General features: G+C 36.2%; 16 protein-coding genes and 1 pseudogene across 16 annotated transcripts; 8 read left to right on the top strand and 9 right to left on the bottom strand.

Moving 5' to 3' along the window:
• The first annotated feature begins 8,971 nt into the window (after positions 1-8,971).
• On the top strand, positions 8,972-9,397 carry LOC141402765 (uncharacterized). Its single transcript, XM_073984686.1, has one exon. It carries the CDS (start codon positions 8,972-8,974, stop codon positions 9,395-9,397), a length of 426 nt encoding a protein of 141 aa, XP_073840787.1.
• Positions 9,398-15,516: 6,119 nt separating this feature from the next.
• Positions 15,517-15,973, bottom strand: LOC141402899 (uncharacterized). The gene is made up of 2 exons (XM_073985024.1): positions 15,962-15,973; positions 15,517-15,897 (listed from the first exon to the last, which is right to left on the bottom strand). Exons 1-2 carry the CDS (start codon positions 15,971-15,973, stop codon positions 15,517-15,519), a joined length of 393 nt encoding a protein of 130 aa, XP_073841125.1.
• A 5,541-nt stretch (positions 15,974-21,514) lies between these two features.
• LOC141402898 (uncharacterized) lies at positions 21,515-21,976 on the top strand. The gene is made up of 2 exons (XM_073985023.1): positions 21,515-21,526; positions 21,590-21,976. The coding sequence occupies exons 1-2, from the start codon at positions 21,515-21,517 to the stop codon at positions 21,974-21,976; spliced, it is 399 nt and encodes a 132-aa protein (XP_073841124.1).
• A 5,419-nt stretch (positions 21,977-27,395) lies between these two features.
• LOC141401636 (uncharacterized) lies at positions 27,396-27,947 on the bottom strand. The gene is made up of 2 exons (XM_073981968.1): positions 27,802-27,947; positions 27,396-27,735 (listed from the first exon to the last, which is right to left on the bottom strand). The coding sequence occupies exons 1-2, from the start codon at positions 27,811-27,813 to the stop codon at positions 27,406-27,408; spliced, it is 342 nt and encodes a 113-aa protein (XP_073838069.1). The 5' UTR covers positions 27,814-27,947; the 3' UTR covers positions 27,396-27,405.
• Positions 27,948-43,864: 15,917 nt separating this feature from the next.
• On the bottom strand, positions 43,865-44,405 carry LOC141402897 (uncharacterized). The gene is made up of 2 exons (XM_073985022.1): positions 44,331-44,405; positions 43,865-44,272 (listed from the first exon to the last, which is right to left on the bottom strand). Exons 1-2 carry the CDS (start codon positions 44,403-44,405, stop codon positions 43,865-43,867), a joined length of 483 nt encoding a protein of 160 aa, XP_073841123.1.
• Positions 44,406-44,943: 538 nt separating this feature from the next.
• LOC141401633 (uncharacterized) lies at positions 44,944-45,570 on the bottom strand. Its single transcript, XM_073981964.1, has 2 exons — positions 45,481-45,570; positions 44,944-45,405 (listed from the first exon to the last, which is right to left on the bottom strand). Exons 1-2 carry the CDS (start codon positions 45,490-45,492, stop codon positions 44,944-44,946), a joined length of 474 nt encoding a protein of 157 aa, XP_073838065.1. The 5' UTR covers positions 45,493-45,570.
• A 4,480-nt stretch (positions 45,571-50,050) lies between these two features.
• Positions 50,051-50,552, bottom strand: LOC141402896 (uncharacterized; annotated as a pseudogene).
• Positions 50,553-51,031: 479 nt separating this feature from the next.
• LOC141402895 (uncharacterized) lies at positions 51,032-51,572 on the top strand. Its single transcript, XM_073985021.1, has 2 exons — positions 51,032-51,043; positions 51,117-51,572. Exons 1-2 carry the CDS (start codon positions 51,032-51,034, stop codon positions 51,570-51,572), a joined length of 468 nt encoding a protein of 155 aa, XP_073841122.1.
• Positions 51,573-56,472: 4,900 nt separating this feature from the next.
• Positions 56,473-57,016, bottom strand: LOC141402894 (uncharacterized). Its single transcript, XM_073985020.1, has 2 exons — positions 56,974-57,016; positions 56,473-56,898 (listed from the first exon to the last, which is right to left on the bottom strand). Exons 1-2 carry the CDS (start codon positions 56,983-56,985, stop codon positions 56,473-56,475), a joined length of 438 nt encoding a protein of 145 aa, XP_073841121.1. The 5' UTR covers positions 56,986-57,016.
• Positions 57,017-57,475: 459 nt separating this feature from the next.
• LOC141402893 (uncharacterized) lies at positions 57,476-58,039 on the top strand. The gene is made up of 2 exons (XM_073985018.1): positions 57,476-57,487; positions 57,545-58,039. Exons 1-2 carry the CDS (start codon positions 57,476-57,478, stop codon positions 58,037-58,039), a joined length of 507 nt encoding a protein of 168 aa, XP_073841119.1.
• Positions 58,040-67,251: 9,212 nt separating this feature from the next.
• Positions 67,252-67,785, bottom strand: LOC141402892 (uncharacterized). Its single transcript, XM_073985017.1, has 2 exons — positions 67,774-67,785; positions 67,252-67,716 (listed from the first exon to the last, which is right to left on the bottom strand). Exons 1-2 carry the CDS (start codon positions 67,783-67,785, stop codon positions 67,252-67,254), a joined length of 477 nt encoding a protein of 158 aa, XP_073841118.1.
• Positions 67,786-68,269: 484 nt separating this feature from the next.
• LOC141402891 (uncharacterized) lies at positions 68,270-68,777 on the top strand. The gene is made up of 2 exons (XM_073985016.1): positions 68,270-68,281; positions 68,352-68,777. Exons 1-2 carry the CDS (start codon positions 68,270-68,272, stop codon positions 68,775-68,777), a joined length of 438 nt encoding a protein of 145 aa, XP_073841117.1.
• A 5,153-nt stretch (positions 68,778-73,930) lies between these two features.
• LOC141402889 (uncharacterized) lies at positions 73,931-74,489 on the bottom strand. The gene is made up of 2 exons (XM_073985015.1): positions 74,478-74,489; positions 73,931-74,404 (listed from the first exon to the last, which is right to left on the bottom strand). The coding sequence occupies exons 1-2, from the start codon at positions 74,487-74,489 to the stop codon at positions 73,931-73,933; spliced, it is 486 nt and encodes a 161-aa protein (XP_073841116.1).
• Positions 74,490-74,976: 487 nt separating this feature from the next.
• On the top strand, positions 74,977-75,483 carry LOC141401635 (uncharacterized). The gene is made up of 2 exons (XM_073981967.1): positions 74,977-74,988; positions 75,049-75,483. The coding sequence occupies exons 1-2, from the start codon at positions 74,977-74,979 to the stop codon at positions 75,481-75,483; spliced, it is 447 nt and encodes a 148-aa protein (XP_073838068.1).
• Positions 75,484-94,094: 18,611 nt separating this feature from the next.
• LOC141402888 (uncharacterized) lies at positions 94,095-102,751 on the top strand. The gene is made up of 4 exons (XM_073985014.1): positions 94,095-94,165; positions 94,236-94,685; positions 102,175-102,255; positions 102,326-102,751. Exons 1-4 carry the CDS (start codon positions 94,154-94,156, stop codon positions 102,749-102,751), a joined length of 969 nt encoding a protein of 322 aa, XP_073841115.1. The 5' UTR covers positions 94,095-94,153.
• A 9,525-nt stretch (positions 102,752-112,276) lies between these two features.
• On the bottom strand, positions 112,277-112,854 carry LOC141401634 (uncharacterized). Its single transcript, XM_073981966.1, has 2 exons — positions 112,803-112,854; positions 112,277-112,705 (listed from the first exon to the last, which is right to left on the bottom strand). Exons 1-2 carry the CDS (start codon positions 112,812-112,814, stop codon positions 112,277-112,279), a joined length of 441 nt encoding a protein of 146 aa, XP_073838067.1. The 5' UTR covers positions 112,815-112,854.
• An 8,809-nt stretch (positions 112,855-121,663) lies between these two features.
• Positions 121,664-122,262, top strand: LOC141402887 (uncharacterized). The gene is made up of 2 exons (XM_073985013.1): positions 121,664-121,675; positions 121,750-122,262. Exons 1-2 carry the CDS (start codon positions 121,664-121,666, stop codon positions 122,260-122,262), a joined length of 525 nt encoding a protein of 174 aa, XP_073841114.1.
• Positions 122,263-128,101: the final 5,839 nt, after the last annotated feature.

Raw genomic sequence — 128,101 nt, 5'->3', positions numbered from 1 at the left:
CTCAGCCTTCGATAAAACCAATTGATTTAGCCATGTCCGTCCGTCTGTCGGGCTGGCTGGTGCACACAATAACACTCGAACGTATTAACTGATTCGTTCCAAAATTTGACATTTGGACAAAATATTAATCCAAACTTAGTTTAACTTCGATCATACCCCTTGGTGTATCTCCATAACAAAAATTCAAAATATTTCTGTAAAATGGTGTAAATGAAAACTCCCGAAGGAAGCAATCAATTAGGTCCAAACTTTTCACATCGTATGATTTTTCCCAGATATAGATTGTATTCGAATATGGACTACATCGGTCCACTTCTTCGGGCACCTTGCACGAAGAATTCGGATCGTTTTGAATTTTTGTCTTTGCCTTTACGACATTATGGTCTTTTAGCTCCAAAAAACTAGCTGCACCAACTTAAATTGCAAATCCACAAGATAACTCTCGCAAGGAGCTTGGTCCAAACTTTCCGCATCGTATTATTTCATCCAGTCATGTATTAGGTTGGAACATGGACTATATCGGTCCCATCTCTCGGGTACCTCCACACAAAATTTGGGAAACTGCGGTCTAACAGCTAATATCGGATCGTTTTTAAAATTTTTAGCTGGTTCATCATTATCATTCTTATGATATGGCCTAGCCAACGCAATCGCTGAATCTCGATACATTTAACAATATTGATGTCGTTGTATAGCAGATACAGCTCGTGGTTCATGCGACGTCGATATTCACCGTCAACGCAGATTGGTCCGTAGATCTTTCGAAGAATTTTTTTCTCAAACACACCAAGCACTTCCAAGTCTGCTTGCGCAAGTACCGATACATCAGCACGGGTAGTATCAGTGTTTTGTAGAGCATTATTTTTGTTTGACGAGATGTGGCTTTGTTTTTAATCTGCTTACTTAAACCAAAGTAGCATCTGTTGGCCAATACAATTCTTCTTTTTATTTCACAACTGATGTCGTTTGTTGCGTTTACGGAGGTGCCGAGGTAGACGAAGTCTTTTACTTAAGGTCGTGGGTTCGATTCCCCGGCCAGGCAATATCAAAACAATTTTCAACGGTGGCAAAATACCCCTCAGTAATGTTGGCGACATTTCCTGAGTTTTCCATCCTTGTAAAACTTCTCCACAAGTGGTGTCGTAGACAAGCCGTTCGGACTCGGCGATAAACAGTAGGTCCCATATCATTGAGATAATATGAATCGGGGTGCACTCATTGATATGAGAGAAGTCTCCCTTGTCCCTTCTGGGATGTTTGTGGAACAATTATATATTATAACTTCCACAGTCGGTCCGAGCTCAATGGACGCATTGCGCGTCGACACCGTTTACCGTCAGACCCACTTTAGCAGATTCTCCTTCGACCATCATAATGCTATCAGTTACTTCTTTTACTGATCGGCCCATGATGTCTACATCATCAGCATAAGCAAGTAACATGTGACTATTGTTGTAGATTGTGCCACTTCTTTTGACGTTTGCCTCTCGTATAACCTTTTCCAGCAGGATGTTGAAAGGATCACACGAAAGGCTGTCTCCTTGTCTGAAACCTCTTTTGGTACCAAACTCTTTGGAGAAGTTCTTTCCTATTTTAACTGAGGACCTCGTGTCAGTTAAAGTAATTTTACAAAGCCGGATGAGCTTTGCGGGGATACCAAATTCAGACATGGCTTGGAATACTTTGAACGCAGCGGGCTGTCGAAGGCTGCTTTATAATCGACAAAAAAGTGATAGGGGTTGATCTGCATCTCTTGGGTCTTCTCCAGGATTTGCCGCAGGGTAAATATCTAGTCAAAAGTGGACTTGCCAGGTCTAAAGCCGCATTGGTGTTGCCCAATTAACTTGTTGACCATAGGCTTTCTCCCTGACACGATCTTGTAGGCAATAGGGAGGTTTCAATCGTCGGGTACTCGTTCTTCCTGCCAGATGGTGCTAACTAGCTGATGAATACACCTTATCAGCGTCTCGCCTCCGGGTTTTGAACAGCTCGGCTGGCAAGCCATCGGCTCCTGCTGCCTTAGTATTCTTCAGCCGATTTATTGCTGCCTTTACCTCATCTTGGCTGGGCGGTATACATTCAATACCATCTTCTGGGATTGGGACTGTGGTATCTTCGTCGTCTTCGCTGCTATTGGATACTAACAGTTTTGAAAAATGTTATTTCCATATCCTGAGTACACTATCTGTATCAGTTAACAAATTACCTTGTTGGTTTCTACAGCAGACCATCAGTTTGATGCTTGACTCTTTGGTAAAATTTTCGGACTTCATTCTGGCTCCTGCACATCTCGATTTTTTCACGCCCACGCTTTTCCATCTCTCTCTTTTTCCTGCGGAAAAGACGTTTCTCCTCTCTCCTTTTCTCCCTGTATCTCTCTCGTACGCTACGCGTTGCTACGGTAAAGTTGTAAAGTAGCCCTAAATGCCGCATTTTTCTCTTCGGTAGCAGCTCTACACTCCTGATCATACCATGGATTCCTTTGGGGAAGTCTCTGGTATCCAAGTATGGATTTTGCGACTGTTTGCATGGAGTGGGCAATGCTTTGTCATTGCGTTGATATGTTATCGGGATGAGGAGTGCTTTGATTAAGCAATTGGGCTAGTTGAGTGGAATATGCTGTGGCTATCTGTTGTGATTGCAACTTACCGATGTCTACCTTTTGTGTTGTGTCTGTTCGTACTTTGTTTGCTACGTTTAAGCGGTACATTTGCTGCAACAAGGTAGTGGCCCGAATCAATGTTTGCGCCTCGGAACGATCGTACATCCAACACGCTCGATGAATGTCTTCTATCTATCACAACATGATCAATATGATTTCTTGTTTTCTGATCTGGAGATAGCCAGGTGCCCTTATGAATATCGAGATGATTAAATCTGGTACTGCTAACTACCATGTTTTTGCAGCTGCTTCACTGTTTCAGATGTTTCACTGTGGAGACTGAATTCCCCTACTTTTGGGCCAAAGATATTCTCCTTTCCAATTTTGGCATTAAAATCGCCTTGAATAATTTTAATGTCATGGACAGGGCAACGGGCACAAGATTCTTCTAAGCGCTCGTAAGATATATCTTTGGTCTGTTCGTCCTTTTTTTCAGTGGGAGCATGAGCGCAAATAAAGCTGATGTTGATGAATTTAGCTTTTATTCGGATTGCAGCAAGTCTTTCATTCACTGGGGCGAAGCTGGATACCAGATGTTTAGTCTCCGAATAACTACGAATCCGCAACCAAACTCATGCTTTACTTCATGACAGCTCACGGTGTGCCTTAACCAAATTTAAATGAAAGGTACTTACACCTGAGAAGTTTTTGCAGATTCTGAAACTACAATGCTCATAGATAAAAAATATCACGAAACTAAAAAATCGCCGGAGGGATTTTCAAATAAATCGCGATTTAAGTTCGCATTTTTAGGGGTTCTTTAGGTTTTCACAATTTTGCTTGGAAACCGCGAGTCCTATGTAAATTAGCCTTAAGAAAATGTTATAGCTGTAAAAATTCTCCACAAGATTGACCTTTATGATATTTTCGTAGGATTTACCGTTTTTGAGATATAGAAGTTCAAATTGAGACAATGCACTGACTGTATCGCCTCCTTATAAAACAATATCATGCTCAGTGCGCCTTAACTAACTTTTGATGAAAACCGCTTACACATGGGAAGATTTCGCGGATTCTGAAACAGAAATGTTCATAGATAAGGAAAATTAAAGAAACAGAAAAAATCGCCAGAGGGATTTTTAAAAAAATCGCGATCAAAATTCACAATTTTAGGGTTTTTTTAGGTTTTCACGATGCTTGAAAACCGCAAGTCGTATCGAAATGAGTCAAGAGAAAATGTTGTAGCTGTGAAAATTCCCTACAAGATCGACCTTTAGGTTTTTTCGTAGGTCTTACCGTTTTTGAGATATAGAGGCTCAGTTATATCAAATATATCAAAATGGGACTAACGAAAATGTTGAAGCTGTGAAAATTCTCTACAAGATTGGATGACTAGTTTTTTTCTAGGTTGTACCATTCTGAAGATATATAAGGTTATTTTGGGAAATTGCAATAATTACATTGTTTTATAAGGAGGCGATACATTCAGTGCATTGTCTTAATTTGAACTTCTATATGTCAAAAACAGTAAAACCTACGAAAATATCATTAAGGTCAATTTTGTGGAGAATTTTCACAGCTATAACATTTCCTTTAGGCCCATTTACATAGGCCTCGCCGTTTGCAAGCAAATGTGTGAAACCCTAAAGAACCCCTAAAAATGCGAACTTGAATCGCGATTTATTTGAAAATCCCTGCGGAATTTTTTGTTTCGTGATATTTTTTATCTATGAGCATTGTAGTATCAGAATCTGTAAAAACATCCCAGGTGTAAGCACCTTCCATTTAAAATTAGTTAAGGCGCACCGTGTATGTATATCAAGTCATATAGAACAGATTATTCTTATACATTAATAAACATTTATATGCAATATCATTGCAAATTGAGTCACCAGCAATAGAACCTGGGCCCTATTCCACGAAACAACTTATCGCTTTTCATTTTGCACTTATCAAAAAGTAGTTATTTTGAAAAGTGATAACCCTTTTTTGTTCCACAAAATTACTTTTCAATTTCCCTTGCACTTAGCAAATTTGTCTATCACTGTTCTTTTAGCACAATTGTTGTGCTCTCTTGCTCAATTTTTCCGCCATCTTGGTAAGTCTCTCAGTTCTCTTGCAAAGTGTGAATGATATTTGTTCCACAGAACGTTTTATCATCTTTGCATTATTTTTTACTTGGCAATAATAAATAAGACATGTAAAATTGAGACGAGCGAAAAAATGAAAAGAAACTGATAATATTAAAAGTAAATAAAATTAAATTAAATAAATTAAATTAAACTGAAATAAAATGAAACAAAATAAAATAAATAAAATAAAATAAAATAAAATAAAATAAAATAAAATAAAATAAAATAAAATAAAATAAAATAAAATAAAATAAAATAAAATAAAATAAAATAAAATTAAATTAAATAAAATTAAATAAATAAAATAAAATAAAACTAATAAATAAAATAAAATAAATTAATATGAAATAAAAATAAAATAAAATAATTTTAATAATGATTAAATAATAATTAACTGAAATAAATTAAAATAAGATCAAAATAAATCAAATGAAGTAAAATAAAATAAAAAATAAAATGAAATAAATTAAAAAATAAATAAAAATAAAACAATATAAAATGAAGTGAAATAAAATAAAATTAAGTGAAATAAAGTAAAGTAAATTGAAATAAAATAAAGTTAAAAAATAAATAAAATAAAGTAAAATAAAACAAAAAAAAATTAAGTGAAATAAAATAATCTAAAATAAAATGAAGGCAAATACAAATAAAATAAAATACAATAAAATTAAGCGACATAAAACAGGTATAAAGCGTTATGTTCGGCATAGAATAATTAGTTTTCTTTCTCCACAAAGTGGAGAAGATACTTGCCAAATTATAACTAATTCGTTCTAGAAATGTATCTAAAAACCTTAAAATAGCTGAAATTGGACGGCACTGCTATATGGGGGCTATAAAAAAGTAGACCTATATCCATAATTTTTTGTAGAGAGAGGCTATATGGGGGCAATAACAAAGCTCAACTTCCAACTTGATTTAAGACACGTGTGAACAGCATTTCATCCCCCTATCTCAACTCGTTCGGAAGATAGCGTGATAACAACTTAGAATTTTACGCTGATCAAAAATATATGTATATACCATATAGGGTCCCAAATGATTATTTCGATGAGTTACAAATGAAATGACAAACCTAATATACCCTCCATATTATGGTCAGGGCTGCCAGATTATTTTTATGGAAAATCGTCAAAATGACGATTTTTATTTTAGAAATCGTCAAATCTATTTTATAAAATCGTCAAAAAAATCGTCAAAAATTAAAATACGCACTTTTAGATATATTTTAATATATTTCTAATTAAAAGAAACATAAAATGGATATTCAAGTTATTAAACATGTTTTTACTTCAATCAGTAAAATGAAGCAATTTATTTTATAAATAAGAATGTGAATAAACATTTCGTCATTAAGTTATTTATTTTTTAAATAAATATGTGAGTCTATCATTTTTATTATGTTTTGTTAAGTTTTAAATCATCTTTGGTATAAAGTATACCCTCCATTAAATCTTTATGAAGAGAATTTTGATATTTTATTTTATTAAGATTTACTTGGCTGAGAACACATTCAACATTTGCTGACGTATGAGGTAATAACTATCATTACTTTCCAGCAAAAATAGCCCTTACCAACCCTTTATTTTAACAAGGGCATGTGGCGCCAAATAAGTATTTATTATTTGACCATTGAAATAAGCAGCTAAAAAGTAGTCGCTTAAAGTTTTGACTACTTATTTTAGTGGTCAAAAATAACAACTAATTTCGTGCGACATGCCCTTCTTAAAATAAGGGGTTAGTAAGTGGTTTTCTAAGGTGTATTTTTGGTGGCCTTCTTTACAAATTTTGTTCTTAAAGGTAATGCATATGAGACATCAGCACATTTCAAACCGAATATTGCATTCCAAAAGCCAAATAAATCCGTTTCATTATTTTCAAACATTTCCGTAATATCCAAACATTTTAGTTCACGAAATTTTGAATCCATTTTTTGTTTTTCCTCCATGTTTACGAATTGTGAAAATCCTTTAAAGATTTCGAAAAACTAATAAAATTGCTTCACAATCAAATTTATTTTAATTTTAAAACTTTCAGTTCTGTTCCAGAACTTGCAAGAGTCTACTATTATCGAAATTTTGATAAATTTTCCTTCATAAATTTTCCAACAAATTCAAAAATAATAGATTTTGCAGGCTCTGAATCCTAGCAATTGTATATTTTGCTTGTTTCACTTGAATCCTGTTTTATTGTTTGTTTACAATTCCTTTGTGTATACACATAAATAAATTTAAATATTTAAATAAATATTTGGCTTTCGAAAAATGGTTAGGTTATAGTGATTTAAGTGTGACAAAAACGTATTAAAAACAGGAAAATGCTTTTCCTGGTGCTCTAGGCTGCGTAGAAGTTACCAAACTGCGTAATTATTTACCATTGTCAAGGATAGTTAGCTTTACAAAATGGGAAAAACCAATGAAATCCGTTGAAAAATGCGTGAGTTATACCATCTTTAGTGTTTTAACTTTTTGGTTTTTCCTTTATAAAAGTTGGCACCTTTGGGCGTATGATTGTAATTTGAATTTGTCTACTTAATAACTACGCACAAGGTACCAACTTTCATAGAGGAGAACCCAAAAAGTTAAAACACAAGAAATGCCATAACTCACGCATTTTTCAACCTATTTTATTGGTTTTTCCCCATTTTGTAAAGCTAACTAAATTTCCTTCTTGATAAAAGTAAATTATTACGCAGTTTTTTAATGCGTTTTTGTCACACTTAAATCACTATAACTTTACCATTTGTTACCCGTTTTTTAGAAATTATGGATTGTTCGAAAGACATGATTCTAACGCCCCGTTTTTCACAACATTTTTCGTTATAAAATCAAAAAACGAAGTGACCCAAAGAAACCAAAGGCATTTTCGTCTTCCATGAACTCACACAATACCGAATTTATGCATCAGAACCACTGCAAAAAAATTGTGTCCACTTTTGTAGCTCAGTGTTATTGTCTACGAATTAATTATTAAAATCAACTAAGAATATTTGAGCAGTTTTTAGAAAATCGTGTTTAACAAAATTAATTATGTAATTAGCAATTAAGTAATTAGCAAAATAACAAAAAATCGTCATTTTTTGGGCAAAAATCGTCAAATCGCCATTTATCAATTTTTGATTAAAAAATCGTCAAAATGACGATAAATCGTCAAATCTGGCAGCCATGATTATGGTGGAGGGTATAGTAATAAATAAAAATAGTCTCTCAAATAGAGTTTAGTCTAAATGTAAAATCGAGAAACATCGATTTGTGAGTTGTTCGCAGGGTGGAAGTTCGGAATGGGGTTGTTCGTAGTGTGGAATTTCGGATAGTGAGAGTTCGAAGTAGGATGGTTGATTCAGAGGGTAGAAGTTCGGAAAAATCTTTACAATTTCTTGTCATAACCGTGTTTTCACTATTTCCGAACAAAATCTCGCTTTAACAATGTACAATGGCAAAGAGAACGTTTACCTCGCAAATTTAAGGCAAACTTATCAAAATTTGATCTGCAAAATCAAAATGCAGAGTTTTCTGTGGAACGAAAGAGCATTTTTTTTTTGCAAAATCTTAGCAAAATACGCTTTGCCGTTACAACTTTTCACTTAGCAGAAATAACGTTTGTGGAACAGAAATCAAAAAAAGAGCTACATTAGTTTGAAAAGTAAGCAAACTCACTTTATAATTAGCAACTTATCACTTATCAAAAAATAATGGTTCTGTGGAACACTTAACTTTGAGCATTGTCAAAAATATTGATAAGTGCAAAATGAAAAGTTGATAAGTTGTTTCGTGGAATAGGGCCCTGGTTTCTTCTACTTATATTATTAATTCTATGTTTGTTGGTTCGACAAAAGTTCCGGCAAAGTGCTTATTGATTTTGTGTTGATTTTATGATCTGTCAAAAATAACACAATAAATAATATTTCGGTATAATAGTTGTATTGCTTTTCACAACATAGGTCAGTAAACGCAAGAAGTCGTTTTTTTCTTGTGATTGTATGTATAATATTTTGTCCATATAGTTCAATGTAAGAACATCAAAGTACATGAGATTTGTGTACTTAAAAAAGAGTATGAAAACCGGTTAACTGCCCTTCAATTAACTCCAAAATAGCAGCAGTCATAATATGAGCACAACTCAATGTTTCAAACATAGCATTTTGCTATAAAATGAAAATATTTGCCATACCAAATCATCAGTTTTAATTTCATTCTCATTGTGAAATCAAGCAATTCTTCCCAAAACTCCATTCAAAATGTTCAAATTTGTTGCCTTCTTTGCTTTGTTGGCTGTTGCCGCTGCTGCTCCTGGTTTAGTGACCGAAACTCATCATGTTGTCCAACCTGTTGTTACCAAGACAGCCTATGTTGACCACAGTGCCTCCTCAGCTATTACTCATCAAAGTTTCACCAATTTGGAAAGAAAAGTACCTGTAGTCCACACCGTTGCTGCCGCCCCTGTTGTTAAGACTGTTGCCACCCCAGTTGTTCACACCTACGCTGCTGCTCCTGTTGTCAAAACTGTTGCCACTCCTGTGGTCCATACCTATGCTGCTGCTCCCGTAGTCAAGACTGTTTCTACCCCTGTTGTCCATACCTATGCTGCTGCTCCAGTTGTACACACCGCCCCCTTGGTTAAGACTGTTGTTTCCGCCCCTGTTGCCTACACCGCTTTCCATTAAAAGGATTATTGCGATCCGGAGGATTTTTATTGTTATCTAATGGTTTAAATAAATCGAAATTTGCAATTTCAGAAATTGTCTCATTTATTTAATATTTGAAGTGTATATGACCACATAAGAATACTGGGATAGTCGACTATTTGGAGCTTTGTATATACTTAGCCTTTAGATTTAGCCTTTAGACTAACTAGATTATATAAAATTTCATACGGGCAAAATGTGCCTCCTCGAAATTATGGTGTAAGACCCCAAGTACGTGTAGTCCGGTCAAAATAGACATGCGTATAAGGGGGAAATAGCAAAAATTCCCACAAAGCTGAATTTTGATGGAGAGCTAGGGTTGGCCATTAGAAGCAACGTTCTAAAAGTCCCCATCGATCCCATGTGTGCAAACCAAGTTATTCGGGGTCAAAGGTCATTTTTGGAGGCATTATTCAGTTTTTTTAATTTTTCTCAAAAACGGTAAGATATAGCAAAAGCCAGCTAAAGTAAAAGTTGTAGATTCAATAATTGTCTACAAGAGTAGTTTTTATGATTCTTAAAAAAGACTTACCATTTTCGAGATATCGCGATCTAAAGGTCAAATAAAAAATTAGCCGCGTAAGTACATTGTGAGGCGAACCGGTTAAAGTAACGACACTATGTGTTAGATACTTCCGTAAGCTTTCAAACGATATGCACTTTGCAGTAATCGGTTCAGTAGAACCGGGTCTAACCCGGTTTTTAAATTTGGCCTTTCTGGTTGAATAACCGGCGAACCGGATCCGCAACCGTTGAAAATTATACATTTCCGTAATCAGCGCAACAATCCCTACCTTCGGACAAAACTTGAAAAAAATCGGAAAGTTTTCGTTGGGGTCGTTCCCGTTGGGCTTTCGATTATACATGTGGGTTAAATGGGCTATTTTTGCATAAAATGACTCTAACATTGAATAACTCTAGTAAACACGCTCCGATTTTGTTGGAATTTTTTTTAGATGATAGCTATAATTTCGCTCTTCAAGAAAATTTATATTTATTGGGGGACAGACCGGATTACTTCCCTTATTTTAGTCTTTTCGTCTGAATATGTGCATATTTCCCTTATAAGTGCATAAAAATCATGTGTTTTTTAGAACAGCTATATCTCAAGAATGGCTCCTTATAGGAAAAAAATTATAAAGGTCAAACTTGTAGATAATTTTTCTGTCTACAATATTTACTTTAGTCACTTTTTGATTAGATCAACCGTTTTTAAAAAATAAATCCGAAAACCTAAAAACCCTTAAATTTTGACCTTTGACCCCGAATAATTTTTTTTGCACACATGGTATCGATGGGGACTTTTAGGACATTGCTTCTAATGGCAAACCCTAGCTCTCCACCAAAATTCAGCTCTGTGGGAATTTTTGCTATTTCAATGTCTATTTTGACCGGACTAGTGTGGACGAAATCGTGATATTTTGTCCAAACTTAGTTTAATTTCGAAGATGGATCATATCGGGCCACTCTCTCGGGTAGCTCAGCCACAAAAGTTAAAATTTTTTTGCAAAAATTATGCGCACGATAACTCTAGAATTGACTAACCATACTTTCCACATTGTAATATTTCTACCAACCATAGACCAAGTTCAAATAAGGACTATATCGGTTCACTTCTTCGGCTACCTCCCACACACATTTTCGGAAAAGTGCAGTTTAGGACCTCCTCTTGAATCCTTTTGATTTTTGTTGTAACAACATGTCCTTACGGCCTGAGAAAATGGCCCCAAATCTCCAAAAACCCACTATGGCACCATATGTAGTGGATGGCGCGCAGAAAATTTGGCAATCGTAATATTTTACCCACATCAGTCCACTTCTTTGGGTACCTCCCCCCAAAACTTGTCGCTAAAATAGTATGCACGATAAGTCTCGAAGGCAGTAACAGATTTGGTCCATACTTTAGAATATTGACTGCATACAGTTGCGTTCAAAATAATAGGACCGCCCATACAAACAAAGAAAATTGTCAAAAAATATGATTAAACTTACCCATTTTGGTTTATTTGGAATTTGTTTAACATTGTTGACATCCCAACAGTAAATTCATCAGCAGAAATGCGGCAATCTGCTTTCAATTATTTACTGTTTACACCAACATTATAAATCGTGCTTAAAGTTTTTGTTCAAAAAAATAGGACTGTGGTAGAAAAAGGACGCTAAAAATTGTTTTAGTTGAGTTTAGGATCAAAATTGTCAATATTTTAGTTAACAGTAGTAAATCTAATAGATTTTATGAGATTTGATTGCTGTTTGAAAACAAAAGTCCTTTGGAGGTAGCCAAAAAACAGGCGATGGTCCTTGCAGAAATTTTTTCCATAAATTGATCACTTATTGGGCAACCCAATGGATTTTGTAGACTAAAGCTTTAACGATTAGATTTGTTTGATGATATGGATGTTATCTCTAACAATATATAATGATTGGTATCCCATAAATTTGTTTATTTTGACCCTTGAGCCAAGTTTAAGACAGTTTACATTAGCCCTTAAGGTAAGGATCGGCCAAATGAGCGTATCTATAAGGAATTTGTTCCCCAAACAAATAATATTTGGAAGTCCTTAGGATGCTAACCTTGTGTATGCAATCAATTTCGCTTCTATTCAAAAAATGTTTAAAACGTGAACGGTTGAAATGTACTTTGAACCATTTAGTGATAGCCGGGCAGGGATTGCACTATGTTTGGTATACGCCGTAATATATAAACTTACGTTTTTCACTCAAAAATACTTCATTTAGGTTAATTTCGTTAGAAAACTGTTCATTATACGATGCAAAACCTAATAAAAATAATCTTAGACCAACTTCAAAAGTTTGTCTTTAAAGTTTCCTTCTCAACAAAGCGTTTTGAAAAATGTCTCATATGTGCCAATCACCCAATTATTGAACAATGAACCAAATAATGAATTCTGCTTGCAGTTAAGAAGCTAAGGACCTCAAAACATTACTTGATCGAGAAATTGATGCCTTATAGATACGCCTTTTTTAACCGATCCTTACGTAAAGAGTTAATGGAAACCGGCTTTAACTTGGCTCAAGGATCAAAATACATGAATTTCCGGCATACTGATCATTATATATTGTTCGAGATAACAGCCAGAGCATCAAAAAACTCTAATCACTAAAGTTCTGTCTACAAAATCCATTGAGTTACCCAATACGTGCTCAATTTATGGGAAAAATCGCTGCAAGGACTGCAAGGTTTTAGGCTACCCTCCAAAGGACTTTTGTTTTCAAACTGCCATCAAATCTTATAAAACCTATTGAATTCACTACTGTCAACTAAAATATAGACAATTTTGATCTTAAACTCAACAAAAAATATTTTTATTGTCCTTTTTCTTCCGCACTCCTATTTTTTTGAACAACAAATTTGAAGGCGATTTAAATTGTTGGTGTAAACAGTAAATAATTTAAAACAGATTGCCACATTTCTGCTGATCATTTAACTGTTGGGATGTCAACAATGTTATACAAATTCAAAATAAACCAAAATGGGTCAGTTTTACCATGTTTATTCGACCATTCCCTTGGTGTGAATGAGCACTCCTATTATTTTGAACACAGCTGTATGTCAACTCATTCGGATACCTCCCACACCAAATTTTGAAAAATGATGGTTATGACCTCCTCACGAATCGTGTTGATATTTATTACGACAGGTTGCACTCAAGGCCTCAATTACGATGGTACAAGTTTTTTCAGTGGGAAGTCCATACTTCTTGAGAAAATGAGCACAAAAACCCTAAAAAAATCCCTACGGCCAGCATGTGTGCGCACGACAACTCCCGAACCGAAAAATGTGTTGGTCCAAGCTTTGCATACCGTAATATTTCTTCGAATATCAGATGAAATTCGAAGATTTTGCTCATAGCTTCACTTCTTTCCTTCCGAACCTTCGCCACAAATGTTCGAAAATATTCGCTAAAGGGGAAAGCGCAATATCACATAAACGGAGCAACCGATTTGGTCCATACTTTGGATCTCCAAATATTTTGTCCACAATTAGTTTATGTTCAAAAGTGGGCCCTATCGGTCAATTTCTTAGGGTATCACCTACACAAATGATCAACAATTTGTTTATGTGCGGTTAAGGGTCTGTGCGAAAAACCCTATTTACAGCGATGTGTTTTTTTTTGTGGGTCTATGTCGGTCCATTCCTTTAGGTACATCCCCCGCAAAACTTTTGAGATTTTATCCCAATTCATATATTTGTCAGCAAGTTGATAAGACCAAAATTCTGAAGATCCCCGAAATACATACGTTTTTTTGGGAAAATGTGTTTCAATTCACACAGGCGGAGGGTATACCTCTGTCAGCAAAGCCGACTGATACATTTTTACTTGTTATACCCTCAGCCTTCAGGCTAAAGAGGGTATTTACACTTTGATACGACCAAAAATGTGCCTCATCGAATTAATGGTTTTAGACGATATCCGTTTGTACGATATCCGTTTCAGAACATTTTGAGTAGATCTAGCAATGTCCGTCCGTCTGTCTGTCTGGCTGGTGCGCACGATAACTCTCGAACTGATCAATGCATTCGGCTCAAATTTTGAGTATCGAAATATTTTGTCCAGATCTGATTTAAGTTCGAAGATGGGCCATATAGGTCCACTCCTTCAGGTACCTCCCCCACAAATGTTCAAAAATTGTCGCGAAACTTGTGCGCACGATAACTCTCGAAGGGAGTAACAAAATTGAACCAAACTTTGCATATGGTAATACTACCTCTAGGCATACATCAGGTTCGAATATGGATTATATCGGTCCACTCCTTCAGGTACCTCCCACACAAAATTTGAAATAAGTTCAGTTTAGTGACACCTCACGAATCGTTATGACATTTTTTGTAACAGGATGTTCGTGCGGCCCCCGTTACGTCATTGTAATTTTTTTCGAGGGCAGTCCATAGTTCCCGATATAATGGCGCATAACCTTAAAAAAACGCTGCACTATGTCGCGAGTTCAAATAAACGGTGGCCAGATATTAAAGTAGTTGGCGTTTTCGGATGAATTTAGGTATAAATACTTATAGTTCACTGACAATGTCGAGACTCAATCGGTCCACTCCTTCGGGTACTTCCCACACAACATTTCGGTGGAGTTCAGTTTAGGGCCTGTCCACGAATCGCTTTGAGTTTTGTTGTAGCAACTTGCATCTACTGCCCCCCATATAACGGTAAAATCTTCATCGGGGGCAAGTCCATACTTCCTGAGAAAATAGCCTGAAAGGTACAAAAAAGACCTGTGACACCGTGTGTAGTGGTTGGAGCGCAAAATAACTCTCGAACGGATCTGCCAATTCGGTCCAGAATTTGGTCTTTGTAATTTGCAAAAATTAGTTTAAGTTCGAAGATAAGTCATATCGTTTCACTCCTTCAGGTACCTCCCCCACAAAAGTTCAAAAATGTTCGAAAAATTGTACACACGATAACTCTTGATAGGAGTGACCGATGTGGTCCATACTTTACACATCCTAAAATGTTTAACAGATATAGATCAGGTTCGAATATGGACTATATCCACACAAACTTTTGGATAAAGTCACTTTAAGACCTGCTCTCGAATCACTTTTTATTGAAGCAACTTGCATTCGCTGTCTCAATAACGGCAGTAAAAGTTTTTCAGGGGCAAGTCCATACTTCTTGAGAAAAGAGCCCGAAAGTTGTAAAAAACCCCTATGAACCCATATGTTGTGCCTGGAAGGCTCGAACCGAATATACTACCGAATATAGCTATATTATGTTCTTCGCAGGCTAGTGTGATAAAAAAGCCCTATCTATCGATATCCCCGCAAATTTTGAGCTTTAATCCTATCCATACTTTTGTCGGTGCATACGGCCAACATTTTGAAATCCCCCCTAAATACATAAGTTTTTTTTTTGGGAAAAAGAGGCTGAGGGTATATCTCTGTCGGCAAAACCGACTGATACTTTTTTACTTGTTTTATCATCGTTTCAATGAAGTTAGGAGTTTTTCGAAGGTCCGGAAAATGGAACGAAATACTGTTTCATAATACATACAGCACAAAGAAACACTTATTTTCGAATTATCAACAAAAATATTTTATTTAAATCACAGTCTAGACAAAAAATTTAATGATGGTAACCAGAAGCGTAGACAACAGGAACTGTCTTTACCAATGGGGCGGAGTGGACAACAGTCTTTACAACAGGAGCAGCAGCATAAGTGTGCACCACTGGTGTGGAAATATGTTTGACAACTGGAGCAGCAGCATAAGTGTGGACTACTGGGGTGGAGATGTGTTTCACAACTGGAGCAGCGACATAACTTTGATGAACAACTGGAGTGGCAACAGTCTTGACAACAGGTGCGGAAACATAAGAATGGACAACTGGAGTGGCAACGGTCTTTACAACAGGGGCAGTGTACACAGCAGGCTGGACATAACTATGACCTTGAGACAGAAAACCAGGAGCAGCTTGAGCAACAGCCAAGAGAGCAAGAACGGCAACCTATAAAGGTAAAACGTATTTAATTCAACAATTTCATCTTCATCCACAACCAAATGTAACTTACGTATTTGAACATTTTTATTTAAATTTTTTTCGTTGATTGTTGTTTGAACAATGTTAAGAAACTGATGATTATTGTGGATAATTTCGGTTTATTTATATGATTTTAAGAAAAATGAGCTTTAAACATGTGCGTTTCTACATGAATATTTTATTGTTGTGTTTACTTGTTATTATGATGACCGGTTATTCTTTGTTTTGGTTTCTTTTTTTTTTTTTGGTACTAAAGAATACCTTCATTGGTTTTAGTATCTGCATTAAAGTAATTATCCATCATAATAACAATAAATCGTTCTGAATGCTCTAATTGGAATGGGCAAGGTAAAACACTTACCAAAATGTTTAGTCTTTATATTTCCATAGAGTTCTAGTCTCTGTTACATCTTTAGCTGTTGAATGTAAAGCCTCGCCCACGTCGTGTGTGAGATCGGTTACAGATCATAATTTCAATTCTTTTGTTTTGTTTATTTTGTAATAAAGTAGACAAAAGATTCGATGAACTTCCGATAACAATTTATTACCATTTAAATAATGGCTTAATTTTACACAAACTGTGATTTGATATCTTTTTCCCATAACCTAATATGCATATTTGAAAAAATATTGATATCAGATGTTTAGCGAATCTTTTGTTTGATTCATTACAAAATAACAACTAAAACAAAAGAATTTAAATTATGAATGTAACCGTTCAGATTTCGTTCCGGTTTCTATACGATTTTTCGTTGGAGAATTCGTTCAGATTTCGTTCCGATTTCGAAGAGAATGTCGGAAGTAAATTTCCCTTCGAATATATGTACCAATATTTTTCTTCCGATTTCGGTACGAATTCCGCTCGATATGTCGGAAACATATTGCCCTTCGCACAACAACCACCTCTTGTATATATCATTTTAGTTTGTTGTCGAAAAACAAATGGTTATAAAATTCGCATATATAATTTTAAAATATTTTAAATATTTAATTCAAGCTAGTGACAAGAAAAATTGATCAATAAAAAATAGGAGGTGTCAGAGAAAAAATGTTTTCCTTCGATAGATTTCGCTCCGATATTTCGTTCTGAAATTATGTCAACCACTTCATACAACTTTCGTTAAGATATCGTTACTATTAGGATCTGACATCGGACGTAGCGACCGCATTTTGTTCCGATTTCCTTAAGATGTCGGTACGATTGGTTTGCTGGGCGATCACTCACTCACACACAAATGTAAAGTCTCACATTTCATAACAACAAATGATGCAACAACCAGGGTTTCGGAGTATAAAAGTCGGAGTCGAGCACAAATGTAAAGTCTCACATTTCACAACAACAAATTATGCAACAACCAGGGTTTCGGAGTATAAAAGTCGGAGTCGAGCAATTTTGCTGGCGTCGAAGTATAGAAATATACTAGGGGCACTAAAAACCCCTCTGGCCTAGACAACACGCAGTGTACCCAGGCGTCATTTTACATTTTTTGGAAAATTTGACAGCCTAAGCGTACTCAAGACAGTTTGGCATACGACCATGTGTTGGGTTGTTTACAATGACTTGAAAAAATCACAAAATCACACAGTCACAAAAAAACGAGTAAACAAGTAAAAAAATATCAGTCGGCTTTGCCGACAGAGATATACCCTCAGCCTGTGTATATTGAAAATATTTTCTTCCCAAAATACGTATGTATTTAGCGGGTTTTAAAAATTTTGGGCGTTTGAACCGACAAAAATGTTGATTAGCATTAAAGATCAAAACTTTTGCGGAGGGGATACTAAAAGGAATGGATCGACATTGACCGTTATGGAAGTGGATCTCCAGCCACAACATATGGTGCCATAGGGGGCACTTTTTGCCCGTATGAAAGTGTATATACCCTCGTTAGCATAAATGATGAGGGTATAAAAAGTATCAGTCGGCTTTGCCGACAGAGATATACCCTCAGCCTATGTGAATTGGAACTTTCATCTACTGACAGATCGAATGTATTTAGGGTCTTTTCAGAATTTTGTGGCATTTTTTGACATTTTAACTTGCCGACAAAAATGTGGATTCAGAAATTTTGCGAAGGACGAAATGGACCGACATAGTGCATTACGGAAGTGGATCTTATTTTGAGAATCATATCTTTTCGATAGATATCGCGCCCACTAGTCATTCCAGTGGCATTTTTTGACATTTTAACTTGCCGACAAAAATGTGGATTCAGAAATTTTGCGAAGGACGAAATGGACCGACATAGTGAATTACGGAAGTGGATCTTATTTTGAGAATCATATCTTTTCGATAGATATCGCACCCACTAGTCATTCCAGTGGGTTATCGTACAGGTGTTGGACCAGTATGCCAGGAAGCATGGACTTGTCCACGGAAAACATATATGACTGTAAACAGGACCACAAAAAACATCATCGGTATAAATTTGCAAAGGATCTCCGAACAGACCCTAAACTGCACTTGAACACAAAAGTTTAACTTTTGTGGGGGAGGTATCCTAAGCAGAGGTCCGACATGGGCCGTTTTAGAAGTTAAACTAAGTTTGGACAAAATATGACGAAGGCCAAATTTTGGATCCAATCGGTTTATCAATTCGAGAGTTATAGGGGTTTTTCCACTGAAAAAACTTTTACCGTTGTAATTGAGACAGCGATTGCAAGTGGCATCAACAGAAATCAAAGCTAGTCAAGAGCATGTCTTAAAGTGAACTTATCCGAAATTTTGTGTGGGAGGTACCCGAAGGAATGGGCAAATATAGTTCATATTCAAGCGTGATTTATAACTGGTATATATATTAGGATTCGTAAAGTATGTACCAAATAGGTCCTTCCCTTCAAGAGTTATCGTGCACACAATTTTTCCGAACATTTATTAACTTTTGTGGGGGAGGTACCTGAAGGAGTGAACCGATATGGCTTATCTTCGAACTTAAACTAAGTTTGGACAAAGTATTGTGAAGGACAAATTTTGGATCCAATCGTCAGATCCGTTCGAGAGTTACCTTGCGCTCCAACCACTACACACGGTGTCATAGGGTTTTTTCATCTTTCAGGCTATTTGCTCAGGAAGTGTTGACTTGCCCCTAATGAAACTTGTATTGTCGTGTAGAGGACAGCGAATACAACTTCCTAAAACAAAAATCAAAGCGATTCGAGACCAGGTCCTAAACTGAACTTTTCCGAAATTTTGTGTGGAAGGTACCCGAAGGAGTGGACCGATTGAGTCCATATTGGATCTTCATCTAAGTTTGGTAGAAATATCACGATGTGCAAAGTATGGATCAAATCCGTTATTCCCTTCCAGAGTTATCGTGCGCATAAATTATGTGAACCTTTTCGAACTTTTGTGGGGGAGGTACCGGAAGGAGTGTATCTATATAACCCATGTTCAAACTTAAACTAAGTCTGGACAAAATATTGCGAAAGCCGTCTGCCAGTCTGTCTGGCTGGGGCGCACGATAAGTCTCGAACGGATGAACCGATTTGGTCCAAAAGTTGGCTATCGCAATATTTTGTGCAAACTTAGTTTAAGTTCGAATATGGGTTATATCGGTCCACTCCTTCCGGTACCTTCCCCACAAAAGTTTGAAAATGTTCGGAAAATTTGTGCGCACGGTAACTGTTGAAGGGAATAACCCACTTGGCCATACTTTGCACATCGTGATATTTCTACCAAACTTAAATGAGTTTCCAATATGGACTCAATCGCTCCACGCCTTCGGGTACCTCCCACAAAAAATTTCGGAAAAGTTCAGTTTAGGACCTGCTCTCGAATCGCTTTGAATTTTTGTTGAAGCAAGTTGTATTCACTGCTCCCCATACGTCGGTACAACTTTCATCAGGGGCAAGTCCATACTTCCTGAGAAAATAGCCTAAAAGTTGCAAAGAGCCCCTATGACACCGTGTGTAGTTGTTGAAGCGCAAGATAACTCTTGAACGGATCTGCAGATTCGGTCCAAATTTTTTTTTGTGCAAAAATAGCTTAAATTCGAAGATAAGCCATATCGGTCCACTCCTTCAGGTACCTCCCCCACAAAAGTTGAAAAATGTTGCGCACTATAACTTTTGATGGGAGTGACCGATGTAATTCATACTTTGCACATCCTAATCTATCAGATATAAATTAGGTTCGAATATGGACTATATTTGTCTACCCCTTCTGGTACCTCTCCCACAAACTTTCGGATAAGTTCACTTTAAGACCTGCTCTCGAATCACCTTGAGTTGTGTTGAAGCGATTTGCATTCGCTATCTCCATTAGACGGTAAAGGTTTTTTTAGGGGCGAGTCCATATTTCTGGGAAAACAGCTCGAAAGGTGTAAAAACCCCATATGTCACGATATGCGGCGGTCGGAGAGAACGATAACTCTCGAACTGTTCAACCGATTTGGTGCAATATTTGGTCTTCGTCATATTATATCCAAACTTATTTTTATGGGCAATACGGGTCCACAACTTTCGGTACATCTTCCCAATATTTAAAAAATGTCACTATGTCACTAAATGCTAGGACGATATCACTTGAATGGGGCAAACAATTTGGTCCAAACTTTGGATCTCCTAATATTTTATCAACATTTAGTTTAACTTCTAAAATGGCCTATATCGGTCCTCCCTAAGGGTACCTGCCCTAAAAAGGTTCAACATTTTTGTCTTAGTGCAGTTAATGCCTTATCCACATTTATGTCGGCAAGTTCAAATGTCCAAAAAGGACCACAAAATTCTGAAGAGACCTTAAATACTTTCGATCTGTCCGGAGGTGAAAGTTTCGCTTAGCATTGGCTGATGGTATATATCTGTCGGCAAAGCCGACTGTCACTTTTTTACTTGTTTAAATTGTGTTTGCCCGTTTTTGACCAAAAACTTCAGTTTTTAAGCCAAAAATTGAAAATTTGGTTTTTTTCTATTCATTATGTCCGTAAAGTCTAATATTTCCTACACAATCGATCGATGAGGGACTAACCTTTGTTGTCCACAATAGGCCCACAAAAATATATATTATTTTCGAACGAATGTCCTTTCTAAGGAATATGTTAGGAAAAATCAACAGATTAGCATATATGGGCCAAAATATAGGAAAAGGTTGAAAATTTGTGCACATTTTATTCATTTTTAGTGATATAGGAATTTACCCTCTGAGTCAACCCGGAGTCGGAGCCGGAATCGTGAAAGAAAATTTGTCTGGAGTCGAGCCAAAAATACCTCGACTCCGAAACTCTGGAAACAACTATTAGAACTCTATGGTAATCTAAGAACAAAACACTTTGGTAAGTGTTTTACCTTGCCCATTATAATTAGAGCATTCAGAACGATTTTTTGTTATTATGATGGATAATTACTTTAATGCAGATACTAAAACCTATGAAGATATACTTTAGGACGAAAAAGAATGCAAAATAAAAAATAAGTGGTCATTAAATAGCCAGTAAACACGACGACAACAAAACTTGTACGTAGAAACGCTCATGACTGAAGCTAATCTTAAAACCATATAAATTAGACAAAGTGAACCACAATAATCATCAGTTTCTTAACATTGTTCAAACAACAATCAACGAAAAAACTTTAAAATAAAGCAAAAATGTACAAATACGTAAATCACATTTGGATTTGGGGAGAAGATAAAATTGTTGAATTAAATATTTTCCCTTTATAGGTAGCCGTTCTTGCTCTCTTGGCTGTTGGTCAAGCTGCTCCTGGTTTTGTCTCTCAAAGTCATAGTTATGTCCAGCCTGCTGTGTACACTGCCCCCATTGTAAAAACTGTTGCTACTCCTGTTGTACATTCTTATGTTTCTGCACCTGTTGTCAAGACTGTTGCCACTCCAGTTGTTCATCAAAGTTATGTCGCTGCTCCAGTTGTGAAACACATCTCCACCCCAGTAGTTCACACTTATGCTGCTGCTCCAGTTGTCAAGCACATTTCCACACCAGTAGTTCACACCTATGCTGCTGCTCCTGCTCCTGTTGTTAAGACTGTTGTCCACTCCGCTCCATTGGTAAAGACAGTTCCTGTTGTCTACGCTTCTGGTTACCATCATTAAATTTGTTGTTCAAACTGTGATTTAAATAAAATATTTTTGTTGATAATTCGAAAATAAGTGTTTTGTTTATGGAATCTACCGCCTTTTTTAATCATAGTGATGCATTGCATTTCCTGACCTTCGAAAAATTGCAAATTTCTTCATTAAATCGATGTATAGACTAATTAGTTTAATCATGGCAAAGTCCATGACTGACTTACCCTTTATTTGTCCGAGGAAAGTATCTCCAAAACCATAAGAATGAAAAACATTTCCATTATAGGATCCATTTTCAGACCTTAAAGTGATAAGGCCATTAGCAACAGCTTTGACAATTTGCAGCTTTGCCTGCTAAAATGACTTCAACTAAGTTAAGAACAATCAGTCGACTTTGTCGGCGCCCAAACACTTTTAGCTTATGACAGTACAAAAACCAATAACAGAAGTGGTGGGCCCAAATGTACTGTCAACAGATCCAGATGAAGTTTCCAGCTTAAATTTTTAGGCATTTGTGGAATAGGTATCAAAAACAGTGTACCTAATTATTCCACTGACAGTGTATCTAATTATTACACAATACATGAGAGAAGTCCCCGTGTGCTCTCAGGGATGTGTGTGGGAACATATATATGTACGTACAATCCCACGACGGCCGATTCTGGATATCGAATTGAATCGGAGGGATCTTTGATCAGGGGTCGTCACCTAAACAAATATGTGTTTGTGATCAAATACGTTTTCATTATGGGATCTGCAATATATCCCAGAATGCTTGCTCCGAGCTCTTTATGTCCGTGCCGGGGTAGGAATAACCCCTGGTCATAGATCTGCTACGTTTGACAAATCCACATCAACCGCAATTCAACATCGGTGTGATATAATCGATGTATGGAATGGGTGATTTTCCGAGGCTGGTCTTTTGGTCATAGTCGCTTCCAGGAGTTATGTTGCTGCTTGCTGCGACAGAGCATCTCCCAGCGTGTCTCCAACTTCATCGTCGCAGTCTGCCCAACAATTGCAACGGTATCCGCAACAAACTCATTGAAATCGTATACATTATAAATCGGAGGAACATCATGGACGCCGCGATCCAGGAAACACAGCTCACCGTAACCAGTAGCTTGCAACGTTTGGATGGTTACAACGTTTTTCGAAAAGATTCCTTGCCTAACGTGTACTTACCGCCGATGAATAGTATTTGAAGGGCAATAACCGTCTGGTGCTAGGGGACTTCAGTGCACATCATGATTTTTGGCATTCCGTCATCGGTAATAACCAGAAGGTACAGCGCTGGCCGAGAAAATTTATAGCTCCACGTTTTTCACGTTGATTCAAGTCGCTTCTACGAGAATAAGAGGAGATGTCACAGCTCGCCAGATATCACCACTGTGGCACGAAGTCTGATACATGACGTATCCTGGTAATCTGTCAATTTATTGACTCAGACAACCTGCCTGTCATCGCCTCCTTAAATAAGCACCCCGACTTCATTACCTCTTTTATGAACCATAGAAAGACGACTGACGAGGGTTCAGAAAATTTACCAATCACCGCTTCAGAGAGCTCCCATTCCCACAGATCCTCTGGACATCATCACAACTGCAGCCGCTCGGCGTGACAGATACGTAGAGGTGTGCGTGTTATTTTAACGGACAGTTTATAGAGCACCCCAAGAATGATAGGGTGAAGGAGAGTGCGATACGCCAAATTTAGCGACGTCATCCGAAACACGAACATGATGAACCCAGGGCAGATTATTTAACAAGTGTCCTCAATATATCATTAGCCATCCATATTATACCAGAGTCCTGTAAAGTTGGCAGGGTGGTCCTCCTACCGAAGCCAGACAAGGACACCAGCCGAGTGAAATCGTACAGAAGGAGTTTCGCAGTTCTCAAACATGAGCATCGATTCCGGATATATTTCAAGGACTGACTCAGAGCAGGCAGTGCAGTATGGTGGATTTTAACCTATCGAAAGCCTTCGATACCGTCAACCATGCCAAGCTGTTTGAGGAACGTTACGTAATCACCTGTATGTGTGGACGAAAGTCTTTTGTATTCAAAAAAAGAAGTCTAAGATCCGTAGATTGAAATAGAGGGTTTCCCAATGCGGGTTATATATCCGGAACTGTTTAACCTCTTTCTTTCTGAAATTCCACACCCTCCAAACGGCATAGAGATCGTAATGTTTGCGGATGCTTGCACGATCAATGTCTACACAGCTGACTTAGCGTCCTTCCATGTGAGGAATATGAAAATATACGCCGTTAAACCCACTGCCACTTTGTTCACCACCTGTACAGATAAATAGAGAGTGCCCCTGAACATGTTGGTCGACGGTGTCTTGATTCCGACCACTAACTACCCTAAGATATAGCATGTAATGTTCGTCAACATGTGTAAGTTATCCGCACAAGCTACAATTATTAGCGATAAGATCAGAAGTGGGAACAAGGTTTTCAAGTCGCACAGGGGGTGCTGACAAAGAAGCCTTGTTGACCTTGTTGACAATAGGCCAGTCTGTGATAAGCTGTGCGGCGCCAGTGCGGTATGCAGTTGTTAGCGCTAGGCAGTGGATAAATATGACAAAATGCCTACTCATGACACCAGTGACCGAAGATTTTACCGGTACATTAATATATTAAGATGTTGTCGATGCAGTGTTTGCTTCGGTGTTACCACCGTGCACATACCCAGACACGCCAGGAGAAATCTTCATGATCTGACAGAAAGAGGTCCAAATGTACAAGGGAGAACCTCTAGACTATTTTTGGCCAGCAACGAAAAAGAGACACGGGTGCATAGGCATTTGTATTACTTGCACTTACGCAGCTAATGTGGGTATGGTTTTGTGCTCTGCTGCTAATTGCGTAAGGAGCATTGACTTGGCCATTAGGGCTCTAGACCAACGAACCTATCAAGCTTGAATAGTATTGCAGTTGCACAGGCCGTAGAAAAGTACAGTTTGAAGAAGAAGAACTTCAGCGGCCAAAGAAAACAGTGGTTTAACCCAACTCACCTGCCTCCGGATTTGTACAAAGAGGAGCCAGGACCAGATAATTGAATAAAATATACCAACAAACATATTTGCGTTGCTACAAGAACATCAATTCCACTATATTGCGGGCTTTTGAAACATTCAGGCCTTGATCAAGTCAAATGTGGAAAACAAAATTACAAAAACCACGGAGACTACTAAATCTTAAGTATGTAAAGGAGCGGAACTAAATATTGGAACATTTCGGCGTCCATATCTCAGGAAGTATTTGATCTCCCGAGCAAAATAAAAATATGAACGTACGAAGATCTTTTAAGGTATTCTTGAGATCAAATTTTGAGATTCAATCTTTTCGATATTTATTTTGACAACTTTTGAGTCATTATGTATTTGCCCACAAAACACTATATCGCTGTAAATAAGACCACAAGGATTACCTTCGATTAGCATTTCTAAATAATTCTCGAACATCTCTTAATTTGAGATTTTGTGTGCTGGAGCCATTATTCCAGAAAGTAATGCTTTGTCCCGAAAAATTGTACAGTCGTACCGTTGATTGGCTCTGTCAGTGGAATAATTATACTAATCAAATTTTTTTGTCATACCTACCCCTCAAAAGCTGAGAACTTCCAAAACTTTTTTCATCTAGGAAGATGTTATTTGTTTTTATACCCTCAGCATTTATGCTAACGAGGGTATATACACTTTCATACGGGCAAAATGTGCCTCACCGAAATAATTGTTTTAGACCCCAAGTATGTTTGGACGAAATGCGTTTCAGACAATTTGGAGTCGATTGAGCACTGTCCGTCCGTCTGTCTGTCTGTCTGGATGGCTGGAGCGCACGATAACTCTCGAACGGATCAATCGATTCGATCCAAAATTTGGCTTTCGTAATATTTTGTCCAAACTTAGTTTCAGTTCGAAGGTGGGTTATATCGGTCCACCCCTTCCGGTACCTCCCCCACAAAAGTTCGAAAATGTTCGGAAAATTTGTACGTACGATAACTCTTGAAGGGAGTAACCGATTTGGTCCATACTTTGCAAATCGTGAAATGTCTACCAGCCTTCGATGAGGTTCCAATATGGACTCAAACGGTCAACTTCTTCGGGTACCTCCAATACAAAATTTCGGATAAGTTCAGTTTAGGACCTGCTCTCGAATCGCTCTAATCTTTGTTTTGGCAACTTGTATTCACCGCCCTCCATACGACGCTACAAGTTTCATCAGGCACAAGTCCATACTTCCTGAGATAATAGCCTGAAAGTTGAAAGTTAGAGCTCAAGATAACTCTCGAACGGATCTGCCGATTGGGTCCAAAATTTGGCCTTAGTAATATTTTGTCCAAACACAGTTTAAGTTCGAAGATAAACCATATCGGTCCACTTCTTCAGGTACCTCCCCCTACAAAAGTTCAAAAATGTTCGGAAAATTTTTCGTACGTTAACTCTTGAAGGGAGTAGCCGAATTGGTCCATACTTTACACATCCTAATATATCTACCAGGTATAGATCAGGTTCAAATATGGACTATATTTGTCCACTCCATCCGGTACCTCCCACGCAAAATTTCGGATAAGTTCACTTTAAGACCTGCTACCGAATCACTTTGATTTTTGTTGAAGCAACTTGTATTCACTGCCTCAATTACGGTGGTAAAAGTTTTTACAGGGGCAAGTCCATACTTCTTTAGAAAACAGGCCGAACGGTGTAAAAACCCCTATGACACCACCATGGTCTATGTCGGTCCATTCCTTTAAGTACCTTTTCCGCAAAATTTTTGAACTTTAATCCTAATCAAAATTTTTGTCGGTCCATACGACCAAAATTTTGAAACCCCCTAAATACATACGTTTTTTTGTGAAAAAAGTGTTTTAATTTGCACAGGCTGAGGGTATATCTCTTTCGGCAAAGCCGACTGATACTTTTTTACTTGTTGAGAATCATAAAGACCATTCTTGTAGACAATTATTGAATCTACAACTTTTACTTTAGCCGGCTTTTGCTAATTCTTACCGTTTTGAGAAAAATTAAAAAAACTGAGTAATGCCTCCAAAAATGACCTTTGACCCCGAATAACTTGTTTTGCACACATGGGATCGATGGGGACTTTTAGGACGTTGCTTCTAATGGCTAACCCTAGCTCTCCACCAAAATTCAGCTTTGTGGGAATTTTTGCTATTTCCCCCTTATACGCATGTCTATTTTGACCGGACTATAGTGTGCTGTTATTTTACAGTCATAGGCTGAAGGTATATGGATTTTGCCGAGACAATTAGGTATCTGTCATCCATCACACATGTACCATATGACTTACCACTAAGTGTTAAAACTCCTTGCATACTTTTTACCTGATGTTAATTTTATCAACGATTTAATTAAGTTTACAATTTTTAGTTTTTTTTATCAACAAACACATTTTATTTAAATCACAGTCCAGACAAAACAATTTAATGATGGAAGCCAGAAGCGTAGACAACGGGAACAGTCTTTACCAATGGGGCGGAATGGACAACAGTCTTGACAACTGGAGCAGCGGCATAAGTGTGGACTACTGGTGTGGTAATGTGCTTGACAACTGGAGCAGCGACATAAGTCTGATGAACCACTGGAGTGACAACAGTCTTGACAACAGGTGTGGAAACATAAGAATGGACAACTGGAGTGGCAACAGTTTTTACAACAGGAGCTGTGTACACAGCAGGCTGGACATAAGTATGACTTTGGGACACAAAACCAGGGGCAGCTTGAGCAACAGCCAAGAAAGCAAGAACGGCAACCTATAATAAGAAAACATATTTAATCCACCAATTGTATCATCCTCCAAAAAACCAACTGTAACTTACGTATTTGAACATTTTTGTTTTGTTTTAAAGTTTTATTTGTTGATGTTTGTTTGAACAATGTTAAGAAACTGATGATTATTGTGGTTCATTTTGTTTAATTTATATGATTTTAAGAAAAATTTGCTTCAGCCATGTGCGTTTTTAGATTAATCTTTTTGTTCTCGTTGGGTTACTTGACTACTACTACGACCGGTTATTCTTTGTTTTGTTCTTTGTCTTCTTTAAAGAATACCTTCTATCCACCATAATAAAAATAAATAGTTCTGAATGCTCTAATAATAGTGGACAAGATAAAACATCGTAAGTGTTTTATCTTGTCCACTATTATTAGAGCATTCAGAACTATTTATTTTTATTATTTAATATTTTCTGCAGTGGGAACAGATCTTAACCCAGCGAAAAATCGCATTAACATATAACGGGTTAATATGTATGTACATTAGGCCTGGGCGATTTGAAAACCTAAATGAGCCCATCGCGTTTCTGATTCCTGGGATTGAACTGAGCAAAAAAGTCCACTACCGCGAAAATCGAGCCTCCCGATTTTGACTTTAAGTTTTTTATCCACGTTTTTTTATGAACATTTTAGCATATAATGGCCAAACCATTTAGATTTTCGATCCAATAAAAAGACAAGAATTGTAGCCAAGACATTGATTAAGAACTCTCTAATACGTCGCAAAAGCATTGGAACGCTCCTTCAGGCAGTTTTGGCCTTGAGAAGATGCAAACTTTTCGGAAAATGTCGATAAATGACACTGTGCTACAAAAGTTGACCAGAAAAATATTCAAGCGTTCTGATGCAAAATTACATCGTGACGAAATGACATTGACAACGAAAATGCCTTTAGTGCGTTTGGGTCACTTCGTTTTATTTTTTTATAAATGTAAGAAACCCAGATATTCAGTACTTTTACCGTTATAAAAAAATAAAACTAAGTGACCCAAACGAACTAAAGGCATTTTCGTTGTCCATGGATGCCAACACGATAGAATTTTTCATCAGAAGGCTTGAATATTTATCTTGTCAACTTTTGAGCACAGTGCCACTTATCGACATTTTCCGAAAAGTTTGCACCTTCTCAAGGCCAAAACTGCCTGAAGGAGCGTTCCAATGCTTTTGCGATGTATTAGAGAGTTCTTAATCACTGTCTTGGCTACAATTTGTGTGGATCGAAAATCTCAATGGTTTGGCCGTTATATGCTAAAATGTCCAAAAAACGTGGATAAAAAAACTTAAAGTCAAAATCGGGAGGCTCGATTTTCGCGGTAGACCTATGGTCTAGTGGACTTTTTTGCACAGTTCAATCCCAGGCATCAGAAACGCGAAGGGCCCATTCAATTTTTTTTTCCTTCCATACAAATCGCACCGCCCTAATGTAAATATATGTATGGTTTATATGTACTCTTTGGGTGTATATAGTACCTTTAGCAAAATGGAGAAGAGTTTAATTTAATATAATTTAATGTCTATTCGTTTAAAATTGACCGAGAAATAGCAATATCGGGGAAGGATATATATATATGGGGGCTATATCGAAATCTGAACCGATGTGTACAAAAGTTGGCATTATTCATACCTATGCCCTCATAATTACTTGTACAAAATTTCATCATCCTAGGTTAGCTCCATCTATTTTTTCCCCGTTTACAATGAAGCAGCACTAATGTGCGACGCACCCACTAAGGTTTTCAAGCCCGGCCTAATTATAGTATCTACCATAAAAAACTCCTCTACATGCGGTGTCGTAAGATACGTCGTTCGGGCGCAGCGATAAAAAGTAATTTTCTTAAGTGAGGCGTGCACTTACTGATATGAGAGAAGTCTCCCTTGTCCCTACCATGTAGCTAACATTATCTGTTGCCCTGTGTATTCATTCAATGACATAGAATCTGAGAGTAATTTTGGCATTGGAAAATATTCTTTTGAACGACACATTTAAACCATTTAACGATCATTTGTCAGTTGTTTAAGGAAGCCGCTTCGTCTTCTTCGTCTATTTTAAAATCTAAATAGTCTAATTTAAATCTGAATATAACTAATGATTGTTATAAGCGAAAACTATTAGCTGCAACTAAACTAACTACAGGCTTTTTAACACAAGAGATGTGTGGACCGGTTAAGCTGTCAAAAAAAAACAACAACAACAAAAGAAGAAATAAAAACATTAGTGATGGTTAACAACCATGAACATTTGATTACTTCTACGAAACTACATACAAATGTGTGATGCCAAAAGCAATTGAAAATTCAAACCAAAAATAAATAAAAACGCCTAGTAAAAGCCCAAACAAAAGCAGTTACAATACGCATTCAAGCAGCAATAGGCATGCTTGTCTTGTCTAACGCTGAAGACAACTGAATTTATCTTCAATATTTTTCAAATTTGTGAGTGTAATAATTAAGATAAAATTATTAAGAGATATATTGCAAATAGGCGGCAAAAAATAATTTCTGAAACTTTCTTTTATTTAAAATGTTCGGCTATTAGTTTTACGTTCGTTCCCAAATGAGGCGACCGTAACAAAAAGTCTGCCTTTAATTTCAAATGTAAAATAAAACACCATGGCTTGGGCTTCTAGGACTGACATAAACTATTGACATGATCTACTTCACTGAGCTTTCCCAGTCGGCATGAATAGTCAATCGATCCTTTTTTAAAAGAGAAAAAAGTCCTTATTATTATAAGTATCCGATAGTTAAAGATTGAATGATTGTGAACCCATAATAAATTTATCATACTTACATGCGTCACAAACATTTCACATAGTGGTTAAGCGTAAAGGCTATACCAAACCAGACATGGAAGCTAGTCGATTTTAAATCGGCGTCGCGCCGCCTCTCCTCATTTTTTAAATGTACAGCCGCCGCCGACTACATCGGCTAAAATTCGCCGCCGTCAACTTAAGTGGGGACGCGACCGCCGATAATTTTTTCAATTAATTATGAAATTTTGTATGCTATTCCAAAGTATTGGAAAATCATACCACGTTTTTTTTCGTTTTTCTAACAATTTCTTCTTTCCATTCATTTGAGCTTGTTGTTTTCTTTTTTTCCGAATTTATAGTGGTGTTGGCTAGTCTTTTGACTATATCGCAATGGTAGGCAACATATTCTTCTATTGCATACTTTACGGGGTGTCATTGTATGAGTGCCATGTTGTTTCAATCAGTTCCCTGCCAACATTTTTTTCAATTTTTGGAAGATTGTTCGCTTAGATTAATCTTCTGTGATTCCCCACGGCGATCATTGGGTGATTGTTTACATTTTTTTCTTACATTTTTCAAATGATCGCCGTTGGGAATCACAGAAGACTCTTCTGGAAGAGCAACAGATGATTGTTAATAAAATTTTTGATTTTGTTGCATATAATTCTCATATACACTTTCTTCAGAACTTTGATATAAATGGCACGTATAATATTATGAGTATTGACAAACCACACATGTCCAGGTTTTGCAAAGTTTAACCAAAAGACAACATATTGTCTGAGGAAACAGTACTGAATACACAGTGCCTATAACAAATAACCACAACATAAAGGAATAATTAAAAACCATAACAAAGCAGAAAAGAAAAGAAAAGCAGAAAACTAAACAACAAATATAAGAAACAAAAAAACAATTGTTCTATTCTTTTTTTAATTTTTCTTTACATGTTGATCTTCTGAAGATCTTCCAGATGATTAATCTGCGATTCTTCCTCGCGATTCGCTTCCCGGACACAGTTACTTTATGTCGGCGATTCGCAGGTTATCATTAGGCGCGCTCTTCCGCGATTAAATTGATCTTCCCCGCGAATCGCAGATTATCTTTAAGCGATTAAAAATTTGAAAAAATGTTTGCAGGGTTAAATTGTGTGTGTGAGAAAGTTGTACAGACACAATTACCCCTGCTATATCGCCACAACAAATTGTTATTTTCTTCCTTTGTCTCGTCATAAAGGAAATATTTGACATAATACGCCGACAAAATTGATTCGCTTCGTTGTCTGTACCAAACCATGGATCTATGTCGACAACATTTATTGGAACAACTTTGTGACCGCTGAGGACTTCAAACATCGTTATATGGGGGCTATAACCAAACATGGACCTATGTTGAAAATTTTTGATAGAGATGTTTTGTGATATTAGAGCGGCTATAGACGTGGTAAGTAAACAATTGACCCGATATTTATCATACAAGAGATACACATCGACACTTACCAAAGCGGACAAAAAATAAAACAAGTAAAAAAGCATAAGTCGGCTTTGCCTCCAGAGAGAGTCATGTGAACTAAAACGTTCATTTGCGGACAGATCGACACAATTCTCACTGGTCCCAACCTGCGACAAAAATCGAAAAATCGATGGCTTCAATTCCAGTTTTGGTGTAGCTCCCCATATCGTTAGCGCCCCTATTTCAGGTATATTGACGTTTTTTATCGACGTTTTCGGGCCAATTTGGATGTAATTTGGCGTTTATAGTTCCCAGTTATAAAAAACTACTTCATCAAACATTTTTGACATGGGTCCACGTTTTGGAGTTACCCACTCTATACCGATACTGCCCGATTTTGATGTTTTTATCGATATCTCAGCCAAAATTGGATTTCATTTGGCATTTCGAGTTCCGAGTGGTCAAAAAAATCTCTCCACCAAATATGCCCTCGATTTAGAAGTTGATGTTTTCTAACTAAATTGGATGTAATTTGACATTCAAAAGCAACTTTAAATGGAAGTTTTCGCGGACTGTGAAGTTTTTGCGGATTCTGAAACTACAATGTTCAAAGATGAGAAAAATAAAAAACATCACCTGAACGCTTTTTAAATAAATCGCGATTCAAGTTGGCATTTTAAGGTTTATTTTAGGGTTTCGCGATTTTACTTGGAAACCGCAAGTCTTATCTGAACCGATTATCCTGGAAATTTCAGAGAATGTACCTGGTGAAAATAGATTATATATATTTTTGAATTTCGTCGCGGGCGCTGCACCTCCTCTATGCCCGATTTTTTAAAAACGCTTTTTTAGCACGCCCACTTTTTAAATATGTTGTATATCCAAACCTATGGGGTCTAAGGTGTAGTGAAGCGTACATATCTTATATGTATAAATTAAAGCCTCTCCTGCATTACTGTCAACCTCGCCGACTAGTGGTGGACCCTGTCTTTAGCAGAGTAGGCTCTGACGACCGACCATTGGCGGTATAACCATAACACCTGTTTCTAAGAGGAAATGTTTAGGAACCACAGCAAAAGTATGGCATGTTCGGAGGCCAGAACTTGCAAGCAAATGTAAAACCAAAGATAGCAGCCCTATCACCGAATTAGGTATGGTTGGTCTAATCTACCATCGATTACTGAAATTTCACTGATTCGAGTATTTACAAAGAGAAAAAATGATCGGAATTATTTGATGACGAATAAACGCTACGTTAAACGGATACGATTTGCACAATGGAATGTGAGGACGCTTTATCAAACTGGAAAATTCGCCGAATTATCAAGAGAATGTGACAGATTAAATATTAGTGTTTGCGGTCTGAGCGAAGTAAGATGGAACTCCAGCGGAGAAGTCCGGAACAATAGAGGTGATGTACTGTTATATTCTGGTATGTCGAACCAGGATGATCCACATATTAGAGGTGTAGGCATATTCTTAAAAAAAGCAGCGTACAAGGCACTTATAAATTGGAAAGGTATCTCCGAAAGAATTATTACAGCCACCTTAAGAACAAAATGCAATAATATAACAGTAATTCAGTGCTATGGCCCTACGGAGGAGAGTGATCTCACTGAGAAAGAGTGTTTTTACAGTCAGTTGAGCAGTGTACTGACAAATATACCTAAGAAAAACATAATATTACTACTTGGGGATTTTAACGCCCAAATAGGCTCAAACATTGATGGTTTTGAACATGTAATTGGGGCTCATGCGCTAGGAAATCGCAACATAAACGGGGAATTGCTGTTAGAGTTGTGTATGAACTTTGACCTAAAGATTGGTGGTTCGTTATTCCCCCATAAGCAGAAACATAAAACATATGTATCTCAAAGAGATGGTGCAACATATTATGCGATGTTCGTAACAAAAGAAGCGCAGAAATTGGTAGCGACCATTACTTACTTTTAGCGGAGATAAAACTAAAATTATTTTATAAACATAATAATCAATCACCTCAGGTGAGAAAATTTGATATTGAAAAACTAAAAATGAGCCAAACGAAAAGTATATTTTCAAACAAAGTGAGAGAAATAAATATAAATACCAATGAAACACTGGAAGAAAAATGGAAGCGGTTTAAAGACAAGATGACAGATATATGCAAGGAAGTCTTAGGATTCAAGAAACGGCAACAAGATGCGGAGTGGATGACCAATCTCTCCTGGGATCTTATCGACAAAAGGAAGAACCTAAAGCTTAAAATGCTCAATGAACAGGAAGAGACCAGCATAGAAGAATACAAAGCAACATATAAACAATTGAGTAAGGAAATAAAGAAACAGATAAAACGAGACAAACGACATTACTACAATACAATGGGTAGTGAGGCCCAAAATGCAGCAAACAGTGGACACACTAAAGAGCTCTACAATGTCATTAGAAAGCTAAGTGTAAAAGCTACTTCTCAGACTAATCGTACTCCGGTAGAAGACGAAACGGGATGTCTTGTTACAGCAAAAGACGACCAAATAAAAATTTGGAAAAGGCATTTCGAAAAAACCTTGAATATTAGTCAACATCATCAGGAACAATTTCACATATATAGATCCCATCCATCAAACCCGCAAATTAATATTGAAAATCCTACGCGAAATGAAATTAAAGAAGCTATTGATAGCCTAAAAAATGGAAAAGCCCCCGGAAATGACGGTATACCATCAGAATGTTATAAGGCATGCAGCACAATAATGGCGGATACATTATTTCCTCTATTCAAACAAATATGGGTGGAAGAAAGTATCCCTATGGACTGGAAAGAGTCAATAATAGTAAAACTCCATAAAAAGGGTCCTAAGACTAAATGTGGTAACTGGAGAGGCATATCGTTGTTACCATCAATATTACAGATATTCAACAAAATAATATTGAACAGAATAGCAGATCCCTTGGAAAAAATTCTACGAAAAACCCAAGCAGTATTCAGAGCTGGTAACTCATGCATAGATCATATATGCACACCCAGGATTATAATTGAGCAATCGATTGAATACAATGCAAGTTTGTATCTGGCCTTCGTCGATTACGAGAAAGCATTCGATGCCATTAATAGAAGCTACATCTGGGAAGCACTCTCATCAAAAGGAATACCCAAGAAAATTGTGAATATCTTAGAAAAAAGCTACGAGGGAACAACGTCTAGAGTCTTACACGATGGCAATGTGAGTGAAGCCTTCGTTACCACCAGTGGAGTACGTCAAGGCTGTACACTATCACCTTTACTCTTTATAACAGTTCTTGACACAATATTCGAAAACCTAGATTCCGCCCCAACTGGTATTAATTGGAGAATGTTTGACAAACTTGGTGATTTGGAATATGCAGACGACGCCGTATTACTGACAACAACATTTTCGGATATGCAGACCAAGTTAAATGCACTATCTGAGGAGTCTCTCAAAATCGGGCTTAGGATAAACTGCGGAAAAACAAAGACGATGAGAATCAACGCAAACAATAATACCCCGTTTAAAATCTATGACAAAGAAATTGAAAATGTAGACCGATTCGAATACCTCGGTAGCATTTTATCTATATCGGGAGGAACAATTGAAGACGTTGAAAGCCGCATACGAAAAGCGCAAGGTACTTTTGCGTCTCTTGCTAATATCTGGTCTTCGGAAACGATAGATCTAAAAACAAAAATAGACATTTTCAATGCGTGTGTAAAATCTACACTATTATATGGCTCCGAAACTTGGCTCGTCACCAGCAGCATCATTAACAAATTGCAGGTTTTCAAAAACAGATGCCTCCGTAGACTTTTGAAAATATGGTGGCCGCAAACCATATCTAATGAGCGACTGTGGATAGTTACAAGGCAGCATGGAATAGGATCCGATATGACCAGAAGAAAATACGGTTGGCTTGGTCATACTTTAAGGAAAAACGAGGACGAAATTTCCCACTCGGCACTTAGATGGAATCCACAAGGACGTCGCAATAGAGGCAGACCAAGAACTACATGGAGAAGAACAATCATGTCAGAAACTAATCAAACTCTTGATCAATTACAGTATTTAGCGAACGATAGAAACACATGGCGAAACTTTGTAAATAGTTTGTAATATGTAAATCATTTATAAACATGTCATAATAAATAATATCCAAACCTACTAAACCGATTTTCCTGAAAATTACAGAGAGTGTACAGGGAGGAACCGTGGTGAAAATAGTTCATATATATTTTGTTGAATTTCGGTGGTGCGGGTGACGTAGGGGATGGAATATACCAAGCAACGGTCCTGACCGGTTTTAACATGGCAAAGCCCAGGATTAATCTTGGTCCCTCTTTCATCTCAAGTGGACACTCACCTCCCCGTGGTGTCACCTGGGGACCTGCCTTTAACACCCGTTAAAGGCAGTTATCTAACATGTCGTCGGTGTCATGCTTAAGTGTTCCATACGCCATTTTTGACATTTTGAGATAAAGGTACCTTGCAAGGTTTTGACCCATGCTCTTTCAGATTTTTTGGTCGGTTTTTCTCTATCTCTTATAGTTTCTGAGATATTCAGATGGCAGTATGTTCCATATCCGCTTTGTGATCCAAAAAATCTTGTCGTTTTGTTCCATATCCATAAAGCCTGGCGTATGGAACAAAACAACTTTGAACTTTTTAGTTCCATATCCATGTCGTTTAGCGTATGGAACAAAAAGAGACAAAAACGAATTGTTCCGCACCAAAAATGATGGCGTTTGGAACAAAAAATTGCCCATTTTTGCCAAGTTACGGAAAAGTGTGGCGTTTGGAACAAATTGGTTTAAAGGACTTGGTTTAAAAACTGAAGGATAATAGTTTCTAAATCCAAATATTTTTGAATATTCTACTGTTATATGAAAACGAAAATTTATCAATCGTTTAAATAAAAAATCCATAGTTTAAAGACAAAATTTTGATGTAAGTCTACAAAAATATACGCAAAAACGTCCATTCGACTTGAAGCTAACCGACTTCAAAAATGGTATTATAAGAAAATCGCGTTTAATTGCAAAATATCAATCCGTTTTTTCCGATCGAAATTTTTACCACAAAAATAGCGATAAGTGGAGGAAATCCCTTAAATAAATGTTAAGGAAACCATAATAATGGTCCTTATTGTATTTATATGAGAAAAATGAATATTTCATTTAAAGTCCTGATTTTTAAACTCCACAGTAGCATTTCATATAAGGGAGGTGGAACACGTATGATAAAAAGTGTTTTGGTTGAAATGTGACAAAACGTGTTCCATGTGACACAAACTGCCAAAAACATGAAAAAAAGATTCCATGGAACAATTCAGCAACTTTTTGCATTTATATAAATTTGCCATAACTTCTAGACTCTCACAGGTATTTGACTAAAATAAACTACTGATATATTCTATGAGTTTAGTTAACTCGAACTGAGCTCTTAAAGTATTGAATTATTGCACCATTTTTATTCTGTATGACCTTAAACATTAACTTGAGGTTTTCTCGAATCAGGCAAATGGCGTATGGAACACTTAAGCATGTTGCGCGTTCACTCATAAGAACGTTAAAAACTTGGGTTTGGGCGTCGGGTTAGTAACCCTCCCCTAGAAAAAACAGCCTACTATGAAAAAACGAAAGAAAAGAAAAACAAACCCCTCTAAAGTTGACGAACCCCGCAAACGTTTTAAGGACCATGATCTGCGAATCTGCACCTGGAATGTTCGCACTCTTCATAGGTGCAGTCTTCGCATTGGCAGACGTACTTGAAAAGTACAAGGCCGATATTACTGCCATACAGGAAATACGATGGAGTGGGAAAGGCGTCACAACGACACCTAATGGTGACGTACTGTATTATAGCTGCCATGACGTAAAGCATGAGTTTGGTTGCGGATTCGTAGTAAGTCGGAGACTAAAACATCTGGTATCCAGCTTTACCCCAGTGAATGGACGAACAGACCAAAGATATATTTTACGAGCGCTTAGAAGAAACATATGAGCGTTGCCCTGCCGATGACATTAAAATCATTCTAGGCGATTTTAATGCCAAAATTGGAAAGGAGAATATCTTTGGCCCAACAGTCGGGAAACATCTGACAATGGTATGAGGCTGATAGACTTTGCAGCTGCAAAAACATGGTAGTTAGCAGTACCAGATTTAATCATCTCGATATTCATAAGGGCTCCTGGCTGTTTCCAGATCAGAAAACAAGAAACCAAATTGATCATGTTGTGATAGATGGAAGACATTCATCGAGAGTGTTGGAGGTACGATCGTTCCGAGGCGCAAACATTGATTCGGACCACTTCTTTGTTGCAGCAAAGGTACGTACCCGCTTAAACGTAGCAAACAAAGTACGAACAGACACAACACGAAAGTTAGGCATCGGTAAGCTGCAATCACAACAGATAGCAACAGCATATTCCACTCAACTAGCCCAATTGCTTAATCAAAGCACTCCTCATCCCGATAACATATCAGCGCAATGGCAAAGCATTGCCCACTCCATGCAAACGGCCGCAAAATCCATACTTGGATACCAGAGACCTCCACCGAAGAAAAAAATGCGGCATATAGGGCTACTTTACAATCCGTAGCAACGCGTAGCGCACGAGAGAGGTACAGGGAGGAAAGGAGAGAAGAGAAACGTCTTTTCCGCAGGAAAAAGAGAGATAGAAAAGCGGGAGTGTGAAAAAATCGAGATGTACAGGAGCCAGAATGAAGTCCGAAAATTCTACCAAAGAGTCAAGCATCAAACTGATTGCTTTGGTATAGGCACATCCTCCTGTAGAGACCAGCAAGGTAATTTGGTAACTGATACAGATAGTGTACTCAGGATATGGAAAGAGCATTTTTCCAAACTGTTGGTATCCAAGAGTCGCGAAGACGACGAAGATGCCACAGTCCCAATCCCAGAAGATGGTATTGAATGTATACCGCCTAGCCAAGATGAGGTAAAGACAGCAATAAATCGGCTGAAGAATAATAAGGCAGCAGGGGCCGATGGCTTACCAGCCGAGCTGTTCAAAACCGGAGGCGACACGCTGATAAGGTGTATTCATCATCTAGTTAGCACCATCTGGCAGGAAGAACGAGTACCCGACGATTGGAACCTGACTATCCTGTGCCCCGTCCACAAGAAGGGAGATAAGTCTGTATGCTCTAACTATAGGGGCATAAGTCTACTCCTAGTCTACTAAAGCCTATGATCAACGAGATAATTGGACCATACCAATACGGCTTTAGACCTGGCAAGTCCACCACTGACCAGATATTTACCCTGCGGCAAATCCTGGAGAAGACCCAAGAGATGCAGGTCGACAGCCCGCTGCGTTCAAAGGTATTCCAAGCAATGTCTGAATTTGGTATCCCCGCAAAGCTCATCTGGCTTTGTAAAATGACTTTAAATGACACGAGGTCCTCAGTTAAAATAGGAAAGAGGTTCTTTTCTTTCCGAAGAGTTTGGTACCAAAAGAGGTTTCAGACAAGGAGACAGCCTTTCTCTTCAACATCCTGCTAGAAAAGGTTATACGAGAGTCAAACGTCAAAAGAAGTGGCACAATCTACACCAATAGTCACATGTTACTTGCTTATGCTGATGATATAGACATCATGGGCCGATCAGTAAAAGAAGTAACTGATACCTTTATAAAGGTAGAAGGAGAATCTGCTAAAGTGGGTCTGGTGGTAAACGGTGAGAAGACCACGTTGATGGTGTCGACGCGCAATGCGTCCATTGAGCTCGGACCGACTGTAGAAGTTGGTTCCTATAATATTGAGGTAGTAAAATACTTCGTATACCTCGGCACCTCCGTAAACACAACAAACGACATCAGTTGTGAAATAAAAAGAAGAATTGTATTGGCCAACAGATGCTACTTTGGTATATGTAAGCAGTTTAAAAACAAAGCCACATCTCGTCAAACAAAAATAACGCTCTACAAAACACTGATACTACCCGTGCTGATGTATGGCTCCGAAGCCTGGGTATTTGCGCAAGCAGACATGACAGCGCTTGGTGTGTTTGAGAGAAAAATTCTTCGAAATATCTACGGACCAAAAAAAATTAAAATTAATTTACGCGGCAATGGTGGTTTATCTCCGACCCTAGGTACTCATTTGGGTCCTGAAGGCCCCACCACACCCACTTTTTTAAATATGTTTATAAATCCAAAACCTCTAAACCGTTTTTTTATACCCTCCACCATAATCATTGTAGACCCCGCAAAGTATATATATTCTTGATCAGCGTGTAATTCTACATTGATATAGCCAAGTCCGTCCGTCTGTCTGTCCGTCTGTGGAAATTACTCTAGAGTCCGAACGGATTGACGTAGGTTGATGAAATTTTGGTAAAATATGTTATATTTACGTAGGACTTTTGGTATTGAAAGCGGGCTATGTAGGTCCACGCTTTCGTATAGCCCCCATACAAAATTACGCGTGACGCGTCGTCGTTTAAAGGAATTTTTAAGATATTTGGCCCATTTTACCACCGAATTGGTTGTAATTTGGTACTTTGTGTCTCCAGAGGCCAAAAAATATTCCTACCAAAGTTGTGTTATATAGGTCCACGTTTTGGTATAGCCCCCATATAAGGCCCCATATAAAGTACGCGACATTTTAATATATTTTGAATGTATTAGATCCATTTGACCACAGAATTGGTTGTAATTTGGTATTTTGTGTCTTCAGAGGCTAGAAAACATTCCTACCAAAGTTGGGTTATATAGGTCCACGTTTTGGTATGGTCCCCACATAAGACCCCTTATAAAGTACGCGTCATTTTAATATATTTTGAATGTATTAGACCCATTTGACCAAAGAATCGGTTGTAACTTTGTATTTTGTGTTTCCAGAGGCTAAGAAACATTTCTACCATAAAATGTTTATATAGGTCCACATGTTGATATAGCCCCCATAATACAATATCTCCCGATTTTCTATATTTTCAACGTTTTAGCCTCATTATCAAACCGATATGGCTGAAATTTGGTATTTAGTCTCCTTTAGGCGTATAAAATTTTCCCCCAGAAATTTGTAGGTATAAATCCACGCCATCATATAGCCCCCATAGAACGGTGCCTTCCGAATTTCGGTATTTTGAAGGTTGTGGCCACATTAATCCACCGAAATGGCTGAAAGTTGTGGTGGAGGGTATAAAAAGTTCGGCCCGACCGAACTTAACGCTTTTCTTACTTGTTTTAATTTCAGAGACTGTACAGGGATGACCCCTGGTGAAAATATATATAAATATATTTTGTTGAATGTGCAATGGAAGTTGAGTCTCCCACCCGAGGTCCTTATTTGGGACCTAAAGGCGCGTCCATGTTATATCTGCAAAACTTCTGGACCGATTTTCATGTAATTTTCAGATGATGCACAGGGATGTCCCCTGGTGAAAATAAGCTATATATTTTGTTGAATTTCAGCGGAGCGGGGTTTGAGAATTAAATCGATAGACAATGGTTGTTATGTCTCCCATCCGAGGCATTTAATTGTGGCCTTACGATCCGACCATACTCACTTTTTTAAATATGATATATCTCCAAAACTTCCAAACCGATTTCCATGTCATTTTCAGATGCCGTAAAGGGATGACCCTTGGTTGAAATATGCTATATATTTTGTTAAATTTCTGAGGAACAGGTTATTCCCTATGCCCCAGTTTTCAAATGCGCTATATCACCAATATTTTTGAAAATTTAAATAAGCTGAAGCCAAGGTTTACCCTTTTAGAACACGCGACTCGTGATTGTATATTATACAAATTAAATACTTTTGGATAAAATGAAATGTTTTTGGACGTGACAAAAAATATTGGCCTTAAAAGATACTTTGCGAGGAAGCTGTGGCTATATTTTTGTTAAAAAACTGGTGAAAATGGGTTGAAGCCACCATGTCTTTTTTTGTTATCTCTCTATTTGCGAGTAAACCACACTTCTCTCGAGTTTCCTGTCAAAGTAAAAGCAGCAGCAAACTAAATAAGGATCATCTCAATAATGTATTACTTTTCAAAATTTCGTCCGCTTCTACTATTAAATGATGCTGATATTTTGAAGCCAGATTTACAGTGTTTTTTGAAATTTTCTTCTAATTTCATTCCGCAAACAGGTTTTTATAAAAACCATATATAGGATTGTAGTACTTGCGATTCTGAGTTATTTGATAGGAATATTGTGAATGTAGTCTGCACAGCTTCATAGAAATCTGCATCCAAATGCGAAAATTTTGTGCGAACATTTTTCTAAAAATCATATTTTTCGGTCCAATAAATCATTCCCCTAGAAAATCCATCTACTAAAACGCGAGTTACAAGAAATTCCAAAGTAGATAAATCGTCTAAAATTGTTTTTGAAAATATCGCGTATTTTATCGCGTTTTCTGCGGATCGTTTCCACTGCAATGAAAAAACTAGTGCAGCATCTTCGTTTTAGCGGAAACAGAGATTTGAAAACTTCACTGATAAGGAAGCTACATTAATTTTATCTCAAAATATAATGTGTGATGCTACATCCACGGTTCTTAATTGATCGCCTTGAAATAGATATATATCGATGTAGATTTTTATGATGAACACTGAAATCGGATGCGGACAAAAATTGTATGTACTTTGCGCAAATTAGCGATATTTTATAGGTTTTTTAATGCTAAGATGCAGCCGATGCTACATCTTAGAGTCCAAATTATATTTCGAAAAATATATACAACTTAATAGATATGGCCTTGCTGTACATGAAAATCACATGCGGACAAAATGATTTTGATAATTACGTGGTTTACACGTATTTTAAAATGCATATAAATTAAAATGTGTTATTTGACCTCTATTTCCATTTCAGAAGCTTTGAGATATAGCCTCATCAACCCAATTACCTTCCCTAATGGGAAAGCTTTAATATGAATGTCAATAAAGCAAAATCCGTCTATTTTATTGGGAGATTTAAGCAAAATGAAGGAAGTATTTCTACAGATTTTTACAATATTTTCTACTACAAAATGCATGTAAAAAATATTTTTTCAAACAAAAAATTATTTTTTTGACCAAAATATGGGCTTATTTTGGTTGTAAGATCAAAACTATAACACCAATCTGTACGATTGTAGTCTCATTTGAATCGCCGTGAAGTTTAGATCCACAACAAATTTTTATGTAATTTTATGGCCACGAAATTGGCCTTAATTTTGAAAAAAGTTGACTTATATGCAATAATTTATCAATTTTATGTACATTCCGCGAATTCTGTGTAACATTTTGCAGGTATTATACAATCTACTCGCTGAAGTCACTTCGAGATAACTTTTTTGTAACAGTGGTGCTCATTAAAATAATTAGCGTTTTTATAATATTTTCTTTCTTAAAAAGCGAAATAAAAGCGCCATAACTTTTGTCCGCAACAACCAAAAATTGGCTCGCGACCAGATTCGAACTGTCAATTTTTTTCTTAACCTACATATCAAAAATCGTTAATGTAGCGCGAAAAAAAATTTTCCCTTTTTTCTGAAATGGAATATGAAATAATTGACAATATTCCTGATATATGTAAAATTTACAAACGCTGGTTACATATTTTAGCTATAAGACTATATATAAGTTCGACCGGTTTGAGGTATTTGATGCACAAAACAACCTATATCTGTGCAATTTTGATGAAATTTGCAATGTGTGACGGAATTTAGTCTAGAAATTAATGTGACATATTATATCGAAATCGGTTCAGAGTTAGATATAGATCTCATATTTATTTTACATATTCACAGTGGCGTAGGGTATCATAAAGTCGGCCCGCCCAACTGCGATCATTTGCTTACTTGTTACTTGTCATTTCTGTGTACGTCCCTGCTTATCACACTTTCTTTCAAAATAATTAATATTTATTCAATAAATTTATATAGCTTATAAATTAATGTTTCATAATAGGATAAGAAACATCAAAATCTTGAATATGTGTGGACACAGGTGTGGCATAAACAATTGGAGTTGCTGCATAGGCATGATTGACAGGAGTAAAGCTATACGTGCGCACTACCGGTGCAGAAACCGTCTTAACTGCTGGAGCTGCGACTGTTTTTACTACTGGAACAGCTGCAGTATAAGTTGTGCGAACTAACTGTGTAGTTGCAGCAGCCTGTGGATGGACAGGAGAGGCATTCGCATCGCCAAGCTTGGTAAAACTCTGGTGAGTTATTGCAGAGGCAGCATTTGTATGTACAACCGATGTTGCAGTGTCTTGACCTATAGAATGGGTTTCAGTAACAATACCGGGAGCTGCAGCAACAGTAGCCAGAACTACAGATGTCACGAAATAAACCTATAAAAATGTATATTATTTAATGTTGTACTTATATTATTATTTCATAGCAACTTACAATTTTGAACATTTCAACACCTTGTCTGTAGTTTTTGGCAACAACTGATATGAAACTATTTGTTTTAGATGTCATGACTAGTCTTTTATATTATGGGCGGCAGCATTGGCCGCTTTGGAACAATGATTTGTGTGTTGAGATTTCTTTGAAAACCTTAAGTGGATTAAATTGCGCTCGTGTTATTTGTGTCATTAAATTATTTTTTTTCTTGAGCAGAGAGACTTTTATAAGTGGTCTTGTTTAAAACTGTTTTGTCATTGCCCATTTAATGGCTCGGTAATTATATGGCACTGATATTTATAGGTAGCCAACTAAATTAAGTTGTATTTTTAGGAAATATAAAATTGACGATGTAAACTTTTGATTGTATCTCAATACAAAATATTGAAATTATTCAAACATCTGTATATTTTAAGACACCTCCTGTAAAGTCCAAAAATTGCTAGCTGATTTATAGTTTCCTTTTCAGACCATCCCCATAATTTCTGAAATTTCCGCTATTGGGTCCATTTGACACCAAATAATAAAATAAAATATTTTTCTTTTTAAATTTTCAAAATTTATATTTTATTATAGAGGAAAAAACATAATACTCAATCGTTACAATCAACGCTTAGTGGTGGACAACATGGGTGACAGGGGCAGCATGGACAACAGGGACAGAGTGAACAACTGGGGCAACAACTGGAGTAACTACAGCAGCATTGGAGTGGATTTGGACATGAGACTGGTGGGATAAAGCATGGCCAACAACGGGAACAACTGGTGCAGCATGATAAGTGTGGACAACTGGAGCGGCAGCAACAGTCTTGACAACGGGGACAACAGGTTCAACAGTCTTGACAACGGAAACGGCAGGAGCAGCATGGACTGTGGTCTTGACAACTGGGGCAACAACAGGAGTTACAACAGCTTTGTTGTGGACACGGGTGAAACTTTGGTGGGACACAGCCGAAGGAGCAGTGTGGACAACAGAGCCAACCTTAGCCAAGACTGGTTCTTGGACAACGGTATGATGTTCGGTAACCAAACCAGGAGCGGCCAAAGCTACGGCTACACAAGCGAAGAAAGTAACCTAAAGAAAACAATAAACAATAACATTGAGCTGAGATGGAATCCAAAAATCAATCCAAAATCTCTTTACACTTACGAATTTGAACATTTTGATAGATGTGGTGTATTGATTAGTTGGTCTCGGCAGAAACTGATCAATTCTACAAGTTTCGCATGGCAATTTATACTTAATTTTGTGTGGTAAATTTTTAAAACAAACAAAAATAAAACAAGAACTTTGTTGACAAAAATATGTTGTTAGTGTAATTGAAAGACACCTAACCACCACCACCTACACTACTGATCTTGAACTTCGACAATTGATTATTTCTTGTTTTTTTCACCAATTGTTTTGCTACGCAATTGTTTCTTATTTATGTTTTGTTTGTCTGTCAAATCCAGTAGCCAGAACGAATGGTATATGAAAAGCAAGAAAAGAAACGGAAATCCACAAAACCAGAAATTATCGAAAAGTCATTGGACGCACACAATTTGGTTATTAATCTGATTTTCTAGGAAGTGATATGTAAAATTGACTTTGTATCAAATTTTTAAGAAAAAATTTAATGGCCTATCTTACGAATAATCATGGATTTTTAAGAATATTTTTCATGGCTCATCGTGGATTTTAAGGAATATTTTTTTCATGGACCATCTGACCAATAATCGAATATTTTTAAAATATATTTTTTCCAAGGCTCATCTTGATTTTTAAGAACATTTTTTCATAAACTGACCAATAATCGTAAATATTTCAAAATATTTTTTTCATTTACCATTTAACCAATAATAGTGGATTTTTAATAATATTTTTTCATGGCCTATCTGACCAATAAACGTGGATTTTAAATAATATTTTTTGCATGGACCATCTGAACAATAATAGTGGATTTTTAATAATATCTTTTTCACGGCCCATTTGACCAATTATCGTGGGTTTTTAGAATATTTTTTTTTCATAGTCCATCTGTCCAATAATCGTGGATTTTTAATAATATTTTCTTCATGGCCCATCTGACCAAAAATTTTTGATTTTAAAAATATTTGTTTTTGAACCATCTCACAATAATCGTGGATTTTTAATAATATTTTATTTTCATAGCCATCTGACCACAAATTATGGCTTTTTAAGTATATTTATTTTCATGGGCCATATGATCAATAATCGTGGATAATTAAGAACATTTTTATGGGCCATCTGTCCAATAATCGTGGATATTGAAGAACATTTTTTATGGACCAATAATCAAAGATTTTAAATAATATTTTTTTTTCATCGGTCATCTGACCAATAATCGCAGATTTATGAAAATATTTTTTCATGGCCCATCGGACCAATAAACGTGGATTTTAAAAATATTTTTCATTGCCCATCTGACCAATAATCGTGTATTTTTATAATATTTTTTCATGGCCATCTGACTAATATCACTGGATTTTCAGAAATATTTTTTGTGGCCTATCAGACTAATATTCGTGGATTTTTAGGAATATTTTTTCATTGGTCTTCTGAGCAATAATGGTGAATTTTTTATAATATTTTTTCAAGGCCCACCTGACCAAAAATTATGGATTTGTAGGAATATTTTTTTCATTGCCCATCTGACCAATAATAGTAGATTTTTAAGATTATTATTTCATGGCCCATCTGACCAAAAATTATGGATTTGTAGGGATATTTTTTTCATAATAATAGTGGATTTTTAATATCTTTTTTATGGCCCTTCTGACCAATAATCGTGGATGTTTAATAATATTTTTTTCGTGGCCCATCTGACCAAAATTTTTTGATTTTTAAGAATAATTTTTCTTTTTCATGAGCCAATTCACCAATAATCGTGGATTTATAATAAAATTTTTTCATTGAACATTTGGCCAATAATCCTAGAATTTTAATAATATTTTTTCATGGCCCATCAGACCAAAAATTATGAAAATTTAATAATATTTTTCCATAGCCCATCTGACGAATAATCGTGGATATTTGAGAATATTTTTTCATGGCCATCTGACCAATAATCATGGATTTCTTATTTTATTTTTATTTTTTCATTTTAAATAATATTTTTTCATGGACCATCTGACCAATAATCTTGGATTTTTAAAATTATTTTTTTCATAGCCCATCTGACCAATAATCGTGGATTTTTTTATAATATTTTTTTTTTCATGGCCCATAAGAATATTTTGTCATAGCCCATCTGACTAAATATTATAGATTTTTGGTAATATTCTGACCCATCTGACCAATAATCGTGGACTTTTAATAATATTTCTTCATTCCATCTGACCACAAATTATGGATTTATAAGAATATTTTTTTTTTCATGACCCATCTGATCAATAATCGTGCATTTTTAAGAATATTTATTTTTCATGGACCATCTGACCAATAATCGAAGAGTTATAAAAATTTATTTATGGCCCATCTGACGAAAAATCTTGGTTTTTGCAGAATATTTTTTCCGTGGCCCATCTGACCAAAAATTTTTGATTTTTAAGAATATTTCTTTCATGGATCATCTGACCACTAATCGTGGATTTTAAATAATATTTTTTATGGACCATCTGACCAATTATCGTGGATTATTAATAATAGTTTTTACATTGACCATCTGTCTAATAATCGTGGATTTTTAATAATATTTTTTTCATGGCCCATCTGATAATAATCGTGGATTTTTAAAAATATTTTTTTCATGGCCCATCTGATAATAATCATGAATTTTTAATAATATTTTTTTCATGGCCCATCTGACCAATAACACTGTGCAGCAGCATTTTTGGGGGGTGGAAAATTTTTTTTGGAGATGAAAGCCCTTGATGAGTATACTAAGAACCCAAAAGGAAATTTTCGCCATAGGTCCAGTTTCTGAGATATCGCGCGATGAAGTTTTTGATTTTTTCCCTATAATACTTGGGAAAATAGCTCCATATCTCTGATTGGCGTTGTTGTAGCTTCGTTTTGAGGTGACATGTCTTCAGTCAAATCGATTGGAGAATCTTTTTGTAGAACATTTCATTTTTCTAACTCAATGCCTTTCATGTCCTTTTCGTCCTTTATTTCTTGAACCGTAGTGAAAGTACCTCAAAATGAGATTTTTCAGCATCCAAATATTCTACAAAAATGTTGCTCAGAAGATTTTAGGTACGAATTTTAGGTACATGACAAAAAACCTAACGAAATTTGATCGCGCCATAACTCAGAAGTTTGACCTACGGCATAACTGTCCTTCCGGGTTCGTAATATTGTCTTCATCGACTTTCATCGCCAAAAAGAATTGTTCGCCCCCAGCCTTTGATCTCCATATTTGCGCGTACTGATATTTTTCCTTAAAAACGGTTTAAGAAAACGTTTTTTTTTGTTCTAGAACTGCAACTAACAAAGTTTTCATAAGCGAATTAATTTAATTTTATTGACAATTCTATAAGCTTTTTAATGGTATACATATAAGTTTAATCGGTTACTTAAAACCGGCTCAAAAATCGGTTTTTATGTTGGAATATCCGGTTCAAAAATTGAGATAACCGGATCCATCCTCCAAGAAAATTTGTTATTAACGTGTTCATCATTACAAGAGCTAATTGTGGTAAATATTTCAGAAGCACCCCAGACGTCTTCATAAGCAATAACCAATTGTTATGTCTACATCCCAATAAATAACCAATGACGAATATACAGAAAAACAAAACATAGTTTATTTCTGAACTAAAACCGATTAAATGTGAAAAAGGACAATGAAAACGGGACAAAATCGATTAGTCGTCAAAGAGAACCGTACCTAAAATCTTCTGAGCAACATTTTTGTAGAATATTTGGATGATGAAAAATCTCATTTTGAGGTACTTTCACTACGGTTCAAGAAATAAAGGGCGAAAAGGACATGAAAGGCATTGAGTTAGAAGAATGAAATGTTCTACAAAAAGATTCGCCAATCGATTTGACTGAAGACATGTCACCTCAAAACGAAGCTACAACAACGCCAATCAGAGATATGGAGCTATTTTCCCAAGTATTATAGGGAAAAAATCAAAAACTTCATCGCGCGATATCTCAGAAACTGGACCTATGGCAAAAATTTCCTTTTGGGTTCTTAGTATACTCATCAAGGGCTTTCATCTCCACAAGAAATTTTCCACCCCCCAGATTTGAGTTCCGTTTTGTGTCACAGTGTAATCGTAGATATTTAAGAATATTTTATCATGACCCATCTGACTAATAATCGTGGATTTTTAAGAATATTTTACATTGCCTATCTGACTTATATTTTAAGAATGTTTTGACATCTTTAATGGCCCATCTATCTAACCAAAAGCCGCGGATTGATGAGAATATTTTTATCATGGCTCATCTGACCAATATCACTGGATTTTCAAAAATATTTTTTTTGTGACCTATCAGACCAATATTCGTGGAATTTTAGGAATATTTTTCATTGGCCTTCTGAGCAATAATATTGAATTTTTGAAAAATATTTTTTAAAGCCACCTGAACAATATTCGTGAAATGGAAAATATTTTTGTTAATGCCGATCTGACCAATTATCCATTGGAACAATAATAATAATTTCTAAGAATGCTTCCAAACAAAAAAATTTAAGTAACAATAAAAGGACAATTTTATTTAAAACACAAAATTCGATCACAAACAATGAAACAATCAACGCTTAATGATGGACAACGTGGGCAACGGGTGCGGCATGAACAACGGGGACAGAGTGAACAACTGGGGCAACAACAGCAGCGTTGGAGTGGATTTGAACATGAGATTGGTGGGATACAGCATGACTAACCACGGGGACAGCAGGGACAACGGTCTTAACAACTGGAGCAGCAACCACAGTTTTTACTACAGGGACGACAGGTTCAACGGTCTTCACCACCGGAACAACTGGGGCAGCATGAACGGTAGTCTTAACGACAGGAGTAACGACTGGAGCCACAACAGCTTTGTTATGGACACGAGTGAAGCTCTGATGAGAGGTAGCTGAAGGAACCAACTTTAGCCAAGACTGATTCTTGAACAACGGTATGATGTTCGGCAACCAAACCAGGAGCAGCCAAAGCCACAGAGACACTAGCGAACAAGGCAACCTGAGAAAAATAATACAAATAAAGCCAGGATGCATAAACAAATTAAGTAAGGCCAAAACTTACAAATTTGAACATTTTGAAGATGTAAGAATAGTTTGTTATGTTCGGTCTGTAAAAACTCAAACGAAACTGTTAAATTCCTTTAATTGATTTCAATAATTTATACAAATTTTCCATCTCAAAAACACACATTTTATAAACTTTAACTTTATTGTTAACTTCTAGTTATACAGAGTACATTAAGCTAAAATTGCAATGACCACTCAATTGAAGTTGTGTTTCATTGTCCGTTTTGTTTTCAATTCTGGTTTGTACAACAACAAACATAACATCGTTATGTTTATTAGGCTTCCTAATTCTTAACACTAATATTAATGAATAACTCCACATTATCGACAATACTAACGGTAGCATAAAGTGTCGAAGTAAATAAAAGTTTCTTATTGTTATCAATTGCTGATCAAAAATTGCTATAAAATACTCTCTGTTAAATGAACAATTTATCAGTTTCCTTTTAGTTCTCACAGATCTAACACAACAACCAAACCACCAATATGTTTAAATTTGTAAGTTCAGCCTTCATCAAATTATTTTAATAACTCTTTTTTAAAAATGTACTTTATCCCTATGAATCTCCAGGTTGCCCTCCTTGCTTGCGTTTCTGTTGCATTGGCCGCTCCTGGTTTGTTGGCCGAACATCATACAGTGGTACAAGAACCCGTGTTGGCCAAAGTAGGTGCTGTGGTACACAGTGTTCCCTCAGCTACCTCTCATCAAAGTTTCACTCGTGTGTATAACAAAGCTGTTGTAGCTCCAGTTGTTACCCCAGTGGTTAAAACTACCATTCATGCTGCCCCAGTTGTTCCCGTAGTAAAGACCGTTGCACCTATCGTCCCCGTTGTAAAAACTGTAGTTGCTGCTCCAGTTGTTAAGACTGTCGTTCCTGCTGTCCCAGTTGTTAAGACTGTTGCTCCAGTTGTACCCGTGGTTGGCCATGCTGTATCCCACCAATCTCATGTTCAAATTCACTCCAACGCTGCTGTTGTTACCCCCGTAGTTCATTCAGTGCCCGTTACCCATGTTTTCCATCATTAAATGTTGTATTATTGTTAACGTTTTTAATAAAAATTAATTTTAAAATTGCAAAAAAAAAAAAAAAATTATAACTGGTTTTAAATTATATAGAATTTGTTAATAACAAATTTAGCCAATATGATCAAATACTTTAGCATAAACAATTTAGCACAATGTAGCACTGCTTAGTTTTCCGACTTGAAAAGAAATGAAAGGCTTATTGATGAAAGTTTTCCTATTAAGAACTAGGGATCCACGGTGGTGCAGCGTCCGCCTTGCATTCAGATGGTCTGCGGTTCAATCCCTGACCAGTAGTGAAATGCTGTTACTCATTTTTTGAGTTACCGACAAAAATCGGTAAAATTAAAATGCAAAATTACGAATGACAAGTATCAATAAAAGTTGACAACATTATTGCCAGCGGTATCAGTTAGCGACAGCTTTATTTTGGTTGTTAACTTACCTACAAATTTTGTTAATTACCAAAATTATGAGCATTTTATTTTTACCAATGTTTGACGGTAAATCAAAAAAAATTGAATATCAAAACTTTCCGCCGTGGCAAATCCCTTCAGTATAATGTAGACGACATTTTCCGAGTATTTCAGCCATGATACACTTCTCTACAAATAGTGTAGTAAGACACGGCGGTGTTCGGACATGGTCATAAAAAGTAGGTCCCATATCACTGATTCAATGTGAATCGGCATGCACTCATTGATAGGAGAGAAGTCCTCCTTATTCCTTCGGGGATGTTGTGGGAATATAATATGTAGATTTGTTTGGAAAGAAAATACAAAAACAAGTAAAAAAGTATCAGTCGGCTTAGCCGACCGAGATATACCCTCAGCCTATGTGAATTGAAAGTTTTTGGACATTTGAACTTGCCGAAAAAAATGTTGATTAGGATTAAAGTTCAAAAATATTTCGGAGGACGTACATAACGGAATGGGTCGACATAGTCCATTATGGAAGTGGATCTTATTTTAGGAGTCATATCTTTTCGATAGATATCGCGCCCACTAGTCATTTCAGTGGGTCATCGTATAATATTGGACCAGTATGCCAGGAAGCATGGACATGTCCACGGATAACATAATATCACCACAACAAACAGTATCGGTATACATTTCCAAAGGATCTTTGAACAGACCCTAAATTGCACTTAGAAAAAATGTTGAACTTTTGTGGGGGAGGCACCCTAAGGAGAGGACCAATATGGGATATTTTAGAAGTTAAACTAAATTTGGGCAAAATATTAGGAGATCCAAAGTTTGGTCCAAATTGGTTGCCCGTTAAAGAGATATCGTGCATAAAATTTTAGAGACATTTTTTAGATATTGTGGGGAAGTACCAGAAGTTGTGGACCGGTATTGCCCATCTTCGAACTGAAACTAAGTTTGGACAAAATATGATGTTCCAAATTTTGGACCAGATTGGTTGAACAGTTAGAGAGTTATCGTGCTCTCCAGCCATTACATATGGTGCCATAGGGGTTTTTTGCACCTTTCGGGTTATTTTCTCAAGAAGTATGGACTTGCCCCCGAAGAAACTTTTACCGTCGTAATTGAGGCAGCGAATGCAAGTTGCTTCAACAAAAATCAAAGTGATTCGATTAAACTGAACTTATCCGAAATTTTTTGTGGAAAGTCCCCAAGAAGTAGACAAATATAGTCCATATTCCAACCTGATCTATAACTGGTAGTTATATTAGGATGTTTAAAATATGGAACAAATCGGTCACTCCCTTCAAGTGTTATCGTGCGAACAATTTTTCCGGACATTTTTGAACTTTTGTGGGGGAGGTGGGGGAGGTACATGAAGGTGTGGAACGATATGTCTTTTCTTCGAACTTAAACTATGTTGGGACAAAATATTACGAAAGCCAAATTTTGGACCGATTCCGCAGATCCCTTCGAGTGTTATCTTGACACACGGTGTCATATTTTTATTGCACATTTCGGGCTATTTTCTCAGAAAGTATGGACTTGCCCCTGATGAAGCTTGTACCGTCGTATGGGGGGCAGTGAACTCAAGCTGTTACAACAAAAATCAAAGAGATTCGAGAGCTGGTCCTAAACTTAACTATTCCGAAATTTTGTGTGGGAGGTACCCGAAGGAGAGTTATCGAGTTATCGTGCGCACAAATATTCCGAACATTTTTGAACTTTTGTGGGGGAGGTACCGGAATGAGTGGACCGATATAACCCATCTTCGAACTTAAACTAAGTTTGGACAAAATATTACAAAAGCCAAATTTTGGACCGAATCGGTTAGTCCGTTCGAGAGTTATCGTGCGCTCCAGCCAGACAGACGGACGGGCATGGTTAAATCAACTCCAAATTGTCTGAAACGGATTTCGTCCAAACATACTTGGGGTATAAAACCATTATTTCCATGAGGCACATTTTGCTCGTATGAAAGTGTATATAACCTCGTTAGCATAAATGCAGAGGGTATAAAAAATCATCAAAGTAAAGGCAATAATTGGGAAGAGTCCGATCTCTTGAAATCTCATCGTGTTTGAAATCTGAGAAAATGCCAACAACATTGATTAATTGAAAGAGGAAATTCCCTCACTATTATATTAATGTTTTTTGACGGACGGGAAGCGGACACACATTCCTGATCGATCAGGCCTTTGAGATATTTATTTAAGTTCTAGAACTATAATGACGATCTAGTATCAGATAAGCCAGGAATATATTTTAAAATTGCATGATTATTGGTAAGATGGGTCAAAAAAACTTTGTCAAAAGTGACTTTAACTGATATTCCTGAAAACACTTTTATTGGTGATAAGGGCCTATAACCCACTTAGCGCCATGAACTTTATTTATTTATTTAACATTTATATATTTACATATTTATAATTATGTTATAAATATGTATATTTTATATATTTATTGGCCTTGGAGGCTTTTGTATTATTACATGGATTAAATAAATAAATAAATTATATTTATATCACATAGTTATGTTTACAAATTACAAAAATCGATTTTTTTAAATTGCTTAGGTTTTAGACCAAATGAGTTGAAATGCATAAGCCAAATAAAATAGTACAATACTATACAGACAATCCTATAACAAAATGCAGAAAAAAAGACAGAAATTATGCGAAAGACCACGAGTTTTACATCAACCCTTTTTTGTGACGTATAAGTGGTTTAATTTATATGGTGTTTAAAAATAATTAATCAAAATCTATATTTATTTGTCAGGGAAATCTTTAAGAAAATCTTAAAATCCACATACAGTAGTCAAAACTACTCGGAAAATCCCTTCAGACAAATGGAGGTTAAAAAATATATTATATTTCAATACAGTAAAAAAATCAGAAAATTCACAATTAGTGGTCAAATTGCATTTCCAAAAATATTCTTAAACAAGTGAAAAAAGTATCAGTCGACCTTGGCGACAGAGTTATACCCAGCCCATGTGAATTGGAACTTTCATCTATTGGCAAAATCGAATACCGGCTATGCAACCAAAATCCTTTTTTCCCAATAATTATGTATTAGGGGGTTTCCAGATATTGTGATCCTTTTTGAACGTCTGAACTCGCCGACAAAAATATATATTTGGATTAAAGCTCAAAAGTATTGCGGATGAGGATCTTATATTGGTAGTAATGTCTTTTCGATAGATAAAGCGTCCTCTTTTTTACCGCTATATCAGGAAGCATGGGCTTGCCCACGAAAACTGTAGTATTACTGTAAACATTTCCAAAGAATCTTCGAACAGACTCTAAAGAGAACTTAAAGAATGGGAGGTACCCTAAGGAGAAGGCCGATATGGGTCATTTTCGAAGTTAAACTAAATTTGAAGATAATTTCAAGATCGTCGCGTGTATCATTTTTGTTAATTTTGTTGGACTTTTGAGAGGAAGAAACAGGAATGGGTGGGCCGAAATAGCCATTCTTCAAACTAAAACTAAGTTTGGACAAAATGTTACGGAAATCAAATTTTGAATCGAATCAGCTTATCTGTTCGAGAGGGCCACTACACATGATGCTGTAAAGCTTTTTAAGCTTTCGACCATTTTCTCAGGAAATATGAACTTGCCCCTGAAAAAACTTGTATTTTCTCACGAAAAAACTTATACCTGAAAAAACTTATTCCGCCGTAATGGAGCAACGAATACAAGTTGTTACAACAAAAATCAAAGCAATTTGAGAGGAGGGCTTAAACTGAACTTATCCCAATTTTGTGCGGGAAGTACCCGAAGGTGTGGACCGATAAAGTCCATATTGTAGAAACTTCACGATGTGCAAAGTATGGACGAAATCGGCTTCTCCCTTCAAGAGTTTTCGTGCGCACAATTTTTCCGAACATTTTTGAACTTTTGAAGGGGAGGTACCCGAGGGAGTGGACCGATATGGCCCATCTTTAACATAAACTAAGCTTGGATAAAATATTACAAAAGCCAAACTTTGCACCAAATCGGTTAATCCGACAGGCGGACGGACAGGGCTAAATTGACTCCAAATTCTCGGATTTCGTCCAAACATACTTGGGATGAGGCACATTTTGCACACATGAACGTGTATATACCCTCGTTAGCATAAATGCTGAGGGTAAAAACCCACGATTTTCGTACAGGTTAGTTATGAGAAAACATTATTTAAAATCAACGATTATTGGTTATAAGACTTTGAAGAATATCCAAAATATTATTAGTTACTATGTAAAAAAAATATTATTAATATGTAAATAAAATATCCACGATTATATGTCGTGTGCCTGGGGCGATAAAAAAATCACCTTTAATAAAAAAGAGTACACAGTTGTTTATAAAACATTCAAACAAATCTATAAAAGAAACGAGAAAATTAGTAACAAATGTAAATTTCGTATACTTTTTCGATGGACTATTTTATTTAAAGCATAACATTCGGCTATAACAACAATTCAACATTTAATGATGGATGACATGGGTGACAGGGGCAGCATGCACAACGGGGACTGAATGAACGACGGGGGTAACAACAGCAGCATTGGAGTGGATTTGAACATGAGATTGATGGGACACGGCATGACCAACAACGGGAACAACTGTCTTAACAACTGGGACAGCAGGGACAACAGTCTTGACAACAGGAGCAGCTACCACAGTTTTTACTACTGGGGCAGCATGAATAGTGGTCTTAACGACGGGTGTAACAACAGGAGCTACAACAGCTGTGTTATGGACACGAGTAAAGCTCTGATGTGAGGTAGCAGAAGGAACGCTGTGTACAACAGCACCAACTTTAGTCAAGACGGGTTCTTGAACCACGGTATGATGTTCGGCAATCAAACCAGGAGCAGCCAAGGCAACAGACACGCAAGCAAGGATGGCGACCTGAAGAACAAATTAAGTACATTTAAAAAAGGAGTTATTAAAATAATACAAGTATGTATGTAGGACAGAACTTACAAATTTGAACATTTTGGCGGTTAGGTTGTAATATTAGATGTGCAAGAGCTAAAACGAAACTGATAACGTTTTCGCTGAGCGGAGAATATTTTATAGCAATTCGTGTTCAGCAATTGACAAAGTTAAGAAACTTCTATTTACTTCGACACTTTATGCTGCCGTTGTGATTGCCAATAATGTGGAACTATTCATTGAACGAAGGGAATGAAACTTAAGAATTAAAAAGCCTAATCATAACATCGCTTGCTGTTGTTGTTATAAAAAACCAGAATTGAAAACAAAAATACCAATGCCACCACACAACTTTAATTGAATGGCCATTGCAAAGTTAGCTTAATGTACTCTGTATAACTAGAAGTTACCAATAAAGTTCAAGTTCATAAAATGTGTGAGTTTTGAGATGGAAAATTTGTATAAATTATTGAAATCAATTAAAGGAAGTTAACAGTTTCGTTTGAGTTTTTACAGACCTAACATAACAAACTTTTCTAAAATCTCCAAAATGTTCAAATTTGTAAGTTCTGACCTTAGTTAATTTGTTTAGGAAGTATTTTAGTATTATTTTTCTCAGGTTGCTCTGTTGGCTTGTGTCTCTGTGGCTTTGGCTGCTCCTGGTTTGGTTGCCGAACATCATACCGTTGTTCAAGAACCCGTCTTGGCTAAAGTTGGTGCCGTGGTGCACAGTGTTCCTTCAGCTACCTCTCATCAGAGTTTCACTCGTGTCCATAACAAAGCTGTTGTAGCTCCAGTCGTTACTCCCGTCGTTAAGACTACCGTTCATGCTGCCCCAGTTGTTCCAGTGGTGAAGACTGTTGAACCTGTCGTTCCTGTTGTAAAAACTGTAGTTGCTGCTCCAGTTGTTAAGACCGTTGTCCCTGCTATCCCAGTTGTTAAGACTGTTGTCCCTGCTGTCCCCTTTGTTAAGACTGTTGTTCCTGTTGTTGGTCATGCTGTATCCCACCAATCTCATGTTCAAATCCACTCCAACGCTGCTGTTGTTACTCCAGTTGTTCACTCAGTCCCCGTTGTTCATGCCGCTCCCGTTACCCATGTTGTCCATCATTAAGTAATGTTTCATTTATTGTTTGAAATCGAATTTTATGTTTTAAATAAAATTGTTCTTTTATGTTATTTTAAATAAGGTTGATTTACTTGCTTGAGTTGAAGGTTGTTTTCTCAGAATTTTCATTAGCTTAAGTCAATATTCTTGGTATGATTTTTCTTTAAATCCGGAACCATAAGTGAAATGAGATATGAACAAATATATCCTTAAAATCCAGGACTATAAAAAATGTTCATACACATCTAGGTAAATGGGTCATGAACAAATATTCAGTACTCTTTTGATATATATTATGATGGGGTACAGTACGCAAGTTTGATCGGATCATCACGAAATTTTGGTTGTTGATGGGGGTCCCGGAGAAGAAGAAGCCTTTTGAGTTTGGTGATAGTCGGATAATATTCAAGGATCGCAATAGGAAAAAAAAACGAGTGTGGAGAAAATTCAACGTTTTATTCTTATGCGAATATCTCGTTTTTTCAAAATAGTCTGGCTTAATCCCATTGTTGTTGTTTTAATATTTTAAAACAACTATTTTATTAGTGGAAAAGATTTGGCATTGTTCGCCAAGGGGTAAGGCAGGGAATACTATAGTTTCGATCCACGCCACTGGATCTCATCAGTTCCCTTGTTTCTTGTTTGTGGATATTCTCCACCGAAGTTATTTTTCAATAACTTCTTCAACAAGAAACTTTTTATACCCAAACATCAATCGTCAGCTCGAAGTATAAAGGTAAGCAAAGAAAAAAGTTCAATGAGAAGTTTTTCCTTGGCAACCTCATACAACTCCGACGAAAGTGTCTGCGAAAACAATTCAAACCTCTTCCACTTGTGTGTGTCGTCGAATTTCGACAAATGCACACATCAAAATTTGGTTGGTCTGCTTTACAGCAAAAACAACACACGTCGTGCCAGTGTCTTCAATTTGAAGCATTGTGGCGTTTTTTTATTGGGACACCGTTTGCAATTTTGTTTTTTCAAAATAGTCTGGCTTAATCCCATTGTTGTTGTTTTAATATTTTAAAACAACTATTTTATTAGTGGAAAAGATTTGGCATTGTTCGCCAAGGGGTAAGGCAGGGAATACTATAGTTTCGATCCACGCCACTGGATCTCATCAGTTCCCTTGTTTCTTGTTTGTGGATATTCTCCACCGAAGTTATTTTTCAATAACTTCTTCAACAAGAAACTTTTTATACCCAAACATCAATCGTCAGCTCGAAGTATAAAGGTAAGCAAAGAAAAAAGTTCAATGAGAAGTTTTTCCTTGGCAACCTCATACAACTCCGACGAAAGTGTCTGCGAAAACAATTCAAACCTCTTCCACTTGTGTGTGTCTTCGAATTTCGACAAGACACTGGCACGACGTGTGTTGTTTTTGCTGTAAAGCAGACCAACCAAATTTTGGTGTGTGCATTTGTCGAAATTCGACGACACACACAAGTGGAAGAGGTTTGAATTGTTTTCGCAGACACTTTCGTCGGAGTTGTATGAGGTTGCCAAGGAAAAACTTCTCATTGAACTTTTTTCTTTGCTTACCTTTATACTTCGAGCTGACGATTGATGTTTGGGTATAAAAAGTTTCTTGTTGAAGAAGTTATTGAAAAATAACTTCGGTGGAGAATATCCACAAACAAGAAACAAGGGAACTGATGAGATCCAGTGGCGGGGATCGAAACTATAGTATTCCCTGCCTTACCCCTTGGCGAACAATGCCAAATCTTTTCCACTAATAAAATAGTTGTTTTAAAATATTAAAACAACAACAATGGGATTAAGCCAGACTATTTTGAAAAAACAAAATTGCAAACGCTATCCCAATAAAAAAAAAACGCCACAATGCTTCAAATTGAAGACACTGGCGAATATCTCTTTTTCTAATAGAAGTATTCCAAAAAAACCGGTCAATGGAAGAAGAAAATGTCTCCTTTACATTGATGCAAAGTAGATTGGCGCAGGTGGTCAAACGACGGAGATGTCGCAAGTGTAATTAATACATTCCATTTTTCAATATTTCCATAATCTCACAACAGATGACAATTAAGTCGGACCAGCGCGAAATATTGGGAGTTGATGCGGATACCACAGAGAAAGTAGCATATTGCTTTTGATGATGGCCGGATAATATTCAGGGATCGAAAAGGGCAAAATGCGGAACTATAAGTGGAATGAGATACGATTTTTAAGAATATTTACTCATTGCCTATCTGACCAGTTATCGTGGATTTTGAAGGATATTTATATTTTCATGGTCCATCTGACCAATAATCGTGGATTTTTTATTTTTATTTTTATACCCTCCACCATAGTATGGAGGGTATATTAAGTTTGTTTTTCCGTTTGTAACGCATTGAAATACTCATTTGCGACCCTATAAAGTATATATATTCTTGATCAGGGTAAAATTCTGAGTCGATTGGTGCACGTCCGTCCGTCCGTCCGTCTGTGGTAATCACTCTAGCATCCACAAAAATGGAGATAGGACGCTGAAATTTTGGGAAAATGCGTCTTTTGTTTGCAGGCAGGTCAAGTTCGATGATGGGCTATATCGGTCCACGTTTTGGTATAGCCCCCATATAACGGTACCCCCCGATTTACGGTATTTTGACGTTTTTAGCTACATTTTTACACCGATTTAGCTATAATTTGACATTTAGGGTTCTGAAGTATCAATAAACTTATATAACAAAAGTTGTGGACATAGGTCCACGTTTTGGTATAGCCCCCATATAACGGTACCTCCCGATATACGGTATTTTGACGTTTTCAGCTACATTATCAGACCGATGTAGCTATAATTTGACATTTAGGGTTCTTAAATGTTAATAAATCTATATATTAGAAGTTGTGGACATAGGTCCACGTTTTGGTATAGCCCCCATATAACGGTACCCCCCGATTTACGGTATTTTGACGTTTTTAGCTACATTTTCAGACCGATTTGGCTATAATTTGAAATTTAGGGTTCTTAAGTGTCAGTAAACATATATAACAAAACTTGTGGACATAGGTCCACGCTTTGGTATAGCCCCCATATAACGGTACCCCCCGATTTGCGGTATTTTGACGTTTTTAGCTACATTTTTACACCGATTTAGCTATAATTTGACATTTAGGGTTCTGAAGTATCAATAAACTTATATAACAAAAGTTGTGGACATAGGTCCACGTTTTGGTATAGCCCCCATATAACGGTACCTCCCGAATTACGGTATTTTGACGTTTTTAGCTACATTTTCAGACCGATGTAGCTATTATTTGACATTTAGGGTTCCTAAATGTCAATAAACTTATATAACGAAAGTTGTGGACATAGGTCCACGTTTTGGTTTAGCCCCCATATAACGGTACCCCCCGATTTACGGTATTTTGACGGTTTTAGGTAAATTTTCAGACCGATTTAGCTATAATTTGACATTTACGGTTCTTAAGTATCAATTAACTTATATAACAAAAGTTGTGGTCATAGGTCCACGTTTTGGTATAGCCCCCATATAACGGTACCCCCCGATTTACGGTATTTTGACGTTTTTAGCTACATTTTCAGACCGATGAAGCTATAATTTGACATTTGAAGTTCTTAAATGTCAATAAACTTATGTGACAAAACTTGTGGACATAGGTCTACGTTTTGGTATAGTCCCCATATAACGGTACCCCCCGATTTACGGTATTTTGACGTTTTTAGCTACATTTTCAGACGGATATAGCTATAATGTGACATTTAGGGTTCTTAAGTGTAACTAAACTTATATAACAAAAGTTGGGGACCTAGGTCCACGTTTTGGTATAGCCCCCATATAACAGTACCCCCGATTTATGGCATGTTGACGTTTTTATCTACATTTTCAGACCGATTTAGCTATCAATTGACATTTAGGGTTCTTAAATGTCAATAAACTTATATAACTAGTGGACATAGGTTCATGTTTTGGAATAGGCCCCATATAACGTTACCGCCCGATTTCAGGTATTTTGAGAATTATACCAACAAGTTTTAACCGAATTATCTGTAATTTGAACATTTGACATTTGAAATTCTTAGTGGTCACCACACCTCTCCACCAAAAATTGTCAAGAAAGCCCCCATATAACGGTACCTCCCGATTTTCAGTAATTTGATAATTTTAGCTACAATATTAAACCGAAGTAGCAGTAATTTGACATTTGAAGTTCTTAGTGGTCACAACACCTCTCTATCAAAAATTGTCAACATAGGTCCATGTTCGGATATAGCTCCCATGTAACGGTACCTCCCAATTTTCAGTAATTTGGCAATTTTAGCTACAATTTTTAACAGAACTAACTGTAATTTGACATTTGAAGGTTGTAGTGGTCACCACACATCTGCATCAACAATTTTCAACATAGCCCCAATATAACGATACTTCCCGATTTTTGGTACTTTGAGGATTTTACTTTAAATGTTTAACCGAACGTAGGTCCATGTTTTTGTGTAGCCCCAAAACAAACCTCCCGATTTTCCGTACCTTAGCTTTATTTTTTGGACGAACTTTCTGTAATGTTAAATTTAAAAGTCAACAAAAATTCTGCAACAAAAATTGTTCATTTAAGTTCATATTTTCGTATAGCCCAGATACCTCCGAACTAGCTGTTAATGACATTTGAAGTTACCACGTTATGTATAGATTTTCGATATTTTGAGGATTCTAGCTAAATTTTTTAACGAATTAGGAGTTATTTGACATTAAAGGCTCTCATCAAAAACTGTCAACATAGGCCCATGTTTTATTATAACCCCTATATAACAGTACCTCCCAATTTCTATCCCACCAAAAATTGTCAACAGTTAGATATAGGCACCATAAAAAAGGGCTTCCCGAATGAAGCATTTTATGTACATTATCTGACATTTTAACGCACTCACTTAAAGTTGGGGACAGGAATGAATATTTTATGGTGGAGGGTATGAAAAGTTCGGCCCGGCCGAACTTAATGCTTTTTTACTTGTTTCACTTTAAATAATATTTTTCCTGGCCCATCTGATAAATAATCGTAGATATTTTTTTCATGGACCATTGGACCAATCATCGTCGATTTTTAAGAATATGTTTCATCGCCCATCTGACCAATAATCGTGGATTTTTGTACCCTCAGGCAAAATGTGCCTCATCGAAATAATGGTTTTAGACCCCAAGTATGTTTGGACGAAATGTGTTTCAGACAATTTGGAGTCGATTGAGCAATGTCCGTCCGTCTGTCTGTCTGGCTGGAGCGCACGATAACTCTCGAACGGATCAACCGACTCGGTCCAAAATTTGGTTTTCGTAATATCTTGTCCAAACTTAGTTCAAGTTCGAAGATGGGTTATATCGGTCCACTCCTTCCAGTACCTCCCCCACAAAAGTTCGAAATTGTTCGGAAAATTTGTACGTACGATAACTCTTGAAGAAAACAACCGATTTGTTCCATACTTTGCACATGGTGAAATGGCTACCAGACTTAGACGAGGTTTCAATATGGACTCAATCAGACCACTCCTTCGGGTGCCTGCCACACAAAATTTGGGATAAGTTCAGTTTAGGACCTGCTCTCGAATCACTTTGATTTTTGTTGTAGCAACTTATATTCACTGCCCCGAATACGACGGTACAAGTTTCATCAGGCGCAAGTCCGTACTTCCTGAGAAAATAGCCTGAAAGTTGCACAAAACCCCTATGACACCGTGTGAGATGGTTGAAGCGCAGCATAACTCTCGAACGGATCTGCCGATTGGGTCCAAAATTTGGCCTTAGTAATATTTTGTCCAAACATAGTTTAAGTTCTTTGAGGTACCTCCCCCACAAAAGTTCAAAAATGTCCGGAAAAATTATTCGTACATTAACTCTTGAAGGGAGTGGCCGAATTGGTCCATACTTTACACATCCTAATATGTCTACCAAGTATAGATCAGGTTCGAATACGGTTCACTCCATCCGGTACCTCCCACACAAAATTTCGGATAAGTTCACTTTAAGACCTGCTATCGAATCACTTTGATTTTTGTTGAATCAACTTGTATCCACTGCCTCAATTACGATTAGGGATAGGTAAGTCGACTTTCGGTTAATCGATTTTTTACAGTCAAAAATCTAAAAATCGTAGTCGACTTTTGTCTGGAAGGAAAATCGCATAATCGATTATCTTGTGATCGATTTTCGAGTTTGACCATAGATTGTTGACTTGGCGGTTTTACACTTTTGGCGGTCAAAGGAAAACTGGAAAATCGACGGATAGTCGATTTTCTGCGGTTATGAAAAAGTCGAGTTTTAAGACAACTGAAATAATCGCAAGACCGAAAATTCGCATTTTTAGATTTAGACCATAATCGAATAGTCGAAAAATCGATTATTGCTTTTCATTACCTATCCCTAATTACGATGGTAAAAGTTTTTTCAGGGGCAAGTCCACACTTCATGAGCACACAGCCCGAAGGGTGTAAAACCCCCTATGGCCCCATATGTAGTGGCTGGAGATCCACTTTCATAATGGTCAATGTCGATCCGTTCCTTTAAGTATCTCCTCCGCAAAACTTTTGCTCTTTAATACTAATCAAAATTGTTATCGGCTTATACGCAGAAAATTTTTAAAAATCTTTTACATACGTTGTTTGGGAAAAAATTGTCTCAATATACACAAGCTGAGGGTATATCTCAGTCGGCCAAGCCGACTGATACTTTTTTACTTGTTTGTTTTATTTTTATTTTTTTAATTTAAATAATATTTTTTCATGGACCATCTGACCAAAAATAGTGAATTTTTAAGTGTATGTTTTTCATTCACACTCTGACCAATAATCGTGGAATTTTAATAATATTTGTTCATAGCCCATCTGACCAATAATCGTCGATTTTTAAGAATATATTTTTTTCATGGCCCATCTTATCAATAATGGTGGATTATTTTTTTTTCTAGGACAATCTGATCAATAATCGTGGATTTTTAAGAATATTTTTCCTGGCACATCTGACCAATATCACTGGATTTTCAGGAATATTTTTTCGTGGCCTATCTGACCAAGACCCACCTGAACAATATTCGTGATGTTAAAATTATTTTTGTTAATGCCGATCTGACAAATAACACTGTGACACAAAATGGAACTCAAAGTCTGGGGGGTGGAAATTTTCTTTTGGAGATGAAAGCCCTTGATGTGTATATTAAGAACCCAAAAGGAAATTTTCGCCATAGGTCAAGTTTCTGAGATATCGCGCGATGAAGTTTTGGATTTTTTCCCTATAATACTTGGGAAAATAGCTCCATATCTCTGTTTGGCGTTGTTGTAGCATCGTTTTGAGGTGACATGTCTTAAGTCAAATCGATTGGCGAATCTTTTTGTAGAACATTTCATTCTTCTAACTCGATGCCTTTCATGTCCTTTTCGTCCTTTATTTCTTGAACCGGTTAAAGTACCACAAGATGAGATTTTTCAGCATCCATATATTCTACAAAAATGTTGCTCAGAAGATTTTAGGTACGGTTCTCTTTGACAACTAATCGATTTTGTCCCGTTTTCATTGTCATTTTTGACATTTATTCGGACTTGGTTAAGAATTGAACTATGTTTTGTTTTTCTGTATATTCGTTATTGGTTATGCATAGGTATGTAGACATTACCAATGGGTATTCCTTATTTAGACATCTGGGGTGCTTCTGAAATATTTACCACAAATAGCTCTTGAAATGACGAACACGTTAATAACAAATTTTCTTGGAGGATAGATCCGGTTATCTCAATTTTTGAACCGGATATTCCGACATTAAAACCGATTTTTGAACCGGTTTTAAGTAACCGATTAAACTTATATGTATACCATTAAAAAGCTTATAGAGTTGTCAATCAAATTAAATAATTTCGCTTATAAAAACTTTGCTAGTTGCAGTTCTAGAACAAAAAAACCGTTTTCTTAAACCGTTTTTAAGGAAATATATCAGTACGCGCAAATATGGAGATCAAGGGCTGGGGGTGAGAAATACTTTTTGGCGATGAATGTCGATGAAGATAATATGATGAACCCGGAAGGACAGTTTTGCCATAGGTCAAACTTCTGAGTTATGGCGTGATAAAATTTCGCTATGATTTTTGTAATGTAGGTCTGTATAGTTTGTCATTCATTTCGCTATAACTCAGAAGTTTGACCTATGGCAAAACTGTCCTTTCGGGTTCATCATATTACCTTCATCGACATTCATCGCCAAAAAGAATTTCTCACCCCCCCAGCTCTTGATCTCCATATTTGCGCGTACTGATATATTTCCTTAAAAACGGTTTAAGAAAACGGTTTTTTTGTTCTAGAACTGCAACTAGCAAAGTTTTTATAAGCGAAATTATTTAATTTGATTGACAACTCTATAAGGTTTTAAATGGTATACATATAAGTTTAATCGGTTACTTAAAACCGGTTCAAAAATCGGTTTTAATGTCGGAATATCCGGTTCAAAAACTGAGATAACCGGATCTATCCTCCAAGAAAATTTGTTATTAACATGTTCATCAATACAAGAGCTATTTGTGGTAAATATTTCAGAAGCACCCCAGATGTCTAAATAAGCAATACCCATTGGTAATGTCTACATACCTATGCATAACCAATAACGAATATACAGACAAACAAAACATAGTTCAATTCTTAACCAAGTCCGAATAAATGTCAAAAATGACAATGAAAACGGGACAAAATCGATTAGTTGTCAAAGAGAACCGTACCTAAAATCTTCTGAGCAACATTTTTGTAGAATATTTGGATGCTGAAAAATCTCATCTTGTGGTACTTTCACTACGGTTCAAGAAATAAAGGACGAAAAGGACATGAAAGGCATCGGGTTAGAAGAATGAAATGTTCTACAAAAAGATTCGCCAATCGATTTGACTTAAGACATGTCACCTCAAAACGATGCTACAACAACGCCAAACGGAGATATGGAGATATTTTACCAAATATTATAGGGAAAAAATCCAAAACTTCATCGTGCGATATCTCAGAAACTTGACCTATGGCGAAAATTTCCTTTTGGGTTCTTAATATACTCATCAAGGGCTTTCATCTCCAAATGAAATTTTCCACCCCCCAAAAATGCTGCTGCACAGTGTAATCGGTTTGAATAATAATGGTAATTTCAAAGAATGCTTCCAAACAAAAAATGTTAATTAACAATAAAAGGACGATTTTATTTAAAACATAAAATTCGATCACAAACAATAAATCAAACAGCGCTTAATGATGTACAACATGGGTAACGGGAGCGGCATGAACAACGGGAACAGAGTGAACAACTGGAGTAACAACAGCAGCGTTGGAGTGGATTTGAACATGAGATTGGTGGGATACAGCATGACCAACAACGGGAACAACAGTCTTAACAACTGGGACAGCAGGGACAACGGTCTTAACAACTGGAGCAGCAACTACAGTTTTTACAACAGGAACGATAGACTCAATTGTCTTCACCACAGGAACAACTGGGGCAGCGTGAACGGTAGTTTTAACCACCGGGGTAACAACTGGAGCTACAACAGCTTTGTTATGGACACGAGTGAAACTTTGGTGAGAGGTAGCCGAAGGGACACTGTGCACTACGGCACCAACTTTAGCCAAGACGGGTTCTTGAACAACGGTATGATGTTCGGCAACCAAACCAGGAGCAGCCAAAGCCACAGAGACACAAGCCAACAAAGCAACCTGAGAAAAATAATACTAAAATACTTCCTAAACAAATTAAGTAAGGACAAAACTTACAAATTTGAACATTTTGAAGATTTTAGAAAAGTTTGTTATGTTAGGTCTGTAAAAACTCAAACGAAACTGTTAACATCCTTTGATTGATTCCAATAATTTATACAAATTTTCCATCTCAAAACTCACACATTTTTTGAACTTGAACTTTATTGATAGCTTCTAGTTATACAGAGTACATTAAGCTAACATTGCAATGGCCATTCAATTAAAGTTGTGTGGCATTGGTATTTTTGTTTTCAATTCTGGTTTTTTATAACAACAGCAAGCGATGTTATGTTTAGGCTTTTTAATTCTTAAGTTTTATTCCCTACCTTCAATGAATAGTTCCACATTATTGGCAATCACAAAGGTAGCATAAAGTGTCGAAGTAAATATAAGTTTCTTAACTTTGTCAATTGCTGAACACGAATTGCTATAAAATATTCTCCGCTCAGCGAACAAGTTATCAGTTTCGTTTTAGCTCTTGCACATCTTATATTACAACCTAACCTTCAAAATGTTCAAATTTGTAAGTTCTGTCCTACATACTCGTATTATTTTAATAACTCTTTTTTAAATTTACTTAATTTCTGCTTCAGGTTGCCATCCTTGCTTGTGTGTCTGTTGCCTTGGCTGCTCCTGGTTTGATTGCCGAACATCATACCGTGGTTCAAGAACCCGTCTTGACTAAAGTTGGTGCTGTTGTACACAGCGTTCCTTCTGCTACCTCACATCAGAGCTTTACTCGTGTCCATAACACAGCTGTTGTAGCTCCTGTTGTTACACCCCTCGTTAAGACCACTGTTCATGCTGCCCCAGTAGTAAAAACTGTGGTTACTGCTCCTGTTGTCAAGACTGTTGTCCCTGCTGTTCCAGTTGTTAAGACAGTTGTTCCCGTTGTTGGTCATGCCGTATCCCATCAATCTCATGTTCAAATCCACTCAAATGCTGCTGTTGTTACTCCCGTCGTCCATTCAGTCCCCGTTGTGCATACTGCCCCTGTCACCCATGTCATCCATCATTAAATGTTTAATTGTTGTTATAGCCGAATGTTATATTTGAAATAAAATGGTCCACTGAAAAAGTATACGAAATTTTGCATTTGTTACGCATTTTCTCGATTTTAAAAAGATTTGTTTCCAAATTTTTAGAGACAACTATGTACTCTTTTTTATTAAAGGTGATTTTTTAATCGTCCAAGACATACGACATATAATCGTGAATATTTTATTTACATATTAATTAGCCACTCTTACTAATAATATTTTGAATATTCTTGAAAGTCTTATTAATCGTTGATTTTAAATAATGATTTCTCATATCTAACCTGTACAGAAATTGTGGACTTTTACACCCTCAACTTTTATGCTAACGAGGGTATATACAATTTAGACCTCAAGTATGTTTGGACGAGATCCGTTTCAGACAATTTGGAGTCGATTTATCCCCGTTCTTCTTTCTGTCTGGCTGGAGCGCACAATAACTCTTGAATGGATTAACCGACTTGGTCCAGAATTTGGCTTTTGTAATATTTTGCCCAAGCTTAGTTTAAGTTCGAAGATGGGCCATATCGGTCCACTCGCTCGGGTACCTCCACTTCAAAAGTTCAAAAATGTTCGAAAAATTGTGCGCATGATAACTCTTGAAAGGAGAAGCCGATTACGTCCATACTTTGCACATCGTGAAGTTTCGACCACACATAGATGAGGTTCCAATATGTTTATCGGTTTACTCCTTCGGGTACCTCCCACACAAAATTTCGGATAAGTTCACTTTAAGATCTCTTCTCAAATCACTTTGATTTTGGTTGTAACAACTTGTATTCGTTGCTACCATTACAGCGGTATACGTTTTTTCAGGGGCAAGTAAATTTTTCATGAGAAAATGGTCGAAAGCTGAAAAAGCCCTCCAGAATCATATGTAGTGGCCGGAGCACACAATTACTCTCAAACGGATCAGCTGATTAGATCCAAAATTTGCTCTCCGTAACATTTTGTCCAAACTTAGTTTGAGTTCGAAGAAGGGCTATATCGGCCCACCTATTCCGGTACCTTCCCCTCAAAAGTCTAAAAAATTCATACAAATGGTACAAATTTAGTTCAACTTCGAAAATGACCCATATGGGTCTTCTCCTTAGGGTACTCTCCCATTTTTATACCCTCAGCATTTATCCTAACGAGGGTATATACACTTTCATACGGGCAAAATGTGCCTCATCGAAATAATGGTTTTAGACCCAAAGATTGTTTGGACGAAATGTGTTTCAGACAATTTGGAGTCGATTTAGCAATGTCCGTCCGTCTATCTGTCTGGCTGGCTGGTGCGCACGAAAACTCTCGAACGGATTAACCGATTTGGTCTAAAAGTTGGCTATCGCAATATTTTGTCTAAACTTAGTTTAAGTTCGAAGATGGGTAATATCGGTCCACTCCTTCCAGTACCTCCCCCACAAAAGTTCGAAAATGTTCGGAAAAATTGTGCGCATGATAATCCTTGAAGGGAACGACCGATTTGGTCCATACTTTACGAATCCTAATATATCTACCAGATATAGATCAGGTTTGAATATGGACTATATTTGTCCATTGTTTCGGGTACCTCCCACACAAAATTTTGGATAAGTTCACTTTAAGACCTGCTCTTGCCAAACTTTGATTTCTGTTGAAGCCACTTGCAATCGCTGGCTCAATTACGACGGTAAATTTTTTTTTCAGTGGCAAGTCCATACTTCTTGGGAAAACAGACCGAAAGTTGTAGAAAACACCTATGGCACCATATGTAGTAGCTGGAGAGCACAAAAACTCTCGAACTGATAAACCGAATTGGTCCACAATTTGGCCTTCGTCATATTTTGTCAAAACTTAGTTTAACTTCTAAAATGGCCCATATCCGTACTCTGCTTAGGATACCTCCCCCACAAAAGTTCAACATTTGTGTCCAAATGCAGTTTAGGATCTGTTCGGAGATCCTTTGGAAATTTATACCGATGATGTTCTTTGTGGTTATGTATACATTCATATTATGTTTTCCGTGGACAAGTCCATGCTTCCTTGCATACAGATCCAACAGGTGTACGATAACCCACTGAAATGACTAGTGGGCGCGATATCTATCGAAAAGATATGACTCTCAAAATAAGATCCACTTCCGTAATGCACTAGTTATTCTATTCCCTCCTCCGCAAAACTTTTGAACTTTAATCCTAATCCAAATTTTTGTCAGCAAGTTCAAATGTCCAAAAATTGCCACAAAATTCTGACAAGACCTTAAATACATTCGATCTGTCCGTAGATGAAAGTTCCAATTCAATTTTTACTTGTTTAAGTTCTGTTTAGAGTCTGTTCAAAGATTCTTTGGAAATTTATACCGATGCTTCCCCACGTAGTCTTTTTTACAGCAATACTATAGTTTTCGTGGGCAAGCCCATGCTTCCTGACATAGCGGTAAAAAAACTTAGTTATACGGTGAACGGCAAGTGAAATGGCTGGAGGACGCTCTATCTATCGAAAAGACCTTACTACCAATATAAGATCCTCATCCTAAATGGACTATGCCTGACCATTCCTTCAAGTACCTCCGCAATACTTATGAACTTAAATCCAAATATATTGACCTGTTCCCGTACTTTATAAAGTGGTAAAAGTCGTAAAAGTTGTAAAAGTCGTAAACGATTTTCATATAAATTTTGTGTACGGGAACGCAAAATGTTTAAAAGTGGTAAAAATTGTAAAAACTTTTTAGTTCTGGAACAGAGCTATTTGTCGGCGAGTTCATACGTTCAAAAAGGGCTACAAAATCTAAAAACACCCTAATACATTATTATTGAAAAAAAGATTTTGCTTGTGTAGCCGGTATTCGATTCGATATTGTGAATTGATGAATTCAATTCACACAGGCTGAGGGTATATCTCTGTCGGCAAGGACGACTGATACTTTTTACTTGTTTAAGAATATTTTTGGAAACGCAATTTGACCACTAATTATGAATTTTCTGAATATTTTTTCACTGCATTGATATATAAAATATTTTTTAAGCTCCATTTGTCTGAAGCGATTTTCTGAGTACTTTTGACAACTGTACGTTGATTTTAAGATTTTCTTAAAGATTTCCCTGCCAAAAAAAATTTAGATTTTGATGAATTATTTTTAAACATCATATAAATTAACCCACTTAAACGTCACAAAAAATGGTTGAAGTAAAACTCGGATATTTTCGCATTATTTTTGTTTTTTTTTTTTTGCATTTTGTTATAGGATTGTCTGTATTGTATTGTAGTATTTTATTTGGCCTATGCATTTCCACTCATTTGGCCTAAAACCCAAGCAATAAAAAAACTATTTTTGTAATTTGTAAACATAACTATGTGATATAAATATATAAAACTAGCGGACCCGGCGAACTTCGTCTCGCTATTAAGGAATAAAATTTCATACAAAAACTCAATTTTCTATTTTTCCAATTTTCCGACTTTTCCAGAGAGATTTTTCATAATTTTCTTCCGTAAAGACCTTCTCCTCGAAAATACGAATAACTGACAAAAAATTTTACAGAAATCGGCCTAGCCGTTTCATTTTATGAATTACTATACATTTTTTACACCATTTTTATATATATAGATATAAATATTTATAACATAATTATAATCATATCAATGTTCGCATATGGTCTTAATAACCCGGCGCCTTAATTTGCATATTTTATAAATTAATTCATAAAATATGTTGAAAATAAATAAATAAACATAATTATAAATGTTACATTTATATAAATTCAGGGATTTATTGGAATGTAGTAAGTATATTTTCTCAATCAAAAACCATGAAAGAATACATCTATTTTACCCTTCAAAGTTTTAGGCATTTTTAAAAGGAGACCCGATTGCAGGAAAACTATACGTTTTAGAGAAAACATATTTTTATTAAAAAATGCTTAAAAAGTCCCAAAAATATAATTTTCGTACAAATTTTTTCGTTTCCTCGCAAACAAGTTCATGGCGCTAAGTGGCTTAGAGGTCCTTATCAGCAATAAAAGTGTTTTCAGGTATATCAGTTGAAGTCACTTTTGACAAAGATTGTTTTTGAACCTCTGACCAATAATCATGGAATTGTTAAATATTTTTCTGGGTTATCTGATAATAGATCGTGATTATAGTTCTAGCCCTAAAATAAATATATCAAAGACCTGAGTCGATCAGGCAATGTGTGTCCGCTAGTCTTTCCAACTTTCATCGGATAGTCACGAAATTTCAAGTCTACCAAAAAAACATTAATAAAATAGTAAGGCAATTTCCTTTTTCAATTAATCAATGTTGTTGGCATAATCTCCCGTAACGTTTGCAGAATTCAAAGAGGACGAGATTTCAAGAGATCGGACTCGTCCCTATTATTGCCTTTCCTTAAACGATTTTTTTGTATTTTCTTTCCAAACAAATCTACATATTTTATAATCCCACAACATCCCCGAAGGACCAAGGGGGATTTATCTCGTATCATTGAGTGCATACCGATTCATATTGGATCAGTGATATGGAACTTAGTTTTTATGGCCACGTCCGAACGGCGGCGTGTCTTACTAACCACTTGTAGAGAAGTGTTTCATGGCCGAAATACTCGGAAAATGTCGTCTACATTATACTGAAGGCATTTGCCACGGCCGAAAGTTTTGATATTCTGTAATAAATTGTTTGAGTCACCGACAAATATCGGTAAAAATAAAATGCTCATAATTTTGTCAGTAAATAAAAATAAAGCTGTCGCTAACTTATAGCAATGGCAACAATGTTGTTAACTTTTACTGATATTTTTCATTCGAAATTTTGCATTTTAACTTTACCGATTTTTGTCCGTAACTCAAACAATTAGTTACAGAATTCCACTACTGGTCAGGGATTGAACCACAGATCATCTGAGTGAAAGACGGACGTGCTTACCACTGCACCACGGTGGCTCCCTAGTTCTTATAATAGGAAAACGTTCATCAAAAAAACTTTCAGTTATTTTCAAGTCGGAAAACTAACCATTGCTACATTGTGGTAAGTTGTTTATGCTAATGTATTTCATCATATTGGCTACATTTCTTATTAACAAATCCTATATTATTTAAAATAAGTTTTCATTTTTTTTTTTTTGTAATTTTAAAATTAGTTTTTTATTAAAAACGCTAACAACAATACAACATTTAATGATGGAAAACATGGGTAACGGGAGCAGAATGTACAACGGGCACTGAATGAACTACGGGAGTAACAACAGCAGCGTTGGAGTGAATTTGAATATGAGATTGGTGGGATACAACATGGCCAACCACGGGGACAACTGGAGCAACAGTCTTAACAACAGGGACAGCAGGAACGACAGTCTTAACAACTGGAGCAGCAACTACAGTTTTTACAACGGGGACGACAGGTGCAACGGTCTTTACTACGGGAACAACTGGGGCAGCATGAACGGTAGTTTTCACCACAGGAGTAACAACTGGAGCTACAACAGCCTTATTATGGACACGTGTGAAACTTTGATGAGAGGTAGCTGAGGGAACACTGTGTACCACAGCACCTACTTTAGCCAACACCGGTTCTTGTACCACTGTATGATGTTCGGTCAACAAACCAGGAGCGGCCAATGCAACAGAAACGCAAGCAAGGAGGGCAACCTGGAGATTTAAAGGGATAAAGTACAATTTTAAAAAAGAGTTGTTAAAATAATTTGATAAAGGCTGAACTTACAAATTTGAACATATTGATGGTTGGGTTGTTGTATTGGCTTTGCAAGAACTAAAAGGAAACTGATAACTTGTTCATTTAACGGAGAGTATTTTATAGCAAATTTTGATCAGCATTTGATAAGGATAAGAAACTTCTATTTACTTCGACACTTTATGCCACCGTTAGTATTGTAGATAATGTGGAGTTATTCATTGAAGGTAGTGTTAAGAATAAAGAAACCCAATAAACATAACGATGTTATGTTTGTTGTTGTTGTAGAAACCAGAACTAAAATCAATACGGCCAATGCCACACAACTTCAATTGAGTGGTCATTGCAATGTTAGCTTAATGTACTCTGTATAACTAGAAGTTAACAATAAAGTTCAAGTTCATAAAATGTTTTTTTTTTTTTTGAGATGGAAAATTTGTATAAATTATTGGAATCAATCAAAGGAAGTTAACAGTTTCGTTTGAGTTTTTACAGACCTAACATAACAAACTATTCTTACATCTTCAAAATGTTCAAATTTGTAAGTTTTGACCTTACTTAATTTGTTTATGCATCCTGGCTTTATATGTATTTTTCTCAGGTTGCTTTATTGGCTTGCGTGTCTGTAGCTTTGGCTGCTCCCGGTTTAGTTGCCGAACATCATACCGTTGTTCAAGAACCCGTCTTGGCTAAAGTTGGTGCCGTGGTGCACAGTGTTCCTTCAGCTACCTCTCATCAGAGTTTCACTCGTGTCCATAACAAAGCTGTTGTAGCTCCAGTTGTTACGCCTGTTGTCAAGACTACCGTTCATGCTGCCCCAGTTGTTCCCGTGGTGAAGACCGTTGAACCTGTCGTTCCTGTTGTAAAAACTGTAGTTGCTGCTCCAGTTGTTAAGACTGTTGTTCCCGTTGTTGGTCATGCTGTATCCCACCAAGCTCATGTTCAAATCCACTCCAACGCTGCTGTTGTTACTCCAGTTGTTCACTCTGTCCCCCTTGTTCATGCCGCACCCGTTGCCCACGTTGTTCATCATTAAGCGTTGGTTGTTTTATTGTTTGTGATCGAATTTTGTGTTTTAAATAAAATCGTCCTTTTATTGTTACTTAAAATGTTTTGTTTGGAAGCATTCCTAGAAATTATTATTATTGTTCAAAGGGATTATAGTTCAGGTCGACATTAACAAAAATATTTTTAACTTCACGAATATTGTTCCGGTGAACCTTAAAAAAATTATCAAAAATTCACCATTATTGCTTAACAGGCTAATGAAAAAATATTCCCAAAAATCCGCGAATATTGGTCAGATGGGCCATGAAAAAAATATTATTAAAAATCCGCGAATATTGGTCAGATGGGCCATGAAAAAAATATTATTAAAAATCCACGAATATTGGTCAGCTGGGCCATGAAAAAAATATTATTAAAAATCCACGATTATTGGTCAGGTGGGCCATGAAAAAATACCCAGCAAAATAAATTGGAAGTAGTGCAATGTAGACTAGTTCTTTCACGGCATGTTTTTATGCAGTTCAAACGGAGTCGTGAAAAAGGCACTCCATTCCTCACATTTTAACCGCATTTGGATGCAATCCAAAGAATCACATCCATTTGTCACATTTTAACAACATCCCAAGGCAGTTCAACGGAGTCGTGAAGAAGGCACTCCAATTCCTCACAATTTAACAGCATTCGGATGCAGTGCAAACGGAGTCGTGAAAAAGGCACTCCGTTCACTACATTTTATTAGCAGTTGTTAGAGATCCCTACATGTACATAAATCAGTTTGTACATCTCTACAGGCAGCGGAATACATTTACAAAAAGAGATAATCGTGTTAACATTTCTAAACATTTGTTAATACAAACTAAATAATATTTAATTTGTGAACATTTTTCCGGTAACTCACGAGAAGAAAATTTCCCAGTGGAGTGCTGTTGGAGTACATGTCGAAATCTTAACTGGTGATAGGAAGACAATATCAAACCCATTTAGCGGATGAAGCAAAAGCACTTAAGCTTGGATTAAATGAAAAGCGGGTGAAACACACATGTTTGCAATTACATAAATTCAATAGAGAATTTTCATAATTTGTGTTTATTTAATAAAGTTATTAATATTTTTGTTTTACACAAATAATAAATGCATTTTATTTTGTTATTCAAAACACGTGCTCCGAACTGCCTCCTATTCTACTCCAAAGGGTCAGTTAAAATGCAATGCCAAAGGGTCAGTTAAAATGCAGTGCCAAAGGTTCAGTTAAAATGTAATGCCAAAGGGTCAGTTAAAATGCGATGCAATGGAGTGCCTCTTTCCGTGGTCACTCCCTTGTAAAAATCATGAGTGAAAATGCATAATTTGATGCACTTCCAAATCACTTGTACATATCATTTAACTGCCTCTTTGGAGGCAAACTTTTCGCTGGGATATTATTAAAAATCCACGATTATTGATCAGATGGGCCATGAAAAAAATATTATTAAAAATCCACGAATATTGTTCAGATGGGCCATGAAAAAATATTATTAAAATCCACGATTATTGGTCAGATGGGCCATGAAAAAAAATATTAATAAAAATCCACGATTATTGGTTAGATGGGCCATGAAAAAAATATTATTAAAAATCCACGATTACACTATGCAACACTGAAAATGCAAACAACTTCTAATATGGATTTTTTGAAAGAACATATTTAGACTACAAAAACCCTAGTTGGGTTTTGTCCTGTCAGATCCAGTTCGGATTTTATGGCCTCATCTAAACCGGGCTAAATCGTCACTTTTTTGCATTTATCAGGCCTTTATCTCAGAAACGAATAGGAATTTGGCCTTGCTGTCTTTAGCAATATTGTAGACCTAAACTAGTAGAACTTATCTTTTGACAAAACACATACGAAAAACTCCATCTAGGGCATCAAAATCTATAAAATATAGAAAATTTTACATAATTGCTGAAATTCTGGTCAGTATCGGCTAAACTATTGGGAGTTGAACCAAGTAACCTTTTGAAAAAATCTTCCAAATAAAGTTCTCAACAATTCTTTAGAACATTCTGAAACTCTAAAATGCTTACTTCATGTCGTTTCAGCGGTATTTTGCATCATATATTTTACAACACGTATTTCACACACAGTTCACACCAACGGTTTATTCTCGCATTTCGGATTTCACTACATTATTGACATTTTTATTAAATCGTCGTTGAAAAATGTACTGAAATCAACGGAATAGAGGCATTTTGCAACAATGACATGTTCTGAAGAGTTGTGTATTACATTCCAGAGAATATTTTTCCAAACGAAAATATTCAGAAAAAATTAACGGTTTTGGAGATACGGTGCGAAATGTATAAAAATTGTGGTATTTTTGCATTTTTTTTGAAATTTGAGGCAATAAATGTAGTTTTTCGAGTTCATTATTTCAACAAATATTGTATTCTTGTCGTTATCTACAAATTTGCTTCAGAGGTCAGAAGAAGATTCGCATTGGTTTCAGAGATATAGCCCCGAATTTCTTTAAAAACTCAATATTTAACCATGTTTAGATGGGGCCATAAAATCCGAGCTGGATCTGACACAACAAAACCCAACTAGGGTTTCTTGTCGTTTGGGTCTATACTTTCAAAAAATCCTCAGTTCGAATTGTTTGCACAAGATCACCTTGAAAATGTTGCACAGTGTTATTGGTCAGATGGGCCATGACAAAAATATTATCAAAAATCCACGATTATTGGTCAGATGGGCCATGACAAAAATATTATCAAAAATCCACGATTATTGGTCAGATGGGCCATGACAAAAATATTATTAAAAATCCACGATTATTGGTCAGATGGGCCATGACAAAAATATTATTAAAAATCCACGATTATTGGTCAGATGGGCCATGACAATAATATTATTAAAAATCTACGATTATTGGTTAGATGGGCCATGACAAAAATATTATTAAAAATCCACGATTATTGGTCAGATGGGCCATGACAATAATATTATTAAAAATCCACGATTATTGGTTAGATGGGCCATGACAAAAATATTATTAAAAATCCACGATTATTGGTCAGATGGGCCATGACAAAAATATTATTAAAAATCCACGATTATTGGTCAGATGGGCCATGACAAAAATATTATTAAAAATCCACGATTATTGGTCAGATGGGCCATGACAAAAATATTATTAAAAATCCACGATTATTGGTCAGATGGGCCATGACAAAAATATTATTAAAAATCCACGATTATTGGTCAGATGGGCCATGACAAAAATATTATTAAAAATCCACGATTATTGGTCAGATGGGCCATGACAAAAATATTATTAAAAATCCACGATTATTGGTCAGATGGGCCATGACAAAAATATTATTAAAAATCCACGATTATTGGTCAGATGGGCCATGACAAAAATATTATTAAAAATCCACGATTATTGGTCAGATGGGCCATGACAAAAATATTATTAAAAATCCACGATTATTGGTCAGATGGGCCATGACAAAAATATTATTAAAAATCCACGATTATTGGTCAGATGGGCCATGACAAAAATATTATTAAAAATCCACGATTATTGGTCAGATGGGCCATGACAAAAATATTATTAAAAATCCACGATTATTGGTCAGATGGGCCATGACAAAAATATTATTAAAAATCCACGATTATTGGTCAGATGGGCCATGACAAAAATATTATTAAAAATCCACGATTATTGGTCAGATGGGCCATGACAAAAATATTATTAAAAATCCACGATTATTGGTCAGATGGGCCATGACAAAAATATTATTAAAAATCCACGATTATTGGTCAGATGGGCCATGACAAAAATATTATTAAAAATCCACGATTATTGGTCAGATGGGCCATGACAAAAATATTATTAAAAATCCACGATTATTGGTCAGATGGGCCATGACAAAAATATTATTAAAAATCCACGATTATTGGTCAGATGGGCCATGACAAAAATATTATTAAAAATCCACGATTATTGGTCAGATGGGCCATGACAAAAATATTATTAAAAATCCACGATTATTGGTCAGATGGGCCATGACAAAAATATTATTAAAAATCCACGATTATTGGTCAGATGGGCCATGACAAAAATATTATTAAAAATCCACGATTATTGGTCAGATGGGCCATGACAAAAATATTATTAAAAATCCACGATTATTGGTCACATGGGCCATGACAAAAATATTATTAAAAATCCACGATTATTGGTCAGATGGGCCATGACAAAAATATTATTAAAAATCCACGATTATTGGTCAGATGGGCCATGACAAAAATATTATTAAAAATCCACGATTATTGGTCAGATGGGCCATGACAAAAATATTATTAAAAATCCACGATTATTGGTCAGATGGGCCATGACAAAAATATTATTAAAAATCCACGATTATTGGTCAGATGGGCCATGACAAAAATATTATTAAAAATCCACGATTATTGGTCAGATGGGCCATGACAAAAATATTATTAAAAATCCACGATTATTGGTCAGATGGGCCATGACAAAAATATTATTAAAAATCCACGATTATTGGTCAGATGGGCCATGACAAAAATATTATTAAAAATCCACGATTATTGGTCAGATGGGCCATGACAAAAATATTATTAAAAATCCACGATTATTGGTCAGATGGGCCATGACAAAAATATTATTAAAAATCCACGATTATTGGTCAGATGGGCCATGAAAAAAATATTATTAAAAATCCGCGAATATTGGTCAGATGGGCCATGAAAAAAATATTATTAAAAATCCACGATTATTGGTCAGATGGGCCATGACAATAATATTATTAAAAATCTACGATTATTGGTTAGATGGGCCATGACAAAAATATTATTAAAAATCCACGATTATTGGTCAGATGGGCCATGACAATAATATTATTAAAAATCCACGATTATTGGTTAGATGGGCCATGACAAAAATATTATTAAAAATCCACGATTATTGGTCAGATGGGCCATGACAAAAATATTATTAAAAATCCACGATTATTGGTTAGATGGGCCATGACAAAAATATTATTAAAAATCCACGATTATTGGTCAGATGGGCCATGACAAAAATATTATTAAAAATACACGATTATTGGTTAGATGGGCCATGACAAAAATATTATTAAAAATCCACGATTATTGGTCAGATGGGCCATGACAATAATATTATTAAAAATCTACGATTATTGGTTAGATGGGCCATGACAAAAATATTATTAAAAATCCACGATTATTGGTCAGATGGGCCATGACAATAATATTATTAAAAATCCACGATTATTGGTTAGATGGGCCATGACAAAAATATTATTAAAAATCCACGATTATTGGTCAGATGGGCCATGACAAAAATATTATTAAAAATACACGATTATTGGTTAGATGGGCCATGACAAAAATATTATTAAAAATCCACGATTATTGGTCAGATGGGCCATGACAAAAATATTATTAAAAATCCACGATTATTGGTCAGATGGGCCATGACAATAATATTATTAAAAATCTACGATTATTGGTTAGATGGGCCATGACAAAAATATTATTAAAAATCCACGATTATTGGTCAGATGGGCCATGACAATAATATTATTAAAAATCCACGATTATTGGTTAGATGGGCCATGACAAAAATATTATTAAAAATCCACGATTATTGGTCAGATGGGCCATGACAAAAATATTATTAAAAATCCACGATTATTGGTCAGATGGGCCATGACAATAATATTATTAAAAATCCACGATTATTGGTTAGATGGGCCATGACAAAAATATTATTAAAAATCCACGATTATTGGTCAGATGGGCCATGACAAAAATATTATTAAAAATCCACGATTATTGGTCAGATGGGCCATGACAATAATATTATTAAAAATCCACGATTATTGGTTAGATGGGCCATGACAAAAATATTATTAAAAATCCACGATTATTGGTCAGATGGGCCATGACAATAATATTATTAAAAATCTACGATTATTGGTTAGATGGGCCATGACAAAAATATTATTAAAAATCCACGATTATTGGTCAGATGGGCCATGACAATAATATTATTAAAAATCCACGATTATTGGTTAGATGGGCCATGACAAAAATATTATTAAAAATCCACGATTATTGGTCAGATGGGCCATGACAATAATATTATTAAAAATCTACGATTATTGGTTAGATGGGCCATGACAAAAATATTATTAAAAATCCACGATTATTGGTCAGATGGGCCATGACAATAATATTATTAAAAATCCACGATTATTGGTTAGATGGGCCATGACAAAAATATTATTAAAAATCCACGATTATTGGTCAGATGGGCCATGACAAAAATATTATTAAAAATCCACGATTATTGGTCAGATGGGCCATGACAATAATATTATTAAAAATCTACGATTATTGGTTAGATGGGCCATGACAAAAATATTATTAAAAATCCACGATTATTGGTCAGATGGGCCATGACAATAATATTATTAAAAATCCACGATTATTGGTTAGATGGGCCATGACAAAAATATTATTAAAAATCCACGATTATTGGTCAGATGGGCCATGACAAAAATATTATTAAAAATCCACGATTATTGGTCAGATGGGCCATGACAATAATATTATTAAAAATCCACGATTATTGGTTAGATGGGCCATGACAAAAATATTATTAAAAATCCACGATTATTGGTCAGATGGGCCATGACAAAAATATTATTAAAAATCCACGATTATTGGTCAGATGGGCCATGACAATAATATTATTAAAAATCCACGATTATTGGTTAGATGGGCCATGACAAAAATATTATTAAAAATCCACGATTATTGGTCAGATGGGCCATGACAATAATATTATTAAAAATCCACGATTATTGGTTAGATGGGCCATGACAAAAATATTATTAAAAATCCACGATTATTGGTCAGATGGGCCATGACAAAAATATTATTAAAAATCCACGATTATTGGTCAGATGGGCCATGACAAAAATATTATTAAAAATCCACGATTATTGGTCAGATGGGCCATGACAAAAATATTATTAAAAATCCACGATTATTGGTCAGATGGGCCATGACAAAAATATTATTAAAAATCCACGATTATTGGTCAGATGGGTCATGACAATAATATTATTAAAAATCTACGATTATTGGTTAGATGGGCCATGACAAAAATATTATTAAAAATCCACGATTATTGGTCAGATGGGCCATGACAAAAATATTATTAAAAATCCACGATTATTGGTCAGATGGGCCATGACAAAAATATTATTAAAAATCCACGATTATTGGTCAGATGGGCCATGACAAAAATATTATTAAAAATCCACGATTATTGGTCAGATGGGCCATGACAAAAATATTATTAAAAATCCACGATTATTGGTCAGATGGGCCATGACAAAAATATTATTAAAAATCCACGATTATTGGTCAGATGGGCCATGACAAAAATATTATTAAAAATCCACGATTATTGGTCAGATGGGCCATGACAAAAATATTATTAAAAATCCACGATTATTGGTCAGATGGGCCATGACAATAATATTATTAAAAATCTAAGATTATTGGTTAGATGGGCCATGACAAAAATATTATTAAAAATCCACGATTATTGGTCAGATGGGCCATGACAAAAATATTATTAAAAATCCACGATTATTGGTCAGATGGGCCATGACAAAAATATTATTAAAAATCCACGATTATTGGTCAGATGGGCCATGACAAAAATATTATTAAAAATCCACGATTATTGGTCAGATGGGCCATGACAAAAATATTATTAAAAATCCACGATTATTGGTCAGATGGGCCATGACAAAAATATTATTAAAAATCCACGATTATTGGTCAGATGGGCCATGAAAAAAATATTATTAAAAATCCGCGAATATTGGTCAGATGGGCCATGAAAAAAATATTATTAAAAATCCACGATTATTGGTCAGATGGGCCATGACAAAATATTATTAAAAATCCACGATTATTGGTCAGATGGGCCATGACAAAAATATTATTAAAAATCCACGATTATTGGTCAGATGGGCCATGACAAAAATATTATTAAAAATCCACGATTATTGGTCAGATGGGCCATGACAAAAATATTATTAAAAATCCACGATTATTGGTCAGATGGGCCATGACAAAAATATTATTAAAAATCCACGATTATTGGTTAGATGGGCCATGACAAAAATATTATTAAAAATCCACGATTATTGGTCAGATGGGCCATGAAAAAAATATTATTAAAAATCCACGATTATTGGTCAGATGGGCCATGACAAAAATATTATTAAAAATCCACGATTATTGGTCAGATGGGCCATGACAAAAATATTATTAAAAATCCACGATTATTGGTCAGATGGGCCATGACAAAAATATTATTAAAAATCCACGATTATTGGTTAGATGGGCCATGACAAAAATATTATTAAAAATTCACGATTATTGGTCAGATGGGCCATGACAAAAATATTATTAAAAATCCACGATTATTGGTCAGATGGGCCATGACAAAAATATTATTAAAAATCCACGATTATTGGTCAGATGGGCCATGACAAAAATATTATTAAAAATCCACGATTATTGGTCAGATGGGCCATGACAAAAATATTATTAAAAATCCACGATTATTGGTCAGATGGGCCATGACAAAAATATTATTAAAAATCCACGATTATTGGTCAGATGGGCCATGACAAAAATATTATTAAAAATCCACGATTATTGGTCAGATGGGCCATGAAAAAAATATTATTAAAAATCCGCGAATATTGGTCAGATGGGCCATGACAAAAATATTATTAAAAATCCACGATTATTGGTCAGATGGGCCATGACAAAAATATTATTAAAAATCCACGATTATTGGTCAGATGGGCCATGACAAAAATATTATTAAAAATCCACGATTATTGGTCAGATGGGCCATGACAAAAATATTATTAAAAATCCACGATTATTGGTCAGATGGGCCATGACAAAAATATTATTAAAAATCTACGATTATTGGTTAGATGGGCCATGACAAAAATATTATTAAAAATCCACGATTATTGGTCAGATGGGCCATGACAAAAATATTATTAAAAATCCACGATTATTGGTCAGATGGGCCATGACAAAAATATTATTAAAAATCCACGATTATTGGTCAGATGGGCCATGACAAAAATATTATTAAAAATCCACGATTATTGGTCAGATGGGCCATGACAATAATATTATTAAAAATCCACGATTATTGGTTAGATGGGCCATGACAAAAATATTATTAAAAATCCACGATTATTGGTCAGATGGGCCATGACAAAAATATTATTAAAAATCCACGATTATTGGTCAGATGGGCCATGACAAAAATATTATTAAAAATCCACGATTATTGGTCAGATGGGCCATGACAAAAATATTATTAAAAATCCACGATTATTGGTCAGATGGGCCATGACAAAAATATTATTAAAAATCCACGATTATTGGTCAGATGGGCCATGACAAAAATATTATTAAAAATCCACGATTATTGGTCAGACGGGCCATGACAATAATATTATTAAAAATCTACGATTATTGGTTAGATGGGCCATGACAAAAATATTATTAAAAATCCACGATTATTGGTCAGATGGGCCATGACAAAAATATTATTAAAAATCCACGATTATTGGTCAGATGGGCCATGACAAAAATATTATTAAAAATCCACGATTATTGGTCAGATGGGCCATGACAAAAATATTATTAAAAATCCACGATTATTGGTCAGATGGGCCATGACAAAAATATTATTAAAAATCCACGATTATTGGTCAGATGGGCCATGACAAAAATATTATTAAAAATCCACGATTATTGGTCAGATGGGCCATGACAAAAATATTATTAAAAATCCACGATTATTGGTCAGATGGGCCATGACAAAAATATTATTAAAAATCCACGATTATTGGTCAGATGGGCCATGACAAAAATATTATTAAAAATCCACGATTATTGGTCAGATGGGCCATGACAAAAATATTATTAAAAATCCACGATTATTGGTCAGATGGGCCATGACAAAAATATTATTAAAAATCCACGATTATTGGTCAGATGGGCCATGACAAAAATATTATTAAAAATCCACGATTATTGGTCAGATGGGCCATGACAAAAATATTATTAAAAATCCACGATTATTGGTCAGATGGGCCATGAAAAAAATATTATTAAAAATCCGCGAATATTGGTCAGATGGGCCATGAAAAAAATATTATTAAAAATCCACGATTATTGGTCATATGGGCCATGACAAAAATATTATTAAAAATCCACGATTATTGGTCAGATGGGCCATGACAAAAATATTATTAAAAATCCACGATTATTGGTCAGATGGGCCATGACAAAAATATTATTAAAAATCCACGATTATTGGTCAGATGGGCCATGACAAAAATATTATTAAAAATCCACGATTATTGGTCAGATGGGCCATGACAAAAATATTATTAAAAATCCACGATTATTGGTCAGATGGGCCATGACAAAAATATTATTAAAAATCCACGATTATTGGTCAGATGGGCCATGACAAAAATATTATTAAAAATCCACGATTATTGGTCAGATGGGCCATGACAAAAATATTATTAAAAATCCACGATTATTGGTCAGATGGGCCATGACAAAAATATTATTAAAAATCCACGATTATTGGTCAGATGGGCCATGACAAAAATATTATTAAAAATCCACGATTATTGGTCAGATGGGCCATGACAAAAATATTATTAAAAATCCACGATTATTGGTCAGATGGGCCATGACAAAAATATTATTAAAAATCCACGATTATTGGTCAGATGGGCCATGACAAAAATATTATTAAAAATCCACGATTATTGGTCAGATGGGCCATGACAAAAATATTATTAAAAATCCACGATTATTGGTCAGATGGGCCATGACAAAAATATTATTAAAAATCCACGATTATTGGTTAGATGGGCCATGACAAAAATATTATTAAAAATCCACGATTATTGGTCAGATGGGCCATGACAATAATATTATTAAAAATCTACGATTATTGGTTAGATGGGCCATGACAAAAATATTATTAAAAATCCACGATTATTGGTCAGATGGGCCATGACAAAAATATTATTAAAAATCCACGATTATTGGTCAGATGGGCCATGACAAAAATATTATTAAAAATCCACGATTATTGGTCAGATGGGCCATGACAAAAATATTATTAAAAATCCACGATTATTGGTCAGATGGGCCATGACAAAAATATTATTAAAAATCCACGATTATTGGTCAGATGGGCCATGACAAAAATATTATTAAAAATCCACGATTATTGGTCAGATGGGCCATGACAATAATATTATTAAAAATCCACGATTATTGGTCAGATGGGCCATGACAAAAATATTATTAAAAATCCACGATTATTGGTTAGATGGGCCATGACAAAAATATTATTAAAAATCCACGATTATTGGTCAGATGGGCCATGACAAAAATATTATTAAAAATCCACGATTATTGGTTAGATGGGCCATGACAAAAATATTATTAAAAATCCACGATTATTGGTCAGATGGGCCATGACAATAATATTATTAAAAATCTACGATTATTGGTTAGATGGGCCATGACAAAAATATTATTAAAAATCCACGATTATTGGTCAGATGGGCCATGACAAAAATATTATTAAAAATCCACGATTATTGGTCAGATGGGCCATGACAAAAATATTATTAAAAATCCACGATTATTGGTCAGATGGGCCATGACAAAAATATTATTAAAAATCCACGATTATTGGTCAGATGGGCCATGACAAAAATATTATTAAAAATCCACGATTATTGGTCAGATGGGCCATGACAAAAATATTATTAAAAATCCACGATTATTGGTCAGATGGGCCATGACAATAATATTATTAAAAATCCACGATTATTGGTCAGATGGGCCATGACAAAAATATTATTAAAAATCCACGATAATTGGTCAGATGGGCCATGACAAAAATATTATTAAAAATCCACGATTATTGGTCAGATGGGCCATGACAAAAATATTATTAAAAATCCACGATTATTGGTCAGATGGGCCATGACAAAAATATTATTAAAAATCCACGATTATTGGTCAGATGGGCCATGACAAAAATATTATTAAAAATCCACGATTATTGGTCAGATGGGCCATGACAAAAATATTATTAAAAATCCACGATTATTGGTCAGATGGGCCATGACAAAAATATTATTAAAAATCCACGATTATTGGTCAGATGGGCCATGACAAAAATATTATTAAAAATCCACGATTATTGGTCAGATGGGCCATGACAAAAATATTATTAAAAATCCACGATTATTGGTCAGATGGGCCATGACAAAAATATTATTAAAAATCCACGATTATTGGTCAGATGGGCCATGACAAAAATATTATTAAAAATCCACGATTATTGGTCAGATGGGCCATGACAAAAATATTATTAAAAATCCACGATTATTGGTCAGATGGGCCATGACAAAAATATTATTAAAAATCCACGATTATTGGTCAGATGGGCCATGACAAAAATATTATTAAAAATCCACGATTATTGGTCAGATGGGCCATGACAAAAATATTATTAAAAATCCACGATTATTGGTCAGATGGGCCATGACAAAAATATTATTAAAAATCCACGATTATTGGTCAGATGGGCCATGACAAAAATATTATTAAAAATCCACGATTATTGGTCAGATGGGCCATGACAAAAATATTATTAAAAATCCACGATTATTGGTCAGATGGGCCATGACAAAAATATTATTAAAAATCCACGATTATTGGTCAGATGGGCCATGACAATAATATTATTAAAAATCCACGATTATTGGTCAGATGGGCCATGACAAAAATATTATTAAAAATCCACGATTATTGGTTAGATGGGCCATGACAAAAATATTATTAAAAATCCACGATTATTGGTCAGATGGGCCATGACAAAAATATTATTAAAAATCCACGATTATTGGTTAGATGGGCCATGACAAAAATATTATTAAAAATCCACGATTATTGGTCAGATGGGCCATGACAATAATATTATTAAAAATCTACGATTATTGGTTAGATGGGCCATGACAAAAATATTATTAAAAATCCACGATTATTGGTCAGATGGGCCATGACAAAAATATTATTAAAAATCCACGATTATTGGTCAGATGGGCCATGACAAAAATATTATTAAAAATCCACGATTATTGGTCAGATGGGCCATGACAAAAATATTATTAAAAATCCACGATTATTGGTCAGATGGGCCATGACAAAAATATTATTAAAAATCCACGATTATTGGTCAGATGGGCCATGACAATAATATTATTAAAAATCCACGATTATTGGTCAGATGGGCCATGACAAAAATATTATTAAAAATCCACGATTATTGGTTAGATGGGCCATGACAAAAATATTATTAAAAATCCACGATTATTGGTCAGATGGGCCATGACAAAAATATTATTAAAAATCCACGATTATTGGTTAGATGGGCCATGACAAAAATATTATTAAAAATCCACGATTATTGGTCAGATGGGCCATGACAATAATATTATTAAAAATCTACGATTATTGGTTAGATGGGCCATGACAAAAATATTATTAAAAATCCACGATTATTGGTCAGATGGGCCATGACAAAAATATTATTAAAAATCCACGATTATTGGTCAGATGGGCCATGACAAAAATATTATTAAAAATCCACGATTATTGGTCAGATGGGCCATGACAAAAATATTATTAAAAATCCACGATTATTGGTCAGATGGGCCATGACAAAAATATTATTAAAAATCCACGATTATTGGTCAGATGGGCCATGACAAAAATATTATTAAAAATCCACGATTATTGGTCAGATGGGCCATGACAATAATATTATTAAAAATCCACGATTATTGGTCAGATGGGCCATGACAAAAATATTATTAAAAATCCACGATTATTGGTCAGATGGGCCATGACAAAAATATTATTAAAAATCCACGATTATTGGTCAGATGGGCCATGACAAAAATATTATTAAAAATCCACGATTATTGGTCAGATGGGCCATGACAAAAATATTATTAAAAATCCACGATTATTGGTCAGATGGGCCATGACAAAAATATTATTAAAAATCCACGATTATTGGTCAGATGGGCCATGACAAAAATATTATTAAAAATCCACGATTATTGGTCAGATGGGCCATGACAAAAATATTATTAAAAATCCACGATTATTGGTCAGATGGGCCATGACAAAAATATTATTAAAAATCCACGATTATTGGTCAGATGGGCCATGACAAAAATATTATTAAAAATCCACGATTATTGGTCAGATGGGCCATGACAAAAATATTATTAAAAATCCACGATTATTGGTCAGATGGGCCATGACAAAAATATTATTAAAAATCCACGATTATTGGTCAGATGGGCCATGACAAAAATATTATTAAAAATCCACGATTATTGGTCAGATGGGCCATGACAAAAATATTATTAAAAATCCACGATTATTGGTCAGATGGGCCATGACAAAAATATTATTAAAAATCCACGATTATTGGTCAGATGGGCCATGACAAAAATATTATTAAAAATCCACGATTATTGGTCAGATGGGCCATGACAAAAATATTATTAAAAATCCACGATTATTGGTCAGATGGGCCATGACAAAAATATTATTAAAAATCCACGATTATTGGTCAGATGGGCCATGACAAAAATATTATTAAAAATCCACGATTATTGGTCAGATGGGCCATGACAATAATATTATTAAAAATCTACGATTATTGGTTAGATGGGCCATGACAAAAATATTATTAAAAATCCACGATTATTGGTCAGATGGGCCATGACAAAAATATTATTAAAAATCCACGATTATTGGTCAGATGGGCCATGACAAAAATATTATTAAAAATCCACGATTATTGGTCAGATGGGCCATGACAAAAATATTATTAAAAATCCACGATTATTGGTCAGATGGGCCATGACAAAAATATTATTAAAAATCCACGATTATTGGTCAGATGGGCCATGACAAAAATATTATTAAAAATCCACGATTATTGGTCAGATGGGCCATGACAAAAATATTATTAAAAATCCACGATTATTGGTCAGATGGGCCATGACAATAATATTATTAAAAATCTACGATTATTGGTTAGATGGGCCATGACAAAAATATTATTAAAAATCCACGATTATTGGTCAGGTGGGCCATGACAAAAATATTATTAAAAATCCACGATTATTGGTCAGATGGGCCATGACAAAAATATTATTAAAAATCCACGATTATTGGTCAGATGGGCCATGACAAAAATATTATTAAAAATCCACGATTATTGGTCAGATGGGCCATGACAAAAATATTATTAAAAATCCACGATTATTGGTCAGATGGGCCATGACAAAAATATTATTAAAAATCCACGATTATTGGTCAGATGGGCCATGACAAAAATATTATTAAAAATCCACGATTATTGGTCAGATGGGCCATGACAAAAATATTATTAAAAATCCACGATTATTGGTCAGATGGGCCATGACAAAAATATTATTAAAAATCCACGATTATTGGTCAGATGGGCCATGACAAAAATATTATTAAAAATCCACGATTATTGGTCAGAAGGGCCATGACAAAAATATTATTAAAAATCCACGATTATTGGTCAGATGGGCCATGACAAAAATATTATTAAAAATCCACGATTATTGGTCAGATGGGCCATGACAAAAATATTATTAAAAATCCACGATTATTGGTCAGATGGGCCATGACAAAAATATTATTAAAAATCCACGATTATTGGTCAGATGGGCCATGACAAAAATATTATTAAAAATCCACGATTATTGGTCAGATGGGCCATGACAAAAATATTATTAAAAATCCACGATTATTGGTCAGATGGGCCATGACAAAAATATTATTAAAAATCCACGATTATTGGTCAGATGGGCCATGACAAAAATATTATTAAAAATCCACGATTATTGGTCAGATGGGCCATGACAAAAATATTATTAAAAATCCACGATTATTGGTCAGATGGGCCATGACAAAAATATTATTAAAAATCCACGATTATTGGTTAGATGGGCCATGACAATAATATTATTAAAAATCCACGATTATTGGTTAGATGGGCCATGACAAAAATATTATTAAAAATCCACGATTATTGGTCAGATGGGCCATGACAAAAATATTATTAAAAATCCACGATTATTGGTTAGATGGGCCATGACAAAAATATTATTAAAAATCCACGATTATTGGTCAGATGGGCCATGACAAAAATATTATTAAAAATCCACGATTATTGGTCAGATGGGCCATGACAAAAATATTATTAAAAATCCACGATTATTGGTCAGATGGGCCATGACAAAAATATTATTAAAAATCCACGATTATTGGTCAGATGGGCCATGACAAAAATATTATTAAAAATCCACGATTATTGGTCAGATGGGCCATGACAAAAATATTATTAAAAATCCACGATTATTGGTCAGATGGGCCATGACAAAAATATTATTAAAAATCCACGATTATTGGTCAGATGGGCCATGACAAAAATATTATTAAAAATCCACGATTATTGGTCAGATGGGCCATGACAAAAATATTATTAAAAATCCACGATTATTGGTCAGATGGGCCATGACAAAAATATTATTAAAAATCCACGATTATTGGTCAGATGGGCCATGACAATAATATTATTAAAAATCCACGATTATTGGTTAGATGGGCCATGACAATAATATTATTAAAAATCCACGATTATTGGTTAGATGGGCCATGACAATAATATTATTAAAAATCCACGATTATTGGTCAGATGGGCCATGACAAAAATATTATTAAAAATCCACGATTATTGGTCAGATGGGCCATGACAAAAATATTATTAAAAATCCACGATTATTGGTCAGATGGGCCATGACAAAAATATTATTAAAAATCCACGATTATTGGTCAGATGGGCCATGACAAAAATATTATTAAAAATCCACGATTATTGGTCAGATGGGCCATGACAAAAATATTATTAAAAATCCACGATTATTGGTCAGATGGGCCATGACAAAAATATTATTAAAAATCCACGATTATTGGTCAGATGGGCCATGAAAAAAATATTATTGAAAATCCACGATTAATGGTCAGATGGGCCATGGAAAAAATATTATTAAAAATCCACGATTATTGTTGAGATGGGCCATGAAAAAAATATTTTTAAAAATCCAAGATTATTGGTCAGATGGGCCATGAAAAAAAGATTATAAAAATCCACGATTATTGGTCAGATGGGCCATGAAAAAATTTTATTAAAAATCCACGATTATTGGTCAGATGGGCCATGAAAAAAATATTATTAAAACTCCACGATTATTGGTCAGATGAGCAATGAAAAAAATATTATTAAAAATCCACGATTATTGGTCAGATGGGCCATGGAAAAATATTCTTAAAAATCCACGATTTTTGGTCATATGAGCCATGAAAAAAATATTCTTCAAAACCCCGAGTGTTGGTCAGATGAACCATGAAAAACATATTCTTAAAATCCATATTCTTAAAAATCCATAATTTTTGGTCAAATGGGCTATGAAAAAAATATTATTAAAAACCCACGATAATTGGTCAGATGGGCCATGAAAAAATATTATTACAACTATTGGTCAGATGGGCTATGAAAAAATATTCTTAAAAATCCACGATTGTTGTTCAGATGTTATAGGTTGTGTGATTGTTTTTAGTTAGTTAACTTCCAATAATTCTAGTAACCATCGAATTAAACGAGTCTTTGTTAAAAACACATTTATTATTTGCCTCTACTAAAATTGTTATTATAGGCAGTGTTTATTTAAACGTCATTAATTGATTGCATTTGGCAGACGGAATCCCCAGATTGTGTATTTTCTGACTCACTAATATACAAAACAAAAACCTTTTTTGTTAATTATCAAATAAATCAACAAATCATTCAACATTCCGAAGTGTACATATCTAGATATGCACTCAACCAAATTCAAGCTTGAAATTAATTTGAACTAATTATTTCTTAATTAACCCTAAATGAAATTGTTGGCCCTTTTTTAATGGGCATGGTAATGAAACAACTTTAAACAAAATAACCAATTAAATCAAACCCAATGCAGAGTAAGTTAAAACCAACACATACAAAAACAAGAAATAGGCACGTATCCATTTTGTGCTGTTGGTATTTTGTTGACCAAACAAATCCAGTTTGGTATAACCTCATGAGATTTAATTATTATCATGCTTCGTTTATGATTCTAATTGACATTCACTACGTCTGAGATAAAATATTAAATGAGAGCATAGAAATCAATCGAAAAACGGTTCAAGTTCAGTGTGGTTTGCTGTCCCTCATGAAAATTGAATTGAAGCATCGCAGGAGTATAAAACATTGTTGACAACGACTAGAAGTTATCAGTTTCGTTTGATCTTTTGCAAACTTGACATAAGCACAATAACAAAACACAAAAGTAACAACATGTTCAAATTCGTAAGTTCTGGCCTTACTTAATTTGTGCAATGTACGCCTTTGCTATTTAATGCTTTTCTCGGATTTTTAGGTGGCTTTCTTTGCTTGTGTTACTGTAGCCTTGGCTGCTCCTGGTTTGGTTACCGAACATCACACCGTGGTCCAAGAACCCGTCTTGACTAAAGTTGGTGCCGTGGTGCACAGTGTTCCTTCCGCTACCTCACATCAAAGTTTCACTCGTGTCCATAACAAAGCTGTTGTAGCTCCAGTCGTTACTCCTGTCGTTAAGACTACAGTTCATGCTGCCCCAGTTGTTCCCGTGGTAAAGACCGTTGAACCTGTCGTTCCTGTAGTAAAAACTGTAGTTGCTGCTCCAGTTGTTAAGACTGTTGTCCCTGCAGTCCCAGTTGTTAAGACTGTTGCTCCAGTTGTCCCCGTTGTTGGTAATGCTGTTTCCCATCAATCTCATGTCCAAATCCACTCTAATGCCGCTGTAGTTGCTCCCGTTCTCCACTCTGTCCCTGTTGTTCATGCCGCCCATGTTGTCCATCACTAAGTAGTGAATTATTGGTTTTGTGATTGAATTTTATGTTTTAAATAAAATTGTCTTTTTATTGTTATACTAAATTGATTTTGTTTGAAAATTGTTTTAGAGAAATTGCAGATTTATTGAACCTTTGTCCTGTTCTGTTATATCCAACATAATACACATTTACTTACTTTGTTCGCCTTGAACAGAACGTTTGTCTCAAATGCCGAAGTAGGAATAGATTTCCAACCATCATTCTGCTACGTGTACTGTCAAGAGGTTCGTTTCCGTGAGCCAATCTAGCTGTCAGTACTTTTTGGTAGCCGTACTTATAAATTACCCTACTAGCAGATCAACCAACTAACTTATTGTCTTGACAACAGTATGTAGAATCAAACTTTGATCAGTATCAGATATACCTCACGGTGCGCCGGAACCAACTTTAAATGGAAGGTGCTTACGTCTGGGAAGATTTTGCGGATTCTAAAACTACAATGTGCGTAGATGAGAAAAATAAATAAATGGCAATCAAAGATCACATTTTTAGGGGTTTTTTACTGGGAAACCGCAAGTCGCACCTAAATGGGATTTCAGAAAATGTTGTAGCTGTGAAATTTCTCTACAAGATTGACGTTTATGACTTTTTCCTTGGCTTTACTATTTTTGAGATATAGAAGTTCAAATTGGGACAATGCACCGACTGTTTTTTTTTACTTTTGATTTTCCTCATCTATGAACATTGTAGTTTCAGAATCCGCAGAAGCTTCTCAGGTGTAAGCACTTTCCATTTGAAGTTGGTTCAGGAGCACCGTGCTCAGCCTATGATAATAATATATTAATTTGTCTCTGCATTTTTTTAGACACCAGGAGAAAAACATTTGTTCAATGTGCAAGAAAGAAGGTGATGTCATCATTTGCTATCAAAACATATTTTTAATCTCAAATAAATAAAATCAGCTGAGACAGGCTGGGGTTTGAACCCACGTCCTTGAAAAACGCAAGGAAAAAAGTGTTTTTACGGCGTGTTAGTGTTCAGAGCCAAACTCATAACTTTCAAAGACTACGCTAAGAAGCGTTTGTCATGAAAGCCATACAATTACTGAACAAAACATTCAGAGTTGTAAAAAAACAAATTGCATTTGAAAGAGTAAAAGTTAGATGATAGCGAAGCCGTCCAACATCCGATATATCTGAGGAGCCTTCATTACCAAAAGGCGAAACATGTCATGTCACATAGTGGTGGGTGTGTGGGTTCGAGTCGTCGGCTTTCCTTTTTCAGATGCATTATTGATCATGAAGCTCGATTTCTAACGAGAAATTAATTAAAAAACAAGTAAAAAAGTATCAGTCGGTTTGCCTGTGTATATTGAAACAATTTTTTCGCAAAATACATATGTATTTAGGGGGTTTAAAAATGTTGGGCGTGTGAACCGACAAAAATGTTGATTAGGATTAAAGATCAAAAGTTTTGCGGGGGAGATACTAAAAGGAATGGATCGACATTGACCGTTATGGAAGTGGATCTCAGCCACAGCATATGGTGCCATAGGGGGTTTTTACACTCTTCGGGCTGTTTGCTCAAGAAGTATGGACTTGCCCCTAAAAAAACGTTTACCATCGTAATTGGGGCAGAGAATGCAAGTTGCTTCAACAAAAATCAAAGTGATTCGATACCAGGTCTTAAAGTGAACTTATCCGAAATTTTGTGTGGGAGGTACCGGATGGAGTGGACAAATATAGTCCATATTAGAGCCGGATCTATATCTTGTAGGTATATTAGGAAGTGTAAAGTATAGACCAATTCGGCCACTCCCTTCAAGAGCTACCGTACGAACAATTTTTCCGAACATTTTTGAAATTTTTGGGGGAGGTACCTGAAGGAGTGGACCTATATGGTTTACCTTCAAACTTGAAGTATGTTTGGGCAAAATATTACTAAGGACAAATTTTGGACCGAATCGGCAGATCCGTTTGAGAGTTATCTTGCGCTCCAACCACCTCACACGGTGTCATAGGGGTTTTTTGAAACTTTCAGGCTATTTTCTCAGGCAGTATGGACTTGCCCCTGATGAAACTTGTACCGTCGTATGGAGGGCAGTGAATACAAGTTGCTAAAACAAAAATCAAAGCGATTCGAGAGATGGCCCGAAACTGAACTTTTCCGAAATTTTGTGTGGGAGGTACCCGATGGAGTGAACCGATTGAGTCCATATTAAAACCTAATATAAATATTGTACACATTTCACGATGGGCAAAGTATGGACCAACCAAACTAAGTTTGGGTAAAATATTACGAAAGACAAAATTTTAACCGAATCGGTTCATCCCTTCTAGAGTTATCGGGCGCTCCAGCCAGCCAGGCAGACAAATTGCATTTGAAAGAGTACGAAATGTGTTTCAGACAATTTGGAGTCGATTTAGCAATGTCCATCCGTCTGTCTGGCTAGCTGGTGCGCACGATAACTCTCGAACGGATGAACCGATTTGGTCCAAAAGTTGGCTATCCCAATATTTTGTCCAAACTTAGTTTAAGTTCGAAGATGTATTATATACGTCCGCGCCTTCCGGTACCTCTTGAAGGGAATTACCGACTTGGTCCATACTTTACACATCGTGATATTTCTACCAAACTTAGATGAGGTTCCAATATGGACTCAATCGGATCACGCCTTCGGGTACCTCCCACACAAAATTTCGTAAATGTTCAGTTTAGGACTTGCTCTTGAATCGCTTTGATTTTTGTTGCAACAACTTGTATTCACAGCCCCCATGCGGCGGTGCAAGTTTCATCAGGGGCTAGTCCATACATCCTGAGAAAATAACCTAAAAGTGGCAAAGATCCCCTATGACACCGTGTGTAGTGGTTGGAGGGCAAGATATCTTTCGAACGGATGGATCTGCACATTCGGTCCAAAATTTGGCCTTCCTAATATTTTGTCCAAACATAGTTTAAATTCGAAGATAAGCCATATCGGTCCACTCCTTCAGGTACCTCCCCCACAAAAGTTCAAAAATGTTCGGAAAAATTGTCCGCACGATAACTTTTGAAGGGAGTGACCGATGTAATCCATACTTTGCACATCCTAATATATCTACCAGATATAGATCACGTTCGAATATTGACTATATTTGCCCACTCCTTCGGGTACCTCCCACACAAAATTTCGGATAAGTTCACTTTAAGACCTGCTCTCGAATCACTTTGATTTGTGTTGAAGCGATTTGCATTCGCTACCTCCATTAGACGGTAAACGTTTTTTCAGGAGCGAGTCTATATTTCTTGGGAAAACATCCCGAAAGGTGTTAAAAAACCCCCTATGTCACCATATGTGGCGGTCAGAGAGAACGAAAACTCTCGAACTGTTCAACCGATTTGGCCCAACATTTGGTCTTCGTCATATTATATCCAAACTTAGTTTCATGGGGCAATACCGGTCCACAACTTCCGGTACTTCTCCCCAATATTTAAAAAATGTCACTAAAATGCTAGGACGATATCACTTGTATGGGGAAACTAGTTTGGTCCAAACTTTGGATCTCCTAATATTTTGTCAAAATTAAGTTTAACTTCTAAAATGGCACATATCGGCCCTCCCTAAGGGTATCTCCCCACAAGATTTCAACATTTTTGTCTTAGTGCAGTTAATTCCTAATCCACATTTTTGTCGGCAAGTTCAAATATCCAAAAAGGGCCAAAAAATGCAGGTCACCTAAAGACCTTAGGTGAAAGTTTCACTTCACATTGGCTGAGGCAAAGCCGACTGACATTTTTTTACTTGTTAGTAAGCATTTAGTTTATGTGTGCAGGTTTTGCAACAACGACTAGAGTATGAGGTTTACTGTAATCATGAAATTGTTATCGTTTAGTCTTCATTTACACTGTTATTGGTTTTGCTGTTCTCCTTCTCTCCCTTATTTATTACTGCTGGCCCATTGGTTGTTTAAATTGAAGGACCTCCCAGATTAAGGAGGCTAGAACAGTGTATGTATCAGCGGGCGAGTATAAATACGGAAGAGGGGCGGCTGGTCGAGTTGAGTCGTAAATTAGACCGCGACTTTAAACCGCAGTGAAAGTAAAGATTAAACAAGTGACGTAAGTAGAATAAATCTATGTGCTTAATACAGCTAAGCTGTGTGCTTGAGTGAATAACGCCAATAAAGCATTGTAGAATCATAATCTAAAAAGCACTCTACCCTCATTAGCATTTGAATCCCCGCTTAGGCAATGACCAAAGGGGTACAGTGCTGGCATATTGACAGATTCACATTTTGGATGTTGAAAGAAGACGCTGCTACGACAATAAGATAAGATTGTCACAGCTCCCCAGACATCACCATTGTGGAACCCTTCCTGATAAATGACGTATCCTCGCAACCCGTCATTTTCCTTGGCTCAAAGAACTGTCCATTTCCTTCAGACCGTCGGGTAGCTGAGAGAATTTTCCGGGACATCATCACAGCTGCAGTTGATCGCTTCATACCTGCTAGCCCCGTCACTGGCAAATGAGGGTGATGAGATTCGTAGTAGGAACTCTGAAGATCCAACAGTTAGGGAAATTATGTGAAGTCAACAGTCTTGTGAGCAAGCATAAGCGGAAAAAGTGACTGGATTGTGGACAACGCTTAAATCATACTCAAATCCAGGAAAGAAGGATGATAGAACGGCTTTGACTTTCAAAGGCGTAATAGTGCAGATCCGAAGAGGTGCTCGTGTAATTTTAACCGGCAATGTATAGAGCATCTCGAAAGTGATAGGGCGAAGAGGAGAGTGCTACAGTGTGTAAAAGCCCTTTCAGTCGAGAAGGTAGCACCACAATTTAGGATAAGCGATGTTGCAAATGTTATTCGTAACCCAAAATAACCGAAAGCTTTTGGGCCCTCACGAAATCTCAAAGGTAATTCTTAAGCGATAAAACGAACCAGGATTTGAGTATTTGTAAAGTATCCCCAACCATGTTGTACCAGAAGCCTGTCAGAGTGATCCCGCTACTGAAGCCAGCCTAGGATGTTAATAGCGAAGATCTAGAGGCACAACTTCTCCCTATGATGATAAGCAGGTTACCAGTTGTCCAACATCAGCACGTATTCCGGAAAATTCACAGTTCCACAATAGCAATAGGCGCCATGTCCATACATATAAGTCAAAGACTGAACCAAAACAGTTCATGGTGGCTCTTAATCTATCAAAGGCCATTGATACAGTTAACCATGACAAGCTGTTTGAGGACATAGAGAAGATTTCTCTCTAGTCGTATTTGAAATGTTGGATTATCAACTAGAAGTGTGGACGCCAGCCGTTTGTGGAATTCAGGAACAATTCCACGCAGGGAAATATCCCCGGAAATGTTTAACCTCTACCTTTCTGAAATTCCACACCCTCTGTACGATCTTGACGTTAGGTCCTATCGTCGATGAGATGTGTGAATAACTACATAGCTGACTTAATGTAGTTCTTCCATCAGGGGAATATGATAATATCCGTCGCTACATTTACTGGAGCCACCGTGGTGCAGTGGTAAGTACGTCCGCCTTGCACTCAAAGAGTCTGCGGTTCAATCCCTGACCAAAGCATCAAAATTTTCAACGGTGGTAAATCGTCTCAGTGTAATTGATGCTGCCTTACATTTGCTGAGTATTTCAGCCATGAAAATCTACTCTACAAGTGCTACCGTAAGACAAGCCGTTTGGATTCGGTGATAAAAAGTAGGACCCATATCATTGAGCCAATATGAATCGGCATTGATATCAGAGAAGTCTCACTTGTCCCTTTAAGGATGTTGTGGAAACATATACATATGTATATGTATATAAATTTAGTGCTCCCCTTGAAGATTCTGGTTTATGATGTCCTGATTCCGACCTCAAACTACCCTAAACTATTGGGTATAACGTTCGATATCATGTTTAAGTCCTCCGCGAAAATCACAGCTATTTGCGAAAATATCAGAATTAGGAACAAGGTTCTCAGGTCGCTGTCCCTCTTACAAAGCAATTGGCTGATCTTTGGTAAGCTGTTTGGCGACAGTGTGATATGCACAAAATAGCGATACGCAGTGCAAGAATATTTAAACCTGCCACAAATGCTGCCCTGAGGACTGTAAAAGGGTGTCTTCTCATGACAGCAGTAGACCATCTTCATGCAGAGCCAAATATTTTACCAGTGCATCATCACAATAAGATCTTGTAGATTTAGTACCTGTTTGGGTGTTACAGTCGTGATGATCACTGTCACGATCTAGTGGACAGGCTTCCGCTACTCAGGCACGTCAGCAGAAATTGTCATAAGAGGTCTAAACTTACATACGAGAGCTCCTAAATCTACGAATAGGTCTAGACAGCATTCACACTAATGCAGTTGTGCAGACAGTACAAAGGTACAGTGCAAATGTCGTACTCGGAGACCAACCCCGCCCCCAGCGCAGCAGAAGATCGCCAGTTGCCAAGGCAAACATGAGTGGTTTACGCAAAGTTAACATGCGAGAGATGCAGCCTACTCAGTCCATATTGGGGTCGAATTGATGGCACCATAACCAAAATATGTTTGCATTCATCGGTGTGATCGGCATAACAGGTTCGGTTCAACGGCATTTAACACACCTTCTATGAACTTTGTTATTTCATTTCAAACATCTCAGAATGTATTATTTTTCTTTCATAAAAGGTCAATTTATTGAAGTGCGTTTATATGGAATCTCTATTACTGCAATAGTTTGATTCATTTTTTTTCGTGGCTAACGTTAGGAAAATTAGTATAAAAAATAACATAAGACGCTCCACTCCTCCATAGGCCTATATTGATTCAATAAAAATTTTAATCTTACATTGACCAAAAAAATCAAATTATTGATTAGAATCAAATTACAAGGCGTAAGGTATCAAATTATTTACACACACGCAAATCAGCCAAAAAGCCCATTAAAACCCGCTATAATGTAAAATAGCAACGAGCACAACCTTCATCAATTAAAGTAAAATATAATTACCAAAAAAAGACTAACCCAAACCCATTTTTTTTCATTTACTTCAATTTGATTATAAACAAATTTCAATAATAAAAAACCTACTAAAATGTTGTTATCTTAATACACTACAGACAACGGCAACAACAACAAAAAAACATAAGCCTGTGCGCAGACGCAATGATCTCCTCGTTTTATCAGCTTTGAGGAGATTTTATGAGACAGCGATGATGACGCCAGCTGACAGGGGCCAGTCAGAGACTCCTCAGAAAAAAAACAACACAACAAAACAACAGAGATTAATGTTTGGCCAAAGATGAAGGCCAACATCAGCCAGAAACAAGAAGTCAGCTACATGGCTGGATGAAACAACAAAAATAACTGAAATGACGTTTGCAAACGTGAGTAATACCAAAAAAAAAACAGTAATGAAGGGATTTTCTTAAAACAATATCGATAAAAAACATTGAGAATAATTCTGCTGATCTTGTCTTTACTCTTCGTAATTATCATTTTGTAGTTGGCTATAAAAACCTCTAAAGTTGTTGAAATCAACAACAGTTTCTTGCGAACTATACAAAAAACAACATCAATTCCCAAACTTTAACAAAATGTTCAAATCTGTAGGTTTGAAAATATTTTAAAAAATCCCATTGACGATAATAACGAATTGTTTTCTTTTTGGTCTTCCAGATTACCATCATTGCCCTGTTCTGCTTGGCTGCCGCCAATGCTGGTCTCATCGAAACCCATCATGTTGTCCAGGAACCCGTCCTGACCAAAGTAGGGGCTGTGGTCCACAGTGTTCCTTCTGCTACCTCTCACCAAAGCTTCACTCGTGTCCACAACAAAGCTGTTGTCTCACCCATTGTAACTCCCGTTGTTAAGACCACCGTGCATGCTGCTCCCATTGTCAAGACTGTTGAACATGTTCCAGTTGTCAAGACCGTTGATGTCCCAGTTGTGAAGACAGTTGAACATGTCCCAGTCGTCAAAACTGTTCAACCCGTTGTACATGTTCACTCTGCTCCCACTACATTTGTCCACTCCGCTCCCATTGTCCATACCGCTCCTGTTGTAAAAACTTTTGCTCCAGCTGCCTACACTATCCACCATTAAGTCAGAGACAATGTTAAACTGTGATATGTGATTTGAACACATTTGTTAATTAATTTTACAATATAATACTATTTGAAAAAAAAAAGAAAACTATACGAAATATTTTGTGTATTTTTTAAGTCAAATGAGGATTAGAAATAGAGGCTGGCAACGGAATCAAACATATCATATGTCCCACCTGCGATAGTATTCGTATTAAACCAGCAATAAGTAGATAACACTCTCTCTTTCAGAGACCTCCAAACTTGGTATCGGCCACACACACAGTTCAACTAACAGAAAAATACAAAGCACCCTCAGCCTTAAGGCGATAGAGGGTATACTCACTAGGGTAATGACTTTTTTACAACCTGATATCCCCGTATCATAACGTGATGCGTTTCTATATAAGATTACATAAAATGTTATTTATAAGGTGATTCGGTGAAAAAATCTCACGCACAAAATAAATTTAAAATTTCAATTTAACACAATTAACTGCAATTTTTCGAAGTCACTGTAAGCAGATATATAATTGAAAAGTAAACTATAGAGCAGTGTTAATCACCACTTGGCTCGCGAGCCGTGTCTGTGTGAACACACACAATCGCAATTGTGGTGAGTTTGAACGTTACTCTCACCACCGATCATCTTCTTTGTTTTAGCAATGAATTAACGCACACGATGTTATCTATCCCTCTCTAGATAAACATCGTGTGCGTTAATTCATTGCTAAAACACAGAAGATGATCGATGGTGAGAGCAACGTTAAAACTCACCACAATTGAGATTGTGTGTGTTCACACAGACACGGCTCGCGAGCCCAGTGGTGTTAACACTGCTATAGAGCCACATCAGATAACCAAAGAGACATAACATTTGTTTCTCCCAAATTTTCTTTAATTCCGAGATTCATAAAAATGGCGTCAAAGATTTAATTTTTTAACAAAAAAATCTAATTTTTTCAGAGTGTATTGTGCATGCCCTTTTTTAATATTTGATTGACATAAACGTTATTCAAGTTATTAGTAGGTTTAACCCCCTGTTTTTGTAACTAATTTTTGTTCGTTCGTCTATATTCATAATAATTTAGGCATCCATAGCTCAGCCCACAGATGACATACAGTCCTAATTTCTCGTAGACGCGTTCAATATATGGTTAAGAACTCCTCTTTTAAAAATCAGAGCTCTACAGTAAAGTAAATCGAGTAAATCGATCTACACAATTTGACAATTCGTGTGAGAAGTATAATTTTTTTACAAAAACAGGGGCTAAGTTTATTTATTCGTGCAACAGGGAGAATTTTTTTTTTTTTTGGTTTTATAAATTTTTTCAACAAATATTTTTTTTTAAATCGATTTGTGCGTGAACTTTTTTATAGTTCAATGGAGTAAACGTTATATTAGTAATTAATAAGCAAAAGCTCATTCATCCGTGCTACAGGAAACCGTGTTAATACTCGCAGAAAATATATGTTAGAAATATATTTGAATCCAAACAAATATTTTTGTGACTGGTTGCAAACAAATAAATGTTTGGATCCAAACATAATTTGTTTGTGTCCAAACAAATATATGTTTGCAACATTTTGTATCTTAATCTCAATTTTATCTCAATTTTAGTTGTGTTCCTTTACATATCTGTGGTTACCATTTTTACCATTTTTAACCAGCAAAGCGTTCCTTAACACCAAAAAGTGGTAAAACTGGAAGCAATTTTTAAGAGAGTGTGAGAGGAGAGAAACAAAAATGTCTTTCTCTTCCACCACAGGCTACCAGACAAATTTCTTCAAGTAAAAAAATGTAGAACTAATTTTTCGACATTTGTTTGACAATGAAGAAAAAAAATGAACAAAAACAGAAGAAAAAGTCGAACGCTGACTGTGAATAAAAGAAGAAAATTGAATTTTTTATGTTTCTTTTTGACATTGCTACCAGATCTACCATTTTTTTTCGTTCCCTTCCTTTCCTGGTAAAACTGTTCGTGAGAGAGCAATTTTGAGAGAGAGAAAACCCTTTTACCACTTTTACCATTAAAAAAGTAAAGAAAACAATACTTTTATTTGTTTGGGTACCAACATATTTTTTATGTTAGAACATATTTTGCATGGGTGGAGAGAAGATTTTTATCAAAGAGAGTAACAGCAGGGCTCTCGCGACTGCGGAATGCTGTTTTATAAAAAATGGTGCTGTGTGTTGCGTTTCGTGCTTTGTTGTTGTTAACCGACGTAGCCAGCGAAGGGGAAAAAGAAGAAAATGTTGTTCTTTTTTCTTCAGTTTTCTAAATACAATCGTTGAGTAAAGACGGTAAAGTGAGTGATTAAATCAGTGTTGTGTGTGTTTCTTTAAGAAATGGTGTTTTTTAGTAAATTAAATGTCCAACACATTTTATAATTGGAAATTTTATAATTGAATCAAAAGAATGAATTGAAATATTTTATTGGACAAGAAAGAAATCGCATTTAATATTGGAAATTACATCAATACATTTTTCGTATACATACATATGTATGTTTGAAATATGGATGTACCTATTTATTACATTATATAATCATTTAATTCCAGATGCCGATTTCCCACTGATGATTTCAACTTTGAGGAAAATGTGTTTTATTTCACTACTAAGAGAAGCGTTCATCGATGTTTCTATATATTTATTTCTTTTTAAAAGTGTAACTTTTCATAAATTATTTCTTTCCGTTTTTCTTTTATTAAAGTCTGTTATGTATTTCTTTGGAATGTTTTATGTACCTATGTGTCTGTTGTTGTTTATTATACCCTCAGCCTTTAGGCTAAAGAGGACATTTACACTTTGATACGACCAAAAATGTGCCTCATCGAAATAATGGTTTTAGACCCCAAGTATGTTTGTACGATATCCGTTTCAGACAATTTTGAGTCTGTCTGTCTGGCAGGCTGGTGCGCACGATAACTCTCGAACGGATCAATCGATTCGGTTCAAATTTTGGGTATCGAAATATTTTGTCCAGGTTCGATTTAAGTTCGAAGATGTGCCATATAGGTCCACTCCTTAAGGTACCTCCCTCACAAATGTTCAAAAATTTTCGCAAAACTTGTGCGCACGATAACTCTTGTAGGGAATAACCGATTTGGTCCATACTTGGCACATCGTGTAATTTCTACCAAACTTAGATTAGGTTCCAATATGGACTCAATCAGTCCACTCCTTCGGGTACCTTCCACACAAAATTTCGGAAAAGTTCAGTTTAGGACCTGGTCTCGAATCGACGATACGACGCTGAATGTTTCATTAGGGGCAAGTCCATACTTCCTGAGAAAATAGCCTGAAAGTTACAAAAAACCCTAGTGGTTGGAGCGCAAGATAACTCTCGAACGGATCTGCCGATTCGGTCCAAAATTTGGCTTTCGTAATATTTTGTCCAACCTTAGTTCAAGTTCAAAGATGGATTATATCGGTCCACTCCTTCCGGTACCTCCCCCACAGAAGTTCGAAAATGTTCGGAAAATTTGTGCGTACGATAACTTTTGAAGGGAGTAACCGATTTGGTCCATACTTAGTACATTATGAAATTTCTACCAGACCTAAATGAGGTTCCAATATAGACTCAATCGGTAAACTCCTTGGAAGCGCAAGATAATTCTCGAACGGATCTGCCGATTCGGTCCAAAATTTGGCCTTCGTAATATTGTTTCCAAATTTACTTTAAGTTCGTAGATAAGCCATATGGGTCCACTCCTTCAGGTACCTACCTCACAAAAGTTCAAAAATATTCCGAAAAATTGTGTGCACGATAACTCTTGATGGGAGTGACCGATTTGGTCCATACTTTACACATTCTCATAATATCTACCAGATACAGATCAGGTTCGAATATGGACTATATTTGTCCACTCCATCCCGTACCACCCACACAAAATGTTGGATAAGTTCACTTTAAGACCTCCTAAGTAACTAACATTCGCTGCCTCAATTACGATGGTAAAAGTTGTTTCAGGAGCAAGTCCATACTTCTTGAGAAAACAGCCCGAAAGGTGTAAAATTGTCTATGTCGGTCCATTTCTTTAAGTACCTTTTCCGCAAAATTTTTGAACCTTAGTCCTAATCAAAATTTCAATTCATGCGACCAACATTTTGAAACCCCCTAAATACATAGGTTTTTTGTGAAAAAAGTGTTTCAACTTTCACAGGCTGAGGGTATATCTCTGTCGGCAAAGCCGACTGATACTTTTTTACTTGTTTTTTTTTTTTTTTTTTTTTTCTTTTTAAAAGTGTGCAGTTTTATAAATAACTTCATTCCGTGTTTCTTTTATTAAAGTCTGTTATGTATTTCTTTGGAATTTTTATGTACATATGTGTCTGTGTCTGTTGTTGCTTTTGTTTTTGGTATTTCTATGCCTTTTAATAAACCACCACCATTTATAAATGAGTGTATATGTTAGAGATAGCCAGTTAGCGCTTATTGAGAGCAAATGAGCAAACATTTCAATGTGTTTTACATTGTTCTAGTAAGCGCCCACTGGTGCATGTTTGTTTCTGTGTGTTTTTAGTAGCTTTTGGGTTATATCTAAACAAATATTTGTTTACACCCAAACATAGATTTGTCTGCACCCAAACAAAAGCAACATACTATGAAAAAACAAAGTAAAAGAAAAGTTGTCAACCCCCGCACACTTTTTAAGAGCCATGATCTGCGACTTCACACTTTGAATGTTCGCCCTCTGTATGAAGAAGGTACAGTTTACGCACTACACCTAAAGGTGAAGCACTGACACAAAGCATGAGTTTGGTTACGGATTTGTAATTGGTCGGAGGTTAAAACATCTGGTCTCTAGCTTCACCCCAGTGAATGAAAGACTTGCTGCAATTCGATTAAAAGCTAAATTCTTCAACATCAGCTTTATTTGCGTTCATGGTCCTATTGAAGACAGGGACGAACAGACCAAAGATATATTTTACGAGCGCCTAGAAGAAACTTATAACCGTTGCCCTGCCCAGTACATTAAAATTATACTAGACGATTTTAATGCTAAAATTGGAAAGGAGAATATCTTTGGCTCAACAGTCGGGAAACTCAGTCTCCACAGAGAAATATCAAATAAAACATGGTAGTTAGCAGTACCAGATTTAAGCATCTCGATATTCATAGGGCCACCTGGATGTCGCCAGATCAAAGAACAAGAAATCAAATTGATCACGTTGTGATAGATGGAAGGCATGCAGCGAGCGCGTTGGATGTTCGATCGTTCCGAGGTGCAAACATAGACTAGGACCACTACCTTGTTGCAGCAAGGGTACGTACCAGATTAAACGTAGCAAGCACAACAGATAGCCACAGCATATTCCACTCAACTGGCCCAATTGCTTAATCAAAACACTCCTCGTCCCGATAACATATCAGAACAATGGCAAACCATTGCCCACTCCATGCAAACAGCCGCAAAATCAGTACTTGGATACCAGAGACCTCCACCAAGGAATCCATTTTATGAACAGGAGTGTCGTGCTGCTACCGAAGAGAAAAATGCGGCATATAGGCCTACTTTACAATCAGTGGCAACGCGTAGCGCACGAGTGAGGTATCGGGAGAAAAGGAGAGAGGAGAAACGTCTTTTCCGCAGGAAAAAGAGAGAGATGGAAAAGCGGGAGTGTTAACAAATCGAGATGTACAGGAGACAGAATGAAGTCCGAAAATTCTACCAAAGAGTGGAACATCAAACAGATGGCTTTGATACGGCCACATCCTCCTGTAGAGACCAACAAGGTAATTTGGTAACTGATACAGATAGTGTGCTAAGGATATGGAAAGAGCATTTTACCAAACTGTTGGTATTCAATAGTAACGAAGTCGACGAAGATACCACAGATCCAATCACAGAAGATGGTATTGAATGTATACCACCCGGCCAAGTTGGGGTAAAGACAGCAATAAACCGGCTGAAGAATAATGAGGCAGCAGGAACTGTTGGCCTACCAGCTGATCTGTTTAAAACCTGAGGCGACACGCTGATAAGGTGTATGCATCTGCTAGTTAGCACCATCTGGCAGGAAGAACGCGTACCCGACGATTGGAACCTGAGCATCCTGTATCCCGTCCATAACTTTGTGCTCCAACCCAATCCCAGAAGATGGTATTGAATGTATACCACCCGGCCAAGATGAGGTAAAGATCCAAGACAGATCCAATCCCAGAAGATGGTATTGAATGTATACCACCCGGCCAAGTTGGGGTAAAGACAGCAATAAACCGGCTGAAGAATAATAAGGCAGCAGGAGCTGATGGCCTACCAGCTCAGCTGTTTAAAACCGGAGGCGACACGCTGATAAGGTGTATGCATCAGCTAGTTAGGTCCATCTTGCAGGAAGAACGCGTACCCGACGATTGGAACCTGAGCATGCTGTGTCCCGTCCATAACTTTGTGCTCTAACTATAGGGACATAAGTCTACTCCCTATTGCCTACAAAATCGTGTCAGGGATATTGTGCGAACGACTAAAGCCTATGGTCAACGAGATAATTGGACCATACCAATGCAGCTTTAGACCTGGCAAATCCACCATTGACCAGATATTTACCCTGCGGCAAATCCTGGAGAAGACTCAAGAGATGCAAATCGACACCTACCACTTTTTTGTCGATTATAAAGCAGCCTTCGACAGCCCACAACGTTCAAAGGTATTCCAGGCCATGTCTGAATTTGGTATCCCAGCAAATCTCATTCGGCTTTGTAAAAGGACTTTAACTGACACGAGAGCCTCAGTTAAAATATGAAAGAACCTCTCCGAAGAATTTTGTACCAAAAGAGGTTTCATGCAAGGAGACAGCCTTTCGTGTGATCTTTTCAACATCCTGCTAGAAAAGGTTATACGAGAGGCAAACGTCAAAAGAAGTGGCACAATCAATAGCCACATGTTACTTGCTTATGCTAACGATATAGACATCATGGGACGATCAGTAAAAAAGTAACAGATACGTTTATGAAGGTCGAAGGAGAATCTGCTAAAGTGGGTCTGGCGGTAAACGACGGGAAGACTAAGTTGATGGTGTCGACGCGCAATGCGTCCATAGAGATCGGCCCAACTGTTGACGTTGGTTCCTATAATTTTAAGGTAGTAAAGGACTTCGTCTACCTCGGCACCGCCGTAAACACAACTAACGACATCTGTTGTGAAATAAAAAGTAGAATTGTACTGGCTAACAGATGCTAATAATAATTGTTCCACAAACATCCCATAAGGGACAAGGGAGACTTCTCTCATATCATTGAGTGCACCCCGATTCATATTGGCTCAATGATAAGGGACCTACAGCTTATATCCGAGCTCGAACTGTGTGTCTGAGACACCACTTTTGTAGAGATGTTTTACATTGCTGAAATACTCAGGAAATGTCGCCAACATTACTGAGGGGTATTTTGACACCGTTGAAAAGTGTTTTGATGTTGCCTGGCCGGGGAATCGAACCCACAACCCTATGTGTGCAAGGCGGATGTGCATACCATTGCAACACGATGGCTAACAGATGCTACTTTAGCTTAAGTAAGCAGTTTAAAAACAAAGCCACATCTCGTCAAACAAAAATAACGCTTTACAAAACACTGATACTACCCGTGCTGATGTATGGTTCCGAAGCTTGAGTACTTGCGCAAGCAGATAAGGCAGTGCTGGGTGTGTTTGAGAGAAAAATTCTTCGAACCAATCTGCGTTAACGGTGAATATCGACATCGCATGAACCACGAGCTGCATCTGCTATACAACGACATCAGTATAGTTAAACGTATTGAGATGCAACGATTGCGTTGGCTAGGCCATATCATAAGAATGAGCCATGATGAACGCGCTAAAAAGGCGTATAAATATGAGCCGCTTGGCGGTGCACGCAGAATTGGCTGGCAAAAGAATAGATGGCGCAAACAAGTGGATGAAGAGATGACAAGACGTGGTATTCCAGAAAGAGAAGCAATAGCCAGAGAGAAATGGAGATATTTTCTTAGTTCGGCCTATAGAACAAATGTTCTGTAATGAGCCAGCAAAGTAAGTAACTCAGAAAACGCATTTTTAAGTTATGCCGCTCTTTGAGTAAATGAGCGATATGTTCTATTTTTAGAACTGTTGTATTTTGTTTCATTTTGTTCTGTGTGAACTTCTGGTTTGTACCCAAACACAACGCCTGCATGTGCACCACCAATTGTTCGTTATTTTTTAACAAAAAACTCGCGTGGCGACTGTGAGCGTTCGACATACAACCCACGGATTTGTAGTCGAGACACATGTTCTATTTTTTTGCCTTTAAAAACTTTTAAGAAATAACCCATTATTTTTCAGTCTACTGGTAGTGCAGAAAGTAGTAGTAGTAGCAATGCACAGTGGATGCGCCCATGGGACAAAAATGAAAAATGTTATGTCTGCGTATAACACTTTTATGAGCGTTAAAGTGTTATAATCATTCCAAAATTCACTGTACTAACAATGTTTTGACAATTTATAACGGTATATTCTGATGGGAGCATCGTAAACATATGTGCTCATTCTTAAAAATAGTGCGTTGAAAACGGAAAAAATAAAGTGCTTTACAAATAAAACTAAAATACATATGAAATCAAATATATATAACGATTTATAAAATGGAAGTTGTTATTCAAGATATGAGCTTATTTTCTATATCATTTCATCCTGTGTATTAATAATAACAGCCAACAAAATATGTTTAAGTATGTAATATTTTGGTTTTTTGACAAACTTCCCATAAGCTTTTAACTAGTATCGCTACCGATCTCCACAGCCTCATTAGCATTTTTCTCTAGCTTTAGGTGTCAAGATTTAAAAAATGTATAAGTTTGCTGCGGAAATTTGCGGATGAACATGGTGTAACCAATTTTGTGATATAACCTCTAAATGAAGAATTTGGAAAAACAGATTTTCAAATCACACAGACTAAGGGTATATCTACGTCGGCAAAGCCGACGGATACTTTTTGACTTGTTTTACATTTATTTTTTAATACAACATTAAGTGGTACTATTATTTTATATGTATTTATATGGTTTTAGCATCGAAATGATACTTAAGCATGCCCGATCATGCTCAAAATTTGTGATGATTCTTGCGTAGTGTTAATACACAGTCCTTAAAGTTTTAAGATGATATACCAATATTTAATATTTTTGTCGCACTGCCCTAAAGGAATGCATCCACTGTGCAATGGTTTAATTGGCTTATGTGGCATATCGAAATTCTCAAAGCTTGGACGTTGTACAATTCTATTAAATCATCTAGGACCACTGTGAGAAGAGGAGGACGACTTTCACGTTCCTTCATAGAGAATATGGTGGTAGATGGAAATCGACTGGAATGCAAAACTTTTGAAAGTACCTAATAAAAAACCAAAATGATGATTGAAGAAAAGGAGACGATTTCTTCTCTAAAAATCTCCTACATAAGTTAAATAAGTTAATAACATCAAATCAGTTAAATTTCTAAAATTTATTGATTTTCATTTAGGAAAAAAAAAACAAAAAAAAACATGTTCCGCAACGAAACTTGGATCATTCAACTCCTTTCTCGTTTTTAGTGTACAATAACAGATTTAACGACGGGAGCAGCATGGACAACAGGAACAACGGGGGAGGCTACCACAGTTTTAACAACGGGGGCAGTGTGAACAACTGGGGTGGCAACAGTTTTAATGACTGGAGCAGCAGCGTAGGTGTGGACAACGGGGGTGGCAACAGTCTTAACCACTGGAACAGCAGGAACTACAGTTTTGACAACAGGCACCACAGGAGCCACAGTTTTGACAACAGGAGCAGCAGCATAAGTGTGTACCACAGGAGCGACAACAGTCTTAACTACTGGAGTTACAACATGAGCCTGGCCATGGACTTGAGTTAAACTATGGTGAGACACAGCTTTGGTTACAACAGGTTGGACAACATGAGTTTCAGTGACCAAACCGGGAGCAGCCATGGCTACAGCCAACAAAGCAAACAAGGACACCTATAAGGACATTTGAAATAAAATTAGTTTTAATTTAGTTGGCTTTAAAAAAAAATCAAAGATAATTTGAAATTCTAGTGTTTTGGGCACAACTTACAAATCTGAACATTTTTCTTGGTTGATTGGAAACGGTTGTTGTTATTTCTGAAATAAGCTTGAAGTGAATGATAACTGCTGGTGACAATTTGCCCATTTTATATAGCAAATGATAAAATAAGTCATTGCCTCATTTTGGAAACCGTATAACTTTATTATTGTTATTATTTGTATGGAGCTGACCTTACCCAACAAAATATTGTTGTTATTGTTGTTGCTTAAAAACAAAAACTAAACAAACTACCTAACGGGTGGGTATTCATGCAAGTTGTGTTTTCCATTATAAAAATATTGTTTATAGCTGATTTATTTTCGGTCTTATTTTTAACGTAAAATCATGTTGGTTGTTGTTTTACGTTGTGGCGACCATCAATTGTTATTTAATTTATTTCAAGAGCCTAACATTGAACTTGAACTGAAGTTAACTTCAAATACAGGCGTGTTTTTTGTTGGTCCAAACACACAAAAACAATGAGCAGATCAATTACCACTTCATTTATGTATTTGAAATTGAATTGTTGTGGCTAATTAAGACCGCTTATAGTTTTGAAGTAGTTTTATAAAATAAAAAAAACTTATAAAAGTTTCAATAGTTTTCAGCTTCTGTTTGATAGATTTCAAGAGGTCTGTATCAAATGATTTTTTGCAAATTACTTCAAAATTATAAATTTGAATTCATGCGTTTTTCGATTGAAATGACTGATTATATTTTTGCCGGAAGGAAGAGTTTCTTAACATGATTGATTCAGGTGATTATGGTATAGTGTTGCGAATATGTACTTTGGAGCACCTGTTTCTAATCAGCTATAATTGATTATCCAACAACCTATAAACTTCGTTAATGGCTTATGGTTTATTTTTGGCATCAAGTTATGAAATGTTACCCCATGAGTATATGTAATTTGCCTTAGGCAGACCTAATCCTTACCTCTATCTATATATGGGGATTTCTGACAGAAATCGGTCACTTTTGATGCTTAGCAAAAAGTTTCAGTATATTTTCAGATATTTTTTTCACTAAAGATTTCAGAGATATCGCGTCTTAAAAAAGTCGAATTCTGTAAAAACTGTATGCAAAGAAATTACCATAACTTCTTTAATGTTGGTCCAAATAGAAATAAATTTTTTTTTATATTTTTTATCAGCTATCTAAGAAAAATAAAAAAAATCAGAGTGGGCTTTTGTGCAATTTTTGCGATCTCGATTTTTTTGAAACTGTCTTGTATTAAACTACGATTAATTATAAAATTTAAGTTCTATTTGGTTAATTTTTAAAATTTGAATCTCTCAAAAAAAACCCTTGCCGTTTAATTTTGTCTTACCTACTTACTTAGCTGCCCATTACAGAACATTTGTTCCATAGACCGAACTAATAAAAGATCTTCAATTCTCTCTGTTTAGTGCTTCGCTTTCTGGAATACCGCGCCTTGTCATGTCTTCATCCATTTGTTTGCGCCATCTGTTGTTTGGCCTGCCAATTCTGCATGCACCGCCATGTGGCTCGAATTTATACGCCTTTTAAGCGGGTTCATCATCGCACATTCTTATTATATGGCCTAGCCAATGCAATCGCTACATCTTTTTTATTTATTCTTAAGTAAAATATAGGAACTAAAATAGGACTTAGAATTTTTGTAATTAATCGTAGTTTAATACAAGACATTTTCAAGAAAATCGAAGAGTACAATCGTTGATAAAAAACTAATTTTATTATATTAAATCGCGAAAATTGCACAAAATCCGACTGTGCAATTTTTTTATATTTTTTTAGATAGCTTATAAAAAAATATAAAAAATTATATTTTCTACCTAGACCAATATTAATGAAGTTATCAGTATTTCTTTATATGTAGTTCTTACGGAATTCGACTTTTTTAATGCGCGATATCTCTGGAACCGTTAGTCAAAAAAATCTGAAAATATACTGCAATGTTTTGCTGATGAGCAGCATCAACACAGCAAAAAATAAAAAAAAATTAAAACCACTTTTTGCAAAAGTGTCCGATTTCACTCAGAAATCCCCATATGTAAATATGGTACGAGGACTACTAGAAAAGTTTTTGGCCTAATAATGAAAACGCGAATATTTATAATCGAATATAGTTTTATTGTTTTCTAATGTATTCCCGAACATGATTTATATATGTACTTTTGCATGGACTCAAACGAATTGTTGAAGCACTTTTTCCACTGCGGATGAGACACCCCCAAAACATAAATTTTGAAGGCTACAACATCAACTTCTGGGGTTGATCATGGTTGGTTTGAATCGATGTGTGAGAGCTCGCATTGTCATAATACACAATGGGTCGTCTTTTCTTGTTCGTTTTCCGAATTTTTCGAGAACTTCAGAATTGACACATGACCAGCTTTGCCAAAGAAACAGACAAGCATTTGCTTCGATGTGCTTCTTCCATGAACAACTTTCGTTGGATTTGGCTCGTACACATATTTTAAAGCACCGCGGTCGTATTTTTAACAAATCGCCAAAAGCCTTTTTAACGGACAGGTGTTCACGCAATATCGAATGTATGCTAATGAAAGAAATGCCCAAGGATGCCTCTATCTCACGGCAACATACGTCGTGGAGCTTTATGCGACCTACCCCACAGTGCTCTTAACACCGGGTGAATACAATGCGTCTACCAATGCCACCACAAAAAAAACACGAGCGCCAATTCGCTCACACGTATTTGGACGTGGTCGCCTCCTTGGTTAGGAGCGGAGCCTATCTAAAAATCCTAACTTTCTTTGGGTCAGGCACCCGGTTGAAGTGCAACTCCACACTCGAGCCAAAGTTCTCCCCGCGAATTGGGTCTTAACCACAGCCATCGCCATGCTCCCACAAGGGGACCACACCAATGCCAGGCCAGATCCAAGGATCTGGGGGCACCTGGCACCCGCAGTACCACGGTAAGTCACATGACTCTATTGCACAATCATTTCACGCATAGCATTACGACTTTCGTTTTTTTACAGTGCTATACAATGGTGCTTCCTCGCCATACAAAGATTTAAGTTCATCGATACACTCTTGTCGTGATAATCCACATCAAAGATTGTTAAAAAATATCGGACGAAAATGTTCTCAAGTAAATTCCATTTTTGGGCAAATTAATTTTTTCTAAACAACCCAACACAGGGTCGTACGTCAAACCGTTCTGAGTACGTTTAAGATAAAAACTGTCAAACTTTCCAAATGAAATTTCAAATGGCGCAACACGTAGTGTATATTCATTTCTGGGGCTTTACTAGATTTTTTGAAAGCAAAGTATTTCACGCTTCAATATCATACAATACCGTTGTTGAATCAACGCATCCAGAGCAAACCTGCCCTGCTAAGAACGGTGTTTTTACAACTTCAACTCTCTTTCCGTTTTTATATCATCAGCCTTTAGGCTAAGAGTAAACGAATATATACACTTTCATACGACCAAAATGTGCCTCATTGAAATCGGTTCCAGAGTCGATCGGAGTCGATTTAGCAATGTCCGTCCGTTTGTCTGTCTGACTAGCTGGAGCGCACGATAACTCACGAACTAATTAACCGGTTCGGTCCAAAATTTGGTTTTCTTAATATTTTGTCCAAACTTAGTTTATGTTCGAAGACGTGTCATATCGGGCCACTCCTTTCTGATGGATTTAAAACATCAAAAGTTTTCGCTAAAATGGTGCGCACAATAACTCTTGATTTGGTCTATAATTTGGACATCATAATATTTCTACGAGACATAGATCAGGTTCGAATATGAACTATATCGGTTCACTCCTTCGGGTACCTCCCACACAAAATTACGGAAAGTGCAGTTTTAGGCCTGCTCTCGAACCGTTTTAATTTTTTCTACAACAACATGTATTCGTTGCCTACATTACAACGGAACAATTTTTTGAGGCGCAAGTCCATACTTTCTAAGGCCACCATGTGTAGCGGCTGATGCGCACTACAACTTTCAAAATTAATACTGGTCTAACCCTTACATATATTAATATTTCAGCGAATCTTATATAAAGTTCGATAAAAGACATTGGTCCACTCCTTCCGCTACCTCTCCCACTAAAGTTCAAAAATATTCGCTGAAATGGTGCGCACAATATCAAACGGAGTAACCGGTTTGGTCTAAACATTGGATCTCGTAATTAAAGTTCAGTTTAAGTTCAACAATGGGCCATATCGATCCACCCTATAAGGTACCCCCTCACAGATTCCTTAAGGTACCTCATCCGCAACACTTTTGAGCTCTAATCCAAATCCCTATTTTTGTAGGCAAATTCATAAGTCCAAAAGGGCCCCAACATTTTGAGAATCGATCTAGCCATGTCCGTCTATTGTAATCACTTATACTTGAGCTATAAAGTTATATTTGTGAAGCCGGGTTTCTTTTTTGGTATCTACCGATTTTCGGTATTTTGAGGATTTTGGCTACAAACCAAAAAATGTGCCTCATCGAGATAATGGTTTTAGACTCCAGGTATGTTTACACGAAACCCGTTTCAGACAATTTGGAGTCGATTGAGCAATGTCAGTCCGTCCGTCTGCTGGCTGGAGGGCACGATAACACTCGAACGGATGAGCCGATTTAGTTCAAAATTTGACCTTCGTAATATTTTGTCCAAACTTAGTTTAAGATCAAAGTTGGGCTATATCTGTACACTCCCTCGGGTACCTTCCACAACAAAACTCTCGAAGAGACTAACTGATTTGCTCCATACTTTGCACAGTAATAGATTAAGTTCGAATATGGACAGAAAGGTGCAGATTAAGACCTCCTCTCGGATAGTTTTGATTTTCGTTGTAACAACATGTATTCGCTGTCCCAATTACGACGCTACAAGTTATTTCAGGCAAGTCCATACTCCCTAAAAAAATGGCCTGAACGCTTTAAAAATCCGCTATGGCACCTTGTGTAGGGAATGCAGCGCACGATAACTTTTCCCACAGATAAACCAATTCGATCCAAAAATACACAGTCGTAATAATCATAATAAACTTAAATCAAGTTCTTGCCTATTCCTTTAGGTACCTAACTCACAATAGTTCCAAACTTTTCGCCAAAAATAGTGCGCACCATAACTCCCCAGCAAAATTTGGAGGAAGGGGTTTCATGCGATGACGTGATTTTATGGCATCTTTTGCATTGGTTCAAACGAAGTCGTGAAAGATCCGATCTTTTCATTAGCATTTAAACCTATGCAAAGGAAGTCGTGAAACATCCGATCTTTTCATCAGCATTTGAACCCATGCAAAGGAAGTCGTGAAAGATCCGATCTTTTCATCAGCATTTGAACCCATTCCATCGATCCAATAGACATGAATTTTGTGTTTTTATTTATACACATTTTTCTAAATATATAAGATTAATTATTTACAATATGCTTGATGTTGTCGGAGACTCAAAATCACAACCAACGTTGTTAAAATTCTCATCGTAATGATAATGTCATTGCAAAGGTTTGGTGAAAATGACATACCAAAGCATTGGTGGAAATGACATGCCAAAGCATTGTTGAAAATGACATGTCAAAGCATTGGTGTAAATGACATGCTTTGGATCCAAAAATGAAGAGCATCTTTTGGGGTCCACGCTAGATAAAATTCGATCGTCGTGCTTATAATACACGTACCTCCCCTACAAATTTTCGAAAAATTCGCTAAAATGATACGCAAGATATATCATAAAATTTTTGTTTAAGTGCGGTTAAGGGTCTGTTCGACCCCTGTTTACAGCGATATGATGTTTTTATGTTATCTGATATAATGGTCTTATCGAGAGGTATGACTCCTTAAATAAGACAAACTTCCAAAATGGAATACGTTGGATCTTAGGTAACTCCCCCGCAAAACTGTCGAGATATTTATTAATTTTGTTCAGCTTTTTGACCTCTTCTTATTTTCTTCCCGACGTTTCGTCACTTTTTTGGCGACGTCCTCAGGGGAATTCGTCTATTTAAACAAAATTTTAAAAATTTCATCAATTTTGAGATTGTATCCTAATCCATATCTTTGTTGGCAAGTTCATGCCCCCAAAATTCTGAAGACACCCTAAATACATACGTTTTTTGGGAAAATGGTGTTTCAATTCACACAGGCTTAGGGTATACCTCTGTCGACAAAGCCGACTGATACTTTTACTTGTTTCATACGCAGCTCAAGTTCGCAGATGGCATATTCGGCCACTTTTTGGTATGGCTCCCATATAACGATACCTCCTGATTTTAGCTATTTTGAGGGTTTTAGTTACATTTTTTGACAGAATTACACACATTTTGACACTTAAGGTTCCCTGCAGTCATGAAATTTCTCCACCAAAAATTATCAACCTAGGTCCATGTTCTGGTGTAGCTCCCATATAACGGTACCTCCCGATTTTCGGTATTTTGAGGATTTTAGCTACAATTTTGAATCGAACTAGCTTCGATCCGATTTTCACAAATGTTTGTATGATTCATTTTGTAGTCATAACTATGAAGCTAAAGTTTTTTTTATCGATTAGACGATAATTGCGGCCTTTTGAGTATTTTCGTGAAAATAAACCTTTGGTCCCATGCAAGTTACTGTGCTAACAAAGATCGCTCGGGTAGCACGGGGTAACATTAACTGATCACCATAAAATTTCATATATAAGGTTTTTGGAACAAATGGAAGAAATAGTAGGTAGGAGTTCCAGCAAAAAAAGTCCTCCAAAAATGATGGGTTTTATAAGGGATTTTTGGCAGCCGTTACTACAAATCCCCCTACTAACCCATTATTTTCACAAGGAGAACTAGTTATGCTGTGGCCACTAGAAGTTGGAAAATAAGTAAAAAAGTATCAGTCGGCTTTGCCGACAGAGATATACCCTCAGCCTATGTGAAATGAATTTTTGGACCGGTATTGCATATCTTCGAACTGAAACTATGACAAAATATGACGACGGCCAATTTTGGACCAAAACAGTTGATCAGCTCGAGGGTTAACGTGCTCTCCAGCTACTACATATGGTAACATAGGGGTTTTTACACCATTCGGACTGTTTTCTTAAGCAGCATGGACTTGCCCCTGAAAAAAAAAATGTTTACCGTCGCAATTGAGGCAGCGAAAGCAAGTTGCTTCAACAAAAATCAAAGTGATTCGAGAGCAGGTCTTGAAGTGAAATTTTGTGTGATATGTACCCAAATGAGTGGACAAATATAGTCCATATTCCAAACTGATCTATATCTGGTAAATATATTAGGATGTGTGAAGTATGGACATAATCAGTCACTCCCTTCAAGAGTTATCGTGCGAACAATTTTTCCGAACAGTTTTCAACTTTTGTGGGTCAGGTACCTGAAGGAGTGGACCGATATGGCTTATCTTCGAATTTAAACTATGTTTGGACAAAATATTACGAAGACTAAATTTTGGACCAAATCGGTTGATCCGAACATTTTCGAACTTTTGTGGGGAAGGTACCGGAAGGAGTGGACCGATATAACTCGTCTTCGAACTTAAACTAAGTTTGGACAGAATATTACGAAAGCCAAATTTTTAACTAATTCGGTTCATCCGTTCGAGAGTTATCGTGTGCACCAGCCAGACAGACGGACGGACATTGCTAAATCGACTCCAAATTGTCTGAAATGGATTTCATCCAAAAATACTTGGGGTCATAAACCATTATTTCGATGATTGAACATTAACGCTGTGGGCATAACAATTTATGTTTTTAGAACAACAGTTGAGGTTGAATTTGTTTTCAATATCAACAACACTTCATATTATTTTATTTTTTATTTTGCCCCCTGCTGGATTTGATCATGCGAACTTCTGATTTGTAGCCGAACACACCACACACTAGGCCACGAACATTAAGGGTTGTTTAAACGCTTACTTGTGCACCTCCAACTCTTCTTTGTTTTTTTTTTTATCAAAAAGTACCCGGCCGGCGATGAGCGTTGAATACACAACCCTCTGATTTGTAGTCGGGCACACACGCTCTGTGCCACCGTACTCATAACATTGTAAGGAGTAATATACGTAGTTATTTTTGTTTACATTACTTTGTATTGGGTTGCATAATGTCTAAGGGATCGGAATTTTTGCTTCTTCTTTAGAATCATGAAGATGTTGGTATGCATAATTTCCCGAGAAAAAAAGTTGAAGTCATGCAATGTGGTGTCGTAATTTCAGTGCCTGTTTTGTGTGATCCCTCCTCAAATCCAAAACCCAGAAAATAAGTGTAAAAATGTTCAAAACCCTGTCATAAAATAAAAAAAGTTGACAACATCTTTATCATAATTCATGAAAAGGCAGTTCTTAATTATGATTATTTGATAATTAACATTTATGGCAGTTCTTTCATAATATTAATGCACCTGGCAAAAATACTCCCCAAATCATGTTTCCTCAATTTCCGCACTAATTTACACCAAAGCATTCTTCGTCATCAACACATTTGTTTTATGTAGAAGTAATTTATTTCTAAAATGTTTTCCTTACGACTTGCTTAAAGGTAACTACAGTTCAAGTTCAATGCCATAAAAATCTTTTAGAAATCAATACAATATTTGTATGGTTGTTAACCACAATAACAATAAACACTATTTTTACAAACAAAAAAATCAGTGAAACCTAAAAAATAACATACAACTTCATAAAAGATCAAAACAAAAACACAAAAGACCAAACAAAAATAATTATTAAAAATAAGACATGATTGAAAACTGCGTTATGTAAGGTCAGGTCTACCGAAATAATAACAATAATAAAGTAATGGAGTTTAACACTTATGGTATCGATTTTATAGTTTGATATATAAAACCAAATAATTGTCACCAAAAATTATCATTCACTTCAAGTTTATTGCAGAAGTAGCAGCAACCCTTTTCCAACTCATCACAAAAATGTTCAGATTTGTAAGTTGATTTTTTTTTAATTTCTTTTTTTTAACCAACTAAATCAAATTTGATTTTATTTCAAATGTCCTCAGGTGTCCTTGTTCGCTTTGTTGGCTGTTGCCATGGCTGCTCCCGGTTTGGTAACTGAAACCCATGTTGTCCAACCTGTAGTTGCCAAAGTGGCCCACGCTGTTCCTACTGCTGTGTCGCATCAAAGTTTCAGTCAAATTCATACCAAAGCTCACATTGTAACACCCGTTGTTAAGACTGTTGCCGCTCCTGTTGTACACACTTATGCTGCTGCTCCTGTTGTCAAAACTGTAGTTCCAGCTGTCCCCGTTGTCAAAACTGTAGTTCCAGCTGTTCCCGTAGTCAAAACCGTAGTTCCAGCTGTTCCCGTTGTCAAAACTGTAGTTCCAACTGTCCCCGTAGTCAAAACCGTAGTTCCAGCTGTTCCCGTGGTCAAGACTGTTGCCACTCCCGTTGTCCACACTTACGCTGCTGCTCCAGTCATCAAAACTTTTGCCACCCCAGTTGTTCACGCTGCCCCCGTTGTTCCTGTTGTCCATGCTGCTCCCGTCGTGAAATCTGTTTTCGTACACTAAACACGAGAAAGGAGTTGAATGATCCATGTTTCGTTGCGGAACCTTTTTGTTTTTGTTATGAGAATTTTGTTTAAAAGAAAAAAAATACATTTTAAAACGTAAACACTTTTTTATTATATAGGCGAATTATATTCTGGACTTGCTTATGTTTTGTAATTCTATGCCTTTTTTATACCTTCAGCATATATGCTGTGCCAATATTTTTGAAAATTTAACATAGCTGAAGCCAAGGTTTACCCTTTTAGAAAAAGCGACTCGTGACTGTATATTATACAAATTAAATACTTTTGGATAAAATGAAATGTTTTTGGTCGTGGCAAAAAATATTGGCCTTAAAAGATAATTTGCGTGGAAGCTGTGGCTACATTTATGTTAAAAAATTGGTGAAAATGGGTTGAAGCCACCATGTCTTTTTTTGTTATATCTCGATTTGTGAGTAAACCACACTTCTCTCGAGTTTCCTGTCAAAGTAAAAGCAGAAGCAAACTAAATAAGGATCATCTCACTAATGTATTACTTTTCAAAATTTCGTCTGCTTCTACCATTAAATGATGCTGACATTTTGAAGCCAGATTTACAGTGTTTTTTGATATTTTCTTCTAATGTCATTCCGCAAACAGGTTTTTCAAAAAATCATATATAGAATTGTAATACTTGCGATTCTGAGTTATTTGATACGTATATTGTGAATGTAGTCTGCACAGCTTCATAGAAATCTGCATCCAAATGCGGAAATTTTGTGTGAACATTTTTCTTAAAATCATATTTTTCGGGTCTAATATTTGCAATTGTCTCTAGAATACTTCGTACTCCATTGCACATTTTAGTTTTTTACGTTTCGGATCCAATAAATCATTCCTCGTGAAAATCTACCTACTAAAACGCGAGTTACGAGTAGGGTTTTGGGTTTTCCCGGTTTTTATCATTCCCGGGAAACGAGAATCAAAAAATCGCCATTCCCGGGAATCCGGGATTTCCCGGGAAATTTTAAACTACGAGAGTAGATCAATATTTCCGAAATTTTTTATCTTCTAATAGTAACTTATATGAAATACAATATTTTCAAAGAGTTGCGGGCTCAAAAATGGATGACACGTTTTCGCTCTATCGATTAACAACCAAAAAATGTGAAAAAATGCACCATGTTGCCGGATTTTGCCCACACTGACCATTTCCATTATTCAAAGCTTATGAAATCGCTCTACGGAAAGTGATTTGGCTCAAACAATGAAGTTATTGATCAGAAATTCCAATTTTATGGACCTCGAAATCGTATGCTTTATTCTTATGCTTAAGATTGCTTGAAACAAGTAAGAAAGTATCAGTCAGCTGTGCCGACTGAGGTATACCCTCAGCCTCGGACATAAAGAAAAGAAGCAAACACAATACTACTGCCGTTTCTTGGGGCTTTTTGAGTTTTTGAGCCAATTTCTTAGGAAGTATGGATTTGCCCCGAAAAAATTTACCATTTTAACTAGGGCCACACACAAAACATGTTGCCAAACATTTAAAAGAGAGAGTGTGTGGGAGATTTCACCCTTCGATGGTTATCTTACGTAGTACCCAATGTAGTTGGTATCGGCAGGCTTTTTTGAGATTTTGTGCCTTTACCTCATGAAGAGTGGACATGCCCTCCCAACAAAAGTTGTTCCGTCGTAACAGTAGAAGCAGAATTGTTTGGAAAGAATTTCAAAACGATTCTAGATGAGCTGTTAAACTGCACTTTTCCTAAAGTTTGAGTTGGAGGTACCCGAAGGGCTGGACCGATATAGTCCATATTCCAACCTAATACATGACTAGATGATATAATACGATATGCAAAATTAGGAAGAATCAAAAACTTCCTGCGGGAGTTATCTTGCTAATTTTTCATTTTAGTTGTTGCCGTCAAGCTTTTAAGACATTATCTCAGGAAGTATGGACTTGCTCCTGACAAAATTTGTGCCGTCGTAAATTTCAAATCGATCCGAGAAGAGCTCTAAAACTTCACTTGTTCCGAATTTTGTGTGGAACCCGTTCTATGCCTGGAACTAATATTACCATATGCAAAATTATGACCGATTCAGTTATTCCCTTCGAAAATTATGGTGCGCACCCTTTTAGCGATACCTTTTGAACTTTTGTGGGGAAGGTACAGGAAGTAGTGGACCACCGATATGATCCATCTTCGAATTTAAACTAAGTTTGAAAAAAAATCAAGAATGCCAATTTTTTGACCTGATCGGTGGCTTCGTTCGAAAGTTATCGTGCGCACCAGCCAGCCGGCTTGCCCTCTTTAGCCCAATGGCTGAGGGTATAAAAATGGGACTTTAAAATAAAAAATTTCCTTTCGCACTTAAATAAAACAGAATAAAATTTCGTCGTATAGTCCATGTTTTTGGTTTTTGGCTCTTATAACTCTTTCCCTGAAAACACTTTTGCAGATTAAAGTTATTTCCAAACATTTTGTAATTTATTGATTCTGTAAAATCTAATCGAATTCTGATTCTATGATATAAAAGTGACGGGCACAGTTTATTCATTAATTCAATATTAGTTGTGACAAATGTAAAAAGATATTTCCCGATTTCCCGGGAAATATGATTTTGTTTCCCGGGAAAATCCCGTAGCCAAAAAACCGAGAATTCCCGGGAATTCCCGGCGCGGGATTTCCCTACCCAAAACCCTAGTTACGAGAAATTCCAAAGTAGAAAAATCACCTAAAATTGTTTTTGAAAATATCGCGTATTTTATCGCGTTTTCTGCGCATCGTTTCTACTGCAATGAAAAAACTAGTGCAGCATCTTCGTTTCAGCGGAAACAGAGATTTGAAAACCTTACTGATAAGGAAGCTACATTCATTTTATCCCAAAAAAATAGTGTGTGATGCTACATCCGCGGTTCTTGATTGATCGCCTTCAAATAGATATATATCGATGTAGATTTTCATGGTTGACATTGAAATCTGATGCGGACAAAAATTGTATGCACTTTGCGCAAATTAGCGATATTTTATAGGTTTTTTAATGCTAAGATGCAGCCGATGCTACATCTTAGAGTCCAAATTATATTTCGAAAAATATATACAACTTAATAGATATGGTCTTGCTGTACACGAAAATCACATGCGGACAAAATGATTTTGATAATTACGCGATTTACACGTATTTTAAAATGCATATAAATTAAAATGGGTTATTTGACCTCCATTTCCATTTCAGAAGCTTTGAGATACATCCTCATCAACCCAATTACCTTCCCTAATGGAAAAGCTTTAATATGAATGTCAATGAAGCAAAATCCGTCTATTTTATTGGGAGATTTAAGCAAAATGAAGGAAGTATTCCTATAGATTTTTACAATTTTGTCTACTACATAATGCATGAGAAAAAATATTTTTTCAAACAATAAATAATTTTTTTGACCAAAATATGTGCTTATTTTGGCTGTAACATCGAATATATAACACCAGTCTGTATGATTGTAGTCTCATTTGATTCGCCGTGAAGTTTTAATCTAGAACAAATTTTTATGTAATTTTATGACCACTAAATGGGCCTTAATTTTGAAAAAAGTTGACTTATATTATTCAATAATTTATCAATTTTATGTACATTCCGCGAATTCTGTGTAATATTTTGCAGGTATTATAAAATCTACTCGCTGAAGTCACTTCGAGAGAACTTTTTTGTAACAATTGTGCTCATTAAAATAATTAGCGTTTTTATAATATTTTCTTTCTCAAAAAGCGAAATAAAAGCGCCATAACTTTTGTCCGCAACAACCAAAAATTGGCTCGCGACCAGATTCGTACTGGGAATCTTTTTCTTAACCTACATATCAAAAATAGTTGATGTAGCGCGAAAAAAACTTATCCTTTTTTTCTGAAATGGAATATGAAATAATTGGCAATATTCCTGATATATACTTTTATACGGAAAAAATGTGCCTCGTCGAAATAATGGTTTTAGACCCCAATTATGTTTGGACGAAATCCGTTTCAGACAATGTTGAGTCGATTTAGTAATGTCCGTCTGCCTGACTGCCTGGAGCGCACCATACATCCCGAACGGATCAACCGATTTTGTCCAAAATTTACTCCGTCATATTTTGTCCAAAGTTGGCTTAAGTTCGATGATGAGCAATATCGGTCCACTCCTTTAAGTACCTCACCCACAAAAGTTAAAAAATGTTTGGAAAAATTGTGCAAACGATTACTCGCGAAGGGAATAACCGAATTGGTTCGTACTTTGCACATCGTGATATTTCTAGCAGACTTAGATGAGGTTTCAATATGGACTCAATCGGTCCACTCCTTCTTGTGCCTCCCACACAAAATTTTGGAAAAGTTCAGTTTATAACCTGCTCTGGAATAGCTTTGATATTTGTTCTAACAACTTGTACTCATTGTCCCCATACGCCGGTATAAATTTCATCAGGGGCAAGCCCATACTTCCTGGAGAAATAGCCTGAAATGTGCAAAAAAAACCCCGTGTGTAGTGATTGGAGCGCAAGATAACTTTCAAACGAATCTGCCGATTTGGTCCAAAATTTTGCCTTCGTAATATTTTGTCCAAGCTTAGTTTAAGTTCGAAGATATGCACTATCGGTCCACTCCTTCAGGTACCTCCCCCACAAAAGTTCAAAAAATGTCGGACAAATTTTGCGCACGATAGCTCATGAAGAGAGTGACCGATTTGGACCAAGGCTTACACATCCTTACAAGGCTTACATACTCCTTAGTAATGTTGGCAACATTTCCTGAGTATTTCAGCCATGTAAAACTTCTCTACAAGTGGTGTCGTAGGACACACCGTCCGGACTCGGCGATAAACTGTAGGTCCCATATCATTTAGCTAATATGAAGCGGGGTGCACTCATTGATATGTCCCCTTGTCCCGTATGGGATGTTGTGGAACAATGTTTTTTTTCTTACACTTCCTAATATAACAACCAGATATAGATCAGGGTCGAATATGGACTATATTTGTCCACTCTTTCGGATACCTCCCACACAAAATTTCGGATAATTTCACATTAAGACCTGCTCTCGCTTCACTTTGATTTTCTTGAAGCAACTGTCTTCATTACGACGGTTCGCTGTCTTCAATACGATGGTAAACTTTTTTCGGGCTCAGGTCATACTTCTTTAGAAAACAGCCCGAAAGGTGTATGACACAATATGTAGTGGCTGGAGAGCACGATAACTCCAGAACTGATCAACCGATTTGGTTAAAAATTTGGCCTTCGTCATATTTTGTCCACACTTAGTTTCAGTTCGAATATGGGCGATATATGTCCACAACTTACGGTACTTCCCCCAATGTTTAAAAAATGTCACTAAAATGGTATGAACGCGGGCAACCAATTTGGTCCAAACTTTGGATCTCCTATTATTTTGTTCAAATTTAGTTTACCTTCTAAAATGACCCCTATCGGTTCTATCGATAGGGTGCCTCCCCCACAAAAGTTCAACATTTATGTCAAAGTTCAGTTTAGGGTCTGTTCGAAGATACTTTGGAAATGTATACCGATGCTGTTCGTTATGGTCCTGTTTACACCGATATTATATTTTCCGTGGACAAGTCCATGCTTCTTGGCATACTGATCCAAAAGTTATACGATGACCCACTGAAATGACTGGTGAGCCCAAAATCTATCGAAAAGATATGACTCCCAAAAAAAGATCCATTTCCATAATGGACTATTGAGGTTAGGATTTTGGGTAGGGAAATCCCGCACCGGGAATTCCCGGGAATTCTCAGTTTTTTGGTTACGGGATTTTCCCGGAAAACAAAATCATATTTCCCGGGAAATCGGGAAATATATTTTTACATTTATCACAACTAATATTGAATGA

This window comes from Musca autumnalis, unplaced genomic scaffold (genome assembly GCF_047663935.1).
Source record: "Musca autumnalis isolate F117 unplaced genomic scaffold, ASM4766393v1 scaffold_4, whole genome shotgun sequence".
Taxonomy (NCBI): Eukaryota; Metazoa; Arthropoda; class Insecta; order Diptera; family Muscidae; genus Musca; species Musca autumnalis.
This window is presented reverse-complemented; position numbering and strand designations above follow the sequence as displayed.

Excerpts from the sequence above, each read along its gene's own strand:
- LOC141402765 (XM_073984686.1), top strand. The coding sequence starts at position 8,972 with ATGTTCAAATTTGTTGCCTTCTTTGCTTTGTTGGCTGTTGCCGCTGCT.
- LOC141402897 (XM_073985022.1), bottom strand. The coding sequence starts at position 44,405 with ATGACATCTAAAACAAATAGTTTCATATCAGTTGTTGCCAAAAACTAC. Across the intron at positions 44,273-44,330 it reads GTGTTGAAATGTTCAAAATT|GTTTATTTCGTGACATCTGT; the intron begins GTAAGTTGCTAT and ends ACATTTTTATAG.
- LOC141402888 (XM_073985014.1), top strand. Across the intron at positions 94,686-102,174 it reads CTGTTGTTCATGCCGCCCAT|TTGTTGAAATCAACAACAGT; the intron begins GTTGTCCATCAC and ends AAACCTCTAAAG. Across the intron at positions 102,256-102,325 it reads TTAACAAAATGTTCAAATCT|ATTACCATCATTGCCCTGTT; the intron begins GTAGGTTTGAAA and ends TTGGTCTTCCAG.